Source organism: Ammospiza nelsoni, chromosome 15 (assembly GCF_027579445.1).
Source record: "Ammospiza nelsoni isolate bAmmNel1 chromosome 15, bAmmNel1.pri, whole genome shotgun sequence".
NCBI lineage: Eukaryota > Metazoa > Chordata > Aves > Passeriformes > Passerellidae > Ammospiza > Ammospiza nelsoni.
The window spans coordinates 1,885,687-2,029,865 of record NC_080647.1 but is presented as its reverse complement, the minus strand read 5'-3'; the positions used below and the strand labels follow the sequence as shown (position 1 = coordinate 2,029,865).

Sequence of the window (144,179 nt, the reverse complement as noted above, 5' to 3'; positions counted from 1 at the left end):
TGAAGTTTTTCTGAGGATTCACAGGTTCTGCTTTATAAAGAGCCCTGAATATTAATACAGAAACCTTACTTTACAGCTTAGCACCTGTGATGCTCCAGTTAACCACAGCAACAGCTGATTATTCAAAGGAATAAAGCTTCAGCTCTTGTTCCTCCCTGCTGCCCACCTGACCCACTGCTACCCTCACTACAACAGCTACACCTCGCAAGTGCAGATTGCATTCAAAGTTTGGATTTCTGATGTGTAAACTAGACTTCTATTTGTCCAACATATTGCTTCACACGAGAAAGTTCCAAAGATCATTAGAAATATATTACAGCTGTTCCCCTATGCTCAGAAAGAAGCTGAATGTGCTATCACCTGTGCTGAATTTTATTTATAAGTCTATGGAATACATAAACCCTTTCTTGCTTTAGACTCGCTACATCATTGTGGCTTGAGAATGTTTTCATTCCTTCTGAGGTATCTATATTTGTTATCTTTTTTAAATAACCTGTATTGTGGGCAGGAGTAATGAATCCCAGTCTCTGGCAGGGATGCACTCTGCAGGTGCAGGGGTTCCCTTTGCAGAGAATCCCTTTGCTGTGTAGACAATACAAGGTGTTGCTTTTTGCTCCTGGTTTGAGCAGCCAGGAGAGAAAGGGAAGGGTTTGATTCCTGTCCTGCAGCCTGATTGCTTTTTCTGCCTCCAATCACAAAATACCCTGTGGACCTGCCCTCAGCTGCTGCACAAATTCAAAAATCCAGAAATAGCTATTACGATTTGGCAGCTAAGCACGACATTCTTACAAGGATCTGATTTCTAAGACAGCAACTAAGACTCCATAAAAGAATGGATAGAGAACCACAGAAATGGCTCAGAAATGATGGAGAACCAATGAACTGTGCAGGAAAGTGTTGGAATCCATAAAGTTAAAGGGTTTTTAGGAAATGGTTAAAAAAAGTATGTAGGCCTCAGGCTGAAGTTCTGTTACAGCAGAAAAGTTTCCCAAGCAGTAGACGTGACAAACAACAATAGGCCTCTGTAGAATTGGCTTTAGGATGGCAACAAGGTTATTTAATGTATATCTTTAGAGGTTAGCATGAATAGAACTTTGTTCTTTGTCTCTTATGAACTAGTCTTTGTTTTAGCTACGATTACGTATGTTTTACAAGATTGGATAGAATGCTTGTCAATATGTGTTTTCTATGTCTGATTGGCTGAATTCTAGACTGAGATGATTTTATGTATTTCTGTATCAGCCCTGCTGGAAGAGACATTTTTTGGTGTGGATCAGTGAGCTGTCATGTCTCCATTTTGTATTTTGAGACTAATGTGCTGGAAATAAAAGCAAAAATCTCTTCACTGGTCTGGTTACCATGTTATCCATATTTGGATATTTTGCCGCGGCCTAGTGGGTTCCTGACACAATTGGACTTATATCTTCCCTTCGCCCGCAGAAAGGAAATGGAAAAATCAATAAAAAACCCGTAACAGTGTGAGAACCGTTGGGAAAAAGAGAATCCCCAAGTTTGCTGGGTGAGGTGGTGGCGGGAAAGTGCAGGGTTATAAAGGGGAGGAGGGACCTCAGGGAGGGGTTTACAAAGGACAAACTGGGGAAGGAAGGGCAGTGAGCTTAGGATAACGGGCATGAGAGAAAACCCAATAGAAACAACGTAAAGGAGGGGCCCCAGAGCCACAGCCAATCAAATCTCCCTAAGCACAGAAGGTTCTGGCAAACTAGGAGGAGTGGGGAGTGATTGACTGGGCCCAGGGAGGAGAAAAATTCACATATAAGGAAACACAGGGGAGGGGAAATCATATAACAGGGAGGATTGACATAAACTGAGGCGGGAGTAACCAAGGTAACCAAATGACAGACAACACCATGGCGGGAGTTGCCATGGGAACATAACTGACAAAGCTAAGGCGGGAAAAACTGGGAGGGCAGAACCATTACAGAAAATGGGGGAGCAATTAAACAAACAGAACACACTACAAGAGTTTACCATGCTTGAATATATTAGTCAATTATAAAAGCACAAAAACCAAATGTCTCCTGAACAACACATAAGGCAAGTGTTTACTTTTTTCTTCACTTTTAAAAATATTTAATTAACCAATAAAATAAATGCTACTTTTAGAAACCGCCCTGGCAAAACAATACAAATACCCTAGCAATCCTAACATTTATCTGCCATTTTCAGCTGGACAACCAAGGGGAGGTACAAATTACAAGATTTTCAGCATTTTTCCTGTAAAATCTTAACAAAAAAAACTGGAATTTTGGGTCTGATTGTGCCGGGTACTCCCAAAAATCAAGTCCTAGCCTCAAAATCCTCCCAGCCATTCTTGGAAATCTGAATTAAAATAGAATTTCCTTATGTGAGAGATGACAGCTCTGTGATCTGTCCCAAACAGCTCATCTTGCTGATCTTTGAATTCCCACAGCAGATTGGCTGCGGTTATTCTGCTTCTTTATCTGGTTCCTGAGAATCACAACAAAACTCCATGAATTGGAAACAGAATCAGGGGGGTTTTTTTGGTATTTTTTTGCATAACTACCAGCTCTGGATATCGATCAAGTTCTTTTCAAGCAGACTATGAAAAGCCAAATCCAATGATTAATGTGAATATCAACTACAAGCACTCAGAAGCCAGGAACAAACTGGCTGGATGAAATCACCTGCATTTTGTGATATTGCAAATAGGAAAAAAAGAGAATTGATCTGTCGTGGATGCCTTCCCAAAATTTCACATTGGGTTTCAGCAGTTTGAGTATTTGCAAACCTTGAGCTATTTGTTATCTTGTAATGAAGAGATTTTCTTCTTCTCTTCAGACAATATTGAACTGAACTGCTCACACCTGTCCACTGAATGCCTTCTTTCTTTTCTATGTCTCTAATTAACCAGTTTGGGCTGCATTCATGTGAAAAAAAATAAAAATTAAAAAAAGATTTCACAAGGCAAAAGTATTTGTGAGAGAAAACTACACTGCTTTCTTGACTTTCAAGGGTAATTGGCCATGTGTGATGGAAATACTGACATATTTATCACAGGCTGAATCACACTCAACTCAAAAAGACATTTATCATTAAAAAGAACATGCAGAGTTTTAGCAAGAGGGAATAATATATTCTGCTTTTTCCTTCCATCATTTTTAATATGTTCTATATAATCAGCTTCTTGATTATTTGGGTCATTTAAACAGCAAAGCTTGCTTATAAATTCCACAACATAAACAAGGTGAACAGCAGAAGTTGATAATGAACATGAAAAATGTGTAAGAAATGTAGTACTGGAAAATACAACATGCTTCAATGACACCATCAGCAGCTGAAATGGAATATTTGTCAAGGAACACCATTATCATCTTTCCATCAACAGCCTCTCCAAGTGACTTAAAAAACTTAGCTAAATTTTGTTTTAGGCACATTTACACATGCACAGGAGTTTGGTTACACATAAAAAGAAAGCATTAATTTTATATTTTTATATGTATCTTAATTGCTCAATTATTTTGTTATCTTTTATTTATAATTGATTCTGCTAGAGACAGGAGCAGCACTGCCCATCCTGTTGCCATTGCCCATCCTATGCCGGGCTGGCAGAGCCCTGTCAGGTACCTCAGCTCCGTTCATGCTGCCCCTAAAGCTGCTCTGCCCGGCCCTGTCTGCTCAGTGGCTCAGATTTACAAGGTAGGGGAGAAATAAATCAGCCCTGTCCCCTCAGAGCCACATTTGCCATCTGCCCAGTCAGACAGACAATCAGATTTCCCTGTATTTGGACAGCAGTCAGCACTACACTGGGATTACAGCCTGAACCCTGCTTTTCTTTTGTTCCCTACCTGGGCAGTGGGCTGGACACAACCTAAAAACACTTTTAATCTGCACTGAAAACCCACCTGCTGTAATGTCCGTGTTTAATAGAAGTACAGCAATTTTGGTCAAGAGAAGGAAAATAAAATGGAGATTTTCCAGTTCTTGGAATTTTTCACTGTGGAAACAACCCTCAGACACAAATCCCACCTTTAGCCTGAGCTCCTGCAGACACAAACTCCTCTTCCAGCCTGAACTGTCCTGCCAAGGGCAGCAGAGACCCCAAAGCTCAAGCCTTGACCTGCTGGGATTTTGGCCATAAAACTTTACAGACCACATTAAAAGAGCTGGAATTATCACACAGCCAAAGACACACTCAGCTGTGAGACCATGAAGGGCTTGGAAAAATCCTAATTTAGATCCAGCCCAAAGACAGACCCCAAAGGGACTCAGAAATGCAGCAAACATCAATTATTTTTTATGTCCTCAAAGCTATTAAAGTGACTATTATCCTTTTATGAATTTATAAACATCCTCTAATTTACAATTGCAGTTTACAATTTGCACTCACCTTAACCAAGTTTGTTTAAGTCCACACCAGAACGGTGCTGAAGAGCACAGCTTAAAAAAATGAAGAGAGTTTAAACTTTTTCTCTTTAACTTTTCTCACCAGTTCATTTACCTTGAAACAAGAACTGAAATACAGAATTATATCATGTCCTCCACACCAAATGAGCTTTATTTTATTCCTAAACCTAAATACTGAACTATAATATTATTATATTACTATGATAGTACACACATATGGAAAAATACTCCCACAGCATCTCAGCTGATTCTTGTCATTGCCTTACCCTTAACATAGTGAAAGCTCAATTTCAGAAATAAAACCATTCCGCTGAGTTAAATCTTCAATAAAATACTATTTTTATGCTGTTCTATAAATTATTTTATACTCTTGCCTAAAATAATAACTATGTCCAGCTAGTTTATGGACACAAAGTAAATTTTTTTAAAAACCCAACACATTTTATCTACTCTTAGAGTCTCTGCTTGAAATTAATATATCATTTCTGGAAGCTCTGCTCACTAGAACTGGCATATGCTCCATGGAAAATTGCCATTAACAATTAACACATAATGAAGAATCAACCTGCTGGGGCACCTGGGATAAATTTCATTTTTTCAATGCATTATTATTCCACTTGAGTGAGATAATAGATTATAATTTTAGAGAAAGTGACATATGGAACATTTATGAGACTTTGCAAAAATCATTTGAGGCCCTTAACTTATAACATTTATCACTCTCTTGGAGGGGAGGGGAAGGACTTTGACAGGGAGATTTTGGTGGGCCAATTTTCTTCACAGAAGACTGAAAGACTTTTATCTCAAAGCCACTTCAGCTATGAAGTCAAAACTCAGTTTCCAGCTCATGACTGGAAAAAGCTATTAGATGTAAGGAGATGCTCTTGTTCTTCAACTTTCTCCTTCCAGTGCAAAGACTTCCTCTTGTAGTAATCACATAATCAGTAATCTCTGCCTTATTGCTGAGAGGGTGTAAATACCTGATTTTGCTATATTACTATATATATATATATATATATATATATATATATATATATATATATTTAGTAATCATATATATATATGTGTGTGTGTGTGTGTGTGATGTCCCAAATCTTTTGGAGAGAGAAATTACAGCTCCAAACACCAATCACAATTATTTTGGACAACATCAGGAAAAAAACAAGCTATTCATTTCCAAGGGCACAGAACCATCTACAGCAAATATTAAATATTTTCCTCATTCCTCCCAGAAAAGCTGTGCCCCAGTCTGGTCGCTCTGGGATGCGGAAGATGTGGAAATTTCACATTTGTGAGCAATAATTCCAGGCACAGCCAATCTCATCTACTGCAATCTATTCAGAGTTTTTCCATTTTCAGATTTGTGACTTATAATGGGCAACTGAGCTGTTCCCAACCTGGCTGTGGTACAAAAAAGCTTTCAGACATCCCAGGAGAAAGACTCAGAATCTGCAAACCACACTTTGAATTCTTTAATTGCCAACCTATACTTTTAGCCCTCGGTATTTATTTGTAAGAGGTACAGCAGTCTATACAATAATTTATAAAAATCCCACAGAGCAGGGTGAAGCCTTGAAGGAAAACTCCTTTTGCTGCTGAAATAACAGCAGTGGGACTCAAAAGCAAAGCAGGCAATGAAAGCTGCAGGAATTCTCTGTACGAGCAGGGGGAATCCAAGCCCAGGGTTCCATTCCTGGCTCTGCATCCTCCTTCACCTGAAGGTGCAAGTGAACACCTGCTGGCTATTTAGTCATGGCACCAGGACTCTAAAAGACAGGGAAAAATGTTAGATATTCCAAATACCTCATAGACTTACAGAGTTTAAAGCGGCAGGAGTGGTGGTAAAATAATATTCTCTTGAAAGTGCTCTTACCGAAATAAGGTATGGCATATTGTCTGGGTTGAAGAGCTGCTTTTGCCAAGGTTGTACTTCATGGGCATCTTGTCATGTAGCCCTTGAGAAAAATGTGCAAGTTCACATTTCTGAGTTAAAGGAAAAAAAGGACAACAAAAATACCCAGCTCTGTCAATAGCACAGTGCTTAAAGCAGCCTGAGGAACCAAGTGCCTCAAAAGAGTCTCCAGCCACGCTAAAAAGGAATACAAAACCAAAATAAAATAAGTTACTGCACAAATCCATGCTAAGAGTAAAGGTGGACAAGGAGAACCAGTGACATCTCTCATTGGTTAAAAAGATGCAAAATTGGCCCAGCAGAATTTCAGTCATCTGTCAGTTTGACAAAATTCAGTTAATAGAAAAGTCACAAACAAAACCAAAATAAATAAATAGAGTGCTATACTTTTTCAGAGCACCAAAATAAAGATAGAACACACTTCAGATACAGAGAACAATATCTACATTTTACTGCTTTGATACAATATCTACTTATGAATTTCACCTGCACCTTTTAATTTTTACATTAAGTAATTAACCACTAAAGATCTGGAAATGTTTTTGTCATACGTGAAAAACACATCAGTGATTTGGGGTTTGTGGGTAATTGGAAGCTCCCTAGTTCATCTCCTCAGTACAACTGGAGTGGTTTCACACACCAGGTACCCAGGGGAGGACAGCCTCAAATGGTGACAGGAAGGCAGGGAAAACCTCACTTTGCACCCCAAAAAGTGGTGCCACCGGTGATACACAGCTCCTGGTGAAAAATGGGACAGTTTAACGTATCTGGGCAATCCGCCTTCCCTTCAAAGACACACAGCTCTGCGCTAAAACACTTCATAATCCTGCAGCTCCTGGCTCAGAGCTTCCTGCAGGTTCCAAGAGCCCTGAGATGGAGCAATCCTGACCCAGTGAGGATGCCCCATTCCTAAACCCAGCTTGCTCTGTGTCTTCCTGCCTGCCCTGTACCCCAGGACACACCAAAATCAGCTCTGCTGCCTTCCCCAGAGGCTCTCCTCACACGGGCTGTTTGGAAATAAACAGATTTTACAGACATTTTCACATGCAAACGCCCTGTGGATTTTGGATGGGTGTTGATTTGTCCTTCATCATGTCCGCAGCAAAGTTCAGCACTGTGGAAATCCAAGCACATTTTTAATTTTAGGACATGTCTGCCTTGGGTGCTCTCTCTTTTCCTAATGATTTTCCCTTCCACAGTAACTACAAGCCAGAAACCTCTTGCAATGATGCTGAAGCTTTGTTTCTGTTTTCTCATTTTGAATAGGCTGATTCTCTTTCTCAGAATGATTTTGTGAATTCTGCAACATCTAGGAAGGCTAAGGACAAACTGTGAAGATTAGACAGTTTGTGGATTTTTCTGTCTGCTTATTAGGCACAGTGAGTTTGATCTAAATGAGTTTTCTGCATTCTCCCTTTATTTTTCTCCCTATAATCTCTCTTACTCGCACGTAATTCACATATGAAAAGAAAAAGCTAACAAAAGAAAGAAATGTTAAATCATTGTTCTGCTTTACATTTTCAATCCCTTGAGTGGTTCCCAACCCACAAGTGCTTCTTTATTCCTTTCAATTACCATTTAACCATCAAACAAAATAACCAGCAAAGGAAATAAGTTATGCAATATATGGCATTCCCCTGGAAATATTAAGTAGTTTTTACAATAGGTTATTTGACAATGCTGAGAAACAGATAGAAGCAATTAACATCAAATTGTTACTTTCCTCCAAAGGAAAATATTTGTTTAATTCCACCATTGAAATGAAAAGAGAAATTTAATTACAACAGTGTTTTAAAGGTGCCTGCCCAGACTAACAAAAGCACAGTCACCTCTCTCTGGAGCCCTGTTCAATATTAATGAGGAATGTAGGTGAGTCAGAGGGGGAACATCACAGGATGCTGTCACCCTGCTCACATTCCAGAACATCAGGAATTGCAGCTCTGCAAACCATGGCTGCTGATTTTTAAATAGTCACATAACTATCAGAGGATAAGCAAATTGAAATATTAGTTTTCCCATCTTTTATATTTGAGCTGCAAGTTTGGTGCATGCTTGCTCTGCAGTTTTCCATACTGTCACTGTCATATTTTCTGGAAAAATCCCTTTGCCAGGATTTCTCCTGGGAAGCTGAGAAGCCTCAGAGAGAAATGAAAACAATAATTATCTGATTGCTTCTCCTGTGTTTCCTGCTTTGGAATGTGGTTGGAGGTGGTTTACCAACTGGTCATTGTTGGGTTGGTTTCATGTGAATTGTTTTTCCTTAATGACCAATCACCATCAGCTGTGTCAGACTGAAGAGTCAGTCACGAGTTTTTAATGTTCATTCTTGTTAGCCTTGTGTCTGTATCCTTCCCTTTCTTTAGTATAGTTTTAGTATAGCAAAGTATTAGAAAATATATAATACCATACAATACTATACTACACTATACTATATTCATATATTCTATATTCTATAAATTAGCCTTCTGAGAGCATGGAGTCAGATTCTCATCTCTCACCTTGTCCTGGGGACCCCCACAAACTCAACACCACACTCTATTTCCAGCTATGGATTAAGATTGCACCAAATGAGATTTGCACGGAGACAAGGCTGGAAAATCAGGACTATTACCAATAATCCTTGAAAAACATGACAGCAAGAACAGGAAACTCTTGGTTTGGTTTGCAGAAATAATAAACAAGAATAAAAAATAGCTGTTCAAAGCTTCCAGACATGATCTGATGCTCAAAGGAAGGCACAGAGCAGCCCTGAGTTCAGTGTGACCCTCAGGGACAGCTCTGTGGGACTGCAGCAGCAGTGACAGTGACAATGGACATAATTTGGCACCCCTGCACCTTTTAAAGCCTATTTTTAAATTAGGAGCAGCAAAACCACAGGTGTGACAGTAGCTAGTCCTCCCCTTCCCGCTTTTCTTTTTGATCTTGCTGTCATTTATTTGTATTTACAGAAAGCAGCTAATTAATTCAGAGTGCATGTTCCTTGTGGGGCTGCATTTCCTTACACGCTGAATAACAACACAGAGATGGGTGGGAGAACTACAAAGGGAGGAAAACCAAACAGAAACGGGTTATGAATCTTAAAAATCATGTGTACTGAGAGAACAAAGAATGAAAGTTGATTTAATATAAGGAATGGGATTTCTAGAGACAATTCAGAAGCACAGTATTCACAAAGGTGTCTTTCAGTGAGAGTAGTGGAGAATTCATCCAGGGTTTGATAAATCCAACTCTTACTGTACTTCAAAACTTGACTGGAACCAGCAGCTTATCACTATTAGATATCATACCACAGGAAAAACCCCAGAACACATTAAAGAGCAGGTTCAGTCACAACTGCAGCTGCTTCCCGTAAGCTCCCTCTTTTGAATAATAAAATTATTGGGCAATTAAAAGCAATTGCCACTTCTGTTTTCCCAGCGATAAACATTATAAAAACCTCAGAACCACTGCTTTTCCTTGTCAATAGGAGAGCTCATCATCACCACCCAGCAAACTGCTCTGCCTGGGTCTGGATTGGCAATGGGAGCTAAGAAGGGAGCTGCAATAACATCAGGTGGTTAAAAAGCAAATAATCCACACTGGTAAAGCACAGTGCCTCAACCACCCTGCCCCACCGAGCAGGCTCACAGCACACCTGAGCTCTGTGTCCGCAGTGAGCCTCTTGTCAAACGCCAGGGCCAAATTCAGAGAATTCAGGGTGTGCTCAAAGTAAAACTGCTCCGTGCAACAGCACACGGCTGGGCAAAACCTCTCACTCCCAAAAAAACCACTTTGGTGTTTGGGCTTTATTATAAACCTGAGATATATTGTACGTGAGGGTGTAGAGCTGCACCTACTACAAACACACGTCCAGTCCCACCCACAGCATCTCCATCAGTGAGTAATTAAGTTCTTCCTTTTTTTAAATATTTACCTGTTCAATAACACTTTCTGCCCTTTAAAGCAAATATAATTTGCAAAAAAGTTCAGAACTTCTATGCATAAATTATTTGTTGCTACACTGGTTGAAAATGCTTGTTGTGAAGTGGAGCAGGGCAGGGTTTTCACAGGCCAGCTGGAACCTGTGTGATTTACCTGAGAGAACACATGCAAGGCACAGTGATCAGCTGTCATCAGCTCGGTGACAAATCCCCTTCCTCAGCCAGAGGCTCCAATAGGGTGTGTGTGACAAATGCTGTCACCTGCAGTGGGATGAAAGGCAATGCAGGATTTATTAGTACTAGACAAAAATAGCAAATATTTGGATAAAAGTTTCAGTGTATACAGCATAGAAAAGACTTGCTTTCCCCATTTCAGTCTGTAATGAATATTTTAAATTTTTGTCAATATTTTCAACCAATAGTCTAGAAACTATGCAATTTTCAAACTTAAAAAGTGATGCAAAATATAGAGGTAGTGCAGGATGATAGGACCGTCCTCTGATCAGGGTAAATTCAATGACTGATTGATTGGGATAAATGAAGAGCAAAAGCAAACAAAACAGTTTGAGATGATAGTTAACTGATCACAAAAAACCAAATAAATCACACTTTTGGGGAAGTTTCTAGTGGAGTGACATTCGCAGCTCTTTATGGCAAGTGATGCACTGAAAATTTCAAAGCTCTTTATTTACCTTCTGCTCTAACACACAATCCCAAACTCTGATGCTCAGCGCACATAAAATAAATGAAGTGAATATTCAGAACTTATAACAAAAGAAGGAGGATTTTCTTCCAGAGCCTTGACAGGTAAAAAATCAAGGAAAACCTTGAAAACGCAAAGAAATAGGAAACAAAAGAGAAGATGCCTCTTGGCAATGTTACTCCTGCACTCCACCACGGCCCAGCAGGGATATCTGAGAGGGATGGGCTGGCACCCAGCGCAGCCAGGCTGCAGCTGCTACTACCCAGCTCCTCACAGGGACAGGACCTGGCAGTCTCACCTGGAGGGCTCCCAGGGCAGCTCTGCTGCTGCAGGAATTGCACTTTTCTGCGGGATTCAACTGCACACACACACACACACCTGGAAAACCGCAGATCTCCAGTTGCACACTTCGCATCTCAGAGCAGACAGGCACAGAGGACGAGCAGAGGTGTCTGACCAACATCAGAAAGTACAAAAACCAATAATGCTGGAGTGTGAAGTGCAAATGGCAAGGTGACCAGAGGCCACAAAAGTGCCTGATTTCCATACACACAGACTGATTTCTACACACCAAGAACCATTCCCGCTGCATTGCCCATTCCAAAGCAGCAGCTCTTATCCTCATTTACAGCCAATCAACAAACACAGACCAAGGAAGTGCTGCGGGAGTAAAAATCACTGAATGCTCAGTCATTTTACAAGCAACATTTAATTTTACTGTGTTACCGTGTTAAGCTGAGCAATGGAAGGAAACACAATCAAATGCTCATTGTATTTAAAGAGCTTCAAAAAGATCAATTATCTTATATGGATAAGGAGCAGCTATCGATTTCAACAGTGTTATTCAAATTCCATTTAAGCAATGAATTGCTCTGGTTTTTTTATCAGCAAGAGGAATGGATTAGAGTGGTGCAACCCAATCCTTAACACTGCTCAAAGCAAGCACAGCCCGGTGGCTTCTCAAACCAGGGAAACCTCTCTGACATTGATCTTTCTAATGGAATGGAGCAAGAAACAGAATTCTTGCATTATTCCTGCAAAAAATACTGGGCAGAAATGGTGCAACTCTGTAAAAGAAAAGGTAAAAGTTACTTAGAGATGCCAGCATTCAGTCCAGGGGCTGGACCTGCCTGTACAGGTGTGGGTTTGGAGAAAAAGGAAAATCCCTTTCATTGACTCACAGGCAAGGCTGATGCCCTTCCAGGGAAATTCAGTGGCATCCAAAGTGTCTCAAACACAAAAAAAATCCTTGCTGGATACATAATCAAGCCAAGCAAAGTCTTTACATATTACCCATTTTTTTTTCCTTCCATATTTTAGTCAATTTAACCTGGTGATTTTATGGACACCCTGGATTTTAAACAATTCTCAACCTCTCTGCAATTTGGTAAGAACTTAAAGGAAGAGAAAAGAAGTTATTTGTGGTTTGAAAGGACAGAGCCAGGCCTAGAAAGAAATCCTGATGAAAACACAAGAGTGTTTGCAGCATTTTTTGGCATCTCCAGTCAGCCTGCCTGATTACAGCCCTTTTCCTCACTCAAAACACAGCTCCACTCCCAAACAGTTGTGTGACTCCAATCAATCCACTTTGTGTTCACCAACAGAAAAAAATAGGTGCAAAATTGGGCTGTAGATTTTTATTAGCCTCTATGGAAAAAGAAAAATATCAGCACTGATAATACTTAACTCCCTGTGTAGATCACAGCATCAGAAAAAAAACTGCAGAGAGAATCTAAGTTTCTGAGATTGCCTTGGAAACCTTGATGAAAGAGCTATTACAACAGGAAAAAAATACCCATTTTGCATAGAATACTGCTGTCTAGGGGAAGGGCAGCTAGGAGGCACAATTTAAAACAGATTTTATTAAATTTAAGGGGAGTTTTCAAGTCTGCCCACTTCCAAACTGGAGGCAAAGCCTCATGTCCCCAAAAGGCTCCTCTGTTCAGCTGGAGAACTGCTCCTGGATTGTCACAGACATCTTTTATGGAAAATCCTTTCCTTAGGGTTTTGCCTCCTGAGAAGCTGGGAGGCCTCAGGAACAAAATGCAAACAATGGTTATCTGCTGCTGTGGGATGCAACAGGTGCAGCTGGGATTGGTCTCATGTGGTTGTTGCTAATTAATGGCCAATCACAGTCAGCTGGCTCAGAGTCTGAGACCCAAGCCTTTGTTATCATTCCTTCCTTTCTATTCTATTCTTAGCCAGCCTTCTGATGGCTGGCTTTTCTTCTATTCTTTTAGTATAGTTTAAATGCAATATACAACATAAAATAATAAATCAGCCTTCTGAAACATGGAGTCAGATCTCTCTCTTCCCTCATCCTCAGACCCCTGTGAGCACTGTCACACAGGATCAGCAAGGCCTGAGGTGGAAATGCAGATTCAGAGGCACAGAGGACACCGTGCAGTGAATGGGGACAGGGTTTCAGTTCTGTTAGGGCTGTGAACACATTCCTGCTGCCTTTCCTCACTATTAAGATGATTTGCTACCCCAGCCACAACCAGCACACTCAACTATCGCCCGAGTTCCCCCCCTGTGAGATTTAAGTGGTTTTGCAGGTTTTAATAAAATTTCCAGCACGAAGGATAAAATGCTGACCAGCAGTTTGGAGAGATGCAATATTTGCAGTAAGAACAGCCATGCTGGAGAGAAGGCAGAATTCTGCTGCACTTCTCCCTGGAGGACATTCACTCCATCTGGAGAGCTCTCCCTCTCGGGAGCAACGATTCCCCCAAGCTCCTCTCTCCTGATCCCTCCTCTTGGACAGCCACAAGTTCCTATTTTCTTATTTGCTGTCTAATAAATCCATACTGAGGGGTTTGTAGCTGTCCTGATCCCTGTTACATTTTGCCCGGGTGCCCTAAATAACCCTGCTGTCAATAGCAGGCACAGCAAGCGCCGGATGAGCGCCGCGTGTTTGATGTGAGAAATGAAAAATCAATGTAATATGCCCTTACTGGAGGCACCTGCAAATAGCATCCAATAGAATTGATTAAGCCCTACACAACAGATAATAAAGCTAATTAAAACCCAACTGGAACACCACAGTGCGGCTCCACGTTTAAATGCAGTGGTAAAGACAACGCAAGAAGAAATGAGAGGAAAAACTTAGATATGACTAATGGAGGAAGGTATCAATCTACACCTCGATAAAGGTTTATTATTGCCCATAAAGTCAAATAAAATCCACAGTGTTCATATTTTGCTTATGCTGAACACAAAAAGTATAACCTCATATGTCGCAGTGCAACTTTGACACATTTTTTTAATTAAATAGCAATCCACGTATTCATGTTATTCTGCTGAGATGGAACAATTTCCTTTTATTCTGCTCTAGATAATCACAATCTTAAAGATTTAATGATTTTATAATCTTCAAGCAAAGTATCCAAAATAATGTCTGAAACGAAATGAAAATAGAACAAAATTAGCACCAAACAAACTTTAATGTGACATTTCCTGCATTCCCCATGAATACAGAACTCCATTTAGGTGAAAGCTTCTATATTGACTACATGTACACCCCTGTAGTTCTAACTGCCACTTGCAAAGGAAGAATGGGCTACAGGAACAACAGGAAGGAAGCAAGGGAGGGGAAAAATTTCTTATTTTAATTGGGTATTACAGAAGAAACCTGATCCTGAATGCAACTCTAAAAACCAACTCGTTCTGTTTCATTTCTCTTGTCCATTCCTAAAGCTCATTCCTTAAAAGCATAAAGCAAACAGAATCCCATCAGAACAATCTGGTTTGCATAGGAGATGAGACTGGGAATGATAAATGCCTCTCATTATCTAGGAAAACTTTCAAAAGAATAAAAGGTCAGAGTTGATTATAAGCAGGACAACATTAGAGACGCCATCAGAATTGTGTTAGAAAGTTCCGAAATAATATTTATCATTTTGGTATTATAGAAAAACAACTTCAGCCAGGGGTAAAGTTTGATGCCCTCCAAAATAATCTTCAGAACAGCAGCAGGGAGAAAAGGAGGAGCTGTGTGCTGTGTGATCCTCCAGCAGCTGTGCCAGCCCCTGAGCAGACACAGCTGCCCTGACCCCTCTGGGCAGCATTCACCAAACAAAAAGCTCCTGGATTAGACCACATCTTGGTTATTCTGTGGGTTTTATGCATGGGAAACCTGGGTTGTTCCCACCAAGAAACACAGAGGAGATGCAAGGACACAGCAGCAAACAGCTGCAAACAGCCCAGTTCTGTGATCAGCACCTGGGTGGATCCTGCTCCCAAAGCCAGGGCAAACATTGAAGGCTCCAGGTCACAACCACTCAGTTTGTTTCTATCTGCCTGGTGTCCTCTGCCACATGCCTGTCATGCTTTAATTAATTGGGAAAGTATTTAGGCACAGTTTAAAGAGGCCTCAGAAGGCAATGAATTTCTCACATCCTCACCTGGAAGCGTTCACATCTGATTTCTGTGCTTGAAGCTTTTCCTGCTTCCTGTTCCACAGCAGCCTTTGAGACAAAACAGAGAAACAAAAGGCAGAGGAGCTGCAGTCCTGCACAGACTGGACACTGGTAACTGGGCCATGAATATCCTGTCTGTCCTGAGCAGTTCCATCATTAATTGCCCAGCTGAGTGACGGTCACCTCCAGTCCTCCTGGACATGGCTTGTGTAGCCAGGAGCCACTTCTGGTTTTAATCAAGTGTTTTACAGTGAAAGACCAACACTCACACAGGTCAGAAGGATGCTGGTGCAGAGCACAACTCCAGGAAAATCAGAGTGCAAGTGTAGCAGGAGAGTGAGCCTGGCCTTGAAAAGTTGAAATCACATTTTTGTTGAGGTCTGGTGCAACTTTTACGCACATGGTGTGTAAACTTGAGCATAACAGCAAAAGGTCTTTTAAATCAGTTTAAAACTTAGGATAAAATAAACTAAAAAAAAAAAAACAAAAAAAGGAAAAAACCCAAAAGTGCCTGCATTTTGCTTTTGTGCAGCAACTCCATAAGGAAGCAGGTAAAACACAGTTCTGTATGATGCATCCTTTTCATGTGAAAAGATTCTGTGAGTGACAACTCTCCCGTGGTCTCGAGAGCAAGCTGCCTAATGAATAGCAAGAGCTCTTTAATGTTAATGAAAACATCCTGTCTAACTCCTCTTCAGACAGCCTCTTGCACTCGGTGACAGCCACCTTTGGAGTTGCCACAATTCCCTGCTCGGAGGAGCAGCTGAGGCTGTCACAGCCCGGCTGCAGTGTCAGATCAGCTGAGCTGCCCCTCTCCCGTTAATGGAGTTACCCGTTAAACCCCCACCTGCTGCCTTGGCAGCTTTTTATTAAGCAATAACATCTTTGGAAGATTCCAACTACCAAAGGTTTAAAATGAATGGTCTGTGGTTTTTTTTTGGTTTGGTTTTTTTTTTTTTTCATCCTTGTGTTAGACAAAATGAAGTCTTCCTTCTGACGTTTTAAAAATCTAGCTCGCGTCTATTTCGAATAAACAGAGTTTTCAAGGATTTTGTGGGGTATTGTAGTGACATCAAAACAGCAGAAGAGCAGATTATAACTTTCAGTGCCTAGATGGAGAATTTTACAAATACAAAAACATGCAAAACTGGGAGAAAAGCTCAAGATTTCTCCCTGCCACATGCACATATGCATCAACTCTTAGTGACATTTTAGGTATTATGTGCAAAAGAAGAAAGATGAATTAACATCCTGTCTTCTTGGTAATGGAGAAAAAGGAATCTCAGGCTTGTATCTACAGAATTCACGCATTTCTTGCTAACTTTAAATCTCTATTAGCCATATGGAGCAAGTCCATCTGTTTTTACTAAATTTGACTACGAAATCTCTCTGTGCATATGATAATTACATATTGATCTTGAATATATTCCTGTATGCTCAAACATTCCACTGGAGCTCGTTGGCCAATTTCCTTATGGTAATTAGTGGTTAAAGGAGCTCTGAACGTAATCTCATTACAACAGAAAGGAATGCAGCCTTTTCAGAACATCCACAGTTTTGGGTTTTTTGGTGTTTTTTTCCCCTGGATTTCAATAAAGGAGTTATCAATGCAGTAAACAGGGAAGGGAATATGAAATTGTGTCTATGGCAACCATATTATAGCTCTCCACTTTGTACTTCTCTGGCTTTTCAATAGATCCACACTCATTTTTCCTGTAAACAGGTCAGTTAAAACATAGCTCAGAATTATTTCACAATTGCAACTAGAATACTGGACCTGTAAATTCTCATTTAAAAATGAAAGCGTCTTTTCAGGAAGAAAAATGAAAAAAAATATCACTACTGAGCTAATTGCTTCCTAGAAAGCTTCTGCTATTGTTGCTATCTGGCACCTACTTGCAGACAATTATTGCAAGAATATTTACAGGAAGAAAGTTCAGTTCTATAGAATAACATTTTGAGAAGAAAAAATATCCCAAGTTTCTTTGCAATGATATAAATTTAATTTCTAAACTTAATGTGAATAAAACTTCCATGTCTCATCTGTTGGAGGTGGTTTTGGGTTTGGATTTGTTTTTTATTATGCAGAAAAGAACTATCATATAAATAACATGATAATATATGTATTAATTAATATATTATATATATTAAATGCATAATATAACATATAGTATATCATTTATTATATATATAATTATCATATATAATTTATTATATAATTATATAAATAAAATTTATCTGGTCTGAAATCCAAGATTGAAAAGCTGCCTTTAATATCCAGATTTGCCACTGCTGACACAGGAGCTGCTGCATTAAGGCAACATACAACAGGTGTAAGGTCATTTCAAGTATTAGAAATGTCACTGCTTTTACAGATCATACTTCCTTCATAGGAGACTTCTCCAGGGGCACTGAGGATTAGGCAAAAAAAAGCCCTGACATAACAAATAAAGCACACTTAAGAGGAATGCTTGCAGGTTACTACAGAAATAAAAGAACACATTATTTTCATGCAATAATTCAGGGGCAGAAGGCTGCCAACCTGCGACAAACTCTTGTAACTTGTCATAAATGTTTACTATCTATTCTCATGGAGTTGCTGATTTATCAAACTCATTTTTTGCAAGGAACTTCCTAGAGAGCTCGCCAGCATTTTCTCCATGAGGCGAGCTCTGCACACCCTGCTGCTTGAGGAGAGCTCAGCCCTAATCTAGATTTACCCTCATAAAAACACCAGAGCCTTCCAGTCAATGGTTGTTGGAAGGAAGGGATAGGACATGAGTTAATGACTTGATGTTAACTTTCAGAGCCCCCTTTTGCATACGTTTTATCCCTTTAAAAACATGATGCAACTCACTTTCACATCAGTGTTTCAAAACAAATCCTCTCTCTTGGCCCCTAAACCACACAAATAATTCAATCTTTACTGTTAGAAAGTCTCCTCAGACTTCTCGACGCTTAATAAAAAATAATGACAGTTAAAACTCTTTCAATACTCACATCCAATCCCCTGCCTACCCCTTTCCTCTCCTGGGCACTGTTTTAGGACATGCTCCTCATCCTGGGCTTCCTCTCACATCCCTTAATGAGCAGCAGCCCGGTCTCTTAACTGTCCTGCCCGTAAATGGATTAAGTTTCACATGAGCAGAGGTCCCCAGGTGTGTGTTAGCAGAGCTGTGAGCAGTTGTGTGAGGTGGGATGAGAGTGGAGAATAATTCACCTGCTCCTGACAGCAGAGGCTCCAGCTCTCTGCAGCATTTATTTGGACTCCCAATGAAAAGACCCTTTTAAGTTGTCGCATCTTTTATTCAGCAACTCATTTTCTGCTAAGCATTAAAAGTCAGTGGGGTGTGAGGATTTGTTCCAAGGCTTGCTGAGATATTACTCACACAAAGGAGCTGCAGATCATTTCTGCTGAGTAAAGCCACTGGGGATGTTTGAAATTCAAATGCATCTTACCCCCACCCAGCACACTGAGTTGTTTCTTCTCCCTTCCCTTTGTTACTACTCCCAACACTCTATTTTGCTCTATATTTTTCTGCAACTTTTACTCTTTCCACTCAAACTTCTGAAAATAATAACTGCTTAAAGCACTTGAGAGCATTACCTGCATTACTGCTCCTATCTCCAAGAAAACAAGGTTCCATTAGGACTGGTTTAAGTTTACACAGCTACTCAACATAACATTTTCAGGCAAAAATGATCCAAAGTGAAGTTTGCTTTCAAGATGAGCCAGTACTATTTTGGATGGCAGATCAGGCCTTTTATGTACATTTGTAATTCCTCATTTTCCTTGCTCTTGGAGCCCTGCATCAAAGCCAGCCCTGCTGGCAGCTGGACAGGTATGGAGCTCATGGAACACCAAATTTGTCAGTTCAACACAATCATAATTTTTTCCCTGTTAGATTTATGGCATCTCCTCCTCACAAGTTTGCACACTTATGTAGAAATTCCATTATATGAGAAAAGAATGAAGCTTCTCTCTTATGAACACTTGTGGCATAACCAAACTCTCTGTAAGAGGGCAAAAATCCTGAACAGCATGAATAATTCACTCCAGTCCATAGCAAAGAAGCAAATTAAACATGACTTATATCAATTTATTCAATTTATCAATGTTTTAGTCATTAGCCCTCATTCCCTGTCAAGCACAATAAAAATGTCAATGTTAACATTCAGATTAGAACCAATTACCCAGGGCCTGTAATGACTCCTGGAAAACACATACTAAGGAAAATTATTAAAATATGATCCTTTCAGCTCCATACTGAGCTGAGCAGAGAAAAACCTGCACATGGAACACATGTAATTTGACATTCCATTATCAGCAAAACAAAACTTTGATAGGTTTTTGATAAAACAGACATGAACTGAGTTACCCCACACCTGCATCTCTGTGTTCTGTTATCCAACACCCGGCTCTGTTACATGCCTCAGTCTTACACTTGGTACTTCCATCTTGGGTTAGTCAAGAAATACCAGATAAAACACAGAAAATGATCCAGGAATGGAGTAGAACTGAATTCTGTCATTCAAACGTGTACTCTGAATATATAAACGCATTCTCATTGCTTTTCCACCCTGATTTTCACTTTAACAATCAATAGATGATATTCCTTTTCAGCTCCATACTGAGCTGAGAACAACCTGCACACGGAAAACATGTAATTTGACATTCCATTATCTGTAAAACAAAACTTTGATAGGTTTTTGATAAAACAGACATGAACTGAGTTACCCCACACCTGTATCTCTGTGTTGTGTTATCCAACACTCAGCTCTGCTAATGCCTCATTCTTATACTTTGGTATTTCCATCACAGCTAACTACCAGATAAAATACAGAAAATATAGACCCAGGAATGGAGCAGAAGTGAATTCTGCCATAGAAACATATATTCTGAATGCTTTTCCACCCTGATTTTCACCTCAACAACCAATATATGATATTGCTTTTATCAGTGCCAGAGTACCTTTAAATTTTTGCTTGGGCGTTCCCCCAGGGAGGTGGAATATGTGAATGTGTGCCCCTAGGTGATGTAAAAATGAGCCCAAATCTCACCTCCAGGGAGCACACTCCAGCTGCACCTCAGCAGATCCAGCCCTGGTGTGCCTGGACAAGGCAGCAAATTCCTCAAAGTGCACTGGTTCCTTGAGAGATCTGCTGCCCTGGGGAGCTGGCAGCTGGAAGGATGTGAGAGAAAGCCAAAGATGTAATTGCACCATTATTCTGGTACTGCCAGGGCTCCTCACAGCCCTGCAGCTCTGACACAGACACAGCAGAGCAGCAAAGAGGCATCAGGAAAAGGCCAGGGTGAGTGAAAAGGCACTGAGGCACCAGGTACAGATTGATTAAAGTGAGGAAAAAAGGAACCATGTGTCCAGAGAAAGAGAAAAAAACACCTTTAATTAGTTTTTCCACCAGCCCACGACAAATTGGCAACGCTAAACCTGGCAATCACTGAAAACCCATCTGGAACCAGCACCAGAACCCACCCAGTGTTCCAAAGGCAAAGTACAGCAAAACCTTCCAGGGGCTGTGGGACAGGGGTGGCACTGGGTGCGTTTTGAGGTCCCTTCCAACCCAAACCATCCTGGGCTTCTCTGGTTTCACCAAACGCAGCCTCTGCTGGTTTCCTGACAATTCCTGTGGGATTTCCTGGAGGAAGCCAAGCTCCTGAAGCGTTTCTCCATCTGGGCCTTTGTGTTGGGAAATTCCATGAGAACTGTCGTGTGTCAGCAGCTTTTCCAAAATACAGATTTTAGTGAAGGAAAAAAAGGAGTGCGAGTCTGTGATGATTCTTTGTGCAGACTGCTGACAGAATGTCAGTGTTCCTTAATGCATTATATTAGGAGGAATTTCAGTCTGAAGCAGAAGCATTATCAGATAGATGAGCTCAAAAACAACCTTGGAAAATAATCACAAGTTTTATTTTTCTTGTGTTGTCTGATCACTAAAAAGCATCTTTAAAAATTTATCTTATAGTGCTGAGATGAAGAAAACATGCCTTCAGTGATATTTGATTGCTCCTTGGTAGATAATTATTTGCTCAAACAAAATAACCCAAATTTCCTTTGCAATCCTTTGCTGCCATCTCTTGGCAAGGAGATGTTGATAAGGAGCAATTTGTTGCCACAAATAAGAACTAAAAGGAAATGCTTCTCTACATCCCATGAAGTGCATAAATGGATGTGATTACAGTTCCATCATTTGGTTTGCTGTGTTTTTCTTTCCTTTTGCTACAACCTTAGATTTCAAAAAATAAGGTGAGATAGGTGCTGAAAGTTAACATGGCCAAAATTGCCAAGTCTTGTAAAGCTTAAAGACATTTTCTAAAAAAAGGAGAGAAAAAGAAAAAGACAGAAAAAAAAAAGCCAACTCAACAAAACAAGCGAACAAACAAAAACCATAAAAACCCCAAACAAACAAAGACAACCAGAAAAAAACCCAAAACATCAAACCAAACCCAAAAAGCAGGAATCTGACCCCATTTCAGACTAGAACTCAAACATCTGGGTTTGACTTGGATGGATGAACTCTACCCTGAGCCAGAGAAGCCAAATTAACAGTTGATGTTGAATCCCTGAGAATGGCCCTACACTTTGGTGCTGTTTCTTTAATTCCTGGCTCAGGAGAAAAAAAGACCACTCTGATTTAATTTAATTACCCCAATCACAAATATTAAAGGATTTAGGAGTCAAGATGTCTCCCAGGTTCCAGGACTGGCATTTTCTGAGGCACAGCCTGATGGATATTTTAAGGATAAATTGAAAGATACAAAGGATTGGGTCAATCGGTTCAATTGGAATAATCTGCTTAGTAAGTTTTTGCAGTAACCTCAAGTGAGAGTTATACTGAGATCAAGTTTTTGCACTGGCAGCAAGTCCTTTTGTCCTCTAAAATACCATCTGTTAGATTCAGAACATAGCAAAAGCAAGAACTCCTTCGTCAGCAAAAAACTCTATATATTTTGGGTTAGTTTTTATTAACCTCGAAAGAACAAATTTCTCTGAGACCACAAAAAATTAGGGAGAAGCTCTCCAGGCAGAAATTTAAAATTATTTTAGTGCTGCAGTCCAGAAATATAAGGCATATCCAACTTGGAATGAATTTTAGCTCACCCCTCAAAAAACCAAAATAAATCCCGTTTATCAATGTTGTTGTGTTGCCAAAAAGTAGAAGTTTCCAGAAAATGTGTCCAGTTGAACTTCACCTGGAGAACTGCCATGAAGGGATTTATTCTGCTTTAGCCAATGTCAGCTAATAATTTATCTGCCCAGATACTGCATCACAAGATCTTTATATTTAATCTAAGTCCAAGAAAAATATTCAGGAACAATGAGGTTTCTGTCATAGGTATGAAGTTCTTTATGAGAAATTTACTGCCAAAGGAAAGCACAAAATAATCCATAATGGTTACAAGGTAGTTTTTAAATTCAACTAGATCCTCATGTCATATACTCAAGAATTCAATTTATTTATATATATACATATATATATGTATATACATATATCTATACATATTATATATATATACATACATATAAATATATATATACATACATATAAAAATATATATATACATATAAATATATAAAACCTTAGTTTTTGATTGATATATTAAAGACATAAAATTTATCTGCCTTCCAGGTGGAAAATTTTATTTTGTGGAAGGTAGAAGCTGAGGGCAGTGTCATAAATTAATATGCAGACCAAGTTACCAAAGAAATCCAAAATATCTTCTGCCTTCCACAAGCCAAATATTTCCAAATTATTTCCTAATGTGGAACAAAGACAGGACTAGCCACAAATATGCAAAAGGTTGATGAGAAGATATAAATTACCTTGATTTTATTTTAAAATGTGAGTCTTCCTTTTTAAAAGGCAGATGAAAGTTTTCACTGCTCTTATACTGAGCATCAGTTTCATTTCTTCATTCTTGAGGGTTTAGTTTTCAGCTGCAATGTGTAGAAAACCAGGTTAACTTTCTTTAATTGACACCAGATGGCACTGCAAAAGATGAACCATGATAAACACTGGACCTGAATATCACAGACTCAGCCTAAAGTCCTACAAAGGTTTGAGCTGGAAGGGCCTTAAAAATTATCCCTTCTCACCCCTCTGCCACGGCTGTGGCTTCTGCTTTGAAACCAAGCTTAAAGCTGAGCTCACAGCTGCATTTTCAAGTATTGAAAGCCCATATTTAGATTTAAGAGCACAGCAGCTGCAAACAAACTTGACATGCAAGATAGTGAATTAAAATCAAAGCTACATTTGTGGAAAACCCCGAGTGAGAAAAAGACATGCTCACGTTCCGGATGTCTGCATCTAATATGAAAATTTTATTCCAGAGAAGTTCAGTCCTATTTATTTTACCCTGAACACACTTACAACTAGCTGTTGTCTCCTGGCAGCGTTGCCCAAAAATACCTGCTGCTTTTTAAAATAAAAGCGTGCAAGTGAAGCCTTGCTTAGGGTGCAGATCTGAGCTCTGAGTACCTGTGAGAAGTGACACCTCCTGTTTGAGGAGATCCCCCTCCCTGCCTGCTTTCCCTGAATTAATTCCCAGGAATCCATCTGGAGGCCAGGACACAGCTCCGGGGAGGGGAGCTGGCTTGGCACATTCGCTGACACTTTTTGCCAAGGCTGTTCAGACTGCTGACACGCAAACAGGAGGAAGGGAACGGATCTGTGAACTTGGAACTGCTCTGAGGGCTGCAGAGGTGTTCCTGTGCTCCGCCTTACCTGCAGTGATGCACCTGAGCAAACACCCAGAATCATTATTGCCTTGGCACCAGGGCTGCCAGCAAAGGAACCTGACCAAGGGATGGAAAACACAAATGTAGAGCATGAATTAACAGTGCTTGAGTTGGATAGAAGCTGAGAGAGCTGCTCTGCTTTAAAGGAATACTTTTGTACCCTGAGAGAAATGTGCTTTTAGCATACACAAGGGTAAGGCCATGTGGTCGCTCAGAATTTGGCTGAAGAATTTTTGTCATCATTTCTTGTCTTAAAATCCTAAAGGAAATATACAGAAATTTTTGGTGGCCTTTAATCACAGTTCCCCTTTCTGCCCATTTTCATTCCTTAGCTCTTTTTAGCCCTGCAAAGCCTGGCTGCTGCAGCAGCTCCAAGGCAGAGCTGAGTGAGGGCAGCCCCTGCAAGGTGCTGCAGATGCTAATTCTTTTTATTTATTTATGCAGGACTACTAAGGGGTGTAATCATTACGGCTCATATCAGCACAGGTAAGCCTTCTATAATTCTGTTCATCAAGTGTTGGTGTGTAATCTGCCCACAGACTTTGTATTTTCTACAGGGCCAAGGACAAGTTTAACTTTTAATCCCTTTAGGAATCTGCCTTAAAGAACAGAACTGCACTGCTGTCCACGAGGAATGCCCAGTCTGGAACTGAAGCCTAATGAATCCACTCAGTCATAATTTAAATATACATCCTAACAAGCCCTTCACTTCTCATGAATTCAGGAGCTGCTCTCTCAAGGCACCTTTTTAATATTGCAGTATTCACCAGAAAACCAATTCTGTTGCTGTGAACCAGCCACCACACATTTTGTATTCAGCCATTCTGCTGCACAGACAACATAATTGCAAGAAAAACAGGACTGACTGCACAAGATTCATTCAGCTGCTGGTTCAAAAGTAAATGTACCCTTTAGGAGATATTATCCTCTCGAAACCTGCAGAGTGCTACTATCACACAGATAATCACAACGAGGGACTTGGGGATAAATCAGGTTTTTTTTATTTAATTCTCTTTCTTAAGGACCACTACAGACATGATTGACCATTTCAGAAATGAAAGAAGTTTTCCTTCCTTGCAATAAAGGGGTTTTAGAGGCTAGAATTGTCCATGAGATATATTTCATTCCTTGATTGCCTAAATAACTCTTAAATATTGGTCAAATATGATTAGATTTGATGAGCTATATACAAAATGTTTAGCCGTGAACTGAACAAGAAAAACCAGTTAATAAATAGAAATATTTTGTTCCAGATGATAGTCAGCAGGATGGATTTCAACCTTTTATAATGGTGAGGAAAAAGAGAAGGAGAGGAAAAAGCCCAACCAAAAATATAACACAAACAACAACAAAAAAGGAGTCATGCATAAAAGAGGTGTTATTCTATCTAGCCTTGAAACATTTAATTATAATTAGGACCAGCTAACACAACAAGCACAGAGAAAAGATGACAATAAAATGTGCCACTGGCCTAATGATGAAGCATGTGAGAAAAACCATTAAACTTTATCTCAATTAGGGCCATTATTATCACACCAGTCTACTATGCCCTACAGCCTACTGGAAAAAAAAATTGCAATCACAGAGACAGCTCCAAAGCTCTGTGATCATACAAAAATGCTAGGGAAGAAATGAGAATGGACAGATGAGTTCAAGTAGCTTTAAAAGAAAATAGAGATATGGAAGGAAATAAAACAGTTATCCTACACATTGACCAGTTGCTAATTGTAAAAAATCCTAGGCCAGATGATTGTCCCCTATAAAGGACACTTTCTTTACAGGACACCTCCTATAAAGGCGCTTTTTCTGCTCTTAATGAAAGGTTAAACCAGATTTTGATAGTCGGATATGTGTCCTTGAAGCAACTGAAGTAGAAAAGAAATGTAGTCAGCATGATTAGCATCCCTCATTTAAATGGACAGAATGAGAACCAAGTGGTAGCTGCTGCCATCCTGCACAGCGCCAGCACATCACAGAAACCCAAAGCCAAGGCCACTGCCATCCTGGAACCTCCTCACATTGCCACCTGGCACAGAACTTTGCTCCCCTTCGTCGTTTTGGATGAAGGCTTCATTGCAACAACCTGTCTTCCCCAGGAGAAATACTGTGACACATTCCAAGCCACATTTTAGGGGGTATAAACCACCTGCCCTAGGGGGGCACAAACCACCTGCCCTAGGGGGTACAAACCACCTGCCCTAGGGGGGCACAAACCACCTGCCCTAGGGGGTACAAACCACCTGCCCTAGGGGGGCACAAACAACCTGCCCTTGTGGCCCAGGGTCATTTCAGTCCTTTGTACAAGCCCCTGGCTTTGTGGCACACATCAGCAGTGAGAACAAGCAAACGGACACCCATAAACCACTGAAATGTGCACTGAGACTCACATCCTGCTGGTGCTAACATCTGCACCGAGCAGAGTAAAACACAAACATTAATCCCCAGAGCAGCTGGGGCTGCCCCTGGATCCCTGGCAGTGTCCCAGGCCAGGCTGGACAGGCTCTGAGCAAGCTGGGGTGGCAGAACGTGTCCCTGCCCATGGCACTGGTGACCATGACAGCTCTGCCCAGCCCAAACCAGCCTGTGATTCTGTGGCTGCATTCCTGTGCCCCAAGCAGGCAGGGTAAGAGCTGCATTTGAGCTTGCAAACTCCAACCTTGCCTTTCTCTGAGAGGTCAGGGAGCCACGAGCAGCAAACTCCAGTCCCTGTCCCTTCGGTGTGCCACAGGAATTTGGGAGCTGGCATCCGGGCCTTCACTTGGAGATAGAAATGCTGCTATCCTTCCCTCCCTGTCAGCTGAGAGATTAGAATTTATTTCACTTGGTTAATTCTTTCTCCAGGGCAGCCTTTCTGCCTGACAGCAAACAGGGGGATCTTTGGAGTTAGCAGAAAGCATCTGGAGCCATCACAAAGGTCCTGAGGAAGGATCAAGGGCAGGGACGGCATCCACAAGATCAGCACTAAGGACAGATCCCAGTTCTATAAGGGGTTTTTATAACTCACAGTTTGCACTTTGCTGGAGAGAACATTGTGAGTCTGGTTCTTTTAGTTTAAAACATGCAAGGAGTGGAAAAGTAAACAGAGGGGCAGGGAGACATTGATTGCCAGATAGCACTTCCCTGGAATTAGAGATTGCCAGGATGTGCCTGCAGTGTCTAACGGGAGGCTGCAAGCAGGGAGAAGGCAGAGAATGACAAACTCCAAACAAGAGGATTAAAGTGCTCTGTGCAGTTAGGACTCCAAAGCAGTTCAATAATCCTTCCAAAGTTGAAATGGAGAAAGAAGGAATTAGATTTCTCAGAGAATCAGAGTTTCTGGCAGTACTATCACGTTAGAAAATGCTGTTAAACTTCATGAACACCCATGTTTGTGGGGAAGGAGGGAGAGGGTCAGGAATTTCTGTTTAATTATCTTAAAATGCAACTCTCCTAAAAAAAAACCCAAACCATAGAACATTGGTTTTATTTTTCTGTCCTCTGCAAGTACAAGCCTAAACTTTCCACCCTGACTGCTGAAATCAGTGATTTATAGAGGATGAATCCTTCCAGGTTTAACAGGCCCTGTTCCAAGGAGAGGGGTCTAAAGTGGGGTCAGATAAGAGGGAAAAACAGAACCAGCCCCAACCTCACCTGGCTTCTCAGAGCCTAGCACAGGCAAACAAATATCGAGCAAAATGACTGCTCAAAACAAATATTTTGGCAACTACAAAATGACATTTAAACATTGTGGTTAATTATTAGACTTCTGATGAACTCTAATTTGAATGAATCATTTCTATATTTCAGATTGTTTGTGAGTCAGAGGAAGAGCTGTTTACCAGGAGTGTTCAAAATACTTTGTCAATTTGCACAAATGACAACAAGCCAAAGCAAACACCAAAAAAAAAAAAAGGAAAATGAGAGTTTCTATGACTACAACCTTACAAATTCCACAAATTCCCCAAACCAAATGCAGATAATGAAAACCCCATTCACTTCAATACTTATCTAATATTAAATCATGTAGCTCTAAAGATTTGTATCTGGAACAAATCAGAACAATAGAATTTTGACCGTACTAGTTTACAAAGCAAAATAAATTACCACTGTTGGGCTGCATGGAAAGTCTAGATGTAATAAAAAGTAGCTAATTAACCCATTTATCACAAATACCAAACAGGCCAATGGTTTTTGTAATTATCAAGACAATTCAATTTTTGCTTTAGTGTGCAGGCTTGTTTGCCCAACTCAATTGGAGATCATCAAAATTACTTACAATACACTGTCTAGCAAAGCATGACAAAATTAGTCTGCTACAACCAATTAATTGAACTTAATAAAGCTTTTAAATTATTTTTGTTTATTACCATTGCTTTGGGGTTAATAATGTAGTCCTTTTTTGCTAGGAGGAATAATTAATATTTTTTAAAAGAAAATTAGATTTTGAGTGTGTTAAGATAGACCAACAACTCTCCCTAATGGGTAAATAGTAAATTATTTTTCAAAACCAATATTTAAACCAGTAATTTATTCCCCTAATAAAAGCTTCTGCATCGATGCAGTTGTGTGTACACATGCAGACAGATTATAGGCAGGACCTCATAATTCCAGGGATGATTGCTGAATTACTTCTCAACAAATATGTACTAATTAAAATTAATACTGATAAATAAACCCCTGTTGTCTTTTCTAATGGAGAGCAATCTGGCCATCACCACGTGGTGGACACTGCTCTATAAAGTTCCTTCAGGCAGGGCTGCAGTTCATCAGCCCCAGTGAGAAAGAAGCTGCTTTGATAAACAATGGTAGTGCCATTAACATGCAGATATTCAGATGTAGCCATGTTCATCCAAAGTATTAATGATGAGAAATTCTAAGGAAATTTATCATCTCCTTTAATATACATATTAAAAAACAACGCATTTACGGCTTTGAAAACTTTTTAGTTGCTCATCCATGACAGAAAAACGTCACTCTCCTCCCTACCTTGACAAACTTTTCCACCTGAAGAACTCCCGGCTTATTTTAGAATGAGCGAAGCCTGATCCCATTTGGGAATTATCAGAAATTTATGAGCACTTTCATACCTCTTCTGCAGAACTTCTGGAACAAGAGGCGAACGTTCCATTACTCACAGAAATATTCTCTGTATTTCACAGCAGCAGATTCTCCTCAGGACCTGGCCTGCAGAACCAGAGTCACCCTCACGTTTACTCCCCATTCCAGGGGGATTCTGAGACAAACCCAGAGTTGGTGAATTTTTCAGCCTTTCTGTCTCTAATCCACACAGTTCTGGCACCTGCTGAAAAACAGAGTGAAAGAACTTCCATGAAATGAGAAAAAACAGAATAGAATTTGTCCTGCTGGAGAAAATTGGAACATTTAAGTCTTCCATCTCCAGCTCAGTTTGAGACTTGAAATATAACATCATTATAACTTTATAGCTGGAATAGCCTGTTAAGATCACCTAACTATTGCTTTATTTGTGTACTATTTAATGTTAGAGTTTATCGCTCGAAATGTCAATTCTTATTTACAAGATTTTTCTCCTTCAGTAAATCTCATCTACAATAACTGTGTCATTATCTGCTGTCTGTTGCCTTCAGTAAAACAATTCTTTTTCCTACCAACTACTCAAAATGTTATATTATGAGAATAACCCAAAATGATGCAATTCATCAGTACAGAGTTATAAACAAATCAACTTTAAGGAAACCACTTTTTAGAAAACAGATTCAAAGAACAGAAAATAAGTAAAGTCTGCCAAGAAATGCTGATTTTAAAACTAAATACTTCTTCATGCAAATGAGGAATGAAAAACTGATAGGAAAGAAATGTTTCTCAATTACCTTATCCATGCAATTTAACTTCAAAGAGACTTCGTATTGTTATTTGTCAGACATTTGACAAATGATTCCTGGCTCGCCATGGCAGAAAATATCACAGCAATTATGGGAAATAGTTTTCCAGCAAAGAACCATTTCACAAGTAAAACACCGAACTCTGTTTCTATTGGGTTTTTATTATAGCTTCTCCAATTCTTCCTCAATCATTCATAACAGCTCAGCTTGATTAAACTTTGTGTTATCTCCAGAAAGTTGCTTTAATGTCTGGATTTTGCCAGGTAGAATGACCTGAAAGAATCCCCAGTGATAATCAGTCCTGCTTCGTACCGTCATCTCAAAATTTAAATTTGAGGAAAAAACCACAAAATCTACTTTTGGCTTTTTTTGTTGTTGGTGGTTTTTTGTTTTTTGGGGTTTTTTGATTTTTTTTTTTTAATTCCTATGATTAGTAGTGAAGGGAAGGAGAAATCCATTTGCTGTGCTTCCAGACCATTGAAAATTAGGCTTGAAGAACCCACAGGTTCCTAAACTTTATGGAGACACATAACACTCAAAGTACATTGAAATCTTCTCCAGGAGGTGCTTTCTCAGAGAAGAACTCCTGGTGATTTGCAGTGGTCAAGACATGAAATAGCCTCAGCTCACAGATTGGTATTTACACTGTGAAAGTCCAAAAGAAAATTTAACATCTCCTAAAAGGTGGAAAACGTTGTCTATACAAACTGATGGTTGTTAATTCCTTTTTTCCCAAGTTTTTCACACACATTCTGCCTCACAGAATGAGCTAGGTTGGGAAAGGCAGCCCTCCACAGTTTTGGGGGAGGTGATGCTACCTTCAAGTTGGGTGATCAGAGCTTCCACTGTTCCTTCACATTCCCAAAACATCTCAAGGCATAAAATTGGTTCTTGACGTTGCAAATCAAGCTGCTCACGCACATCACATTCACAGCTTTTCTTTAAATACCATCTGTCAGTTCTTAAAGTGGGGTGGAAACTGCTGCCTGCCTTCCTTGGAATGCTGAAGGGCCTGAATCTACAGAGAAATGCCTGAGAGCCAAACCATAAAGGTTGTGATATTCAGAACAACAAAATCACCTTATTTTTAAAATTATAACAGAAACCTAACCGTGGAGCTCAGAGTATTTTTAATTAATAAGCCTGACAACGACAGCGATCACGCTTTAACAAAAAACCGGGGAGTACAAATTATTTGTGAGATTAGTTTGCAACACGCTCATCAAAATTTTTGCAAAGTTTTAGAAAAGTCTCTGAGCAAGTGAGTTACTTCTTGTGCTAAGCATAATGAGCTATAATTGAAATGATTTGTTTCTTCCATTACAATGATGAGTATCACAGAGACACACTGCAGATACAAGCAAACATTTGAATTCTCTATCAATAACGTGCTCTTACTTTGCTGCATTTCATTAGATAGACAGTCACCTGAGTTATTATAAAGCAAGAAATTACCCAGGCTTAAACCCAAAGCAACTTCAATTATCCCTTTATTCCAGGCATTTGAGGTACTTAGTTATTCTTTCAGATTCTATTAAGACATTATTGCTGCTTTATTGCCAGTAAAACAGTATGTTTTCAAGGCTTTCTAATAAGGTGCCAAAGGAACATCTGTATGTGCAACAAGCTGTTTGGTGTTTCCCTGGGAGATTTGTCACTTGTGCTGAGTTCAACAAAACCCATACATCTGTGGCTAGAAATGTGTGTGCTAGGACATGCACTACACTGTGCTGTGTTCATATTTCATATTTATAAATATTCATTGGGGAAATTTCCATGCAAATATCATTAGCGGTGGTCTGTCTTCTGTAAATAAGCTTTTAGAGTACAAATCACATTTGGAGGGTTATTAGAGCTTCCAAAAGCAAAGGCATCTCAAGGATTCTTACTTCTCAAAGGCAAAAGCACTTTTGAAGCCCACGTTTATTGGTTATTGCTGCTGGGGTCATCAGCTTCCAGTTCTGATGGAGTTCCACCAAAGGATCATTTCCCAATGCAATTTTCTCTGTCTCTAGCCCAATACCTGCTTCTCCAAAACTCTGCAGGAAAGCAGCAAGAAATGGTGGATCTGGCCCTCAAAGGATTGCTGGGAGTCTTTGCAGAACCTGCTCTCCAAGTTAGACTCCAAGGACTAAGAAATGAAATAAAGACAGAGGACAGGAGTGTGATGCTGGTTATTGCAGAGATTCTGCTGCATAACCAGGGACATGCAGCATGACAAACACCACAGCTCCAGAACGATATAAAGAACCATTCAGGACTGAAATCTTTCCCTCTTTACAGAAAAAAAGGGTGTTAAAAAAGCAATATTTCACCATGGACGAATGCTGAAGGGTCAAAGCAGAGCAGCGCAATGCTCCCTTCCCAATGGACCCAAGGAAGTTTGATGTAAAAATGCTCCCAGTGTACTTGACTAAAAATCCTATTTATTCCATCTCAGAGGTTTGTAAAAGTTTACTCATGGTCATTAAACAGAAGCATTTAAGAGATAACAGGCAGAAAAAAGCATCTTGGTGGTTATAATGGAATGAGCCTTCCCTGCTCTCTGTGAAAAACACAATTTCTCTTAGGTTACCTCTAATAGAAATTAACAAAACACAAACACTTTGAAGGTTTCCTATTTAAAAAAAAATAAATCTGAGAATTTCCTAAAAATACATGAGTATCAAGATCAAAAACAAACAACAGAAACCCCACCAAAACCCCAAACCAAAAATGCACATTTAAATCAGAGAGCCAGACTGGAAATGGAAGCAGAAATAAATCAATGTATCACTTTGGTACTTCTTCCCATTTAGAGTTTGTCTTGGTTGGATGCATTTAATGCTGGTATTAACCACAACCCAGAGCAGTGGCCGGATTACACTGGGGATCCAAGAGCAATGACATTTTCACAGCTCCTTCAGCTGAGAACAAGCAAGCTCTCCTCCAACAAGATGGCAATCACATCCAGGAATTTCTGTCCCACTAATATTTTGGTTTTCCCTCAACCTTTCCACCCAGGCAGAAGCATCAGAATCCAAAAATATCTAACAATAAATCAGCATAAACGTTCTGCATGTTCTGCTCACTTCTGGTCTGGCTGTTGTTGATGTTTTTATTTACATAATTAATTACCACAGAAGCTCTAACAAAATAATAAACACTCAATAATTCAAAATATTTACCAAAAAAATCAATTATTTCAATCACACACAGGCTCTGAGTTGCTTTATAGTCACCGTTCCTATAAAAGTGAAATGTCTGAGTCACTCTCACTTTGATTATAATTGGGAAATGAAAGTACTGTGACTCTTAGTCTAATTACTTATTTAAGTAATTGCCTTTAAGAACCATAATGATTCAGTGTCTGCTTATCTAAAAATATGTTTCCACGACCAAATCATTTGTGCTAACAGCCAGCAAACTTTGTGAATTATGAACATCTGTCCACAAACGCACACGAGATAAGGATGCACAATGGCCAATGCCAGTGGGGAAAAGGGAAATGCAGCAGGTTAAGGAAGCAGCACGAGGGGCTGTGGGGTTCCAAGAGTGAGATTTGGGCTGGCACTGCAGCAGAGCTACACCCCAGTAATTCTGTTTACCTGCACAGCTCTGCAGATGTTCCCTCTGCTTCTCTCACCTCCAACAGCAGCGATGGGCTGGTGCAACTGCCAGCAAGAAAAACATCTTGGAAGTACCCTGAGAGTGAGAGGTTCTGCTCTTCTCATGTTTGCCATCTTTGTTTCTGCCTAAATTGCTTTAAAAAAAAAAAGGCATTTTTATTAATTTCTTCACTAGAACATACTGTGCTGACAACTTGGAATAAACACTGAATAAAGCAGATGAAGGCTGAATAAAGTAGATGTCAATGAAACCACCAGGAAGAAGAAATTAAGAAAAGTTAAGAAATTATAAAAATTATACAAATTCTAAAAAAGTTAAGAAATAAAGTTAAGAAATTATATCAATATAAAGTTTGATTCCATTAACAATTCCAAGGCTATAGTCCTATCAAGTGTCCTAAATTACAACATTATTGCAATTCATCTGGCATTACCAGTCAGATCCTGCCAGCATGTGGCCTGTACACAGTTCAGGCTTAATTAATTCCTCCCAACTTCTATTGCCCTGAAGAACAGTTCCAAAGAATAATCCCAGAGGACCAAAGCATTGCAATTCAAGAATTCACATGAGATTGGTGTAACTCTTACAGAGACCAATTACACGAAAGCAAAAAAAAGTTATCTTGAATATCATATGGCAGCATGAAAAATTAGCTCTCTAAAATTTGAATGTAAGAAATGAAGATTTTTCTAAAGTGAAATAATAACCTGTGATATCCAAGTGTTTTCAGTGTATAAGCAAAACTACTTCCTGCACATTGCATTTATTTAATTAATAATACATTTAATATTTATTTGTAGCACTGATTATGGAAATGGTGTGGTTTATACTCCCTACTGATTGTGCTGAAATGCCATCCATTCTTCCCCAATCCTAGAGAGGTTTTCAAAACAGTGACAAACACAGCTTTGACTCCCAGGATGGGCAATATTCCAATAACACAGACCACAGGATTATGAGTTACATATCCAAATTGGAGTCATAAATCCAGTGGTGGAAAAACAAAATCAAGTTCTCCCATTTTAGTAAACTCACAGTGAGATCTACAGCACAGGTACACTGATTTCTGTAGCATGGACCTAAATAAACATCCTGTGTGCTTTCTTCTGAGGGAAAGGAGAACCTAAACAAAAAGAAAAGGTGAATATCAGTCATCTTCTCACTGATCTCATGAAAACTCAAATATGTATGCTGATAGATGGATGTGTTTGGGAACACAGAACATTCTAAAAGACACCTAAAGTTAGCAGAAGGTGTAAATATTTGCAGAAAACCTCCCCTATTACAGCATTATTAAGCTATTGTATTATTTGATACAATTTTCCTGTCTTTCCTAATTTGCTAGGAACTGTACTCACTTCAGCTGGAAAAAAAATACTGTAAATTTAGAGGTGCAATTTTCCCATCTTGTATTCCCAGGAAAAAGAAATACCCATTGAATAACTACACACATTCTACAGCTGTAAACCCCTTACAATACAGTCTATTTTTACAGAAGATTTATTCCTCCTATTCACAATTCCTGGTTTATTTATTTTTTTTTTTATTAGTTATGCCAGATAACCAATTGCCAAGGAATTCATAGCTTGTAAGGCCTGGAAGTAATGCATCTTAATTTCACTGTGGACTTTTCTTTCTTTCTCACCTGAACAGAGAAATACCAAATCACTGAAATTTATTATCCAGAAATCCTTGCCTATTGGAGACACTTTAGCAAAAAAGCCAATTTATTTAAATTAAATAAACCCCAGCATTTATCAAGCAGTTTTTCAAAGCCAGGTCAGCACCAGTGAAGATGCATAGTCCACTTTACATTTTCATATTTAGAAAGCTTGAAATCCATTTACATCAATGAGCAGAGCCACTTTGCATGAACTAAGAAGCAACAGCCCATGACAGCAGTCAATCTCAGAGTTTCTCATGTGGGAAGCATTCACAAGTCAATAGGACTCATTCCATAGAAACCCTGTGATTAAAATGAGCTCAAATTTTGCAATATGTCTGTATATCAGGAGGAGAAAGGTCTCTAGTGCCTTTTTCTTTTCTGTTTGTAGTTAATTTTCATGTCAAACCTTTAGTTTACACTACTTAAACAAGCAAACTACAGCAGAACAATGAGGAGGAAGCACAAGGTGTGATGGGGAGACGATTGCCACATAGGAGCTGCTTTTTGGGGAGCTGTGGAACAGAGCCAGGTAGGACTGAGCTGTTTGAAACAGCACAGAGGACAAATCCTGCTCCATAAAGAGAGGAACTGCCCAAAATTGGGACTTTACCATCCCTGGAAGTGTCCAAGGCCAGGTTGGAGCACCCTGGGCTGCTGGAAGGGTTCCCCGCCCATGGCTGGAACCTCAAGATCCCCTCCAACCCCAACCATTCCACGATCCTGAATGATTTCAAACTCCTTTACTGCCCTAATCAGGGTGGCAGTTCACCAAGGCACGGCCAGAGCTGTTTCTGGTGATGAAAATGGTGAGATTTGTGTCTGTGAGCAGCCCAGCAGGGCCCAGAGCCTGGCTGCTGGTGTTTGTGAGGCACCAGGGAGGGCACATCCACCCTCACAGCAGCAGGGAGAATTAATCAGACGTGGATGGATGTTCCTCTTTTAATTCCCATTTGCGTTTTCAAATAATTTTTCACATGATGAGTCCACAGCCCCTGCAGATTAGCATTTTATACTTAATAGACTAAGAATTTAGGGCACCCCAAGGGCTGATAATTAAGGTTAATAAGGTCTGTGGTCTGCTCCAGCCCATCTCCTTCGAGGTAAATAACTGGGTTCATACTGCTTTATATTACATTTTCCATCTCACTGATAAAATTAGCATTTCATAATCTGTGTAAACATCCCTCTAAAACTGTGGGGTTTGCTAGCCATGCTGGTATCACTTCAAAATCCAGATTCCCACCAAAGACAATTGGTTAAGGCTTGCAGACACGAATTTTAAATCATCTGTGCTATAACAAAATCTGGTTCTTGACACATCCTTTTGAGCACAGATCCCTCCTCTGGCATCTCCAAGTCTGCTCTAGATTTTCTATTAACCCTCCTGCTTTTCTGACTGCTGTAACTCCTAACTGACCAAACCACCTCACACTCATTATCCTCAAAACCTGTTCACTGAAGTTCAGAATAGTTTTATTCACTTTATTTTACATCAACTTTTCCCATGAAGCTCCAGCCTGCTCTGCAAGGGCTTTGGAAGAGATTATCCATGTGTGCATTTCCCTGCAGAACACACTGTAACTCCTGAGGATTTGAAAAGCTGCACAAGAAAAACTAAAAAAAAATGTCAGCTATAAAGCCTTATCTTCAGAATTTTGGTCATTCCAAGCAGAAATCCATTGGGCTCTTCACTGTCCTGACATGGAGGTCTTGGCTCTGGTTATTTTAGCTGTGCCCCCGTGTCTGGCAGCCCATCACTTTCAAAGCATTTGGATTAATGAGAAAAAACCATTCCATATCTATATATATATATTAATATTTAATCTATATCATCTATATCTATGTCTATATCATCTATATCTATTTACAGATATAGATGATATAGATGTAAAAACATTTATCTATGTAATGTATTTTTGTGGGTATTTATGGGGTGTTCTCTCCTTCCTCTTAGATTTTGAGTTGATCAAGCGAAGATACAGACAAATTATAATCTCTCTTTAGAAATAATCCAGCTTTAATCAAAACTCATCTAATTTCAGGAGATTACCCTAGTATTGAAGTAAACTACAAATCTGTAAACTTGCAATCGACCATCAAGGCTGTATTTGAGATGTATTTAAGCATTTGTGAAGGTTAAAGGGTAACTGTGTTGTACTTACCCAACCTGCCAGCATAATGAGCTGGCACCCCTTGAATATGCTTTGCATTATGTTCCTCCCACTTTGCAGCTTTTAAAACACAATGTTATTAGTGGATCTGTTAATCCAAGAAGAACACCAGAGCTAATTATGTGAAAAATGTTAAATTGCTGGGAAAATAAGTTACTGAAGTCAGCAGTTGTTCTTTTTCACACTCCCAGCACATCCCAGGATGGCATCTCGAGCAGCAATTAGTTTTGTCAGGGCAGCTGAAATCAAACACACCAAGATGTCATTTTTGCCATATTAAGAAACATTATTAATAAAGAAATTATAGCAAGTTGTCATAGACTACCCAATTACTGGAATAACAATCCTGTTCTCCCAAAACTCAGGGGAAGGTCTTCACAACACCGAGGTGGCAGAAGAAAACACTGAAATTCTTTTCACTTTCTTCAAGTGAAAAGGGAGCCAAGAGCATTGCTGTTGCTGCCTGGCTGCTTGGGAGTGTTGAGAACAGACAGAACAAGAACACAAAATTCATTTGTATCCTGCAAAAACTGGCATCAGATCAAAACCAGTTAGAGCCAAAGCTTTATATTTTATCCTGCATGCAGAGGCACATTAATAGTAACGACGAGGATGATGACAAAACATCTCCCACAACGTGACACAACCAAGCCTGGTATTGTAATTATAAAATACCAATGGTGTTCCTTGGCAAGGAATAATGTCTTGCCTCAGCAAACTTCCTGTAAGATTTCTCATGTTTGCTATCTGTTTATGCAACGTGAGGCTGCACAGAAGCTTAAATGTGACAAGATCCTCTTTATCTGCCCAGGTATTTCGTGCATCCTGATCACTGTGACACCCATCTGTCAAATATTAATTGTCGCTAATCCTGCTGCCAAGTCCTTATTAGAATCACAATAATTAAAGCAATTAACAATACAAATAAAATAAATTTCTTATCAATTAAGAGTTGAAATATTAGAAGCAATCGTCAACAGACATTAACTAGAAAAAAATGCACTAATTGATAGCAGAGCCCAAAATTGTTTAAATTATTAAGCTGGGAGTTTCTTCATATCAAGGACTCCAAAAACTAGCTGTGACACTTAATCATACAGAAATCCCTTTTGGATTTTTGTATAAACTGGTAACTTTAGGGGGAAAATATCTGAGATACTGAGAGGTTGCACTGAATTTCTCAAACATTTTTAGACAATAAATTATTTCAAATATTTAAATATTTGAATAACTTTAAAATAAGAAGCATTCTGAGAGAAACACATTGGCTTTGAATAAAAAACAAAACTTCAGTCAGTTCAAATGAATATTCTTCGGAGTGGGAAGGCAAGGCATGGAGTTGCAGCTGCAGAACACGTCCTGTTGCTTTCCCACACTTTCAGGTTCGAGGTTAATGCAGCAGGAACGGGGGTCACCCTCATCCAGTAACACAGATAACCCCTCCAAGCTTCTCACTGGCTCCAGTGGCTGCTACCTACGAGACTCAAATTAAAGCCACTTCCCCTTCCCTGGGGTTAATTGTGTGCTTTGCCTCCATAACTTTCCCCCGCTCAGAGCTCCTCTCCAAAGCGTGGAAAATGAAAATCACTGGTGAGGTTCTCAGCCACGGACACCAGGGGCAATGACCGGCTCATTAACAACTCATTTACTGCCTTCAAAGCCCAGCCATAGTTCAACCAATATTGATCAAACACATGCAAAGAAGAAAAGGACCTACAAGATAACAATCCCACTGGATTCACAAAGAGTTTTATAATAAATACTTTTCAACTTCACTGGTGACTCCTCCCGCGAATGAAATTTGTTATAAAAGTTTTTTCTTCTCATAATGTCACTGTGACTATCATCAGGGATTCAAAGGAACTGCATGCTTAGAAGAATTAAAATATTTATGCCATATTTCTCCCTCTCATCTCTGATAACTTCTCAAAGTGTAAACTAATCTGATAGCACCATGAATATTTATATATTGCTCGGCGGGGAAAATTAATGTAAATTAAACAACTGATAAGGCTGGTAATATTTGTGGTATCCATATTCTCACAAATCATTCCCATGTTAGCCTGGGCTCTAGGAAATGTTCCTGTTGGGCTGTCACACATCAGGGCTTGTTTGGCATCTGCAGAAAAGATCATTTCCTTGCAGGGAGCCGCAAATACAGACATCCAGTTCCAGCCTTTCAGAAATAGAAGTGGCAACCATGAAGAAATTATTCCATCTTTTGTATGCAGTAAAGCAGACAGTTCCTGTTAGGTTATATATCCTCTAAGATTACAGTTAGCACAGACAAAATTATTATCTGAAGCAATGGAAGTAAGAAAACAGATCTTCGGGAATGGATATTAAAAATAGAGGTGTTAAGCCAGATTCAAAACACCATGAAAAGCAGCTTTTAAGAAACCCAAAGAAAAGTTACACCTTCAAAAATTTTTATCAAATTTTTAACAAGATCTGCATTTTAATCACTTTTGGGAACACTTGACTTTGCTGGGCACTAAAGAACTGCTGATAATTTCAGTCAAAGAACGTGTCACTGAAGATGAAAGCCAAGAATGCAGCCTGAATTTGTGTCAGACAACAGCAAGGTGATATTTTGGATAGGATTAGCTTCATCTGTTTGGGCTCACAGCAGCCAACATCCCCAAAATTCACTCACATCACTGGAGTCCCACTCTGGAGGACTCTGAAATACTCAGATGTCATCCCCATTTCTATCAGACACTGTCAGGAGGAACCAAGATAAATCTTCAATTGTTTGAAAGTTTTATTTAATTTGTAGCGTTATTTGAGGAGGAGAATTCGTTTCTAAGCGTTCACAAATTTTTTTCTTATTTTCCTCATTAAGGGTGCTTAACCAGGGCAATGGGCAATTCTATATTTTCCATGAAACCCATAATTCTTGAAACTCATGGTTTTTTGCACAAACCCAAGTGTCACCCATACGAGTTGACTCCAAAAGCCAAAAATTGGTCCAGATAAAATTGTTCTCTGTGCCCTTCACTCCAAGGAATGGAATATGAGCACTCATCTAGCATTCACTTGGAGTTCTGCAGAAGAATGGACAGCTGGAAATTCGTGAATTTAATTCCTTTGGTTTTTGAGGGAATCAAGCACCAAGTTGCAGGGATCCTGGATGTGGTATTTGAAAATATCCTTCACAGCAAGCTTTTACCTGCACAATAATCTCCCAGCCTGTCCCAAGCTCCTTATGCAGTGTAGAACTGATTGGCTGCTACTGAACTCACTGCCCGGGCAGGATGGAAAGATCTAGAAGGAGAGTAAAATTCTGTCAAATTGATGTGTCCACATTTTGCAACACAGTGTAAAATGCACAGAGAAATGCTGTATCAAGCCTTTTCCCAAAACACACCCTACAAGGTTTCTTAAAGGTAATTCTCACCCTGAATACTGAAAACCGGAAACGTGAAATCCAAAACACAGGAAAGCAAAAGCACAATGAAATCTAAACAGTACAACAATCAGTGGAGGTTGGGAGAACTAATCTTGGCTTGGAGATATGACTAAAAGCATTTATTTCCATGCTTAGCAGTGCTAAAACCAGGGAGGAAAGGCATAAAATGCAATTAATAACTGTTCCTGTCTATGGTCTGTCTACCTTAATTTGCACTAGACAGTAAAAGTGTGGGACACTTCAACTCTCCAGCATAAACTGCATTTCATCTGGAACAGGAAAACAAAAGTGCCCAGCCTGCTCCAGGCTGAGCCCTGCCCTTGCCTTCCCCTGCTCACCTGCCTCCTGAGTGAGTTTCCCTATGAAATTTGTCTAAAAAAAGTCTAAATCTGTGAAATTTTGTCTAAACCAAAGCTGGGAGAGCCCAACCACAGCACTCCCTTTCCATGGTGTTTGAATGACTTTACACAAAGGAGGCCAAACAAATTTACTGCTGAACTTTGCTGATTTCCTTATAAAAAATAAAACGAGTCCTTAATCACTGGAGAAATTATCCAGGAATGTTTTAATGGTGAAGCACCTGAATTTGCCTGTAGTCCCATGGTGATTTCTCCTAAAATGTGTGGAACACACAAGGCTCAGAGCGTGAAATGGATAAATATGAAATGTGTGGCCCTAACAGACATCTCTGAAATGGTTTTGAAACACTAAACAAAGAAAAGTCACAGATTAATTTCTTCATAATGCTGTAAAATCACCCCAGAGGAATTAGAAATGTAAGAAAAAAGAGATTGTATTATGCTGTACTTAAAATTCCTCAGTATGAGATATTTAAACAAAGTACTTATCAAGACAGAGTAGTAGCTAAACAGATCATTCACCACAGGATTGAATAAACTTTTAATAACTTCTTAAATGCATGCTTTGAGACATAATAAAATTACTTCCTGGCATTAGAGACTTACCTGACGTATAGATAATCAATAACTGCCTGTTCCACGAAGACAGACCCAAAGTTACACTTCATTTAGACTTGGGCTTCTTGCTCCGCCTTATGAATCACCAGATTTACTCCACTGAATAAAAAAGTATTTATCTGAGATGCTGGAGGAGTGCAATTCTGAATAACTACACGGAAATAGAGGGAGGCTGGATGGCAAATGCCTTGCTAAGCCTCTTCCATCTCCAATTCCCAGCTCTCTCTGAGCAGGCACTTATCCTTGCTGAATTCTAGGGAGATCAGCACTGATCTACATGAAATCCATAAATTTAATATTAAAGAGTGGCTGTGTAGTACAATATCTGTTACAGCATTAAAAACTCCTACAACTCTCAGAAACTTTCTGCTGTTTAACAAATCTGGTCTGAGGGACTGGCTGAACTGAAAACGAGGGTTTGGATTTGAGAGCCAATTGTCAGTGATGGCAAAAAGAACAAAGGCCACAACTAATATTGGAAGGTCAAAGAAAACATAATAGAAACCAATTCCTTGAAAGGCTCACCCAGAGTGTAACAATTAGGAAAAGAAAAACACACAAAGAGGTTCCAGTCTGTTCCAGCAGCTCACCCTGCTCCAGGCCCAGCTGAGGGATTCCACTCTCCCATAGCAGCAAACAAACTCAGCCCAACACTGTCACAGACATCTTTTTATGAAAAATCCTTTCCTTAGGGTTTTTTTTTTCCTCCTGAGAAGCAGAGAGGCCTCAGGAACAAAATGCAGACAATGGTTATCTGCTGCTGTGGGATGCAACAGGTGCATCTGGCATTGGTCTCATGTGCTTGTTTCTAATTAATTAATGGCCAATCACAGTCAGCTGGCTCAGACTTCGACACATAAACCTTTGTTGTTCATTCCTTTCTATTATTAGCCAGCCTTCTGAGACAAAACCTTTTCTTCTATTCTTTTAGTATAGTTTTAATGTAATAAATATCTTAAAATAATACATCAAACCTTCTGAAACATGGAGTCAGATCCTCGTCTCTTCCCTCATCCTAAGACCCCTGTGAACACCATCACACAACATTGCAGGGTTTGTGCCATCACAGAAAGCACCAGAACTGGAAAAACAGCAGCTGTGGAACTGCCCAAACCCAACTGGCAGCACAGAGCAAAGTTACAAAATAGGGTTTCTAAAGGAGTAACTTAAATTTTACATGTATAAAACATTAGATGTTTAATTTTATTTCTTCACTGTAAACAAACATGAATCTATTTTTCTCCCATTTTTAATGCAAACAGAATGAGCCATGCCACGGCAGCATAGAGAGGCTTCAGCTGAGGCTGAAATTCCCCAAACAAAGGGCTGAATAAATATACTGTGAGCTTCTTTAGTCTTTTAGCAAGGACTTCATCCTTTTTTTTTTTTTTAAACTTTTTCCCTATTGGAACAGACTTAGCAGAGTTTAAAAGAAGAAACTGGAGCTGAACAGACTTAATCAGAAATAACATCCCGATTTAGCAGGCCAGGGCTCCTCTCAGACTGATGTCAAAATGTCAGATGATGTAAGTAGCCCACACTAAATGTATCAGTGGTTTAATAACAAGAAAATTGACTTCACTGCAGAGCTCGAGTCCAAGAGCCTTCAGTCTCAGTGCTTGGAGAGCAGCTTTTTGCTTTTTAAAGGTCATCTGATTTATCCTGCAGGATAAAACCAGGAGGTGAGAAACTGTAGAAAGGGAACACCAGAGCCTGTTCTGAGATTAAGGAAGCAAAACAATGACAAAACCAGGCCAGCCCTGAGCTGCATTCCTTGCTGTCCCGTGTTGGACACCATTCTGCACTCCCAGCAGCCGCAGAGGATGAGACACTCAGGTTGCTCTGAGTTATTTCCCAGAGCTGGTAATGCTCTGTAGGGTTCTCCTCTCACTGTGACACATCCAGAACACAGCAATGCAAAAGCTGTTGCTGAAGGGAAACTCAAGATCAAATCTCTGTGCACTGGCAAAGCAAAATGTGGCAGAGCAGGATTTGTTCAGTTCTTTTCCTGTGTAACGCTCCCAGGTTCTGGGGCAGGTCCTGCACACAGTGCCCAGGTCCAGGGGGAGATGCTGCTGCTGCTGCAGACACAGATGCACAACAAATGAAATGCTCAAAACAAAACACAGGGCTGGACCCTGATTGTTGTTAATTTCAGCACCACTCTGTAAACAAAAGCCATTTTTTGAAGTATAAAAGTAGGAACGCCTCTCAGCAGAAATTTTGTGACCACTGAAAGAATCAGGCAAGAAAAGAAAGCAGAGCCCGTATCTTGAAAAGAAAGAAGATATTATTCTGGGATAGATGCCTTTCTTTAATTTGTTTACACAATGTTTATTTCTTGACTGCCTGTCACTGAATCTCCTTGAATTATTTCTTTAAAAAGGCATTTTTCTGTATACACAAAGTTCAGTGTTACCTATCTATGGGCTAAGCAATGCTTTCAATCAGCTTTCACAAGCTGGAAAAGAACATTCCAGCATTCTCACTTTCCAGCAAAACACACTGATTTAGTTTCATTTTTATCTGGAGCCTTCCTGCTGTGAATTGCCCGAGTGCGTACACCATGTTTTCTGTTACAGTCCTGATATGAAAACCCTGATAACTTACACAATGGTTGCTGCTGATATTTTATATTGAGGAACAAAAATAGAACCAGACCCCAACAATGCATAAGACCATCAAGCCTTGCATTAAAATCAGTTTCTCCTGATGTGAGAAAACAATGAATCCTTTAAAAAAAGTAATATATACTGTTGCTTTTAAAAGCTACAGCCTTTTGCAGAGGTCAGGATGAGAAGTTTGATAAAGCACCAGAAGCTGTGGGTGGAGGCTGAGGAGCAGCTCCTTGCTGGGTGTGAAGCACATGCTGCTGCAATAACCTCAGAGTTCATTGGACCAAGGTGTTTTGTGCTCCCCTCTTTGGAAAACAGACAGAATATATTCACCAATTCCAAATATCACTGCTATAATGTCCTCTAAAGTTTGCTCGTTGCAGCAATCACCTTTCCAGTATAATTTATTAAATAGTGCCATCCAGTGGGAAGTGACTCTCAGCACAAGGAAATTCTAAAAACCCAAGTTAATTCTAAATTCTTACCATTGATGCAGCTGCAGAGAGTATTTCCACATTTTATCTTCTAAATAAGCTGAATTTTACAATAATCCTAACTTCCTGATGGTATTTTGGCATGCTTTCTGTAAAATACAGAGGCAATAAAAGCAGGAATTCTCTGTGAAAGGACACATTTAAAGGGCATGATGAGGTAGCAGTGCCAAACCTAAATCCTCTTAAATCCTTGACAGCATCCAAATACACGACAAGAGAGGTTACATTTTTCTCCAGAAGTTCTGAGTGTTCAGAGGGATGGGAAAATATTGACAAGGAGTGACCTGACTATTGATTTTAATTCATGTGTAACTGAACTCCCAGGAAAAAAGTGTCAGAATCATGAAAGAATTAACTCCCAAAGCACCTTTGTATTATTTGCTGTTGATGGAACACAAATACTGAGCACAAACATAAATTAAACCAAGAATCATTTGGAGGGAGACAAAAATCTGCTTTCCACTCACCTGTTGCTATTTTGTGTTTACAGACCCGCAGGATTTGGTGCCAAGAGAAAATACAGAAGTAAATTTCTGTGCAATTGGAAGAGCCATCAGCAACGTGAGAGCTCATTCCTCTCCCCTGCTTTATATTTCTCCATGAATTGCCAGCATGAATCACAGCTCTCTTCAGATAATGAAGTCTTAGAAATTTCACGATCTGCTGTAGCAATATAAATCTATATGGCCACCCCATTAGAAACACCTACCAGGGAACAAAATGTGCTTTCTGGAACTCATTCAATGCAAATAGTTCAGCTTTTTTTTTTTCCTTTTCTTTGCGTTTCACTACAGAAACTGTAAGATGATAAATGTCATGTGATAGCAAAAACCACCAGAGTTAGTTCTATATGTGTAAAGTATTCTGAGTAAAAGATAGTGCATGTGCAGAAAGGTTTTTGTATGAAAACAGGACACATCAGTACCAGAAAGAGAATTTAGAAATGGGTCCATAGTTTAGTATTCATATATCCATTTGAATTGTGCCAGAAAAGGGGAAATGAATGCATTTGCTGTCGAGAATAGAGTAAAAAAATAAAAGTACAAAGTAAAGCACCCAAGTCTTTTTAAATGGTAACAGTACCAGGTATTTCTTATATTACAATGTAAAAAAAAATCAAGTAAGTAGCAGTGGCCTGGATATTCACAGTTTCTCAAAGTAAGAGCAAAGTATTATATTCTCCTAAGATTACACATGAACAGAAAATGACTCCATCACCTTTGCTATCGCCTTCTTTTTTACTCCTCTATTATAGAGATTACAGTGGAGTTCAGCTCAGCCTGTTCAAAAAGTTCTTCATCGAGGCTTTGAGAACATTGCAGTTTTAATACATTTTAAAATTATCCAGGGACACTTGGAGACAGTCAAAAATGACAATTAGGTGTATTTGTAGATGTAGCAAGTTGTGTTCCCTCTCAAGCCTAACAAGCATTGCCCCATCTCCACTCCCTGGGTGGAATTCCCACCTTGCCCAACAGGAGATGCTGCTGAAGTCCTGGAGAATAAATTCCTTTCAGAAATGTTTCCAGCACAAATCCAACCCCCAACCCAGCTGCTGTGAAGAATAACTCTACCCCAGCCAAAACCATCACAAAAATGTGCCTGCATTGAGCTATGAATATTTTCTGTATGCAGTTTCTTAGGAATTGATTATCTCTTCATAAATTCTTCTCTATTTTTTTTTTTTTGCACCAAGGAAAATAAGCCAGAATATTAGTTACTCAAAATCTTGTACAAATTATTCTAATGGTAATCTTAATTAATTTAACCTTTTTATAGGCACAAAAATTTCAAGCAATTAGTTTCTTCTAATTGTGCCAACAGAATTAGTAATGTATTAATTATTATAGCATAAAAGTTGGAATAATGTAGCTGTTAATTAAACTCAAAATATTGCTAAATAATTATCCTCGAGAACATAATTTTTACTAATTAAAGCATTATTGCTAAATATAATTTCACAAGATATTTCATACAAGTATTCAGCTCTTGATTAAATTATCAGTTGAACAGAAACAGTCAGATGCTAGAAGTTCTGCAGTTTGGAAACAGTTATGGTTAGTTGACTATATATTTTACAAAGAAATGCTTCTGCCCTAAAAATGATTTGGCACTTGATAAAGGTTCAGCAGCAGCAGCACCCCCAGTGAATTCAATCCATCTACTCATCACTCAGAATAAAGAGGCAGGAAATAAATGCACTGGTATAGATGTCTATAAATATCTATCTATATAAATACATATAAATAAATAAAATATATAAATATCCATATAAAGAGTTTATAGAATAAACTATTTCAAGGTATTTTGTCAGATGAATTGTGCAGGATGGGGCAGAGGGCCTGGGCAGGGCTCTTGGTGGAGGAATTCCTCCTGCAGCATCTCCTCCCTGCCTGCAGCTGCTGCCAGCTGGGTGGAAACCAAATGGGATATAAAATCCACTCCACCAAGTCACCACACCGCAACAAAAAGAAGGAAAGGAAAAGTTTTCCCCAAAAATTGAAGTTTTCAGCACAGCCTGGTTCCTGTATTTCCATTTTTCCTCTATCCAGCCCCTTCTGGAATAAAAACCCACGGGCTCCAACCAGATCCATCAGCGCTGTGAAGTTTGTCCCCAGTTCTGGATTTTACAGAGGCAGAACCAAATCTCCCCACTCACCTCAGTCCCCACCAGAGCCAAATTTACCCAAGGGTTTGATGGCACAGTGCACTATCTCAGTTTTCCAGAATTCCTTGATTCAGCCAGACCCCCAAAGCTGCAGTGGTGACCTTGGCTTGGAAAGGATGGTGACAATCTTTGGTTTGGCCTCTGGGAATGCTGTGGGAGCTTCCCCAGGGGATAAGGGTTGTTCTGCTGCTTCAAATGAATAAACCCATCCCAAAAGTCATCCCATTATTGCCCCTTAGCATGCAGTAAAATGATCATAATTTTACCCTGTAGTTTTAGTTTGTAATTTGAATATCATGTCTGACATGAAGGAAGGAAAAACCAAAAATCTCTGCTTTGGATACCTTTTCACAACAAATTCCTGCAATAAAGACAGACCCTCCAAACCCATGAAAGCTGTTTTCGTGTTCAAACACAAGCTTCAGTGCTCCTGCCAGAATGAAGAGGTTCCCAAAGCAATCAGTATCATATTCCAGAATTACATAGGAGGCTTACTGCAAAGCCTGCTGAAGGACAACAAATTCCCTACAGCTTCTGAATTATAAATACACAGACAACATTTCCCAGGATCATGAGTATTTCCAGACTTGGCAACTCTAAAAGTAATAGCTCCTGGGTGATTTGCTAGGCCTAAACCTCTGAACTTGGTGGATAGGAGAATATGTGAGGGAAAAGAAAAAAAAAGAAGTGTAAAATTAATTATTGCAGTGTAAACTTGGAAGAATGGGGACTCCTAATAGATATTTATAACCCATTTTTCTGGGAAGAGCAGAAAATAAAACATCTGAAACCCTGGGCATTCACATTATGTCATTACTGTGTCCTTTCTAGAAGGCTACAAAAAACCCCAGCAATTCTGTGTTGGTCAGCAGAAGCTGTGAGAGCCTCCCCCTGCTCACACAGCAGTGCCAGGTGTTTATTTGGTACCTGTGCCCACAGAGGTGTGGGGCATCCTGAGGATGCGGCTGCTGCCTGTGCAGGGCTCCTCCCATGAGCAGCAGGCACCTCTGCAGCTGGGACACAATATTTGCACAATTCTGAGTCTACTTTTGTTCAAAGCAGCCCAAAACCAGATTTTTGTAGTAAAAGCAAAAGTACCCCGAGAGAAACTAAGGGCACAGTGCCAGCATTCAGTGACAGCTGAGATCTCACAGCTTCATGTGCTCATGTGCAAGGGACGGCTCTCTTGGACATCAGTGATGGATTTTCCTCCCATGCACACCCAAATCTTTGTTCAATATTCAGTTTCAGCCTTTATTTAGGACATTCTTTTAAAATCCACATCTCAGATATGATCAGAGAGCCTTTCCAGCCTTTGCTTGACAGAGCCAATCTGTGCTTCCATAACTTAAAACACTTTTGAGAAAACGTGTTCCAAACAAAACAGACTTTGTAACACCAGCAAAGTTATTTTTCATTTTTCACAAGTAACTTATTTTCATCACCTGTGAGCACTGCAAAATGACTGCAAAGAAAGGAAAGGAAACCAAGCACAGCAACTCCTTAGCAAAACACCTGAATGCAAAAGCTGAGCACAGGAGTAGAAGAAAACACAATTCCCTTAAGCATCACATGGTTACCACATCAGAAATTTCAGCTGCATTAGGAGAGCTTAGGATTGGTCTCTGGCACTACCAGTTACTGCTCCTTTATCACAAAAGTGCAACATCAAAATTACCACACTGAAAGTCAGTCAAAGGAAAGTCAGTCCTGGTGCCAGGGGGTCAGAGCTCCTCCTTTTAGAGGAAATTCAGGTCTCTTTTATTGCCATAATGCAGCAGGAAATTCAGGCTGAGCATTGACTGCAAACACAGGGACAAAGGGGCAGCGATTTTTAAATGCTGTTTACCACTTAACAACTGCTTTTCATTTTGATTTGGAAATACCAGCTAAACCTCTGGAGTCTAAGTAATAGAAAATCTTCCTGTTTCATTTCAAGACAATCATTTCAGTAAAGATAAAAAAAAAAATCAGCACTCCATGCAAGCTACTCAAAAAAACTTGAATGATTAATATCCTCTAAGTCTTGTACTCTAGCTGTATTTTAAATTTTAGTAAATGCAACACACTTCTTAAACTATTATATAACATATGATGAAATTATTATATAACATTTCTTGACCAAAATTATTATATAACAGATTTCTTGAATGAAAGTATTAACATTTTGGAGTGAAATAATTAGTTGTTAGTAAATAAATTGTCATGTCAGAACATCACTGGTCTGATCAAATAATTTCATCAGAGTTTGGCCATCAAAATAGAAATTTTCATATAGCAAAAGTCTTCAGTGACTGCAACTTCACTGTGAAAGGGCAGCTTTGAGCCAATGTTTGTTTATAAAATACACCATTTCAAGGTATTTTCTCAAATTGTGTCCACTGATAAAGAATGTGGTGAATTAGTGAAAATATTGTTTAACCTTTTGAGTATTCCAGCGTGTAAATGCCAATAATTTAAAAAATATGGAACCACTAAGTACCTTGGATGCTGGACATTAGTTCAGCAACTATTAGCTACAATATTTAGCTAAAAAATCACATTAACAATTACAAGCATATTTAGCTAACGAGTAAAACCAAATGCAGAAACCACATGATGTGTATTCTGGGAATTCCTTAAGATCCCTTTCAAAGTCACACCAAGGGCATTAAATGCAATACATATATATATATATATATATATATATATATATATATATATATTTGTTGAAAGAACTGGAAAGTCACTAAGCTTCAGCTGTGGGTTTAAAAAGGGAAACTCCTCTGTCTCTCTCAGAGCAGATTTCCACTATGAACACAGAATATTTTCAGTGTCCCCCTTCAGGCCATGAGAACAGGGAACTGTACGAGCCCAGGTTTGTGTCGCACTCCAGGTCCTGCCCAAAAACCTCTCCCAGATGTTCTGGTTCCCCATTCCCAGCTGCTGAGGGGTTACCACAGGGACAGAAACATCTGCAATTCTCACCAATCTGGGGCACTCAGGCAAAATGCAAGCTCCCAAAATCTGCTCTGTCACGGCACTGCCTCTCCCTCACCTTTTCTGAGCAATGTTAACCCCAGAAACACCAGAAAATATTGTAATAAATGCCTCTTCTCTTTTATCCCCTACTGAAAATCTTTCAATATTTGCGGAAAAGGAAAAAGCCAAACATTGTTACCTCCTGCTTGCAGACACTTTTGAAACTTTAACTGTTTTTCAGGTGCTTTGTTTGGAATAAATAGCATTTAAACTAGAAAGAATCTGATTTAGGGACAGCTCTCCTCTCCACTCATTGTATACTTACAATTTCAAGTGTGCCAGAATTGAATCTCAGTAAAAAAACAAAAGGAGCCCAATATTCTCCTTACATCAGCCAGAAGGTTTAATGGGGATAATGTGGAATGATTGATGGCATTCTTCTTGCCTGTCATTGCCTCAGAGAAGCACTGCAGGTAACCTGGGGGGGATAATCACCTCTGGAAATTTGGGGTTGTGGTCACACAGAGCAACTCTAGTCCTGGAGAGCCCAACAGTGGATTAAACAACTTTCTGTTATTTGATTTGGGCTTCTTATGTTGCTGCACTGATTTCTGCAGCTAATTTCTCTGTGGACATCACAGGATGAGAAATTGCTCAGTCCCCAGTGGTGGAGAGCAAAACTAATCACAAAACCTGGGGTTTTATCTCCTGCACACTGAAAGAAAACTCCAAAATTGCTCCATTTCACCAGCACTCCCTTCTGTGCCTGTGTTTTAAAGCTGGCCTTGATTGTCTGGCATCATTTCCATTCAACAGCCACAAGGATTTTAAATATAAATGTTAAATAACATAAAGGGTTATGAGGAACTGGCACGCCATTCCGTTGGTAAGCTCAGCCAATGACGCAGCAGAGAAAGCACCAAAAACATCAATACCAAGGCTGCCCTGCCCTCGTCCTGTGCCAGGAGGCTCTGCCAGGGTCCAGAGGAGCCAACAGAACCTGGAACCCCACCAAGGACCCAGCTGGGCCCACAAACACCCCAGCTCCTCCTCTCTGATTATCAAATGCCACAAGACAAACTCCTGACAACCTGAGCAAACCTGAATTTAACTTTTGACCGGGAAAAATTTGTGACAGTGGGAATAAAACACAGATTCTAGTTCTGGTTAGCTTTTTGTCTCCTACATTTAAAAGGGGTAGTAACCACATTTAGTTTTTTGTTACTTCTTTTTTTTTTTTTTTAATTTTCCGATAAAACCCACAAAATCATTGCTGAAAAATGAGATCAGCTCTTACACTCTCAATTCTTGAAAGGAGAAACAAAGCAGAACCAATAGCTGGCATGCGCTTCAGAGATATAAAATATGTTGATATTTTATGGTAAATAACACTCCCCAGCATTCCATCAATGAAATTGCACTTTTCCAGCAGGCAGAGTCTGCCTTAAGCCCAGAAGCACCACTCTGTTCTACAGTGCCTCACACCATTCCCTTTGCCAGCTAATTACATTTTAATTTCTTTAATTAAGTCTTGTGTCATTTCCGTTGTTAATCACTATTCTGCTATAGCATGACAAGAATGACATATTTTTTGCAATAATGTCCCTTTAAAAATATTTAGCAGCCATCAACAATCAAATGCCTGAATGTTCAAAATGTGCTTAAATTTGCAGCGATTTTTAATTCAATATTCTACAATGTTAAGGTTTCATCCAATATTATTGGTCAAGAGTTGTCTACCACAGTCAGAAAATCAAGATTTCATTAGCCACAGCCTTAAAATAACTCAGATATACATTCTGGGAAAAAAAAAAAAAAGTTTTTTTCTTAATTCATTCTATGTCTACCTTCAAAATTTGGAATCGTTCAACAGACCCCTGCTGCTCACCAAAACTGTTATTCAAATGGAAGAGCCGCTAAAAGAAATGTATAAGCAGTTTGCATTAAAAATAATAGGTTCTGACTTTCCAGCAGTTCTACAAACTGTTATGAAAATATTCATACTTAAGAATAATAATAAAATGTTAAATCTCTCTGAAGGTTTCAAAATTTATTTTAATTGTGTGTGCATGACTGGTAATTGCTTCTCTCCCAACAACACTGTGTAATTTGATTATCTTAAACCATGAAGGACAACTTTTACTTCAACACATTTTTTAAAACGTGGCCAAAGAAATCCATAAATAATTAGATCTCATCAACACAACTCCTGACACACTACACTACTGTTAATTGAATTTATGACTAATGCTAGAATAGAAATATTACGTGAATGATTTATGAAAGAACCATCCTTGTGCAACTCTTTCATTTCCTAGTGGAAATAAAACTATTTCATATTTTTAATAATACATCATTTCATTTCCTGCAAGATATTCCCAAATGATGCTAAATGCTGGTCATGTTTATAATATTTTTCCAGCACACTCTTTTTCAAGCGGTGATTACAACTTGATAATTTCCTCCTCTCTTCCACCACGATTTTTATTCCCCTGTGACTACCACCATAACTCAATGATTTGTTTGGTGTGAGGGATTTGGTTGTTGGATTTTAGGTTGTTTGTTGCCATGGCTGATGCTGAAGGTGCATCGTTGGTGGGGTTGGCACCTCCCAGCTTGGCAGGGACCCTTTCAGACAGTGCCACATCTGTCCTCCCACCCACATCTGGATGTGCACATGGTGTGGCACTCACATCCTCTGAAAAATCCCTTTTTCCAGGATTTTGCTCCTGGGAAGTTGAGAAGCCTCAGAAAACAGGAAAACAATTCTTATCTCATTTGCTTCTCCTGTGTTTTGCGTATGTGGAATGTGTTTGGAGATTGGCCAAAGACTCAAAACAACCCACAGCAGAATCCAGTGAAACAATCAGGGCCAGGCTGTGTCAGGGCTCTGGAAAGAGTCACAAGTTTTCATTATTATCTTTTTAGCATTCAGCAGGTATCCTTTCGGTATTCTTTAGCTAGTTGGTTTAGTGTTCTTTAATATAATATAGTATTATAAAGTAATAAATGAGCCTGCTGAGAACATGGAGTCAGATTGATCATTCCTGCCTGTCACAGGGGTCCCTGCAAATACAACACACAAGGTTTAACTCCTGAGGGCCCCAAACTCTGGTCCTTGGTCCATATTTCCATCTCCCAGCATCCCCAAATCCCTGATCCCAGTGAGATATCCTGGATCCCAGACATGGTACCACGCTCGCACTGAGAGCTGAACCACACTGATCTTGTGCAGTTTATAGAATTTAATCTAAATATAAATTTATATAATTCTTACATAAATATAAATATATATAAATAAATATATACAAGTCTCCCAACCATTGCACTCAGCCTGGCTCTGTGCCCGGGTCCCTGTGGGTGGCATCCCCTGTCCAGTGACCCTGCAGGGTTGCTCAGTGCCACTGCCCTTGTCACCAGAGGGGATTTCAGCAGTGCCAGCCCCAGCACAGCCCCTGGCACCAGCAGTGCTCTGTTCCTGGTCAGGGGACACTGGCCCAGCTCTGAGTGACCACCCAGCCCTTCCTCGCCCGCCTGTGCCAAGGTGTCACCCCACTGTCCTGTTTAGGGTCGCACCGTGTGGGACAGTCACAAACCCTCACAGCAGGGCAGGTGGACGATGCCTGGCACTCAGCCCTCACCCAGCAGTACTGGGAATCTGGCACAGACAAGGTTTTTCCTCAGTGAAGTCACTGTGCCTGTCACCAATCCCCTCCTCATTTCCCACTGCACGGTTTCCAGCATGATGCAATCATCCAGCCCTTAAAGATCATGTACAATCTGCACTGTGGCAAGGCTGCTGGGAACAGACCTGCACACTCCCAAAAAGGACAGAAAAAAAAGCCCTAACTTGTACTTTCAATGTCTGGAGACAATGGAAATAAGGGTAAATTTAATTCATGGGGTTTTTTTCAGTGTATACCAAGAAGCATGAAAAGATCCTTAATTTATTTCTTCTTACAGCTTAGTGTAAAGGTAAATAGACTATCCATTAGGTTTAAAATTATATTTCATCAATTCCATTGGATAGCCAAGACCTTATCATCACAATATTGGTTAAAGTATGGCAGCAGCAAATGTCATGTCTGTCAGGCTCTAGTGTTCTGAGCCAATCCGTGTTAGATTTACTCTGAGTAAATGTCAGCGCTATCGAGAGCTCCCAGTAAAAGCAGATTTTTCTTTACAGACAAGCATTTAACAATAAATTGTCTGGCCAGTACAACAGCAGCAAGCTAATGACTCAGTGTCGCTCCCTGGGATGATTGGAGAGCTGTTACACGACTGATTCCTCATCTCCAGGCAGCTCCCACACCGTTCCACAGCCGCCCCTGCACCGCTCCAGGGTGACAGCTGCCAAATGGCTGCACGTCCTGGGGATTTTCAGCACCCCGAGATGCTTCAGAGAGGTCCAGCTCATCAGGTACCCCAGGCAGGGAAATTCCAAACCCTCAGGTCAAGGTTTGCACAGCCTGACGCCTCCTCCCTTCCAGAGCTGCCCTGAGCACACACAGGGTCAGGCCAGCTGAAGAGCAGCCCTCGGGCTGAGCTGGAGCTGGGAGCATCCTCCCCGTGATGTCAGGCAGGTCCTGCCCCTCCACACACCATTCATAGGAAATTGCATTCGTTACTTGAGCTGAAACATTCTCTAGTATTGCCCGGTTGCAATTCTTGCAGTTTAGATATGCACAAAGCTGAGATAATCAGTTCTGTTACCTGTTCATCTCATCTGTGAGAAAACATCCCGGGGTTTATGAGGTTGAGGTTGGGGTCTTTTTAATCCTTATCCTTACAGAGTCACTCTAAACTCCCAGTGCTCCTCACCAGCTTGGCAGGACTCACTCACTGCTGGCCCAGGGTGTTCTCCTCTGGCCAGAAAACCCTCCTGTTACTGTCCCCCATTGCTGCCCCATCCCTGGCAGTGCCCAAGGCCAGTTTGGAGCAACCTGGGATAGTAGAAGGTGTCCCTGCCATGGCAGAGGACTGGAGTGAGATCTTGAAGATCCCTTCCAACACAAACCATTCTGGGATTCTGGGATTGCTCCTGCTCTGGGAACAGTTTCCCATTTTACCCTCAGTTACACTCTTAGCTCCTTGAAACAAAGAAAATGGCCCAAAAAAGACAGAAAGCAGCACAGGGAAAAAAAAAAAAAAAAAAAAAACCAAACAAAAAAAACAAGAAAAAAAACAAAACAAAAAAAAAACAGTGGCACCTAAATCCAGACTAGCACCCCCAAATATTTCCAGATATCACATTAAGCAAATGCCCAGCAATCATTGTCATCTTCTCCAGCTGCTTCTAACTTGCACCGATGCCAAATGTCTGTCACATTTGAGAGATCCAAATCTGGATGTGCTGGGTTGGAAGCACAGACCTGGTACAAGAACAATGCTGTCCCTCCCCCCTGGTTGTCCAAAGGAGCTCTGGAGCTCTCAGTGCCCCACAGTAGGAAGGGAACTGCAGGAGCTGAGAGTTTCAGAGCTGCCAGAGGCTGGGTTACAGTAAAAGTAAAGTAGTGCATTGACTCCAGCCTTTCTTTGGAGAAAGAATTCACCTGCACACTGCACTTGAGCATTAGCACCCGAGTTTCCACTCCTTCCATGTCCCAGACTCTCAAAGGACTAAAAAAGGAATCTGCCTCTGCACAGGTCTTTGTGACTGAGTGCTTTGAGGAAGAGAAGATCCAACATCTCGGGGTTTAGAGGAGCGTGTGCCTTGCAGAAAAGACAACCCACACCTCTGGGGTTTAGGGGAGTCACAACAAAAGCCCTCTTTCAGGTTATCAGAGCTTTTTCCATCTGAGAGTTTGCTGGGAAGGCGGCTTGTTAGCACAGCCTGGCAGAGAACAGTGGAGCAGAGAGAAGGAATTTCACTCACAGCTCCAGCAGCAGCTCTGTGGCTTGTCTGGAAATTTGAACAGGAGGAAAAAAGCAAAAACAAAGGCAAGTCGAGCAGGTTAGTAAAAGACAAGATTCCCTGCCACTGTGGGGAGAGGCACTCGGCAAAGCAGCCTGTCATCCTGCAAAATGCGACAGCAGAAACTGCTCCGGGCTCCAGAGCTGCTTCTCCACCCTCACTTCTGTGAGAAAAGAAACCAACAAACGCAAGCATTTTGTCATCAGAATGGTGCTGGATCCTGGCATGCAGTGCAGGATTTAAACACCTTCTGTGCCAGGGATTGAGCCCTGCCTGATGCAACTCCCAGCTCCTTCCCTGCTGCACACTCTGTGCCTCAGTGGGGTTTGCCGCACAAACTGCTCTGGCTACAGCAGCAGCAGATGAAATGGATTTCTGCTCTCAGCTGTTAAAGATCCCCTAAATCTAAGCCACATAACACTACAAAGTAGTTTTGCACCGAGACCTGTTCTTTCTGTGCCCCTCCTGAGCACCTGGCTATAGATTAGAAATCATTTTTAACCCAGCCACCGTTTCCAAGTGTTCATGATGTCCTGCCTCAGCTCTCAAGAGAATAGATTTTACTTTCCTTGCTACAACTGGTGCACAGATGACAACACTATTGAGAAAAGAGAGATGATGTTTAACCAGCAGGTCATGCACAAATCAGAGGTCTCTCAGCTGCACAGAGGAGCAGATTATGGATGTGTGTAGTTTAATGAACACCAGATTTGACACATTTCTTAACCCTGGGATATTTCTCCTTGCTATACTCCAGGAAAATGGATCAAGTTGGAGTCAATATTTCTGTAAGGCCAGCTGTTATATACATCCACCTCTTTTAGCAATGATCTTCAGCAGTTAAACTTATTCTTTAAAAAAAGATAGAAATAAGAAATGTACATCTCACAGAATTTCCTCTTTCACTGTATGCATATTATACATTACTCACAATCACCTACAGAGTCTTATTCTTTTTTAGCCTCTAGAGCAAATCCTTCTGATCTTGCAAATTTTACATCTGCTTTAATTAAGTTCACTACCCAGGTTCCCTAGAAATTCCCACGAAGATTTCTTTTCTTGTTCATTCAAAGACAAGACAGAAATTGAAAGAGTTTCCTGTTTCTATTGCACCTCAAAAAGACATTTGAGATAAAGTTCCTGCTGGTTGTCAGGAACAGCTGAAGGGGTGAATCTGAAGTCAGTAAATAGAATGCAATCTGGTTTTTTGCTCTCATGAGCTATAAGGAAATATCTAGGGAGGAAAATATCTATAAATATTTGCATGCACAGACAGGAATGTAAAAGCAACAATAATGTCACAAATCTGTCAAAAGTCTAAATGCAGGAGCTCAGAAATCACAGGTGAAGGGCAGCAAGTGTTTGTTCTGTTCTCATTTTTATAGAGGGAAATTTATCTTACAGAAGGCAAAGTTTTAGCTGGAGAATATCACCCAAAAATCAAAAGGCAACTGTCTAAACTTAATGGGTCTGAAGAGAATAAAGAGTTTATAGTAGTTTAACCAAAACATGGTTTTTAGATATCTAAAGGTAATTATATCTCAACTCCTGTATACTTGGAATTTATACATTTCCTTCGTGGAACACAAGTCACAAGTTATAAATCTACATGGGAATCTTAAAAACCTTGTTAGACAATATTAAGAACTAAAGGAATCAAAACCAGGGTGTTCTTTGTGTATTTAATTCCAATACTTTCCTGCTGCCATTCAATTACTAGACTAAATTATACTACTCCAAATTCAAGGTAAATGCTCTTGATTATGAAAAAATTGCTACTGGGTTACATATGGGGATATGAATCCAATCACTTGGTGTTTACCTTGCTGTTGAAATCTATTTTTAATAAATTGCTTTCTAACAAACATCTCATAGAAGTGAGGAGAGCCAAAATTAGTTCCAGATAACAGAAAGTTTGAGAAGAGAGGGGGATTTATAGACAATTTTTGATTCAGAATATCTGTCAGCACCTAGCAGTTAAGGAGTCCTCAAGTGTTCCAGTTTCCCAGTAGATTATCTCTGGTAGTGATAAACCACAATCAGTGGAAGATGAGGTTTTCTCTTGAGCAAGAAGAGGGGGGAAAAAAAAAGAACTCCTTGATCTCTCATGTGTAAAAAGGACAAGTGCAGCGGCCTGGCTCAGCCAGCTCAGGCCTCACTAATTCCCACTTATCACCGCTCCCAGCTTGTTCAAGATCCCAATCTGTGACTGCACTGGCTCAGAGTTTCCCTTGAACAGTATTTGGACTCACTGATGCTCCCAGAGGTTCCATAGCAATAATTCCAGCACTCTGAGGAGTCCATTTGGCTCCTGGGCCCTTCTGCTGCAGATTTGGGGCAATCAAGCCTCAATCTGCATAAGAGCTGAGAAAAATCTGCTCCAAATACAACGCCCAGCACTCAGCAAGAGTGTGAGCACCTATTTTACTTTTCAAGAGAGCAGCAAATGGACAAAATGATGAGATGTTCCATCATTCCAAAAGCCCACGTAGCAGCCTCAGAAGTGGTTGTTATTTTCACACATTCTCATGGATTTATGCTGTTGAACAGGAGATAAAGGCTCTTGGGAGGGGATTATTTCAGCACAGTGGGAATGAAGAGCAATTTCTGACATTCTCCCAATTCTTCCAAGACAAAAAGTTGGATTGTAGGATTTAGTCTCTGTTCATATTTAATTGAACATCTTCCTAAGAGCATTTAAGTCTCCTGACCCACTTGCAGAAATCAAGAGAGTTAGGTCACTTCTCATTCCCAGCATATTGATATTAACCATTCCACTCCATTTTGTTCAGCTGAAAAAGGCTTTTCACTGAGATATTTATTCCCCTTTCTCTTCTTTTCATGTATTTTACAGCTCAGAAATATCCTTATAATAATTTTGTCGATAACCACATGACATCAAGCTCCTTCATTCTCCTTGTGACTGCAGCTCCATAAAAGATGCCTTCTGATAATTTAGTCATAAATACCTGCCAGGCCAAAGCAACCCTTTCTTTACCATATGATCAGAATTATAAACAGTATTCCAGATGGGGTGGCATAAGTATTTCCCCCTCAGAACATGTTTTGTGACTCTTTTCATTGTCATCAGCAGCCCCCAGTGATCAGGTGGAGTCAGATCCTTCTCATCCATTATTTCTGACAGGCTTCACTCCTCACAGGCACCGCCCTCATTGCCTATGTGCATGTTCCAGCACTGAATTTCCTTTCATTTCTCCTGCCTGCAAGGTCACAAAGGCTTCTCTACATGATCCTCAGCCCTCACCTGTGGTGACAGCACCTCCCAAACCTGAAACTTTGGTTTGGATCACAGAGAGCACAGCCTGGCCTGGGAAGGAGGGAAGCTTTCTCATGTAAAGCTGCCCACAACAGAGATTTTATTTCACAACCTGTTCATACAGTCTAAATTCATATTTTGATACTTTCCAAGTCCTGAAGAATTTCTTTCTTCACATTATTTCCTGCTACAAAAGAAACTTTACCAACAAGCACTGGAACTTGTAAAATGCCTGCATAAACTGTAGAGGTGAATTTAACAACAGGAGTTGACCTTGCTTTGTCTGCCCAGTACATAAAATAACACAAAAAACTATTAAAAGGCTCAAGAATCATTTGTGTACATTCACTTCCATGCACAGTGAGGTGGTTAAGAACAAATAAATCCACTTGAAACTAGGACTGGACGTGATAGAAAATACTGCACAACCCCATCCCTAGAAAATATTTGTCCAGTTTTTTGGGATGATTCATCCTATTCTTCTTTTCAAGCTAATTCACAAGTACTAAGGAGTCAAGACTTACAGCCAATAAACTCCTTTTTTCTTTTCCTGGTAATCTTAGCTGTTTTTTACATCACACAGCCACAAGGTGCTACTCCCTCCTCTAAAACTGCCAGTTGTACAATTAAATAGAAAGAACTAATTATCAATTTTAGTTCAAAGTGCCCTTCCTCAGCACTGGTTTTATTTCAGACCTCAATGACTCTTGGCCTGAAGACTCAAAACTCCAGCCAGCCTTGGTTTCCTTCCCCTCAAGTTTCTTCTTTGCTCAAGCTAGTCAGGAAATTCACTGCAATTCCTGAACTCCCAGGAATTCCTTTCTTCCTGTGCCCATTTCTGGCACAAAACCAACCCCTGTACAGAAGTTCTATTTAAATCATCACTGTCATCTATTACTGCAATGAAATTACCTGTTAGTTTACCCAAAATAATTCTTTCTTTGGCTCTGCAACTTAATATGTGACTGCAGCTCAAGTCTCATAGAGAGAGGGATGAGTGTTTAATTCCAGTATGTATTTTTACCCAAATATCCAAGTGTAACTCTCACATCAAACACAAACTTCAATCTGTTCAGACTGGAAATTAAAGAAAACATGCCAAACCATTATTTTTATAGTTGTTTGTGGATATCTTGTGACTTCAGGCACTGCAGGCATCTTTCCCTGAAAAGGTCATATCACTCTTCAGAAAACTAAAAAGAACAAAAACGCTGAGATTCCTTTTATTTCTTTGTATCTCACTATTCTAAAGCAGGTCTGAAGTGAGAAACCGGCTGAGGCTTCAGAGCTCCACTGGAGACATCTTCCAGCTAATCTGACCTCTTCTTTAACAGTAATAACTCAAAAAAAATGTAAGAGTTCAGACATGCCCTTGATTTGTTTTAAAGGGCACATTCTGCTTTTGAAAACAACATCAGTTCAGATAACTCCTAAAGCTTTCTGCAATAACAGATTCAAGGAAAAAAATCAGGAACTTTACATCTACAGTATTAACTCTTGAGCTTCCCTCCTGGTTTAAGATTCTTGTTTTAATGACAGAGGACACATAAAACCAAGGTTGGCTGACTGATGGCATCTGAGCTCTGCCACACTTTAGTAATAGCTGTGACACCAAACAGACTCACAGAGACTTTTAGTCCCTAAATCTGTCTCAGTAGGGGGTTGAAACATCAAAAAACAACCTCAGGTCTCCTTCAAATCCAGTCCAATCTTACCATAACTTTTTTTAAGGGAATTTGTAATCTTTATAAGACAGAGAGGCAAAACTTTGCTGTACTTGAACTTACTTTCAACAACTTTCTAACCACACCCATACAGGACAAGGAATTTTTATTGTATGCTTGTTGGAACTGCAGATGGCAAAATTATTTCCTGTATTCCTTCAGAGATTTCAACTCAATATATCCACAGACTGCTCTATCAGTGGCTTTCACAGTAAATAGGAGAGCTTTAATTAAAAAAGTCATCTTGGTTTTCCTCTATGTCAGAGGGGAAAATTCCCTTGTGTAGACACCAGCACAAAGCCCACGAAATGCCAAGTGTGGATTCCACATAAGTGGCTGATTGCTGTCTTAATAATACACCATGAAAGAAAAAAAACCCCACACCCCAGCATTTCAGGGCTACATGGTCTCAAATAAAAGTGCCTTAAGCAACTCTCATTGCCATGAGCAGCTCAGGCACAGAGCTCTGCAGAGCCAGATGATAATTAAGAGATTTCCACGCTGAGTGCAGGATGACAACACAAGTGCTGAGGTGAGGGCACTGCAACGCAAAATGAAAACACTTCTCTTAAACTGAACACCCTAAAAAGTCATTGAAAATTTAAAGGTAAGAAAACCAAACCCATTCAAACTTTGCTTTGTCTTTTGGAGGATTTTAACCAACACTTTGCACCCACGATCACTGGCACTTGTGAATTTTTTTCTCAACTGTGTCCTTTGATTTTCTGCATAAAGTAAAAGCTCCTCTCTGCTACCCCTCTGAGCCATTTTACACTTTTGCTACTGGCACTCTTGCAGTTTGCTCTAATCCTTGGTGTCAATCTTTCATCCAAACTAATCCTTTATTTCAGTGACATCTGGGGAGTGAAGAAAAATAGTTCTTTGAAATTTTGCCATAAAAAATATCTATAAAAACAACAGTCTGGTAGAAACACCACAGTTTCTTGTTTTCCAGATTTCTAAATATGGTGCAAGCCCCATGTAACATATTTTAATGTAAATATTTTAAAGGAGAGGGCGAGAAACAACCTTATCTTTTCTCCCTTGGCAATGAGATATAGGTAGACCTTTAATCAAAAAGATCAATCTACATTTATATATAAGCTGTAAACTTAAGCTTAGGAATCTTTTTGTGTTTTCCCAATTCAACATCAGAATTTCCAAACACTAAAAACAATGCTCACCCTTTCATTTGTGACATAATTGTTGTCATTTAACTGGGGCCTCAGTGCCTGCCCATCTCAGGGTATCTGCTCTGATGTGATAAGGCCGAGAGCTCTGCAGGATAATAACACTCCAATTTATTCACCTGCAAAAGTAATCTGCTCCAAAGTGCCTCATTCTGGTAACAAGCCTCAAAATGACACCTCTAAAACGGCCTAATCTCAGTAAAATGTGTTTCCCAGTGTAAGAGGCTTCTCTATTCTAGTGCACAAGTTCTGGTCAAATGAGAAAGAAACCCCATTTATCTGCCCCTTCATTCATCTGAGACACCTTTGTCCCTTTGCTTTTGTCTGGCAAAGCAGGAAATTCTGCTTCCATGTTCCCATTAGGTCACAACCACCAGTTTGTGTTCAGCTCCTTAATCCCTCTTGACCTACATCTCCCGTACCATAAAAATAACTCACTGGAGTAAAACCCAATTCAGGCCCACAGAGCTGTTCCAGGAGAAATGAACCTTACAGGCTGTGCATACAGCTGGGCAGAAATCCCATTTAACTCCTTTTGACCTGAAAAGAGCGAGCCATAGCAAACAGGCTGTGCAATTCCTGCAGGACAAGGCAGGGAAATGTCCTTCCTGCTTCCCCTGGACTGCTCTATATATAGATGTTATTAATATCTGACCATAAAATTGTCTACTCCCTCTCAGATTTAGCCACAGAAATTTTTAATAAGTAATGTGTCTAATGTATTAGATATTGAACTAGACATTAGCTGCCAGATCTCACTAAGCTGTGCAAAATTATTGTAGCTACTTATCAAGGTGATATCTGCTGCAATCTCATTTTTAACAAAGCACTGTAAAAAGCAAAATTCCTCATGCAAAATTCATGGGAGGACCTTGTCATTGCCCCTAATCAAAAGGAGCAAATGAGCTCTGCCATAGAAATCCATCTCTTTCCTCCTGTGTGTATAAATAAGGAACTTCTGCTTCCAGATGAATCTTCAGAAATCAAGCTCATCATTCTCTTACTGACACAAAGCCACTTAAATGACAAATAAACATAATAAACCTTTGCCTGCCCTCTTTATTTAACGTGGCTTTTGCACCACTTCCACACTGCTAAATCCCATTTCTTTGGAAACACAAACTAGAGGTGCTGCCATACAGGTTCTGAGCTTTTATATCTTCAGTATTTTTAGTTTCATGCCCCTCATTTGCTGTGCTACTCTTTTGAAATTGTGGTATGAATTTTTGCTCTAAGCCAGCCATGAAATGTCTTCATTTAAATAAGTCTGATATGTGCACAAAATAAACCTGCTATGGACATTGATAGTTACCCACATAGCTGAAAAATAAACCCAAAACAGCAAAACTGGGTAAAGATAAAATTCCTCATTAATGAATCAAACACAAAATTTGGCCAAAAGATTGGTACCACATCAGAAAGCAAGAAGGGGGCTTAATTAATTACATGAGCCTAAATATATATTCAGATTTTTTTTTTTAGCTTTGAAGAGCAGACAAGTCTAAAATACTTGAAGACAGATGCATTGAAAGGACAAAAGAAGTCCTCAAGTATGCAAGCTCGTGCCCACCACAGGACATGGCACTGCACATGGAATATTAACTGTTCAGCAGAAAGCTTTGTCTGGCTGAAACTGAGATCTGTGCTGTCCTTACCCAGCAATACATTAGTGAGTGCTAATAATTAGGGACTGATTAATGATTCACTTCCAAACTTGTATGCTTGGGCTGAATTCTTCCCCACTGCTTTTATTCCAAATTCCCTCAACATTGTCAAGCAGTGGGAACTGCAGTAACACAAACCAATGGAAAACATGCCAGCCCAAAGCAAGAACTCAGGCTTGGGCTGACCCCAATCTGCTTCAGGCAGCTGCTTAGGGGGTCCTGACTTGGTTTTCTCTTAGTCTGGAGCATTTCCTGCTCCCTGAGGAAAATCACTGATGAGTTTAAAGAGCATTGGAGGAAAGCTGACCCGAGGGTGAGGAGGGAGGATCTGAGCCCTTGGTTACTCACACACCCCAAGTACCCATCCCTCAGTCGACCTGACAGACTCCAAACATTAAATTCACTGAAAAGAAAACCTGATTTTGAACCATGCTGTCCCACACATACCAAACAGCCTGGGAAATGTGGTAAAATTTTGTCTGAATCCACTTAGATTTTATGTCTGAATACCCCCCTGGAGGGAGGGGGGAAGAAAAAAAATAGAAATACATGGTTGAATTATTGAAATAGTAATAATAATAATGTCACAGACATCTTTTAACAAAAATCCTTTCTTTAGGATTTTTCCTCCTGAGAAGCTGGGAGGCCTTAGGAACAAAATGCAAACAATGGTTATCTGCTGCTGTGGGATGCAACAGGTGCATCTGGGATTGGTCTCATGTGCTTGTTTCTGATTAATGGCCAATCACAGTCAGCTGGCTCGGACTCTCTGTTGTGATTCTTTTCTATTTCTATTCTTAGCCAGCCTTCTGATGAAATCCTTTCTTCTTTTAGTATAGTTTTAATGTAATATATATCATAAAATAATAAATCAGCCTTCTGAAACACGGAGTCAGACCCTCGTCTCTTCCCTCATCCTAAGACCCCTGTGAACACGGTCACATAAAAAAATTCAAATAAAATAAAAAAAAATTCTTGAATATTGAATTGAAAACAGAAATTCATGGTTGAGTATGTGTTTGGCAAAACCTCCCCTGCTCCAGCTCCTGAACTGATCTGAGGGAGGCAAATCAGAGCACACTGAGCAGCACAGAAATGGAGCAGTGAAATGAGAACACCCCAGAGAACACAGCCAGGTAAATTGGTTTGCTCCAAGGGACCTGAGCACCTCCACTGCTCTGCCTGCCCCGATTTAGGGCGCTCAGCAAAGGCTGCTCATGGCAGAGCACAGGTACCGCAAGGAATGATGCTCCAGAGCCGTGCAGAAATGTGATTATTGTGCTGATGAGGCTGTGTTCCTGCAGGAGCTCGTGTGCCACAGGCAGGAGCATGGCGTGGCACGCAGGACAGGAATTCTGCAGCTCTGAGAAGCAGCAGGGAACACCAACACTGAGTTTGTGCTCTCCCGATCAAGCGCCACACACAACCGTGTGAGAGGCAGCACGAGGAGGTTAATGGCAGTGAACTAGAATAAAACTAAATGTCACTACATGTTACTTTTCTGTAGAACCTCCTAAGTAGATAAGACGTGTTCAGGAAGCTGTAAAATGTGCCCTTTCCTTACAAGAAAAAGGTCAGCTCTGTGCTAACAAATTGTAATTGGTTAGTCATAAGTGATCATATCAGCAGCTGGAATATGGTGCCTTACACATAATTTCAATATTGGTACAACTGCTGCAGTCACAGAGAAACCCACTTTGCACTCTGCAAACTCCTGCATGCATTAAAGTGATGCAATTCATGAAAATATGAACACAATATCATGTAGAAGGAAGAAATTACCAATTTCACAGCAATGAAACATGCTTAAATAACCAATTATACAGTTGCCTTTGGCATTAAAGAGCAATAGCAGAAATCCCTCACCACAGCCTGGGATTCAGTGGCTCTCTGCTGCTCTAAGGGACCAGCAGCACAGAGCAGCCAGCTCTGCTGGTTTTCAGAGCAGTGAAGGAGCAGTTCTGCTGTTCCTTGCGTGCCTCACTCAGAGATGAAGTTCCCTTTGCACAGTTTTATAAAGAACCACCCAGCACAGAGCACCAGGCCCTTGCCCTCCCCTTCGCTCTCAATAAAGGAAAATCAGCACCAAAGCCAACGTTAATCTGCAAAAATCCGGCACCACACATGCAATATTGGGATAGTTTTGTTGAGGTACAACAAACCAATTCTTGTCTCAAGGCCAGATGAGACTTTTGCTATGCACCTATAATTTTTGTGGCACAGTGTTGTTATTATTAAAGAATTTATTTTTTTTAATAGCTGTGTGGTTATTTCAGCATTTCTCCCTGTTCTGGCGTCCAGAGTGCTTTAGGTCCTTAACAAGCGTCCCATTCAAAGGGGGTTCAAGTTATGCAGAAAGTGTTCAAGTGCAGAAAGACTTTCCTAAGAAAAACAGGTGAGAAAACCCTGCTGAGAAAGGCCAAGCTTAAACTCAGTTCACAATACCCTCAGGGGTATTTCAGTGCTTCCTTACACAGGTGCAGCGCATGCCATGCTCAGCAGTAAAAGCTAATTATCAATATTAACTCCCAAGCACTAACAAGCCTGTACAATGAGGTTGTGGGTGTTTGTTTTTTCCTTTGAACGCTGCATTGAGTGGTGTATTTCAAAGCTGACAGGGCCCTTCAAAGCTGACATTCATATCAGTGAATTCTGATGCTTGTGAGGCAGGAACAGTGCATTCAGCTCTAACACATTCAGAGCCACCCCAGTAAAAGTTACTCAAGGTAATATTCTGTGAAATGCAGGGAAAAGATGCAATCAGTGAGCAGAAATGCTGCAGCTCACCTTGCTCTGAAGTCACCTTTTGGCACTGTGCTCACACCCATCACTCCCAGCTACAGCAACATTTACCTACTCATAACCTAAAAAATGGGATTAAAAATGACTAAAGTTGTTATGGCTCCTGTGTTCTTTTAAAAAACTTAACTTTCATATCCTTCAAGACAACACCCACTTGTATTTTGCAGAAAAAGTTGGGTTTATCCTAATTAATTAAACTTAAAGGATTGTAAATAAAGTTCATTTGATTCACACTGTGCTGTACTCACAGAAAATGTTCTTTACAGAAAGGTGTCAACTCTGCTCAGCTCAGAAAACAGATCAACACAATTGCCATTTTCTGCTTCATTTCTAATGTTACTAAAAGAGAGACTGAAAGAACCAAAACTCAGGAAACTTCTGCTGATATTGGAGTTCACTTTTAAATTTTTATATCTAGGTTTACAGATGGCAAATGTTTGAATTGCAGTGAGGCCAATGAAATGTTTCATTTCTCTAGCTAAACCAGGTTCTGCGTGATTCAGAGTTTAAAGTCTTTCTTGAAATGGCTTAGCACTGAATCTCCTTTTATTTCTTTAGCCTCTCTTTGTCCAAATTAGATTTATGTGATGTGAGTGTGAAAACCAGAACTAATGGCAGTAGATGACACTGTCTCACTTAAAATTGTAATTTTAGGGTAAGGTTACTCTTCAACCTATTTCAATATTTCATTTTGAAATGCAAGGACCTCCCTGATCCCCTCCTTTTAAAGCAATTTTGACTTTAAATTCCCTTTTGGGTGCATAAAGCTGCAGGAGATGCAAAGCTGCCATCAGCCCATGGGTAATTCACACCTGAGTTTGTGCCACACCTGTTTCGTGTTTGTTTATGCAGTGAGCAATCCAAACTACCCTCATCATCAGTATTGTCCTCTGATAATTAAAGCAATATTCTAGGCTAAATTATGCACCTTGCCTGCAATTTGGAGGCTGCAGAGAATCTCTCATCGTTTTCTGAACCATTTCCAGAGCAGCTGGGACTGGAAATGAAACTCAAGGTGGCAGCTTTGCATGGAACATCGCCCATTTCTTTCTTACTTTAATCTTTTAATCCTACTAATCCATATTATTTACTCTTTTTTTTCCTTCCCTCCTGTGTCTAAACTGATGCTTCTGTCCTTGCCAAGGCACTTTCTGCTCGTCCTTGTTTATTGTTTCCTCTGTACTTTGAAAGGAGCATTAGAACAATGTTTGCAATAAGTTTCAGTGGTTTTGACAGAGCCTGAGCTGATCTGAGGTGAAAATTTAAAAGGTAGTTTCAACCAAGTAATGAAGTTTTAGAAGAGCTTCCTTATGACAGTGATGACTTAGTGACAGAACTTGAAATTTTACTGAAAGGACTGCATGACAGATTTTATCTAAAATTATCATTGTCTATGATAATAGCAATGAGCTGAAAGAGGAGAGATTTCCATTAGCACCAATATTCCTACACAATGATGGAAAATCAGAGGATCATAAAATGGTTTAGGTTGGAAGAGACCTTAAAAATCATCTCATCCCATCCCCTGCTCAAAGTCCCACCCAAAAAAACACTTCCGAGGCTGGGGGGCTCCCATATTGAGATGAGAGACTTATTTTAAATAAAAAAAAATATCTGATTTCATAACTTTCTTTGCAAAACATTGCTTTTCAACTACTCAAGATTGTGGCATGGATTGAAGATGCCTTTTGGGTTTTCCAGCAAAGTTTGCTACGCAAGTTGTACCTGAGTTGACTAAAATCACAGAATTCAGTATTTATTCATAAGGAGTTGTGCCTGGTGCTCATCCTCTTCCCCTCCCTACACACAAGCACAAATAACTCCACCAGAAATAATTCCACATGCTCATCAAGTCCCAAAGAGGAGTTTATCAAACCCCACTCAAGCCTTCCTAATGGATTTCCTTGCCATAGGACACTTCATCATCTTCACAAATTCATTTTCAGTAGGCACAATTTAATTTGCTGCAGACAAGATTAAAAGGTCATAAACAAACCACTGTCACTCAGTTTGCCCTTTCAAGTCAGTTCCAAACATGATCCATGATCTGTTCCATTGTGTTAGAATTGGGTGTGACCACCCAGCCTCTCCAGGATCCACCTCTTTATCATTATTTATTTAAAACCTACAGCACTCTCACAGGGAGAAATCTGAGCACAAAACTCACAGCCACAACCTAGGGATGCCAAAATTCCCATTAGCTCCTCTGAGCTGTAAAATAAATACAAAGAATTAGCAACAACAAATGTAGAATCTTATTGTTACAACAGGCAACAGCATGCAGGAGGTTAAGGGAGATTAAAAAAACTTTTTGTTGTTGCTGTCGGTTATGTTGTGAATATTTTAAGCCTGCAAAGGTTCAAAAAAGCAAATTCCCAGAAGAGAAGTCTAAAGGAAAGAAAAAAAAACAAAAACTAAAACCAAACTGTTCCCTGGTCCGGGAGCTGAAAGAACAGAGAATGGGAACCAGGTAAGTGCTCAGGACACAAAACTGATTTTTCCCTCCACTTTTTCATCATCTAACACGTATTTGTGTGCAGTGCATCGCACACAGCACTGCTGGCATGGGGGAAGAGGAACTTACCAGAGCTTGCAATGACAGGACCAGGGGAGGGCTTCAGAGTCAAAGAGAGCAGGTTTGGATTTGAGACTAAGATGGAATTCTTTGCTGTGAGGGTGGTGAAGCACCCGGAGAAGCTGAGGCTGCTCCATCCTGGAAGGGTCCACAGCCAGCTTGGAACAACCTGGCCCAGTGCAAGGGGTTGAGCAGGATGAACTTTAACGTCCCAGCCTACCCAAACCATTCTGGGATTCTCAATCCCATACTCAGGACAAAGGAGAGAGACATATTGCAAGGGGGAAAAAAACCCTCACACAACAAAAAAAACCAAAACAAAACAAAAAAAAAACCACACACACACAAAAAAAAAAAAAAAAACACAAACAAAACCCTCCAAAAGAACCAAATTCTTATTGTAAGTTATTTGCAAATCACATGGCGGTTTCACAGTTGTGTTTAACTTCAAAGTCATAAAATAACTTGAGTTATAGAATGAGTCAGGTGTCTCAGCCAGCGCCCTGTTCAGACACACAGGAGCACCTCTGGGTCACAGGCTGCAGGCTTGGAGGTCACATTGCTTTTTTAGATTAAAAAACACCAACTAACAAAACACAAAGTAATCGAGTGCCAAAGTAGTACCACAAATTAAACCAGAGTAGTGCCAAAGTAGTAATACAAATTAAACCAGAGATGATCCATAGTTCTGAAACTGAGTTTGAAGTACAAATTTCAGTTGGATTTCTGTTTGGCTCCATGGTCTTTTTTGCAAAAAAAACAGTCTCAAAACCATGAGATTGATCCTAATAATCATTTACTATTGAAGTGAAGAACCCAAGAACACTTTTTGAAAGAGATGTCTGATATTCTATCTCACATTTAACCTTTAATTACAAAATGAGAGGGATGAAGTAGTTTAGTTTGCTATTTTATTATGATTAGGATTGAAATGAGCTCAGGTGTTTGCAGCACAGTGGTTAGGCAAATGGGGAGGGTAATTTGCAGAAATGGCCACTATTTCTCACTCAATGGATTTGAAATATCCTCAACTTTTATACATAAAATCTTCATCTTTGCCCTGATATTTAAGAAGCAGGGGCTCTTATTAACCTGAGATGATTTTCTGTTCCACTGACATTACATCCTAAATTTATATTGTTACAGCAGACTGAATATTCCCATAATGAACTTGCTCATAATGCAACCATTAATATCTCTGTTCAAATCCAGAATTATTAAAGATTTAATTTTGTTGTTGTTGGGGAGAGATAAAACTTGGGGTGGCATTTCCAGTTGGGATTCCCTGTTCCTGTCTTTGTTGTTTTTTAAAGGGACATCAGTAGAATATTTTAAGCCTTTCAGAATGCATAAATACCATAGAAAAGCTAAAAAAATGCTTTTAATGGGCTAAACTGTAGGAAAATAACCCAAATAACAGGGTCCAGTTCAAAAAAATAATAACACCTTATGTTCAGGTAGAGGAAACAACAAAACACCTACTGACTGGATGTAAGGGAATTCTAGAAGGTAAAAGGTAATCACCTCAATTTTTCCTAAAAGGAACAGTTTTCCTGAGTCAGAAAAACCATTACTTTAGAATATCCAAATTAATTTTAAAAACAATCATGCCAGGCAGCATGTCAGTAGTTAGAGGTGAAAACTACATATTTTCCAAGAGCACTTACATGCACTACCAATGAGAACTGAATTTCTTCCATCCCCAAGAGTTCCTCCAGGACAGAACTGAAACCAGTTCACTTCTTTTGCAGGAAACATTTTCCCTAAATCACTTCACAAGCACAAAACCCTCCTGTAGCATCAATCAGACATAACTCACTGCCATCAGTAAGCAAGTTTACTCCCTGTCATATTCGAACTGCTGAGAGAATCATTAAATTTTTGGGTTTTTTTTCATTCTCCAGCCGAGCTGTGTTTTCATTTCTGTGTGGCAGATGCTGCTGCAGCCTGGGGTGTGCGTCCCACGGCCTGCTGAGAGCCCAGGCAGGGCCAGCAGAGGGATGGCAGCTTCATGAACAAACACCTGCTTAAAAACCACATTATTCATCACATCCCCCTTGCTCCTCGTCTGTAAATTGAGGCAGCACCGAGGAAAAGCTGCTGCAGTGCTTCAGCTTCTGCTGGCACAGAGATTGGTGTGGGCCCACAGAGGCGTTTGTGGAGCAGCAGCAGCCCCAGATCCACAGGTTTCCCACGGAGATCATCATTCCATCCCTTTGGGGGCTCCCTTTCCCTCCATTTGTTACCATGATAAAGCAGGGAAAACGCGGGAGAAAGAAAGGGAAAAAGACTTTAATTTTCAGCATTTGGATTTATCTCTTTGCAGTGTGGGCTCCCTGGCAGCAGCAGGCTCACGTTAAAGGGGGACAGCAGGAATTCCCACAGCACAGGAAATTCATCCGCTCTCAGAAATTAATCCTGGTTGCAGATACCCAAACTGAAACACATTTCAAGAGTCACCTTTTGCTATGTGCAGCACTTGCCTTCAGAATTAGGTATTTTAATATTTGAATGGACATTCCAAAGTAGCAGGCACTTCAAAAGCATCACCTTAGGCTTTACTACTCAAATAAAGGAGTCACACAAAATATATAAAAGTGTGTCCTTCCCCAATTCAACTATCCCTGCTTTTTTCTTTTCTCTTGCTATTTCTAAATATTATGCACGTGTCATGTAGAAAACAAACTGTGTCAGGAGAAAGAACCCAACAAACACAAAAATTAGCAAAAGAATTACCCTAAAACCTTCTGGAAAATGCCGAGGGCTATTCCAGCTGGTGCTATATAGAAATAAATGTGCAGTTTTCTTTGGTTTTCTCCTCAAGCAACCAACCTCCCACAGCAACTGCCACCACATGAGGAGAAAGAAATCCCTGAAATCAGCAGTTCCTTTTTCACCTCATAAAGAGGAAACCTGCTGGGAAAGACCATGCTTAGCACGCTTGTTAGGGCTTGATGGAAGAGTAGTGGATTGAAATGTTCATTCTAAATTAATTTCTGTGGTCAGTATTGAGTATGGATGTCCTGCACTATCCCAGCAGCTACAAATTAATAAATATTCTATGTTTGCATAACAGTTTCACTATGATTTGGGGTTTTTTCCCCTTGTTTTTTTTTGGGTTTTTTTCTGTGCAAATCCTTCTTTCTCACCTTCTGTAAACTCTCATTGCTCTGCTTAGAAGACCAGGAATTACTTAGCTGTGCAACACTGCTTAACTAAAACTTGTCAAAAATGAAAATATCATCTGTACTGGTATAAACTACTCTTTTTGCATACAAAAATATTCTATAAACACAACCCCATTTACACATTTCTCAAATAGGTACCAGTTATCTCTTCTGTATCTAGAAGGGAAGGCACTCAGCAATATTAGCCATCTATATGCACTGCAGGGGACAAACAAAAATCCAAATTCACATTGAGAATGGGCATAAACTTTTTTTCCCTTCTTACCATTCCTTCCACACAGTCAGGAGTAAATGATAAGTACAGTTTTCTATCCAATGGTTGTCTTTATCCACATTACGAAAGGATGTGAGAGCTATTAATGAACTCTATGACCTTCCTGGGCTGACAGAAATGTGCTTTTTTTCCCCGTAAAATAAATTTTCAAAAAAACCTGATGCCACATGTCCAACCCAATCTGTTCAGTTCCTAAAACAAGTCCTGAGGGAGAAGGAAATAGTTGGAGATGGTCTGGATTTTAAACCTCAGGATAATGACCCATCTGAGCTTTGTCAGTTTTTTATTGGTTGGATTTTTTGTTTTATAAAATATATTTATATATTAAATTTTTATATATAATAAATACATCTCTATAATAAAATATGTATATAATTTAAATATGTAATTATTTGTATATTATATATATAATAAATATAAAAATAGACAATATACATTATATTGTGTACTGTAATATATCATATGTATCATACATAATATACTATATATCATAATATAAAATATATAATTAATTTTTAATATATGTATAACATTTTATGTATATAGGTAAAACCTTATATACAGCAGCATCATGGATCCACCAGGAACTGGCAGTAGAGCAGAGTTTCCTCACTCTGCCAAGCCCTCACCCCAGATGCCATGCTGCTCCCTAACAAAACACCTTCTTCCATCACTGCTTGCTCTGTGCATTATTTTAAGCCCTATAAATGCCAATTAATACCAATTTACTGCCATTGCAAAACCCACCTTTCCACAAAATAAAACCCTGTTTCAGTAACCCTAAGCTCCTCCATCAGGTGCATGAATTTGCATTTCATTCAGGCGCCCCTCAGTGAGGCCAGCCCAGCAGACAGGAACAGGGATTCAGGAGCTGTGACAGCTCTCCCTGCGTTCAGCAGCGTGGTACCCACACAGCTCTTGGGAGAATAAAGGAAATTATTTTCCCAAGGGAAGGTTTAGAAGCGCACCTTCCAAGGCCTAATGTTCTGTTGGAATGCAGTGGTGGAAGCTCCCTGTGGTGGTGACTTTCTTCGCTCTCTTTGCTACATCCTTTTCTAAATCTTCCTATGGATTTTGGTTTTTGGCTGACACACGGGAGTAAAAATCAAGGTTTGGGAGCTCCAGCTTGGGAGGGAGGTTATCAAATTGTCATTGATCAGTTTACCTGCCCATCTGCCTTTCCACTCCAAGGTTTTTTGTGCTCAGCAGCAGGGAGGGAATGGAGTGAGAGGCCGGGCAGGGAGATGGGGCAGCGACCCTGATGGGAGCGGCAAAGGGAACGCGAACTCCGGCAGCAGGAAAGGCAGAGGTCGGGAGGGAGAGCAAAAACAACCCCTCAGAACTCCAACAGGGCAAAAACTGCACCGAGGGACAAGAGGAACTCAGGGCAATGAGGTGAGGCTCAGAGGAAGTGGAACAAACAGAAGTGGAGAGCACAGAAATAAAGAATAAAGAGAGCTGGAAAGAGCCGCACGTTTTACAGCGCATCAGCCTCTGCTGCAGACCTGAACTCACAGCAAACTGCAGCTTCAGCTCAGCACAGGCCACTCTGAACATGCCTGAAAATAACCCATGGCACAGTGACACGGTGAATAAAGATTTAGGGGCAGAAATAACTAAAATATCTACTGCAAGTTCATTTATAAATGTAATAGAATGCACTTTTCAAACCAGAGCGTGTGTTCTGTATGCAGTATTTAAAACTCAAATGATACCACATCTACAGATCTATATAAAAATTATGTACATCTGAACTAACAAAGAGCCAAACTGATTATTAGCAGGGTGGTTTATAAATGCAATATATCTACAATTTTGTTACTGACAAGAGCCTAATATTTCCTGATGGCATTCAGTAATATCTATGTATAAACTTATGTATGGCCACGCAGCAATATTTGTTTTGAGCGCCAATTCTCCATGTGTAATTATGAAATAAATTCATGTCTGAGAGACATTTCCCTACATTTTTCAAAGCAAAGAGAAAAGGCTGAGGAAGATTTTTAAATTCACACAGCACACACAGGACTGTGGAGAAACAGAGCCACAAGGTTACTGTGCAGAAATTAAAATCTCACCACTACCTACAAATGTTGTAACAAGCCATTTTCTTAAAGAAGAAATTAGTGATGAAAGGTGTGAAAAAAGCCATTGTGTCACTGCCACCCTTTACAGAATCATGCAGGAAATGCAATGGGTCCCAGTAGGAAAATCGGTGTGGAACATCAAATAAATGTTCCTAAACTACTTGTAAAGTCAAACTTGGCTCACTAAACTTGTTCAGACTCACAGCTGCTGCTCCTGATGCATAAATAGACGAAGGGATATTATTTACCAGCTTCAAAAATGTGAGTTCAGCCACATTTGTGTACCCTGTGCATCCACTCCCTCATGTCTGAGCACAGGACTGAGACACAGTGCAAGCCCAAAGCTAATTTTAGTAATGAAACATTAGCCTTTGCTGTCTGATAATTAATAACACACTGTTTGGTTCAACAAGGACATAATTAAAGTTTCAAATGCAAGCATTATAAATTACAGATACTTTGGGATTATAAATCTCTGTAGTGTTTTTTTTAATGAAAATAAATTGAACTGACATTGTTCCAGAGGAGTTGACTCATTTCACCTTCACTCCCAGTGTCTGATTAAGCTCTCTGTCCTTAGGAAATATTTGAAATATCTTCCTGGGAACCACGAGCTGAGCACCACCCAGTGCCATAAAGCAAGCCACCACAAAATCCATCACCGTTGGCTCTGTGCATAACCTGACTACTCCTGGAGATTTAGGAACTTTACATAAAAGGCTGAAATAATTACTTCAGGCTTCATGGATACATGAATATTTCTATTACGCTACTTGATCATCCCTAAAATTGCAAGTTTATTAAGAGGTCCCCAGCACAATAACCTGGTCCACTTTGATTAAAAGAGCTGCATTCCATTTCTGTCATAAAGTACAGATGACAGCAGCAGCGTAAAAACGGCTCAAGACTCAATTGATATTAGGCAGAAGACAAAGTAAATGGAAATTATAACAACGATGAAGTGTAATGGTATCTACTTTCTCAAAAAAAAAAATATAGTACAAATGCTTTGATCTGAAATGTCCGAATAAATGGGAATATGGCACATCCTTCTCCATATCATAAAGCCAGGAGTGATTCCAAGCAGACATTTCATTTTTTCCTTAATGGGAATCATCCCAAGTCTCAAGCAACCCTAAATCTTCACGTCAATTTACATAATAAACGTGCAGAAAGTATGACAAGTATTCCTCCATTTTAAAAGCTTATTATATTATGGGCAAAACTTAGAGCCAAAAACAAAGAGCAGAACTAGCAAACTTGCACTCAAAAGAATAATCTATTTTCTGTCTTGAACCGGGCAAATAGAAGATATTTCAGTTTTGATCAAAAGGGCTAGACAGGTTATGCACAAGTTTTCCTCTCCTAACAGTCTCTGATTGTATTAAAAAGAAAAATCACTAAAATGTAATGAGCAAACTTCCCAAGAACTCAGCAGAACACTCCAAGCCCTGGATGTCCTGTGAGTTTCCTGTGCAGAAAACTCAGCAGAAACTGAGGTGATGTATCTAAAGATGAAAAATAGTGCTTTTATTGTGGAAAAAGGTTTCCTCACATGAATCTCAATTTAAAGGACAATTTCAAAACCATTCAAACTTTGTTAAAGCATTCACTTCTAAAAGACTGAGTCTGTGCCCAATTAACACTAAAGAGAATTGATCCCTTTTTCTCTCAAAACATTTCCATGGAATTCAGAAAAAATACTGCAGGGCAAAGAAACACAGATCCTAAAACAAACAAAAGTGCAAGTAGGAACTCTCTGCACTTCCATTATGATCTTATTTTCTCTGGAAAATTAGATTTCTCACACTATGCATGTATCCCTTCATAAAAGCAAGGGAATTTCAGGAACTTTAGGGATGTCAAATAGCTAGGAAAAAAAAGATTACACAGACTCACTGAAATAGGTACATCAACCTGCACAAAACCAATCTTTTCCAGAGAAAAGCAATGTGTCATCACCTGCCCCAAAAATCTCCATTGACTACGCTACACTCAGGTTTTGACAAAACCGATGGAGGATTTATCCTGATGACAAAGAGGGTGAAAGGATTGTCCCTGGAGGCTGCACAGGCTGTTTTTGCTGGTGCCAGGGTGCAGTTGGCAGCCAGAGGGATCAGGGCAGCCACAGGGGCTGCAATGCAGAGCAGGAGCTGCTCTGACTCACCAGAACATCATTTTCCAGGAAAGAATGAACCCTCCCAAAGGTTAGCTGCTGTTAGCACTCGGTACAAAAGGTGCAGCCATGTCATGAGTGATCTTTAGCACTGCTTTAAAGGTACTTAAAACACAGCAAATGTAATAATTCAACTCAAACTTCAAACTTGTTTTGGGTCTAGAGCTTTCCTTTCTGTTTCTGGTGCTGCTAAGGGACACTAACACACAGTGACAAAAAAACCTCACCAAATTGGAAGCATAAACACACACAGTGACAAAAATCCCACCAAATGAGGAGCAGGGCAGAGATGCCTCCCCACTTCTAAACCCAGATTTTCCTCTCCCACGGCCTCACTGATTGTGTTAAAATTATTACTGAAACGTAATAGCAAACTGCCCAAGCAACACCCTAAGCCCTTTACATGGATCTCCTATGAAGGAGCCATGGAAGATTGCACAGAAAACTCTGCAGAAATTGGGGTAACACCAATAACATAACAAATGTTGCTTTTATTGTGGGGCACAGGAAGCTGGCTGGGACAGGTTCTGCACCCACCCAAAAGAGAAAGCAGCATTCCTGCTGGGCTGGGCCCAGCCAAGGGTGTGCAGCCAAGAACAAACTCCAAACTGAGAATATCTGCATGGAGGGAGGGGATTATGGGCATTATCTGTCAATATGTGGATGTAAATCCAGATCCGTGCATGGCAGGGGGAGCTGAGGTACCTGCTGTAAATCAGTGTTCCAGCAGGCTTTGAGAGAAATTAGCACATGGTCGGGTTTTTTAAAAAAGTTGCCACAATTCCTTATTTTTATGGATGATCAATGCCCATCAGAAAGCTGTTTTCTCTTCATAGACCAACTTTTTGCTGCTTGGAAATTAAAATAATTCCCGTTTCCCAGCCACCATATCTATTCACTAGATCAAGTGGCTGGTTGGTATAACTGGGCAGTGACCAGTTTTAACACTCAGTCATTTAATTTATTTTAATTTTTTTTTATACAGGTTTTCAGAAGGAGCAATAAAGAGTGATGGAATCACTGACAAACTACACATTTTAGGAAGTGCAAGTGAAAAGAAAACTCTCTTGAGGCTGAAATCTCCCTATTTTATCTTCATTTCTTTTCTCAAAAGTATTTTACCTTCTCTTCCTGCACCCTGCAGAAAATTAAGCCATAAATCCTGAATTTACTGGGTATAAGCAGAAGGGAATATGGAATTGTAAATGAGTTTCTGTGAGCAACACTGGTTTTATCTGAGCACAAAGGCAGGAGCAGCCTGGGGAGAGAGAGGGGCTGACTTTGGGGTGGGAGCAAAGCCAGGAGGGTGAAACTTTGCTGGGTTCCAGATTCAGCACCGCAGATTTACCTGAATAAAACTCTCCAACACCCAGCACAAATCCTGAGCCTTGCACATTAAAGAGTTCCCCTTTATCCCCTCACCTCCTCTGGTCAAGAAAGCAACAGAATCAAATCCCAGAGCAACAGAAATCACAGGATTTGGTTACCTAGCCCCCAAATTCCTAAATACTTATGTTACTAAATTAAAAAAATTTAGTAAAAATTAAATATTAAAATACTAATAATTATTAATACATTAACTATTAATTATAACTAATTATATTTAATTATTAATTTGTTACCTATATTATTAGTTATAATTACTAATTATTCATCATTAAATATTAGAATAAAAATACTTATGTTACTGGAAAAAATTAGAGTGGGGAAAGGACAAGCAATACATTACTATAAATAGAAACAAATAGTAAAACTAGAAATAAAGACAACTATTAATTTACATCATTGAAGTGACAACCTTACAGCTTTCTGTATTTTTTCCTGTTTATGTAGCAGAACACCAAGGAAGGATCAGGCACACAGGGCAACAAGTGCACATGAAATGATTTCTGTACCACAATGAGGAAGATTAAATGCAGAAAACAGCTACAAGCAGCTGTGGTGACAGTGCAGAAATTTAAATTAATAAGCATTAAGAAGGACCCACCAACTCCCACACCCCTTGTCTTTGCCAAGAGAGGTTGGGCTGCATGAGCCTGAGGTTTCCTTTCCACCTGATATTCTAAATTCTGTGTCTATTCTAAATTCTGTGTCCATTCTAAATTCTGTGTCCATTCTAAATTCTGCGATATCTTGGTGCTTTCAGGTCAATCAGGGTTTGAGCACAAGCGTAGGGTTAAACCCATGTTCACATCTAGCAATCAATTCAAAGCAATAAATTAGCAGAGAGGCATCCCTAGAATCATAAATATTTTTAAAAGCCTGCTATGAATGATTCAACATCAGAAGAAATCTGCAGGAATGGTGATTAGAGGACAAGGTTGTACAAGCACAGTACAAAATGTGATTAATTTCACAGTAATTAACACCATATGCAGCTTATGCATCACACAGATCAGTATATAGAAAAAGTTGTTGAAAACACATTAGTGTTTAAAAATAAAAATTGAGAAATCACAAAAGGAGTTGAGTGCTTTTAACTGAAGCCCAGCCTGCCTTTGTGCCACAAGTCCCATCCCAATTCCCTCCTTTTCCCTCCAAGTGATCACAGCCCTAAAGTGGTTTTAAATTGCTATTGTATGAAAAGGCAAATTATTTTAGGAGGTTAGAAGTCATCCTGTCACCCTGCAATTTCTTTAATTACAACACTGTGTCGGTGGAGAGCATGAAAAATCCGTGTGAGGTGTCTCTGGTAGAGAAGCTGGATACTCCTCAAAGAGCACACAAAGGCAAATTTAGGAGAGAACTGAAGCTCTGCTCAATTGTTGGGGTTTCTGGGCCACCACTGCTCCCAGTACAGTTATTTCATACTCAGTTATTTCATTCCATACTCAGCTATTTCATTCCTGGAAGAAAAGCACAAGTAAAGAGCACAAGAAACTTGAGAAGGGTTCCAGGACTGCCTGGGAATAACCAGGAGCCCTTGCCCAGTAGAGATTTATTTATTTCCCTCCTGCACTGGCAGAACATTCAGCTGCTCACTAATAAAAAACAAGGAGCTGTGACGCAAGATTTATGCGGCCATAATGAGGGGATTTGTTAGCATGGCTCTGATTATTGGTAATGAAACTAATAAAGCTCCATCACAGCCTGCAGGGATGGTGCCAGAAGCCAGGCATGGTGTGGGAACCAGGTTGGGAAGGGTCTTCAGGAAATCAAGAGAGGAGCAGGTCCCACCTGCCCCTGAGGTGTAGCAGAACTGCTCATCCCAAAGTCACAGCAGGTTTTTGGTTTGCAGTCCACTGTCCAACATCAAACAAACAACAGTCATGAATTTTGAACCAACTTTATCAAGCAAAAAAAAAAAACCCCAAAATCTCTTTTAGGAGCCCAGTGTTTTAAAGCCATCCAGAAGCCTCTAATCCCTCTAAAATTCCACTGACTTGAAGAGAAGCACACCTCCAAAAGTGACTTTTTCCTTGTAAATATCTGATAGCTGGTACTGGAAACCACGATCAAGAATTTCCCCTCCAGAAGCTGCTGAGAGCAGAGCAGGAGGAGCTGGGGCAAAAAGCAAGCCCAGCAAAGCCCCAAGAGCCTGCCCTGGAAGGTCACTGTGTATTCATGCCTGGAAATTGTGGAAAAATTAATTAACTGGGCTACACCTGTGAGAACAGGGCTTGGATGTGGCTTCTGCATCAATGAACAAGAAAAGGGATCTGAGAAGGTCACAGCCACTTCCACAAGGGATGGTAGCAAGACAAGATCTTCTCCATGCAGAGAAAAGGCTGAAGGGGACACCCAATTAACATCAAAATCATGGAAGGGGACACACAATGAACACCTCACAATGAACATCTCCAAAAGTCATGGAAGGGGACATACAATTAACATCTCCAAAATCAACACCTGAATAGAAAACTTTCAATGGCACAGTCCTGCCCTACCAAACACAACAAAGTGGAGAGGTGTATTTAACATCCCTAATCCACCAGGGATGGAGGAGAAAGGCTGAGCACCAGTGCCTTGGCTCACAGCATCACCCCAAACAGAGTTAACCCCAAACTCCACTGCTGGACACCAAATCTCAGCCTCCAGCATCCCCGGCATGTCAGCTCTGCTCTGAGCAGCTCAGCTGGGTGAGAAAAAAGGGAAATGTGTCCTTGGGCTAGGCTTGCAGCAGGTTGGCCCCAGACACCTCTCCCTGCAGGAGGATTTTGCTCTCTCATCGCACCACGAGTGCCCCCCTAACTCCGAGGGCACAGAGAGGCAGCAGCAGCTGCTGGCGCTGCCACAGCAATTACAGAGCCCACAGCCAAACCCACAGCTCTTGGCAGCAAGAACAACCCTGCAGGCTGAATGAACTGCATGCTCTGGAATGGCTGCTGAGCTGCACTGAACACACACAACACTCCAACACGTTCATCCTGCAGCAGGGCGCAGACCTGGAGCCACACAGGCCAGGGAACATCCTTCTGAAGTGGCGCTTCACTCCAAAAGGGAATTAAATTAGAAGTTAATTAGACAACTTCCCAAGGACCAGCCAGCAGAATTGCTCTGGGTGTGCTGGAGTTAATGCTGATAAAGCAGAACTGCCTGGTAATGAAAGATGTCTGTGTTCATTGTGATGGGAAGCAAACAAATAGCTGTTCCCCTTCTGAGGATCACTGCCACCACCACACTGCTGCCCACAGGGAACAGACATTTCCTCAGCTCCAGGGGAAATATCTGAATGCTCAGAAGCTCAGCTCACCGACTGTGTAACATTATCTTACACACAGCACTCACATTCTTTCCCTATCACAAAACTATCCCCAGTTTGAGCTGTACACATTTACTTGTGTATTTTCCAAAACATCACTATACATCTCTTCCTTATCAATACGTATTTCTCAGAAGAGATTTTTGAATAGGTATGAACAGGATGCACACTGCTTCCTTTTGGCAGTGATAAACATACATTAATAAAAGAATAAAACCTTTTACTGAACATATCAGCTCGTTCTTACTTAACTTCTTAGAGACACTCTTGCAACCCTCACATCATCCGAGGAGAAACAGCTCCATCTAAAGGGTAATGGGCTGCACAGGCCCTGCCTGGTGTTTGCCACATCAGCTGAGTAAACTGATGTTTGGGATGTTTGGGCAGGGAAGGATGAGGATTGCAAAGCCGCTCCTAAAGCTGGGGAGAAGCTGATTCCTGAATGGAAAACTGATTCATTAACACTTTGCTCTCCCTTTAAATCACCTATTTAAGTTCTCATTTGCATGGCCCCTGCTGGGTTTTGGTTTGCAGCCTACTGTCCAACAGTCATGTATTTTGAACCAACTTTAATGAAAATAAAAAGCACCTAAAATCTCTTTTAGGCTCCCCGTGTTTTAAAGCCATCCAGAAGCCTCTGATCCCTCTAAAATTCTATTGACTTGAAGAGAAGCACGCCCCCAAAAGTGACTTTTACTTGTAAATATCTGATAGCTGGCACTGGAAAACATGATTAAGAACTGTGAACAAACAGCTGTCAAAAACATATTCCTAGCTGTAGTAATACTGATTTTTGAAAAAAAACCCACAGTTTAGGAGTTTGCTTCCTTCACCAACCAACAATTCTGGACCCATCCTGACAATGGCACCATGAAGGTTATTCTCAATATGCTTTTTTCCACTATTAAACCTGGAAATTTCCTTTTTAGTCCTCATTTCACAGTGCAGTGAGTATGGCAACAGCTAAGAACAAAAATAGGACATTATCTCATACAACTTTAGGAATACTCTGATTACAGGTTTCTAAATTATTTTTAGGCTCTCCCGCCTCTGCAATCCCAAGCATAATTTGTGCACACTGTCAAAGCAAAAGCAATAAAGGCCAAAAGCAAAAAATAAAGGCCTTCAGTGAGGATGAAGTACTTGGGGACTTGGCCATAATTACAATCTTAATGGGCATTAAGTTAATAATGATGGCAAAACTCAAGTTTTCAGAAATCAAGTAGTGTTCATTATAACGGTGCAGTCTTTATTGAGGTGAAATATTTAATGTAGACACAATATTAGAGGAAAAAACCTGATTGTATTCCAGGCAGCAGAATATTCTCAGTGGGGACAGTTACACTCAAAGCCAACTCAGCAGTGCAAGTTTGGATTCCTGGCTTTTATTTAACCCCAGTTCAGCTTATTCCAGACAGGGCTGGTTTGGATCTACCTCTGCCTTACTCCAGAAACATTTCATTTCATAATGTCTCTAATTGATAAAATAGATCAAGTGTCTCACGTATTCAGCACAATTTAGAAAACAGTGAATTGAGAAATGGCCCAGCCAATAGTGGAATAGGTACTGGACTTATCTTGATTCCATGGGATGAAAAAAGCTACCATCCACATCATTTAGAGAATATCTAAGCTGTCAAGTAGCAGGCTGGATGTGGAGGGGTTTTTTTGGGTGAATTTGACTTTTTTGGGGGAGGGGGGATTTTCTAGTCCCCACTTTGCCCCTTTCCCTGGTTTGATTCTGCAGCATTCCTACAATTTGCCCTCTTTCCCAGCACCAAATTCTCCCCATCTGCACCAAACTTCCAATTCCTCTTTGTCTCCCATCCTGGAAAGAGAACTGGCTTTCTTTGTCACACAAAGACTGAAATTTGAAATCGAATGAAGTCTGCTCGGTGCTCATTTCTCTCTGATTAACGATAATTAGGATAATAGCAGCACCTAGAGGCATCTCCCAGACCCAAAAATCTCTTTAAGATCACCCTCCCCATGAGTGTCTCACTTTTCCCTTCTGCAAGTTTACTCCTGTAACATCCAGCAAACACTGCCTGTAGATCATTTGGGGCTATTTCAGAGAGGGAAAGGGGTCCATAATTGAGTACAGCCACTCCCTGCTTTTTGCAGCACTGTGAGGGTTTCAAATAAAGTTTTACTAATTATTCACATGGGCACTAAGCCCCACTGAGGACCCAGAGCAGGCACGGGAAGAGAGGGGGCAGAATTGACCCAGATGTTTCATGAAGGTTCTCCAGCATCCACAATTCTAACTTAAACTGCTTAGGGGCATCTCCTGTGGCTGTTGGATTTCTGTGTCCAAAACAACCCTTTATAAAACAAATATTTCTGAGACAAGGTGGCCTAGATAGTTATTGCAGAGACTGCTGTGTTTAAATCCTATTGCTCATCAAGTCTGTAAAAGTATTAGCAGCTACAGTCCCAGTGTAAAATAAAAATGTTTTGTGTTGTTTCCAAAACTCAAATTTTAAGGAAGCTTTTTCACTTCTAACAGCCACCTAAAAGTCTTTCATAAAATACAATATTGACTACATTGCCTGTTCTCAATAAAACCACCAGAAAATTATTAAAATAGATCAGTAACAAACTGCAGAGTCCAAATATGCCAAGAAAAACGCAATTCAACTACTTCAGGGAAGCAATTTTCCACTTGTGTAAGCCTGAGGTTGATGGAGTTTAAGTTAGATGCTAAACAAAGATTGATGGTCTGGAATTCCCTCCCTCCTGCAAACAAACCTGGAGCAGCAATGTGTGATTAGGACAATGTAGATCAGCGAGAAAAATAAGAAATTGGTAAATTAAGGTGCTGAGCATCAAACAGGAAAGATTTATGGTCTGGACATAACGAGTGCTGCAAGTGCTCAGTGCAATGGGAATCAGCCATGGGAGCTGCCAGAGAAGGGAATCAATCCTGGTGGAATCTCCTTTAGTCCAAAGGTGGGCAGTGAGCTGATCACATCATTTGTGTAAGACTTTTGTCAAATAGAGTCTTCTCCTGTGAATTCCCTATTCATTCCAGAGATCACATTTTAGCAGCTTTCTTCTCTTTTAGAGACAGGAACAGATTTGCTTCTAAGAAAAATTGATTAATTCAGGCTTTGCCAGTGGTTTCATGCTTCACTTTCTTATTCCTTCTTTGGGTCTCCTGCTGGTCCCACACTGAGTTAAGGAGCCTTGATTTTTACAGACTGCTCCAGCCCAGCCTGCTGTGCACACAGCCTGCATAAAACATTCATCCAGCAGAATTAAAGTCCTCTGCTAAATCCTTTATTTGAGCTCAGGATGTTGCTCCCCCTCAGAGATTGTACAAACAATGAAATTTTACTTTAAATATTTCCTTTGAGTTTCTTCTTAAAAAAGTCTGCATGAAATGGGTTAAATCCGCACCTGGATTCATCAGCCAGGATAATTCATGGGCCAATATTCCCTTGGACTCCTGAAGGGCACTGAGAGCATCAGAATTTACTCTGTGCAGTGTAAATCTGGAGATTTTGGGGCTTTGCCTCTCCTCTCTTTGCAGATTCACGTAAAAGTCAGTAACTTCTGCAGTCACAAAAAAATTAGAGCAACTTTTCACTGATTTGAATGCCTCCATTAGAGCAGCAGAACAAAAGTGGTAATTCAGGAAAGTGGAATCTTAACAAAAGGTAACATCACTCAGGGAGAAACATCAGCCAGAGGAATTAAACACCTCAAGGTGTTACATCTCACTCCTCAGTCCCTGGCTGATGTCAGAGACAAATCTCACCTCCACTCCCACCTGAATCCATCAGCAGAGCTGGTAATCACTAATTACTGCTGTTACCTGCACCACAGGAGGAGCCAGCCATCACTGCAGCACCAAAACATTCCAGAGGTGCCCAGGATGGGCTCAGCAGATTCCATCTCCTCCTCCTTCTGCACTCTCTACTGTCACAGACATACTTTATGAAAAATTCTTTCGTTAGGATCTTTTCTCCTGAAAAGCTTCAGCTTCCCCATGTTTTGCTGCTTTGGAGAATTGTTTTACCCAGCATGTGAAATTGTTCTTACTTGATGACCAATGACAGCCACCTGTGTCGAGGCTGTGAACAGTCACAAGGTTTTATTATCATCATTCTATTCCTTTCTTCTGTTCTTTTAGAATAGTTTTGATATATCATTTTCTTTTAATATAATATATACCATAAAAAAAATAAATCAGCCTTCTGAAACACGGGGTCAAGATTCTCATCTCTTCCCTCACCCTGGGACCCCAGTGAACACCATCTCTACCCCTCTGTGTCCCCAAAGCATTCCTAGCTCTCTGCAGCCCACACAAATATTTTCAATGTGCACCCAGCTATGCCCAGTTATCCCCAGTACCACTCAAACAATCCTGTGGGGTGACTGAATATTAATGGAATCAGTATATTCAATTTACAGCTTGATCTCTGGTTGCTTCACAAAAGCATCCCCACATTATTTACATTATAACGTCCCCTGACAGGTCTGCAAAAGTGGAATCTGTCTCTTAAAATACACAGGAAAAGTCATTTTTTGTGCTGTGTCCTGCCACTCTACTGGCTCCAGAACAAAAAAGGAGCAACTGAATGAGTTTAGTGCAAAACTATTCAGCAAGGGAAGCTCCAGGTTCCTTCACACCAAAATCCAATCTATTTAAAGCTGGTGTAACACCTTCTCATCTCCTCTCCAATATTGTGACTTGGGAATGATGGCATCTCGCTCCCTTCATCATTAAACAGAATCTGAAATTGGCAGCTAAGGAAAGAACCTGTATAACCCAGAGTCAGTGAATGCCTCTTAGAAAATAAACCTTCCACAAAAAACACGGACTTACTGACAGACTGTAAAAGATGAGTCCTATTTCAATTTAATCAGTTCTAAGGGCTGGAATTTGCTAACATGAGTGCTTTTCACAATATTGTTAATTTAAAATCATTCTGAAGGCAGCAGCTACTCCCAGCTGTGCTATGCAAGGACTCTGGGTGCCTCTCACTGCTGGTGAGTTACAAATTCTCCTCCCCTTCTCCTAAAGGATAAAATCCTACAAGAATGCCTTTTCCAACTCAAACAGCCCAGAATCTGACAAAGAGTTTCATAGTAGCAAATATTCTGGTACTCTGAAAACTGAATATTTCCTTTGGCATTGCTTTGCTCAATGTTTTCATTCCTAATTATTTGATATTTAATTATTTTGTGACCAGCTGCATTTACTCAGGAATGGTTGAAAGGAATGAAAATACCCATTTTTGTGTGTTTGATTTGTCTTCTGTCCCACAGCAAAGCACAAAACCCTGTTTCACTGGGCTGCTGATGCAGAGACAGCGAGCTCTGAGGAGCATGTGCTTCCCTCCTGTGCACACACCTCAGCATTACACAGCAGCTAAGTTCCAAAATTACAAAAAGCCCAAAAAATCTGTAGTTTTCCAGCTCTTCTTCCACTAGCATATACTCCATACCTAGAAAATTCTATAAGCAGCTGTATTTTGCTGTATCCAGCCCTAACCAGGGCATCAGTCATGGACAAAAACATCAGCTGCAACTCCAACTCTGATCACTGATTTTATGGGTTTTTTAGAATGCAAACAGCAAGAACAGCTTGCAACATGGAAGTTAACTCCATTTCCTCCCAAAACTTACAGAATCAGACAAAAATTGACAATTGGGGACCTTCTGAAACTACTTTAACCTTTCTTGTTCTTCAAGGGGAAGGAGACCAATAACCAACATCTGGACAGCTTTACTCAGATCTGTGCTGGGAAAGGGGGAGAGGAGCAGATTCTCAGCACCGAGGCAAATCAAATCAGTCTCTGAAGAATTAATTGGAAATAAGAAATTAAAGGCACCATCAAGTTCAGCAGCATTGAACCAGCTGAGGCCTGTGTAGGTTCCCTGTAAATTGGTGCTTAAGGTGCCAAGGAAGGGCTCAGAAGGGCAGTTTGAGTGTCCTTGGCCTCTCAGACACACTGCATTAGCTCCATGTTCTCAGTCTTTGGGGGAAAATACCTGTACACTAGTTAAAATTTCCATTTGATACTCAGGGTAGGAAAAAAAGAACATTTTAGAACTGAGTTCAAAACAGGAACTGAGTTTTATGCCATTTTTATGCTGTCAGTGCTGAAAGGAATTAAGTCCATTACGAATTTATTTATTTAGGGAAATTATATATAATGGTATCATTCTGCAGTTCTTGGAATGATAAAGCCTACTAAAGCCTTATGAATAAGGCTGAAAGAATAAAATCCAGATGTGAAAATCAGATCCCATCACACCTGCCCAGGACTTCTGGCAGTCCATTTAGAAACAATATCAGACATTAGGATGGGATTTAATCCTCAAACTTAATTTCTGTGTCAGAAATGTTATTGTAGGAATGAGGGGCATCACCTTTCCTTTTGTGAGACTTGTAAATGTTTGGTAACTTCATTTTTCTTAACAATCCATATTAATGCTATAACAGGAACCCCAGGAGACTTTTCACAAGTGCTGCAGAGAGGTTGGACTTTTCTTGGGAAAACTGGCAGAGATCCCAGCTCATAAAAAATGGGATGAAACCAGCATGTCCTGAATTGTTCAGGGCTGTAAGTGTTTGAAATCCCCATTTCCCTCTGAAACCATGAGGTAGTGGACTTTTCCTAGCCTGGCTCAAATTTCTGAAGGAAATAAAAACGTTACCCAAGAGATCCCTGTACTTTTAGTCAATGCTGAAAACTTCTTTCCATGAAACCACCAGATGATGAATGGATTTATTCTGGGGAGGAGTTTTTGTTAGCTGCTTTAATTTTATTTATCCTGCTGTAAAACTGATCTGACTGCAGCTAAAAAGCTTTGAGGGACACATGTAAAATGTATTTTGTGTAAGAACTGTCATCCTACAGAGCCCTTTGTGTCCCTGATGTCCTCCACGCTGCACATTATTTTTAAGCAAATAGCATATTTGTAACTAAATCAAACTACATATAAATCAAACTTGGCTTTTCACACAATAAATGCAAAGCACAAATCATTAATTAGACTACTTCAATGAGTTATTTTGCTTTTTGTTTGCTTTGTTAGTCATCCCTAACAGCATCATCCAGCATGCATCCCACTATGGGAATTTGCAGTCTCAAAAAACACCAATCCTCCCTGGTTTTTTGTTTGTTTTAAGGAATCATTAATTTGAGGGAGTTCTTTCTCACTGAGCTAGTTAAATTAACTCCCAAACCCTGCCCTACTGCCCAAGAGCTACTGTTGGAAATTTACTGCATTACTCAGACATTACTAATTATTTACTGCTGTGAGTAACTGAGCTTGGAAGGGCTGTGGTGTTTGTGAGGGCACCTGAGGGCTCTTAAACTCTCCTTTGCACAATCTGAGCTTCCAAAAAAGCCAGGAGGGACAGGACTTCATCTGAATTTCCCCAAAATTCAACACATTTCCAGTTTGGGAAAGTTGGAGTTACTTCAGAGTTTTTGGGCTCGAAATTGTACTGTAAACTTGAAAATCTACATCATCTATTCACTCTTAATAACACAAACAGGGTCTGATGATTGCTATCTTAAGCAAACAGAAAGCATTTCTAAACTAAATCAATATTCTCAAAACTTTTTTCTCCCACCAAAATCTGAAGCTTTTCAGAGGGAAGAGGAAGAAGCCCTGAGAATGGAAGACTTGACATCAAAGGTGTGAAATACTTTATAACAGTTTCTTTCCTCATTGCAAAATAGGATTTCTCACAACTCCAAGTAAAATACACCTTCCCTAAATGCTATTTTTATCTGCCAAATAGATCTCAAGCATCTGCTTTCTGACATTCTCTACTTACACTCCTCAAAAAGACACAGTTCAAAGAATAACAGGATCAAAAAAATCCCAGTTACACACATAGAACTATAACATACAACTGTTTGTAGGAGTGCTGCTGCTCTTTTCTCTCTTCTTGTTTGATTTTTGTTTGTTTGCTCGCAGAATTTATTACTAAATCCCAGAAGGGAACACCAGGAATCATTTTTAAAGCACATAACCTTTGAACCTAACAAGTGGACAGACAACAGAAGTCCTAGAATAACCATAAAAACGCCAATTTCCAGCAGCACCGATGCCAGACACATCCTCGAAGAAGGATTACACACAAATAATTCAGCAGCACATTAGTTTTGGTGCAGAGGAAGCCCACCAAGAGCAGGAGGAGCTTGGCCCGAGCCACACTTGTCACGCACAGTCCCTGCAGCTCCGCGGTGTTTGTCCACATGTGCCCTGAGCAGCCAGGAGTGAATCCTGCCCTCGGTCTCTGAACACACCACACACCATTCACGGTGACCACGCCGGACAAAAACGGCCACAACTCATTTAATTCAGCCAGGTGTCACCAGGACATAATTCCTCAGAATTACCTTGTGGCTCTCAGGCCACACCACAGTCACACACACAGCCACAGACAATTTTCCAGCCGCTGCTTTGACATCACAGTGGTTTAATTTTAATGTTCTATAAACATTGACCGAAAAGCTTTGCTTCCCTGTGGCATCCAGACAGAAAACGCTCTGTACGGGCTCAGAGCACAGTCCTGGCTTGGAAAGCCATCAGGGAAACTCACTCCACTTCTGATACAAGTTATGGATGGAAAACATCTTTTCATGGTTTTATCCTGTGATAAACCATTCCTTCAGTGATTACTGACATCCCCTAAAAAATTTCTCTGCATGACAGTGACAACAACCTGGCAGTCTCCTTATAAATCTATAAGGAAATAATATAAATTTAATATAAATAATATATATATTATATACTATATAAAATAGATATTATAATATTACATATAATAATATAATATATAATATAATAGATAATATATATTATATAAAATATATAACAATATATTTTATATAATATTATATATAAAGATAACATATATAATGCTATATATTATATATGTTTATATATAAATATATGTTTTATATATGAATAACATATAGAAATAACAAAATCATAGAAATATGAATTTATATTACAGATATAAATTTTTATCTATACTGAAAAGAAACTACTCCCTGAAAAAAAAAACAACTTCTGAAACACAAAACACTGAAAAATAATTGCTATAATCGATTATTTAGACCCTCAAAGGAAAATATTCTACTTGAAACACAGCACTATCAGACTTCTAAGCAACATCTCCTGCACTTGAAGCACTAATTTGAGTGGAGTAACAAAGAAAAAAACATTGAAATACTGACTCTATGATTTGTTTTTTTTCAGTGAGAAGTCCATAACACTGGAGGGAATTTTCCTTAACCTTTTTAAGCCTGGTTTCACAGAAGCTGTTCTGAACTGCTCCCAGTGCATGTGGAACAAAAGCCATTCAAAAATAACCTCAAACTCAACAGCAAGTCCTGTTGGGATTTGATTACTTTCATTTCTAGAGACAGCTTCTCTGAAACTCTGGATGCATTTTATATTATTAGGAAAAATAAGAGCAGGGAGATTTAATTTATTTATTTCCCACCCCTTTCTGCAGTTAAACTGCGCTGCAGGGCCGGGCCCCACACAAAGTGGAACCCCGCTCTAAGGATAATTCAGAATTTCAATAACAACGTATGGAATGGGCTGGAGGATGGAACGGGGATTCAGAATTTCAATAACAACGTATGGAATGGGCTGGAGGATGGAACGGGGATTTCTGTCCAGGAGATGGAGCTGCAGCTCCAGAGCTGCGGGAACGCGCTCAGAGACGGGAGATGAGAGAGAGGCACCGGGAGATAAACCAGGAGATAAATACACAGGGGTACAGCCCGGGAAATGGATATACAGGGATACAGCCCGGGAAATAGAGATACAGGGATAGAGCCCGGGAAATAGAGATACACTGGGAGATAAACAGGGAGATGAATACACCGGGATAGAGACTTCCAAGAGGATAGAGCCCAGGACACACCAGGATGGAGCCTGAGACAGAGCCTTAGACCAGGATTTAGCCTGGGATAGAGCCCCAGGGTAGAGCCCCACAGCAGGATATACACAGGGACACAGCTCGGGTCGCAGCCTCACAAGGGGATATCACCTGAGATGCACACCGGGATGTAGAGCCCAAGACAGAGCCTCACACTGGGGTATTGGCCAGGACACACAGCCCAGAATGCACAGCTCACACTGGGGTATACATTGGGATACAGCCCAGGATACACAGCCTGGAATACAGAGATACACACCAGGAAACAGCCCAGGATAAACATCAGGACAGAGCCTCACACTGGGATATAACCTGAGATGCACACTGGGATGTAGAACCCAGGATGCAGCCCAGAATTGACAGCTCACACTGGGATGTACACCAGGATACAGCCCAGAATTGACAGCTCACACTGGGATGTACACCAGGATACAGCCCAGAATTGACAGCTCACACTGGGATGTACACCAGGATACAGCCTGGAATTCACAGCTCACACTGGGATGTACACCAGGATACAGCCTGGAATTCACAGCTCACAGCAGGATGTACATCAGGACACAGAGCTCACACTGGGATATACATTGGGATACAGCTCAGGATAGATACCAGGACAGAGCCTCACACTGGGATATAACCTGAGATACACACTGGGACATAGAGCCCAGGATACAGCCCAGAATTGACAGCTCACACTGGGATCTACACCAGGATACAGCCTGGAATACACAGCTCACACTGGGATCTACACCAGGAAACAGCTCGGAATTCACAGCTTATACCGGGATGTACACCAGGATACAGCCCAGAATTGACAGCTCATACTGGGTTGTACACCAGGATACAGCCTAGAATTCACAGCTCACACCAGGATGTACACCAGGGTACAGCCCGGAATTCACAGCTCATACTGGGTTGTACACCAGGATACAGCCTAGAATTCACAGCTCACACCAGGATGTACACCAGGATACAGCCCAGAATTCACAGCTCATACTGGGTTGTACACCAGGATACAGCCTAGAATTCACAGCTCACACCAGGATGTACACCAGGATACAGCCCAGAATTGACAGCTCACACCGGGATGTACACCAGGATACAGCCCGGAATTCACAGCTCATACTGGGATCTACACCAGGATACAGCCTGGAATTGACAGCTCACACTGGGATGTACACCAGGATACAGCCCAGAATTGCCAGCTCACACTGGGATCTACACCAGGATACAGCCTGGAATTCACAATTCACAGCTCACACTGGGATCTACACCAGGATACAGCCCAGAATTGACAGCTCACACCGGGATGTACACCAGGATATAGCCCAGGACATCACCTCACACCAGGTCAATCCCTCCTGGAACCCCAAGACAACAGCTCAGGGAAGGAAAGAAAGATTCCCCAGTATAAACCTTTCCTTCGTGTCTTTTCTAACAAGGGCTGCTCCGGGCACAGCAGGAATTGCCAAAGTGTTCAAGAACTCCTGCAGGTTCTCCCACACCCCAGGTGATGCTTCACAGGCTGTGGTGGATGCTCCCTGCAGCCACCTCCTTTCCTACACACCTGCATTCACCTACAGAAACACCTCAGCATGCACAGATTGCTGTAACAGTCCAGAAATAGAAAAAAAATTTAAGAAACTTCAAAAAAACCAAAAGTTTAATCCAGATACCTAGCATCTCTTGCTTAAAACCCATTACACTCAAAAAAACCCCCAAAAAATCCTCAAACTCCAACCAAACCCCAGCAAAAAAAAAAAAAATACAGATTCTGCCATACAAATTTCACAGTTGTTTTTCTTTTGCCCCCAGACAGCCATGGTGATAACCCCACTGTCACAACACTGTCATATCCTTGCCCTTGGTTCAGCCAGCCACAAGCAGCAGCACCAAACAAGGCTCCACCTACAAAATTCTACTGCAAACACACAAAAGGAGAGCCAGGCAGAGCTTTCCAAACCTCCTTTGCAGGTTAAACCAGACCCACACCCTCACCTGTAAGGAATATTTCAATAAAGGCACTGACATCAACCTGGCAGATGCATTTTTTCCATCTTGCTCTTCAACAACATAATTCACAGGTGAATGACAAACCTAACCATCAATTTCCTCCCTCCAAACTACATTTTCAGTTGTTACTAGACTTTGCCCACCAGAAGCAATTTCATTTGAAAATAGCTGACTCAATTAACTATTTCTTCCCAGACATAAATATCAAGAAGCCCCCATGCAAATCTATTGTGAACAGTCATTTTCCTTCCTCAAAGCTCACCTTTTGGGTAAATACACATTTTCCTCTGAAAAGATAAAGTATTTATCTACCAACCTAACTCCATGTGAGTATCAGCCTGAAGAAATGTCCATATTGTACAGTCTATTGAGAAATTAAATTACTGCTAACTTTGATTGCAGGAACTACAAAAATCACTGTAGCAGCAAATGCATTATATATCCAACTGTATCAAAAATATATTTTTAAGTGATATTTTTCAATGGGGTAATTTTGAGCTTTTTTTTTCTCATCTCAAACATCAGAGTCACGTTTTCACAGTCAAATCTTAATTGTTGTGTTTTGCAGACCTGTTGATAAAGCCTACAGGAATCCTAATTAGCTGAGCTGCTGCATTACAGCTTCTGCTGATCTGCTGCTGTTCTCAGCATGGGCTCTCCTCGTGCAGCCTGCTCAGCCAAGGATGAACAGAACCACTGGAATCTTGGCTTTGATCCAGCTTACAAAACCTGCGGAATTTATTTATTGTTTTAATTGTCTATTTATTCATTCTCTCTAACTTTCCATCTCCAGCTCGCTCTGTTCACAGAGAGGAAAAGAAAAATCTCGGCTCCTAAAAATCAGAGAACTCCTTAGTAAGTGTAATTTTGAATAATAAAGTATAGTAAAAATGAATAATAGTAATAAAGTGACAGCAATAAAGTAACAATAAAATAAAAGGGAATAAAAAGAAAGAGGCATTTAAAGTAATTACTCTGGATATTCAGACTTAGCGTGAATAGGGAGAATTCTAATGAGATGTTAAGGAACTACTTTCATCTGCTTTTTGTAATGAACTATCTCCCAAGGAAAGAGGTTTTATTACACTGAAATTTGTAATTTTAATATCTCTATTTTTACACTAAAGTACTCAATAGTTTAAGTTTTCTGGGAGTAATTCATGAAATGAACTTTCCTATCCATTTTGTGATCTACAGAAGGAGTCAGCCGTGGATGCTGTTTGAGCAGAGTCCAAAGTTCCCCTCCCATTTTTCTCCCAGAAGTTTCATAATTCACTCCCCCAAGGCCTTCACAGCGAAGGCAAGACACCAGCTCTTTCCTCACGCAATAACAACACCACAGCACCATCAGGATGAAAGGAAAACGCTGTTCAACCACCCAGCTCTCCTCAGCATCACACCCACCACAGAGGCGCTGCTTCTGCCTCGTGCTGGCACAAAGAACAACAGCACGACTGCTCCAAGTAATTAACGTGCTCAAATCACTAATTACCAAAAAACAGCAGAAAAATTACCGCCTTCAAGTGGATTAAAAAGTATCTTTATACTCAAAAAAAAAAAATAAAATAAAATAGAGAATTGTGAGTGTAGCGCAGGGTTCCTCAGTCCTGCTGTGCCAGGAGCAGCATCTCCATCCAGCTGTGGCAGACACCTCCGGCTCTGTGCAAGCTCTCCAGGACCCTCTGCCAGAACAGCGAGGGCTGATTCAGCTGCAGGAGTGCATTAACATCAGTGGGTGTCACGCGGCCGAATCCCCATGCCCCGCTCTGAAATGCTGCATCTGTGTGTAATTAGGAATAATCTGCTCTGAAGTGACTTCCTCTCGCTGCCTGCACCGGGAGAAAACAGCACAGAAGCATTGCGGCGCCAGAGCACGGCTGCCAGCTCTGACAGGACACCCAACAGGCGACTCCCCACAGCCCCAAACTTTTCTCTCTTGCTTCCTCCGCCAAGGTGTTTTGATTGGTGAAAATAGATCACACGTTCCTTTTCTTCCACAAAGGACACAAAATCATTACAATAATGGAAATATTAATAAAAATAATACTGATTAAATGAGTATTATTCACACACCCAAACTGAGCCATTTATTTCAGGTAACACCTCTACAAACCAAGCCAAACCCCACAATTGTGTGTTAAGCTGCAATAACACCCATGCATTTTCTTCCCTTTCTCCTGGCAAAACCTCATTGCTGTTCTAGTTCTATGCATTGAAGAAAGAAACCCCTTGTTTTTGTTTTTCTAGTTCTTCCCTCAACATTTATGTCTAAAGACACCATGTCATTTTGACATGCATATGGAAAATACCAAGTTATTAACACTTTTCTTTTTAAAAGTGACATCATTGAAACCTCAGTCTCCTGTGACAGCTGCCTGAGCAGCTACAACCAGGAATTGCTAAGAAGTTATCATGCAAACAGACTCTAGAAACATTTAAAGGACAGAATTCCAGTAAAAGGGTTCCCACCATCTTTATAAACTCAAAGTCACCATACTTTGACAATGAAACAATTTTAATGGCTACAGTCAGCTCTAGAGATACAGATTTTTAAGAAACTATCAATTTAATTGCATATTAAAAATATTTTACCACTCTGTGCCACAGCTGTGACATCAATCTGTGCTAAGGAGCTCAGCAGTCTCCACCAGAAGGAACAGAAAATTCAGAGAAATGAAGTTTGGTCCATCCCATCGGCAGCACAACTGAAGAAAGCCCAGCAAGGATCAATTCCCAGCAAGGTTCAATAATTCTCTTTGTTGCCTTCTAGACTGTTAGCATTCTGATTTCCACAACAAGGGAGGTGTATGTATTTTATTTAAGGCTATTTCTATTTAATGGACAGAAAAAACACTGAAATCTTATTCAAGGCACAAAATAACCTGACTGTAAACAACAGCAGCTCTGTGAGTATTGGTGCTTTTATTTCTTTTATTTGTGAATGTATCTTGGACTTCCTTCTCCTCCTCATCTTAGCACAACTTATTTCCTGCTTTGATCCTTCCTCCCCTCTTTTTCCTGTCAACTTCTGTTTTTATTGTTATATTGAGCTTACTGCCAAAACCCTCATTCTCTTATCATGTAATTTAGCAGCATTTTGATTCCTAAATCCACATTATTACTGTAATCCTTTGCAGTTTTTATTTTTCTTATGTGCAATCCCTTTTATCTCTGTGTCTGTCAATCTTGCAAAAAGCTCCCTAAGACAGGATTTTGTTATTCCTTATCCTTCGGGTTTCTCAGGTATTCTTTAAATAGGAAACTTGCAAACAGACAAGTTTTATTGCTTTCTAAGCACTATCATTGTATTCTCCACTCAAAAAATAGCCTGAGATGGTCATAATTGCAGGTGAACAAGTTAGTAGTTTGCACTTGTAGACAGTTTATCTCTGGCTGATAGTAAAAAAAATATAATTTAACCAGAAACAGAGCTATATTTTGCATCCAGGACTATTAATACACTTCTTGCCCAAATAGCAAAACTTTTGTCCCCCTCCATCCTTAGCAGAAATGCCAGTTGTGACACTTCCACCACATTTATTTTTAAACTGTGAAAATGTATCTCAGAATATGTTCAATAAGCACATTTTTCTTGCTAATCAGGAAAAAAAAATAAAGTGAAGAAGTGTTGCAGTCCAATTTAATGAATAAAAAGCAGTGGATTACATCTGCTCCGGCTCCTTTCGCCCTTCCTGCACACCCCACAGGGGAACCATTTGGGAAACCACCACATAAAGACATTTTTAGCCCTAACTGAGTCCACGCAAGGAGCTGTGAAGGTGTTATGAAGGCACCCACGCCTCAAGCTCCACCAGACAATTCCCAGCCCTGCTCATTTCCAAGATCCCTCCTCAAGGAAGGGCTCAACCCAATAAAGAGGCGAGGACTCCTTGTCCTGCTTGCAATCAGGGCCAATGCACACCTCAAACTGCCCCAGAACTCCTCCAGCTCTACCAGCCCCAGGATTTCCTTGGAGATGCACTGTGCAAGGTCTATCTCCAGAAAAAAGACAATTTTTCTTGCAGAAAAAAGACAGTTTTTACATTGAATACAAGTTGCCCCTCGCCACATTTGTCCTGGAGCTGCACAGTAAATTAGAAGTTCTACGAGTCTGTGTCACCAGCTGTAAAAATATCACTGATGGTCTCATCCTCTGCATTCATCAGGGTTAAACAACTGGGGTTTGACAAGCAAGGAAAATAACACTCATTCTTCATTACCATTAGGTGAAACACAAGCAAATAGACTGTCTAGGCAGGTAAATTTCATGATTATTCCTCAACACTGTTTGCAGTGAAGTCAAGTTAAAAAATGCTCCAATTCTGGCGCTGCAGGAGTGCACAGAATGAACAAATCTCAAGGAAATTTCCTTTACTGTGCCCTGCTGCTGCCTGTAAAACTCATCAGAATTTTGCTTTAAATCTGCTGCTTCCAGACCATGTGGTTTGATGATATTAAGTAAACACCTGGAGGTTGTGTGCTCTGTGCAGTCCCTCCAGGGGAGTAACATCACTTGTTATTCTCTGTAGGTTTATTGTTTGATGCCTCCCTTCAATTATTTGTATAAAAGCAGAATCCGGTTCTACCTGCAGCAGGTTTTGCCATTATATATTATAATTTGATGGGTGAAATTAAGCATTTCACCTTTTCCTCTGTGTTCTGTGCCCTCCCTTACTCCAGCACCACAAACCTCTGGAGCTCCTCAGCACTGAACTCTGAGAATTAAAAACCTGCTGGTCTTAAAGTTTCCATTACTTCGGCTGTTAAAATCAAACTGAACACAGCATATGAAAATCTTCCCTTGATTTCCTTTGACTCCCAGCAGAACCTGAGGTGTTTGCAGGATGTGAGTTTGCCCAATAATGCAGGAATTTGACCCAAACACGAGGCTGATCTGCAGTGACAACCCAAACACCACAACAATACCTGTGCCCCTGAATCCTGAATAAACCAGCCAGGGAACCTCCCCATTCTCTTCTTTTCCACTCTGCCAAGTTCATGGCACAACTTCTCTGCTGGGACTCCAAATTCTGGAGAGGTTTTTACCATTGCAAATTTAAGATATCCAAGTTAAAACCATTGCATTCTGTCCCTGCTCCCTCTCCCACTCCAGAGGTCTCTGAGCTCCCAGCACAAACTGCTCCTGTCCAGGGAATGAGGGGTCTGTGGAACTCAGATATTGATGAATTCAGCAGCAGCAAAGGCTGGCAGAGCCTGCAGACACAATTATTCTCAGATCAGGATTTTTCATAACAATATCCCGAGTGCTCCATTTTTCAGCAAAGGAAAAAGGACATTTCCTCAGAAAATTTGATGGTCAATATCAGCAAATACATCAGCCTGGATAAAGGCAGAAAAATCACAATATTTGGGCATCAAAATATGCAGAGACAATATTTGAGGAAAATAATTGACTCATCTGTTTTCATCTAAATGGAAACACTTCTGCTCATCACTGTGGCGATCTCAATATAAATGGCTGAACTCCCTCCTCATTACAAAGCTGGCCCTTCCTGTAGGCCTGACTTGCTCTGAGCCAGCCTACAGCCCTCAGGAACTCAATTCCATCGGAAGAACTGCACAGGGCAGGAAGGGAGAGTTCCAGGAGGGAAAAGTCACTTGGCAGGAACTCCCATCAAGATAAACCCTCTCACGCAGGAAAAGAGGAAAGCAGATCAGTGAGTGACCTGCAGCAGGGAGGAAAAAGGCACGAAAGGATCTGAAATTTGATTTTTGTGCTGTTTTTAACAACTCGAGGAATTATCCAGCTTTTTCTCCTTGACCTGCACAAAGCAGTGGCTGCCCAATCAGTTTGCAACCATAAGTATTTCTGAGATAGGAAATTAAAGGATGCTCCTTTCTGTCCATCTCAGTTCCATGAAAACACAAAATATTACAGAAGAACTCAAAAGCTTGAGCTGAGCCTAATTGAAACTACTGAACTGGCATTATCTCACATTCTGAATTGAAAATTACTAATGAATGCCTTAAATAGTGTAAATTTAAGAAATGTTACTTACTTAGAGGTGATCCCAGAAAATTTAACTGCTGTCACACCTTTCTAGTACGAGGTGCTGGACTTACAGCCAGCTGTTATTCTTAGCAACAAATTAAAAATGTGTAAGAAAGAGTCATAAGCAGAGTTCAAATCTTAAAAGATCCTTCCTTGCTAGAGAAGAGGAGAATACCTGGGTGAGAGAAAGTGCTGACGGAAATGTCACAGAAAGTGCTCTAATGACAGCAGCACTCGTGGCTCACCAGGCAGGAGAGAATGACAGCAATGAGCGCCAGGCTCTAACACTCCACAAAAATAAATTTAAAAAATTAAAAACCCCAAACCAGATGTAAATCAAGTATATTTTTAACAGAGATGCTCACAAAAACTGCACTTCAATCCAGCACTTAAAAACGTCTCCTTTTCCAGTCATGGAAAGGCATTTATCTTAAAATCTCCCCATGCAGGAAGTGAAAGTCAACAGGTAAACCACATTTAGGAGCAAAATATTCTGCCACCCTTTAATCTGTATTTTATCCATGTTGAAATAAATGGAACTAGAAGGGAGCAATCATCAGGAAGAGTGATCTCAAAAAAATCTCCTGTTTTACACTTCTGTGTAAAGCATCCTACGAGGTGTAAATGAACCAATGGAGATGTAAATGAACCAAACTGCAATGGAGAGTTCTCACTTTCACTCAAGTCTGAGCCCAAACTATTTCTGAATTGTTTGTTTTTCTTTTCCCCTTTGGTTGGGGTGTTTGGGATTTTTTGTGGGGAGAGGGGGTTGTTAATAATTTGGTTTGGGTTTTCCCTCAATAAACAGATGTCTGTTTATATTCACATTTATTGTATTGGTTCCATTTAATGCTCTTTATTGTCTCAGAATAAAAGATAAAAGCACTGGACATGAAACGATCCTGCAGGAGGGGTCCTGTCCCTCTGGGACAGCCTCTGTCATCACTTTGCTCTTTGTCCCTCCTGGCACACAGAACCTGTGCTGCCATCACAGCAGCCTCCAGGAACCCAGCTCCGTTATTAATTACATCGGTGGGTGATCAACTCACAATTAGTGAATTAAAGTTTCATTCATTATGTCCTGGATTACCAGCTTTTAGTCATGAAAATTAAGGGTGTAATTATTCAGCAGAAAGAAATGATCAAGCCAAATCCAGTAAGAGACCAATTTCATTGCCACCTCACTTCAAAGAGCACTTCTGTAAACGGGAACGTGATAAACCAGGAGCACAATTAACAATATCCCATTTCTACTCCAGCTGCTCCAATTATTTCTTGTCTTTGGCATCTGGTGATACTGCCAATTTCAGCATTTCAAAATCAACATCATACCCTGACTAGGAACCTCTATTAATTTCTAATTGAACAAATCGATTCCAGTGTATTCAGAGATTTGCTAATTAAAATGACTGATGGTCAATACCAAAGTCATTTATAGTCCTTGTCAACATGTTTGTCTTGCTCATGAATGCATTGGGCACATTATGAGATTAAAATGCATCAATGACAAACTTTGAGGAGATAATTGATGAAGTCTGTGTATTATTCACTGGTTTTGGAAAGAAAGCAAAGATCCTGCACATCATTCAAGGGAACAGGGTCATCCCAGCATCTCACATGGGATAAACATCATGAACTACCATGGAACCAGAAAATCCATAGGACAAAAGTCAGCAGCTAAGCCAAGTGTCCAGAACAGCAAGGCTGGTGTTCCTGAAATTTAAAATTAGAAAATAGAAAATTCAGGGATTTATAAGACAGAAAAATGTTCTGTGTGAAGGAAATAAAGGGAAAGGGAGCTGCTCTGGATCTCAGAATATTTCTGAGCAAAGCAGACTTTAATAATTCACAGTTTGAGAAATTGCAATTTCTTTTTCATAAACAAAATTACTCGATAGAGCCTACACTGAATTAATTTTATACTTCTGGGAAAAATCAGCAAACAATCTTTTCTGCAGCAGCCTGAAATAGGAACAACGCTGTGCAGGCATTGCCACAACGTGCCAATTACCATGGTGGGGTCTCTGCTGACATGTATTCCCAGTTTTCAAAGCTGAAAGACCTCCAATAAAGGTAATTAAAGATGCTCTAATGCTTGAAACCCCAAAAGCACCAGGGATGGGAAGAGAGATGAAACCCTTTCCAGTGGTTTAGCATGGAGCTGATGCTGCAGAGCCCAAGTGGGGTTTGGCACACTAGCAGAGCCCACATGGCCTCATCTCCTAAAATTCTCTGGAACCTCTGCCTGCCAAGCCATGGCTGGGACCTCTCTGCTCAGCTCATCAGTCTGGAGATGCCAAAAATCACAGCAGGGCCTGCCCTGAGAGCCTGCCAGGACAGAGCTGGGCTCCAGCACCCAGCATGGCTCCTAGCAAGGTCTGAATTGAGGGTGTTTCCAGCCCTTATTTGCATCTCTACCCATTACACCCTCAGCTTGCTCTGTGTTATTGAAAACGTGCATTCCAGGACCTTTTCTGTTTCTAAATTGGATAAATGGGCTGATAGATATTAAATGATACCATCAATGGCACAAGGAAACTTGATTTAAATCAGGGAAAAAAAAGCCAGTAGGGCAGATCACCAATCACCATTAGTTCAAGTCCTCTATTTTAATAGAATAAGCAGCCTCTAAATTGAGAAAAATTGCAGTGGAAGTACAATGTGGTAATTGAGTTCATGTCGTAATCTCCTTCAATGCACTAATATTTCAATGCATTCAAAGGCAGAACACACCAAGGCATGTTTAACTTCTCTTCATATTCATTTTCTTTCACAGCAGCCAATTGAGAAGCCACACAAAAGAGCAAACTCCCCGTGTTTGATTTGCTGGATGGTCACTTAGAAGAAAGAAGAAAATAATTAAATCTATTCACTTGCAATTTGTATTTATAATGTATCAATGCCCAAAGCTCAGCCCTGGTTTTGCAGTTATCTTTCCACAGAGTACAACCTGATTTTTATCACACTTTCTACGTCAAACTACGAAAGTATCCCATACTCAGAATGGGCATGGACCAAATATAAAATATCTTTAGGGAAACAACACTGCATGATGCCACAAAATACTCATAATTATTGGGCAGATAAAGACTCCATTTTCCAGTGTTTTCCTTGAGACAGGGAAATTCACTTCTTGTAAATTCCCTCGTGTAAGACCTGGGTGTCCCTGCTCCTGCCACCTTTCAGAACAAAGGTTTCATTCAGAGAAATTCTGATGAGAACATGAAAATCGCTTATCAATTTAAAAAAAAAATCACTATTTATAAAACACAGGGTGTGCAAGAGCAGCACACCTCAGGACGGGGCTGTGACATTTAATGGAATGGACCCTGCAGGTCCAGCCTTGCTCTGGGGGGCACAGGGTGAGCTCCTGAAAGCAGCAATTCATCCCCACGGCCTCAGCTTTGGGCCCTGCTGAGGGAGTCTCTGCATTCAGGCGGCTTTTTTGGGGTTTGAAGTGTATTCTTTCCACTCCATCAGCATTGGACAACGGGCATTCCATCTCCCTGATCAGAAAGGATTATACCTTAAAACCTGAGCTCTGCTTGTGCTTCACACTTCTGAAGCAATGTGACCACATTGATAGGCACATAAAATATTTCATGTTGAAAGATCCTTCATTAGAACAGTTTGTATTTGCCAGTCTTCAGAGCAGTGAGATTTATTTTCACTAGGATACGTTTGGGGGAAAAAAAAAACCAACCAACAACTCAAAAGAAATATGGTTTCTGATCTACTGAGTTTTCACATTATGTCGCAGTAATAGAATTGGGGAGAAAGTTTTAGAGTATAAACTCAAAATCTCCACTTAGTGATTTATCTTTAAAACTGCACTTATTTCATTCACAACATGACAATGTTAAATCACAGTTTCTGAAACAGTAAATTATTAAAATCCCCTGATAAACATTTCAGACATTGTTTCTAGCATATTTAATACAGTAAGTGGGAAAGAAAACTATGGAATAGCCACACTTGTACAGTTAATTTTGTCTTGTGAATGGTCTTGCACAAGAAAAACACACTTTACTCCCAGCCCCCAAGTCAGTGGGCTGGAAAATAATTAAATACACAGGAAATCTTATTTCCTAGACAGATTTTCACCGTGTTCTCTGATTAAACATCTTCCTGCATCCCTGTTGATTCCCAATCACTTCCTGAACAAGGAACTGATGTTTTGCCAGGAGAAATTTCACACAGTTTGCCATCAGATGCTTCTCTCACACATTAGACCAACTCCATTGCACTTGCACATTTCAGGAAATAAATTCCTCGTGGGTTTTCTGGGCTAAAAATCCCTCCCCAGCTGCAACAACCCGAGTTCAAAAGGGAAAGATGAAATCCACTGGTCATGAAGGCTCCTGCTGTTCCAATTCTCACTCCAAATCTGGAAAACACCTTGGCATAAAACCAGAGCCACAGCTCTCCCTGTTTAGTAGTGCAGAAAGTGCCCCACTGCTTATTTTCCCTGTTCAATTAAAGGGCTCACAAAGACCTGACAAACCACAGGTGGATCCCAAGAAATATTTAACATTTAATGTTTCCTTTTCTTCTCCAACTTGATAAATGGCTCTGAGAAGTTCAATATTACAGGAAGAGATGCATCAGAACTTGTTGAGGTACCAGGCTTTCTGCCTCTTTGCATTTTGATCCCACACAATTAAAACATCAAGGTGACATTAAATTTTTATGGAGATTGATTCCCACAGATACTTCAAAGACTTTTTCCCCTTTACAAAGACATAATTACACTATAAAACCTCTCTTTTCTATGAAAAGAGCTTTCTACAGAGAAACTGTTGCTGCTTGCCTGGATTAAAATAACTATGTTCTAAAACTTTAAGAGTTTATCTCAAAACCTCATTTTTATTAAACAATGAAGGGAATTGTTATATCATTTTAATGATAACGATAGAAAGACTTCTGACAGAATTACCTATAGCATCCCTGTAGCCAAATTTGTAGATTGGGATAAAGGGACTACGAGGTCCTATAAATGGGCTGAAAATTGTCCAGGCTGGACAAATGAAAGGGTTTTTAATTAATATCTTAAATCCAGCTGCCAATCAGCAGCATGGGTGGGGGTGTTTTCATATGGACAAAGCATTTACATCGTTTACTTCATATTTACCATCAACAAGTGCCAGGCAGCAGGAGAAATTGTACTCAGCTAAAAGCATGGCTTAAATATTAGCTATTAAAATAAAAATAATTAGAATAAATACTTTAACTGCCTGTGTAAAGTCCAATTACAGCTGTAGAACCACAAAAATGGAGTGGTAAAGCTATTAAGCACTAATACACCATTGTACTTACTACAAACAACAGAACAGCTCAATTAATTCAGTTTAATTACTGCAAACCAGTAGAAAATTTATCAATTTACTGCATACTAAGTCAACAGCTTAAAGCCCAGCCAAACACTGATGCACAAAAACCCACAAGAGATGAACAAGTGATAAAATTCTACTTTGAACAAATGAGCAAACAGTAAATGCAGTAACATTTCCAAATTCACAAAGCTCAGTTGGGCAAAGCCAATGAGAGAAAACTGAATTTTCTGTAAAAGAAAGATTTTTAAAAAACCAAAACCAAAGCCACCCTTTTCTATAGTGTACAAATACAGAAAACTAATATTTGGTATTCCAAGCCAAAACCACCAATTCTTAAAACTTTTAGTTGTCACTTTGATTCATTAAGACTGATGGAAGTTGTTATTGATTTTGGGTAGTAAAATCCTTTAAAGCAGCTGCACAAAACAATCAATACATCTGGGACTGCTTTTCCCACAGCGCCTCTGTCCACCACAACCTCCTGTTCCTCCTCCCTCCTCCAAAGTCTTTAGCTCTATTTTCAGTCTGGCACATGACAAATTTGAGTTTTATTTCCCCCACCTTTGTAATGGACAGCAAAGTGTTGAATTTAAGTTGGTTCAAGATTTTCTTGAGGCAAATATAATTTTTCTTTTTAACAGAAAGATTTTTAAAAAAAAAAGTACCGATGTGCAAATTTGCGTCCCAGCTGCAATTTACATGCGTTCCATAAAATAAAAAAAGAACTAAAACGCAACAGGGAAAAAAACTGCAACACAAACCAAACAAAAAAAAACCAAAACAAAAAAAAAACACCAAAACAAAAAAACAAATCCACCAAAACAAAAAAAAACACACAAAAGCAAAAAAAACCCACAAAAACCAAAACAGAACAAAACCAAAACAAAGCCCAAAAAAAAAAAAAAACAAAACCTAATTGAGCAAACTCAGTTTTTCCATGAAATTCAGGTCCTAGGACTAAAAATTGGAAAAATGCGTTGTGCCTCAGAAACTGGTATTGAAATAAGTAGGTATTGTTTTAACCAAAGCTACGTGTGCTTATGGTAATTGGATAGAACTACTGTAAATATGCTTTTGCCTCATGTGATTGGTTGAGAAGGTTATAAAGTATGCTGTAACATTAAGTTTTCCAGCCTGCTTCCTGGATTTGTGAGCTGTTAGCATCTTTCCATTATCACAATCACGTAATGAGACTGATGCTGAAAAATAAACAGCTTGAGACGCTGTCCCAGCAGTCCCGTCCTGTTGGAGTCTGTAAATGAACTGCCAGCACCACAGCCAACCCACACCAAGCCCCAAAGCCAATCCCACACCCCAAACCATCACAGCCAACCCACACCAAGCCCCAAAGCCAACCTCACACCCCAAACCATCACAGCCAACCCACACCAGGCCCCAAAGCCAATCCCACACCCCAAACCATCACAGCCAACCCACACCAAGCCCCAAAGCCAACCTCACACCCCAAACCATCACAGCCAACCCACACCAAGCCCCAAAGGCAATCCCACACCCAAACCATCACAGCCAACCCACACCAAGCCCCAAAGGCAATCCCACACCCAAACCATCACAGCCAACCCACACCAAGCCCCAAAGGCAATCCCACACCCCAAACCATCACAGCCAACCCACACCAAGCCCCAAAGGCAATCCCACACCCCAAACCATCACAGCCAACCCACACCAAGCCCCAAAGGCAATCCCACACCCAAACCATCAGCTGCTCCCGCTGCCACGCTCTGGGCACAGCTCCAAACTTGGCAATTCTAAACTTGGTGCCGCAGCAGCTCAGTGCCTGGGGTGGGTGCTGACCCCAAAGTGGCACTGACAGCACTCCTGTCGTCTGAGACACCACAGAAAACGCTGACAGAGGGGAAAAAGCGACAAAGACAAGCAGAAAGGCCTGAAATCCTGAAACGCTCATCGTGTCCCACTCAGGTTACTCATCCCCGCAAGCCCGGCCCACTGCAGAGCCAGCCATGCAAGGAGTGACAATTGCCTGACATTTACCCAGAGTTATTTATTCTGAGCGGTGTCACTGGGAACATTTGTGCCTGGTTTGAAGCAGCATTTTGTCTCCTGAAGCGCTGCAGCAACCACAGGCAGGGCTGCAGAGTTAAACATCAGCTCTGGGAGGGCAAAGCTGAGGATTAGAACTGTTGGGCTCAGATCAGGGTGTTTAAAGAGAAACAGAGCTGTCTCTCGCTGAAAAGTCATCTTAATAATTCAAAATATGGTGTATCTCTGAAGGTGGAATGAAAATAAAGAGTTTGCGCTCAATATAAAAGAGAGGGGAAAGGATTCACTCTCCTTTGCAGATACAGACTTGTCCAGGCTACAAGAAAGAGAGAAAATCTTTCACCATTGCTTCACCAAGGGGATGAATTTTATGTGCTCATTAATAAGATTTTATTCTGGCTGATCTATTCTTCTCATCTGCTCTCTTCCTTTGGAACACTTAAAATTCTGTATAAAACTCTGCTGGCTCGGCTGGAATATTGATGGAAATGTGTATTTTCTATTTTTTTTTTTTGTACTATCACTAACCCATTTTCCACTGCTCTCTAAAGCAGGCAACCCAGAAGTTTTGTCATGCAAATTCCAAAAACAATGTCACACCACTGGTATGTCAAAATGGAATTCTCCATAATAAACACGTTCAAGTCAGCAATGCTCTCAAAGTCATTCTTCAAGATTATTCCACTAATCATTCACAATACATTAGAGGCAAGTCTAATGTGCCATTAAACATTTGCAAGAAAAACCCTACTTCCACTGAATGCATTACCCTCTGAGAAGTATTTATTCACAGATCCAGTAAATTTCACCACTTGCTTTCCACCACATTCCAAAAGCAGATTATGACCAGGGGGACCCAAGGTACAACAATAATTCCAGAATGCCTACAGCACATCCACTCCTTTTTTGTTTCTCTTCCCAGTAATCACTGCTGCTGTCAGGATTTGGTTTATTGGCTCACATGAGCCTGTTTCCATCTCCTAACTGCCATGCTGAGATTTATTTTGATTCTTTCAAACCTTATATAGAGGTCAGAAGAAGACCCAAAAGCCTGACACGCAGCATTTTGTGAGCAAATTACCTTGCTGAAGGCAAGCTATGCAGTCCTGTCAACCTTGCTGCTCCCTTGAAACACATCCACTAATTCTTTTATTTTTTTTTTTAATTATTCCTCCAGTCCATGGAGTTCTCTAGTTATTGTACACCTTCACAGCTTCCTTCTGTGCAGTGTTAATGCCTGAATTCATACCAGCCTCCACATTTGTTATTAAAAGTCACATAAATATACTGCCTTGGAATTATTACAACCTCAGGGATTTAGAAAATGTCACCAAAACATTCAGGTGCTGCTGCATGAGTTGATTTTTCCCATTAACCACAATAAGAATATATTAAAAGAAAATTAGCAAGGAGACTTAATCAAGAATCTACAGATCATAAACCATCACCATCCTGCCTTTGTGAGGCTTGGAAACCAACAATATTCCACTAATTTTTTAAATATAATTCATTTTCTCAGCACAAAGATTTGTTCCATGCTGTAGTAACAATGATTTTTCACTCTGTGGTTCTCATTTTTAACTTCTCCTTGCTACCAACACAGACAGAACTTCCAAAAAATTCTGGTAAAACGTTGTTTTGGGTCTGTCTGATGGCGTTGAGCACTAACAGCTTCAGAAAACCCTTGGGGATATCAGCAAGTGTTTCACAAGTTCAGCAGCTGAGTTTTCACACCAGGCTGCATTTTCTGGCTTGTAATCTAAAAAGTCTCCACCTGCACAGGATCATCAGTTCCTGCTTTCCACTGAGCTGCCAGATGAAAATCCTTGTTCCACAGCAAGCAGTAATGACACCCTGTCCTTCCTGCAGCAGCACAGTGGCAACTGGCATGCCTCAAACTCCTGCAAATCCTGGGCAGAAATCCCTGCCAGGGCAGGAAGGATAAAAGAACAAAAAATCTCCGCCACAATCTTTAAGTTTGAAGGTTAAACACAAAATAAAATTTACTTTTTCATATATTTTTAAAGGGATGAATGTCAGCTTGAAAACCTGGTATCAGCTGGTTTTCATACAGAAGTAAGTAAAAAACTAATTGGCAAAGGCAAATCCAGAATCGCTTCAGGACACATTCAGGAATGGAATTTCCATCTCTGTGAACGGAATTTACTCTCCATGTTCCTACTCTTATACTGCACAGACAAATTCCAACCTTGTACCAGAATGTATTTACAAAATCAGCTCTGGCCCAGATGGAGGAATCTGGACCAAATCTTATTTTTTGGTCAAAGAAGTTGGACATTATAATACTTCATTAATATTTTACTTGCCAATATCCGAGTTCAAGGCCAGCTACAGAAATTGTGTATTTTTAAATATCCGGTGATTGGAAATTACTGTGAAACATCCAAAAGATTTTGCTTCCAGAACAGAGCCCTTCTCTTCCAACTCCAGACACTACCCCAGGTCCTGTTGTAGAGGATTTTTCACTGGGATCTTTAAAATTCCAAAGAGCAAATGTTTTGTTTAGTCTGAACTTCAGCTTTGGGTATTAAAGGACATTCAAGATCTTAAATCAGCCCAAGTGTGGCCCTACAATAAATTTAGGTGAGAAATCACAAAGAGGTTTTTATCCATTGGAAAGACATAGCTTTGTAATATCCTTGCAAGTGGAAGACAACAATTAAGCTACTTTTAATCAGCACAACTGATTTATTTTCATCCAGACAGAGCTCTTATATACACAGCTGACTAATAGCTAGGGAGAGGCAAGCTAGAAATGGAAAGAAATCCTGCAGCCAATGTTTCCAAATTTCTCTACCCATTCATTTTGGAACAAAAGGATTTGTGTGTATGTGCTCCATAAACAATTCATCAATTCAAAACAAATAAATGCAGTGTGTATATTTCAAGCCTGTGGTAATTTTGAAGTAATTTCTACCATTTTAATTTAAAAATATCTTCTTAGAGATATTTATGATTAAGTATCAGCTGCAGTTACTTTGTGCAGAAGTGGAAAAAACATCTGTTACTGCAAAACAGACCTTGAGCATGCTGACACAGTTGGAATACAGTGAATGGGATGCAGGAGAGAAATCATAAATCCTGCCCAGGACAATACTCTGAAGTTTCTTGAGCAGTCTCCAAATCAGAAATTGTTGCTCAAAACACCAATTTTAGAGTTCTGTCTTTTATTGCATTAAAAATGCCCTCGTGTAGACTGCAAAAGCTTGACTGGAGATTCACACCCGTGTTCTTCTTGTTCTCAAATCAGGTGTTAATTTGACAAAACATGGAGACAACCCACATGACTCTGTCAGTCATCACATATTTAGTTTTCCTGGGTGGCCTTGCAGGATCTGTCTCCCAATGGCTGCAAAATTTACTGAGAGGATGCAAAAATTCATCCAGGCTATATAAGAGACTTTGTCACAGACAAGGAACTTCCCCACCTTCTATCCCTGACTGGAATCAGATGTCATTACAGCATCCTTCAATTCAACTACTAGATTGCATATTCTATATTTTTAATTATTTTTCTTCAATAGTCATAGGAAAGTAGTAAAAAAACCATGGCATCTTGAGATAAGTATTTGTGACTGATTAAAAATCACTCCGACAGATGAGAAAGTAATCGTTCCTAAATTCTGAATGTTTGACAAGTTGTGATTCCTCACCATCACCCCAAAAAAGTTCATTGGGAAGGAGTAAACATGTTCAACTTCCAAAACGCAAAAACACTTTCAATTTCCAAAATGAAAATAAACACAAAAACCCCCAGAAAACAGAACAACAGACCCAATGTTTTGAAACAACATTCAAACACATGGCAAACAACCATGTGAAACTGAATTTATCAGATATTCCATTCTTAAAAATTTCAGATTTGTAGTTTTTTTAAAACAGATTACAGAAACCCCTCAATGTAAAATCAAGTACAACATCAAAGGTCACTTGAGAATGAAGTTATTTTATTAAATAGCCTTTTAAGGTAAGAGTTGAGGTATGCCTTGAAAGCACAAAAAACTTGAGCCTGTGAATAAATTCCATATCTTAGAAGTTGTAAAATAATTCAGTAGGAGTAGAGCCTCATTTTTTTCATGAAATATGCTTATTTAATGCAATGCACCCTGAACACAAAACCCTTCTCTCCCTTCACTCACAGTTGCGACCCAAATGTGTCCCACAGGATTCACTGCTGAAATCCTCGGGGATCCCTCTGAGGGCAGCACAGGACTGATGGCACAGGGGCAGGTCCTGCAATAAATCTGAATGAATTGAACAACGGCAAACTCATTTTGCAGCCATTGTTTCCATTGCTGTGAGGTGTGGGGTGTACGTGAATATGTGAAGTGTGGGAGCATCGTAAAGCAGGGGTGATCTGTGCTTGGGAACAGCAGGATAGGATATTGCAGCCCTCAGGCTGAATCCAAACCATGGCTGGAAGCAGCGGTCAGCAAAAGCTCTCCATCATCCCTGACTCTAAGAGGTATTCCTGGACTTTAAGTCCAGGAACACAGTTATTTTATTCAGGTTATATATTTACTCCAGGCAACTTTTTATTTTTAATTTCCTAATGCTCACCGGCCCTTCTCAGTGTAATCAACTGGACGCACTACAGATTTAATTTAAAAAAATAAACTAAAATTTATTTCTAATTCAGCTCCTCTTTCCTGGCTTGGGACTGCTCTCGAGGCCACCCATGGCATGGAGAGTTCTGAAATTGCTGCTAAATGAGAATTGCAGGGCTCAGCCAGCTCTGCCGCCCTCCAGTCTGGCACCTTTAGAACACAGCACAGTCACAGACCCACTGCCCTTCCCTCACCTGGCAAAAAGCAGAAATTAGCTATTCATGTGAACTGTATTTGATTAGAAAAGAGCAGCACTTCCGCCACGACAAAGGTTTGCAGTGTGAATCCCACCGTGCTGCGGCACTAGAGGGCACGATTTAGCCAAAAATGTGCTTTAGGAGGCAGAGACAGGGTGGGGGGATGGAGGAGCACACAAAGCTTTCTTATAACGCAACGAAAATGGTTATAAAACGTTGAAACTCGTTTTATCAGAATTATCCTTTTCATCGTGCCTAAAACAAGATTACAGCCAGGCTTTTGGAGAGGGGTCCCTCCGTCACAGCACCCTGAGCCCAAGGGCTGGATGAGGGAGGATAATTGCTAAAGAGAGGTTTAATGAAGGTGTGGCTCAGGAAAACCTCCCCAAGAGCCCTGTGCACACGAGTGTGCAGGGAAAGAGCAGAAAGGATGTCTTGGGAAAGCCAGGATGAATTATTTGGGGCTTGCATTGCATTTGCCAGCTGCAGCGTGTAGTTCCCATCGTGACATTTCACAGCCAGCAGCCTAAAAGGCACCGCTCACTTTTCAATCAAAAGGAGCCCCAAAGGTGACTAAAATCAGAAGGATATTTAAATGCAGTCTTTCCTGCCTTCCTCCTGGAACTGAAACCACCACAACCTGGAGGAACACAGCACCTTCCCTGGAGCCTGCTCAAGAACAAACCTGCAGCATTCCCTGCAACTCCCTCACCCCATTCAGCCCCACTCCAATGGATTTGCAATCCAGAATCAAGCCCAAACCCAGTGATTGGATGGCTCATCCCTCCAATTAGCCCCACTCCAATGGATTTGCAATCCAGAATCAAGCCCAAACCCCGTGATTGGATGGCTCATCCCTCCAAAGTGCTACAGCAGCATCACCAAGATCACCACCACCATCTCCTCTGCTGCAAGCCCTGTGAGGGGCACATCAGCAGCAGAGACTGAACTGCTCCACAGCACTGAGCTCACCTCAAAGGGATATTTGCTGCTTTTAAAGCATTTCTGGTTTTCAGCAGGCAGACATGAACAGCAGCCAGGGCAATGCTGCAGTTGGTGCAAATGGAATTCAGCAATGCTCAGTGTCAGGGAAGGCACCAGGAGAGGAGAGCATATTTTCTCTATAAAGCAATTTAACCTCTGACTCCCCAGCTTTAAGGCAATTGTGTTGCCTAATCAGGCACTGCATCTCTGGGTCATCTTCCTGCAGCTGCTGAAATCATTAGTCAGGGAATTGGTGAGGAAGCTGTGGAAACTCACAGTAACAGCAGGGAATAAAAGTCTTCAGTGGTGATAACTCGCATTGGAAATGACAATTTATGGCTTTTTACAGCATGCACCATAATTTATGGCATGTTGCATGCTGATGTAGATGTCTAATGAGTGTTGTAGGAAGCCATAAATCATCAGTGTTTCCAACTTTCCATTAAAACCTCATTTATTACTCTGCTCCAGAAGTAAATCTGACAATAACCACACCCTTGACTTGCCTTATTAAAAGGCAGATAAAAGATAGAAAAGGCAAGTCTAACTGTGCCTCATGCAGGATTAATACCAAAACCACTCTCCAATAAATACAACAGAATAAAAAACTAGATGAGACTCTTCTAAGAAATGCATTGACTTGCCTGAGCTTATTTATTTTATTAACAACTGGGGGAATGCACAAAGAAACATTTTACCACATTTATCCTCTGAAATGGAACATCTCATTTAAAGAGGCAATATAAAAGGGAGAAACAAGACAGGAATCCTGTCTCCAGAGCAGCACAATTCTCCCCACTGGTGACTATCTCCAAACTAAATCTATTAGAGGGTAGTGGAGTTGTAGGACTGATAAAGGTACAACTCAGAGCAGAAATCCCTAATCTTAAATAAGTAGATGTTACCCTAAAAAAAGTCTTATAATTGAGAAGAGAAATAAAATTACAAAAAAAAAAGAATAGCCTTCTGAGGAAATAGAAAATAATGCTCAATAACTGCCCAATGTTTTAAGTCTCTGATAAGTATTTGTCTATTTCAGACCAAAATCAAGTGAAATTTCCTGTTTCAGATGAGCTATTTTAAGGTTTCACCTGGTACTTTATTAATGAATGTTCTTTCAATAGGCAAATTAAACATGTCTGTGTTGAAATATGAAAAAAAAAGGAAAAGCAAATAAATGAAAGAGCAACGCCCTGGGTGGTGTCCTGTGACCACAAGTTCTACAAGGAGGCATCACAAGCAGGTTCCTTCACATCCTCACAGCAAAATCCCTCCTGTGAGCACCACACGAGCCCATTCTGCTGCCCAAAGAACTCTGTGATATCCAAAATCCGTCCTGTGAGCGCCACATGAGCCCATTCCGCTGCCCAAAGAACTCTGTGATATCCAAAATCCCTTCTGTGAGCACCACATGAACCTATTCTGCTGCCCAAAGAACTCTGTGATATCCAAAATCCGTCCTGTGAGCGCCACATGAGCCCACTCTGCTGCCCAAGGAACTCTGTGATATCCACAGGGCAGTGCTGGGGCTGTTCCAGCTCTGCCATTCCTGCTCCCCCAGGTGACTCCAGTCCCTCTCACCCCCCCAGGCCAGCTCCTCCCTGATCACAAATCCGAGCAGCTGCAAATCAGATTTCCCCTCCAGTTTTCCCCAGCGCCAATGAAACCCCAACATGCTGAAAACCAACAGCAGCCACAGCCCAGGTTTTACCCAGGTGATAGGACTTGAAATTCAGCTCACAGAGTTTTTTTTCAAAAACACAACAATTATCTCACATTTTCTTCTATTAGCAAGATGTGGACACACAACTTGGAGGGGATAAGGTCAGCAATGGTTCTGAGCTACAAGCAAAAAGCAGTATTCTGTTGCCATCTTATCACAGGGATTCCGTACTATTGGCTCCTTATCACAAAAGTTCGGTTCCATACCTGTTTGGTGTTTCTCGTGGTCCGCTCCTCACAGCACTGACTCTTTCTCCTTCACACAGCACCCAACTGACTCCAGTTCTCTGCTCAATATAACTCCACTCTTTTATAGCATCTTCTTCTCATTGCTTACACCTGTGGCCTGTTAAAGTCAGGCTGTTCCCAATCTTTGATAATTGGCCCAGCTGCAGCTCCTTAGGGGTGAGATTACTTTCTGCACTATCTTTATTTTCTTATATTCTATCCCCCTACAGTGTTCCACCCAGAGCACACTCTCAGCAGAGAAATCCTCAGGAATCCTGCACATCTCCTAAGCAAAGCACACCTCTGAGGAATCCTGCACATCTCCTAAGCAAAGCACATCACTGAGGAATCCTGCACATCTCCAAAGCACACCACTGAGGAATCTTGCACATCTCCTAAGCAAAGCACACCTCTGAGGAATCCTGCACATCTCCTAAGCAAAGCACACCACTGAGGAATCTTGCACATCTCCTAAGCAAAGCACACCTCTGAGGAATCCTGCACATCTCCTAAGCAAAGCACACCACTGAGGAATCCTGCACATCTCCAAAGCAAAGCACACCTCTGAGGAATCCTGCACATCTCCTAAGCAAAGCACACCACTGAGGAATCTTGCACATCTCCTAAGCAAAGCACACCACTGAGGAATCCTGCACATCTCCAAAGCAAAGCACACCTCTGAGGAGTCTTGCACATCTCCAAAGCACACCACTGAGGAGTCTTGCACATCTCCAAAGCACACCACTCAAGCCCTGGAGCGCTTCAGACTGCTCAGCATCAAAAAAGCTTTGAGTTTCCGCTGACACCTATCAAACAATTATCTCACAAAAATCCCATCCCATGCAAAGCCACAGCCAGGACTGATCCCACATTCTGAAAAGCCTCTGAAGTTCTCCTTGCACAGCTGCCACTACAGTGCTGCACCCAGAAGCAACCACAGTATCTTAAGTTGCAATCCTTACCATAATTTTCAATGCTTTAACGATTTTTTGGGGGGTTTATCTACCAAAGGTTCAGTCTCTGCCACTTCAAATACAAAAGTGCAGTAGCTGCTCTCAATGAAAGCAGTTTAACCAACACCAAGACTCTTGGATGGGAGGAGAAAGCAAAAGCAAGAACAGCCAGAAAAGAAATTGAAAATTAACATATTTTTATTGTATAAGACAATCCCTGCCTGAAGCAACACTTGAACGTTATAGAGAAACTTGAAGAAATTACCAATAAACCACCCAAGATCAGCTCTCTAGGTCTGAAACAGAACTCCCAATAAGAAGTTCAGAGTCCAATTAATTAGACCAAAGTAATCTAATAATAAAATCTTGGGAGAGCAAATAAATTTGGAAGTGTCCCTTGCTCTTTATTCTTCCTCTGCTAATAGAGGTGAGTTTTCCACAGGCACAGAGTTTCTTCCATTTCCTAAGTTTTGGCCATTAAAATTAGAGACTGCATTGATAAATGTGCACTTTTAAAAGTATTAACCTCTTTAGGGATAGGTGCAATTTACTGCAAAGCCCCTTTTTTCAAATAAGGTTGGGAGATTTACACCAAGTCAGAGTAAACTAATGAATAATTCAGATAACATTTAACTCATCCAGCTTTAACTCCTTCAGTAACTCCATGTGCAAGTGCTAAAATGATCAAATGCAAAAGACAAAGAGGAAAATTTGCATTTGGACTTCTCAGCTCCCCCAAGTATTTATAGTGTTGTTATGAAAGGAAAAGGCTGGAGGAATATTTATGACTTGTACTTAAAACCAGCATTTCACACACTGGGAATGAGTCAGCACTCAGCAGGAAGATTTTAGGGTGCCAGACCAATCTCAAGATCTCTGTGTGTTTATTTTCACATTTATAATTAAGGGCTGAGACAATGGATCCTCTTGGTGGTGTATGAGCTGTGTGAGATTGCAGGAATGGAAATCCAAGAAGCAACAGGCATGCAACACCCAAATCCATCTGCAGGAAAAAAATGGTGATGAAAACAAGCAGAATTTTTAAAATTACATGTTCCCAAAGGGAATTAAAAATATATAAACAGCAAAAAGTTAACTCACTCTCGATTAATTTAAAATCTCTCTCCCTTGGAAATTACTAGTTCTGAAGGAAAAGAAAAAAAGTCATTGCTGAAAATTTGGCTTAAGCAAAAGTCATTAAAATTAATGAGAATATTTGATATTTATTTCCAAGGAAAAGAAAATTAAGTATTTTTTTCTGCATGAGAAAAATCTCCAGTCTCCCAGGAACAGGGTTAAGAAATAAACTATCAGGTATTGGAAGCCTCTGAATCAAATTCCAGCTTCAAATCCTCACTGAATTTTCCCCAGCTCTTTTTATGAGTTACCTATTTACATTGTATAATAAAAGTTGTTTTTCAGCACAGTAAACTTTATTTACGCCGTTCTTTCTGTCTAAGAAAATATACTCCAGCCCCACACTGCAGCACATCGTTTCCATCATAAAGGATGTAGGTCTGGAAAAGCCAGAAATTGATTTTTACTTTTCTGTGACCAGAGGACATTTCAAATGGCAGGTGCCCTGCAATATTCAGAATTGTGGCTGAGGTTGTGCTGTGCTCACATGCACGTGCAGCTTTTGAACTGAAACTTTTGCCTTTTTTATTGGATCAAAAGTTAAACAGGCCAGAATCCAAACACACTGATTGCATGTCTTTGGTGTTATTTTTGTCACCAAAGATCCCCAGCTTCTCACAGGAAAGAAATTATATTTATGACCCTAATCAGAAAAGAAGCTGCCAGCCAAACTCAGCAATTAATTTTTTGTTATTTTTCCCTTTGTAATATTTACATCCCAGCACTTTACCTCATCCTCTTTGTTCCTCTGCTGCTCACCTCAAAGTCAATGGTTTATCTCTTGCTGCTTGTGTTAGTGTTCAGGAACACACAATCACAGAATGATTATGCAGGGGCTTCTATTGAGGAGCTCTGGGTGTCAGGGGTGCAGAGACCCAAATCTGACCCACCATGGTTTTGAACTAAACGTGTTTTATATTCTATCATTATATAACTTACATATTAATTATTAAACTCCCATTATTCTGTTGTATACATTGATTTCATCCAAGCATGGATTTTTCCTGATCCCCCTCTAACCCCTAACATAGTTTCCCATGATTCTTTAAGCAATAATTATATCTAATCACATCTAACAATTATATAATTTATCATATACTGGTTACACAGGTGCAGTTTCACATGATACAGCAAATAGGAGACCTAACATTTCCCAGGGCCTACCTTTAACATTTCCCAGGCCCTACTAAGCCTAACTTTCTCTCTAACTCCTCGAATTTTATACGCTTTTAAAATCTTTAACTATTTAACCATTCACTCGCAATGTTACATCTCAAAGCAGGGTGTGAGTTAGCAGCCAGCCCCTCTCCAGAGAGGCAATTTTTCTCAGATCTGTACTTGACAGCACCTGCCAAGAGGTGGAGAGGAGTGGGGCTGGGGCAGGGCTGCACCTCCAGGAGCAGCCTCAGGAACCATCCTGAGCATCCTCAGAGAGAGGGAGAGGATCCTGCACCTGCAGGAGCAGCCTCAGGAACCATCCTGAGCATCCTCAGAGAGAGGGAGAGTATCCTGCACCTCCAGGAGCAGCCCCAGGAACCATCCTGAGCATCCTCAGAGAGAGGGAGAGGATCCTGCTCAGACAGGAGCAGCCCCAGGAACCATCCTGAGCATCCTCAGAGAGAGGGAGAGGATCCTGCACCTGCAGGAGCAGCCTCAGGAACCATCCTGAGCATCCTCAGAGAGAGGGAGAGGATCCTGCTCAGACAGGAGCAGCCTCAGGAACCATCCTGAGCATCCTCAGAGAGAGGGAGAGGATCCTGCACCTGCAGGAGCAGCCTCAGGAACCATCCTGAGCATCCTCAGAGAGAGGGAGAGTATCCTGCACCTCCAGGAGCAGCCCCAGGAACCATCCTGAGCATCCTCAGAGAGAGGGAGAGGATCCTGCTCAGACAGGAGCAGCCCCAGGAACCATCCTGAGCATCCTCAGAGAGAGGGAGAGGATCCTGCACCTGCAGGAGCAGCCCCAGGAACCATCACTGCTGAGCATCCTCAGAGAGAGGGAGAGGATCCTGCACCTCCAGGAGCAGCCCCAGGAGCCATCACTGCTCAGCATCCTCCCAGAGCAAAAATCATCATCCACGCTCTGCAGCACCAGGGGCTTGGCTTACTGGGGCTTGGAGAGTGCTGTGCACGCCCTGGGCACCAGCAAAACGACAATCAGCATCTAACTGAGCTCATGGAATTCAGTCTGAGCCAGGACTTTGGTGTTCCAGGGAAAAGAGGATGGAACACAGACGGATTTAATAATATTAGTTAATGTTTGTCTTCCTGTTCTTTGTACACTATGTAATATATATATATTTATCTTAATACACTGTGACACGGATTTTAATAACTGGGAAATCTGCCTTCAGATCTTGCACTAAGAAGGATATAACAGAACTGAGTCTAAAAAGGTTTTCCAGAGTTAATGAGTATATTTGAGAGGGTCACAGATATAATTCACCTTGATATAACCTAGACTTCTCTGCTGTTAAAAATATAACTCTAAAACCAAAGAATATGCATTGATAATGACAAAAACTTTATATTTCCAGAATTCTTTCTGCAAAGTCACTTTGAAGAAAGAAGAAACATTCCTTAAAACCAAAGGCAAGAGTATTACCATCATAATTAATGGGTCCTACAAAAGGAATCTTCATTCCACAGTCACATTTACTTGGCAGTAAAGCCTCACAACCTCATTGAACCTCAAGGATTATGGATTTAAATTAAAGCAATTAAGGCCCCATACCTTTAACTGTGTTAATTAAATGTAGTCCTGAATAACTGATGTTTGAAAAAAGGTGCAAGGGAGGTGAGGGGAGTTTGCTGTTTTCCTATTAAAAGCCAGAGTAAACAAAGCAGTGTTTTGGTGTGCCATGCACCACATCTGTGCTCCCAGGCACTATTTCGTGTATTTACAAGAAAATAAAGTTAGGAGGACAGGGCAGGTTTCACTGCACATGTGGTGGCAAGGACTGCATCACCCTTGGACAGGACACTCCTGTGTCACTCCATCCTTCAGAAATGAAACACACTTGGAAAGGTGGGATTTTCTCTAAAACCCAGCAAATCATTTACAAGGAAACCTTTCATTTCAAAATCCCAGTATGAAGAAAAAGCTACACATAAAATGAGACTTTATCACAGCATTTACCTGCTGAATGCCTTCAACACACAGAGCTTGAGAATGGGTGACTAGAAAAGCTCCTTGGGAAACTCAGTTTTGATTCTCTTTAAGCTGAACCAGCTCGGTTTCATAAATAACTGTTATTTTAAAAGATATTTTATTAAAATACCTTTAATTTATTTTTTAATGAAAGCACTCAGAACATGGCATTAAGCACAGAGTGAAGTATAAAGTTCATGTTGGGGTAGAGTATGTGTGATCTTGGCTCTTGGAAGAGATGAGATCTAATCCAGATTTCCATTTCAGCAAAGATGTAACACACTAATAACTTTTACAAATTGCAGGGAGATTCTTCCACCAGAAGTATTTACTGAAGATTTTCTTGCAAATTTGCCTGTCAATAAAATGTTGGTTAGAAGATTCTCATTGAACACTACATCAACAGAAGATAAATACTGAGTCAGAGGAGAGCTTGTTTATGGTTTTATGATGAGTTTTGAGGAGGCAAGTTGTAGATAGAAGACTTAGGCATTTAAAACAATTTAACATAGGAAATGTGTCAGCTCAATTAGTCTGGAAAAAGAGAATTTTAATTTAAAAGCATTGCTCGGTGGAGAGTCTAACTCTTCTCCCATTTATTATAAGATGTACAGAAGTGGTTTTTATAGCATTGACTGGTGTATTGATTAATTTCTAAAATTCATGTTCTAACCTAACAAATTGCCTTAGTCTGTGGCATCCCAAAAACACAGCAAGTTTTCTCAAGCAGTTTATCACACAACTGTTCTATCAAGAGGATTCCAGGTTCCTTTTATTTGTGCTCAGGTTTTTCAGGAGGTGCCCAGAATAACAATGGGGACAAACCCCACAGAGTAAAGCTGGGGAGCTGCAATTTAACTCAGTGCTAATTGAGTACATGGAATGTAAAACAAAGGTACTTAAAAAACAAAGGGAAATATTGTTATTTTACAAAGGAAGAGCTGGAGGCAGAGAGCTCCCATCCATTGTGGATCTGGGGGTGAAGGTGACACCAAATCCATTTTCACACTATTCCCATCCCGGGCTGTGACAATGCACAGAGGAATCTCTGTGGCACAATGCTAACATCCATTTTCTCTGCTGGGAGAAGGGAATGAAATGCAGAGGTGTCAGGTCGTGTAAAAACAACCTTTCAGTGCTGTTCAACAAGGTTCAGATGGAGCACATTGCATTAAAATGAGTCAGCTGCCAGCTGCAGAGCTGTGTTTCCACAACTCTGCATTTCCAAACACCAACCCAGAGCACAACAAACAGCTCCTCACACAAAGTTACTCCAAAAGTCCCACTGATACCAGTTACAGGTGGGAAAGCAGCAGCCAGGCTCTGCAATGTCAGTCACTGCAGAGGAGACGAAGGCACACCCAGAACAGCTTCGGAGCAGATTTTGGGATTCTGGATTTGGGTAACACAACAGGAATACCAATAGGCCACCAGAAATTTTATCTCAGCTACTAAAAACAATTTAAAATCCCATGACAAACCCAGTGCTTACAGCACAAGCTTAATGAATTTTTTTTTCAAAGTCAAAAAATGGAAATTTTCAGCCAAATCTGGCCTGATTTTCCCCTCAGGAAATGACCCAGACAATCAGTGGCAGGGGGGAGAGCAGGAGCAAAGGGAATTGAAGATGCTCAGGAGATTGGAATGTGACACTCGAGGGATTTTCTTGTCCCACAAACCCTCCCCAGAGCCAGGACAGAGCTGACTGAGGTGAATTTCTTGTCAGAAGGCAGGCAGGGATGCAAGTGTCAGAAATCAGGTGACAAGCACAGGTGATTGAATCCTGGGAAGGAGACGGAACAAAATCACAGGGACAAAAGTGTGTGAGAGTGATCCTGCATTTTGGTGAGAGCCTATTGAGAATATGCACCTTCTCCCTGCACTCTTTCTGCATCAGAGCAGCTGAAAAACCCAAGAGTCATTAAAATCTCCATTCCATTCTATAGGAAAAAGGAAATTCATGTCAAATGCTGTGCAGGATGAGGCTACAGCCCAAGATCTGCCTTGTACAATTTAAAGCTTATAAAAACCAGGAGTGAATGGAGCAGACTGCCTTTAGAAAGTTATAAGAAAGCAATTTCTTACAGTTCAAACTCTTTTTTAGGCATTTAATGAGGTAGGGAGGCTGAGCACTCACTCTGAGGATGCTTTAGGAAGGACACTCTAAAATGTTTATGCTACACATGTATAAAATTGTTACATAACTCCCCAGATCATAACTAATAATATCCACTCACACCATTAAGGCAGGGGGACTCACTGCTGCCATGCTTTTCCAATAAATCCTGGTTTAGTTTCCTTGAATAAAGACAGACAAACCCAACTGCAGTTTCACAAAATTGGGGTGATTCTTTATTTTTCTGTCCAGTTCATTCTCACTCAGGACTTGCAGGGTCCTTTCTCAGTCCTTGGCAGAAATGATGCTTTACTCTTAATTTAAAATGCCACAGGAATTGTGGGAACTCAGGTAGCTCTTTAATACCAGCAATGAAAGTTAATATAAATATACATAAACAGAACTCATTTTACTTGGACTGAAATAAACTGTGGGGGAAGGAAAGTGATTTCTCAGTTGCTCTTCAGTCTGCTGCTGAATTCCTCTTCTCTGAGCTGGTGCAAATTCACAGCTCAAGGCTGGTTTTCCTGAATGTTCAATAATTATTGTGAGCGTGGATTTGGAAGTTTTGGGTGTTAAAAGAACCAGGGTTTGCATTTGTCTCACCCATGATTGATGGGAGACTTACAGAAATTGGAATTTAATCTAGATTTGTCATCTCATTGCACATGAGTGAATGTAATTTTACTGCTGTCACCTGAAAAGTTGTGGAATGTTTCTACCTCAGTAGAACATGACAGTATTTGTAAAATACAATGGTATTTAATACTAGCCACAGCTTTCTGAGCATATAATGCTAAAAATAAAGTTTCATCAAACATTTTCTTACAAAAATGGGTTTTTAGCAGATTTAGAATAAAATTATTTTTATTGGAGATAAGAATCAAAACAATGCTGTACACATTTACTTCTTTTAAAGACTTTAAAAAGTCTCTTTAATGAAATTTTCCCTAAAGAAGGGGAGGTAACTGATAAGGAAATGGATAGCATTTGTTTTCTTTGTGGCCTTCTGCTGAACTTGTTCTCTCTTTTCATGAGGGGATCCAAACCTGGCCTGCCCACTCAGAATGATGTCCTAAAAGTGCTGATCAGAGAGGAAAGAAATTCAGCTTTTGTACATTGCATTAACCTGTTTGAAATCTTTAACAAAATTTTGACATTATTTTCTTTCATTTCTGTATCAGCAGTGCTTTTTGTTCTCATGTAGAACTTTCATTTATCATTTCAAGGAGGTAAGGGATAGAAATTCTGCTATTTAGCAATGCTGTTTTCTGAGCTGCAGTCCAAGTTTTGGTGAGCACTGAATAAAAGCAAGTTGTAAGTGATAGGATTAGGTTTTCTGGCAGGGAACTTTCTGAAAGAGGGAAAAGAAGATCCCAGCTGAAGTGCGACTATAAAAAATGAATGTACTTTGTTCTAGACATTAAGAATTTAAAGAGAAAGTTCAGAAATGCAGATTTAAGGTTTTTGCCATTGAACTTTTGCCAAGTGTCCCTGCGAGCAGGGATTGGCTGTTTGCAGATCCAATTGATTTCTGTACCGCTGATACAACTGCGATTGGCTTTTCTGATCCCGTTATTAATTGCATGAAATAAGTGCTGCTTTGGCCATCTCTGCAGAGCTTGGCGAGGCTGAGAGCCATAAATCTTTCAGTTTCTGTGTCAAGCCCTGCCCTGATCACAGGGCTGGAGCCTCAGAGGGAAGATGAAGAGCAGCATTTCTGCCTTTGGAATGAGGCTGCTCCCTGTGCCACGGGACTCAGCCCTGGCAGGAGATGCTCTGGGATCCATAAATCAGGAGCTCACCTGGATGTGTCCTGCTTTGGGATGCTGGGATCCAGCTGTCTCTCTGGAAATATCTTCTTTAATGCCTCATTGAGCCTGCTCTCTCAGAAATGAAAATGCATGTGTTTGACACGCTCCTGTGCTCGGCTGGTTGATCAAAATAGATTTTTCTCAGCCTTTTTTCCTCACTCATCTTTTCATGGGCATCATTATCCATTACTTAAAATTATTCTGAAGCTTCCTTCCCAAACTTATTTGAATATGCCTGTATAATCTGCACAAAGCAGTGTCCTTTTGGACATGTGATAAAAAATTAATAGGGCTTCACATTTTTTAACAGTTGGCTCCAGCTGCTGGGTTTCTTCTTGTATTAAAATCACTTAAAATCTCTTTTCAGTTCTGTTCAGAAGGAAAATTATCTAGGAAGGGTAGATAAAGCAAAACTGTCAGACTGAGTATTTCCTGGTGAGATGTGTGTATTTTAAAATATGCAGTTCTGGGAGGAAACACATAAAACATGCATAAACTATTCTAATGAGATTCCAGAAAGTTCCATTCCCAGGTCTGAAATGTTTGGGAGTGATAGGAAGGAATGTGCAGCCTCAGATGGGAGCCTGTGAAATTAGGGGGGAGTTATCTGTGCAGTCCAGAACAAAATGCACCTGTTGCTGTCCCCACTACTCGTGCTGCAGCAGAGGGAAAATGTCCTTTTTAAATTAAAATAACAGAAGAACAAGAAGTGGAGCCATGTTTTACTAAACATCCCATATTGCACTGTAAAATAACTGTGTCAAACAGAGTTCCTCTTCCTCTGCTCTCCTTTCCAGCCCTAAGTGATGGAAAGGAGAGGGAAGAGCAATTCTGTTCCCAGTATTTGGGAGGCTGAAAGATGTTAATGGATTTTTTCTGGCATTAGGCAAATAGTCTGACAGGACAATGAATCATTTCTAAAATCTCTGCTCCCACGGTGTAAGAGCAGAACACTTCTGTGTTCTGCACACTTGAAAATTTTCAATAAGATAAATGATGTTCTAAGAGAAATGGTTATTTGGCTCAGAATTGCACCATCCTTTTCAGTAATAATTTATTTCCAAAATATTGAAATGTTTACATGATGATATGTAGTGTCCTGGTTTTGCCTCATATTTACTAATAAATTACTGATATTCTGTTAATTAATCCATCTTTTCTAGTTGTCTGAATCTAAGAAAAACTTTTGAATATTACTTAGGACATTACATGTTGTGAACACAGAATTCCACAGGCAAATTAAACCTGATATCTTATTAAATAGATACCAGATCTATTTATGTAGCAGAAAGAGCCAAGCCCTGAATAAAACCAAAATTTGAGAATGCAAATGAGAGATTTCCTAAATGGGACACCTGATGATGGGTATTTCAATACCCATCATCACCTGGAGTCTTTGGGTTATTTTCTGGGGTTTTGTTTAGGTTTGGGTAGTTTTTGTTGGGTTTTTTTAGGGTTGCATGAGGACATTTCTAGCACTGTTAAAGGACATGTGAGAAAATGACAAATATTCTGCCAAAAAAGAGCAAACACATCTTGCCAACCTTTTATCTGTCCTTTGGCACAGACTGGAGTTCAGTGGGATGTCAGACACGTTACTGAATTTGATTTTCTGAGTCTCTCTGCCAGTGAAGTGGCACCAGCCATCCCTGTCCCTGGTGTTGGCAGTGCTGAGGTTCATTGGACACCCTGAGAGAGCACCCAAACCTCCCACACCCATTCCTGTCCCAGCCGAGGCACAACGCTGCTGCAAATTCCAGCAACACTCTTGAAGTCACCTTGTGATTTGAAATGCTACATCACTTGTAAATCACAGCACATCATTAATATTAAAACAAAAAAATCTGCTGTATTTATATCACAGTTAGATCAGCATTACAGCCAGCAGGAAAACCCTTCCTTTCCTGGCTTGCCCATCTTCCTCTCTTTGCCCTTATTTTGCCCATGTACCTGCTTGGGAGGTGCTGCTGTGGCAAAAATTAGCCCTCATTTGTTTGCTATTTTAAAAGATAACTGCAAACTGTAAAGAAATAAAGACAGAAATGTGGAAGCTGAGTAAGAGGCAGCACTTAAAAAGGAGGAGAAGCAAATATTTAAAAACAAAACCCACCCTTTTTAGTTGCCTCTGTGGCCATGGTTGCAGGGACTGAGGTGCCTTTTGTAACCCTCCAACATGGTCCCACTGTAAGCAATCAGTTCTGGGCTGGGGCAAGCTTATCCCTCCGACCAAACCTGTAAGACTGATCACCTGCAGCAGGGCTATTCTTAGGAATAATTCATCAAGGCTGTGCAGACACCTTGGTGCCTACAGCAACATTAACACCCCTCTTCTCCCCATCACAGCCAATCTTGCTTCAGCCTTTTACAGCTTGGAAAGAATTAATCTGTGAGGGCAAACAAGGCAAGGACAGGGTGTGCTGACAATCCCAAACTCACAGAAGCCGTTTCACATCTCCTCATAAAATCAGAAAGTCCCTGGGTGACCCAGGCCAGGTCTCTGCAGGGGAAGCTGAAGGAGTTCCCCAGTTTGCTGGAGTTGCAGAGGCAGCAGAGCAGCTGCTGTCCCCAGGGGAAAAACACAGCAGCAGAGTGATTATTGTCTGTAATCCCTCCCGATCCTTGGGGTAGAACTTGGCCCACCCTATTCCTTGCCCCACCCTATTCTGTTTTGTCCCAGTGTATTCCTTCTTGTCCCACCCTATTCCTTCTCGTCCCACCCTCTTCCTTCTTGTCCCACCCTATTCCTTCTTTGCCCACCCTATTCCTTCTTTCCCAATTGTTCCCAGGATCAGGAGAAGGGCAAACTGGGGTTTCTGGAGGGCAGAGGGGATGGCTCTTTGCTGGCTGGCAGCAGGAAAGGGGGATCTGGATCCTGGAGAGGGATGGGGATAACGAGGCTGCTCAGAGAACTCAGGAGAGATCCTGCAAACTCCAGGAGGCGCAGGAAAGCATTTCTTTCTCTGAAATGTGGGAGGGGAAAGGGATCTTAGAAAACAGATGAATAGGATAGGCTGGGGAAGAGAGAAATCCAGAACTCTACGCCACTCACAGTCTTGTGAAGTTTCTGGCAGTCCCTGGAGCCTGACTGACCCTTATTTAACAGAAGCTCACTGTAATTCCTTTGTGCTTGTGTCCTGCCTTTCATCCAGGATTCTGCCTGAAATTCCAAACTGTCTGATGCTCCTCATGCACGGAGGAGTGTCCTCACTGTTCACTCACTCCTAACTGCTCCTGTTCTCCAGCTCCTTTGAATTTTGCACAATTGCAGAGCTCCCCCAGCCTTGCCACTCACCTGGGAGCTCGCATTGTGAAAGGAACATTCTGTCATCCATTCCCCACCTCTGCTTCCCCTGCATTCTACAAGAAATAAATAAAGCTACAATTAAAACTAAACAAGTCGTGTGGCCTTGCCTGTGCTCCTGAAAGCGTTTTCCATGGGCTCAAGACTCACAAAACTTATTGAGAATAGGAGTAAAATTATTTGTAAGCTGCAAACCAGGGCAGGAACCCCCTGTCTACCACAGTGCAGATGACTCTGCTGCTGCACCTTTTTCAGAAGAAAAATATAATCCATATTCTTGTTTACCAGATTTCTTCCTGAGCCACGGAAATTACAGTGAATGAGTATGAAAATGACAACAGAGAAATTGGATGTTCTGAGATGGAAGTTCAGAGGCAATTCCAGCTGCTCTTTTAACAAGAAAAGAATGTCAGATTTCTCACTGTGTGATTATACAGGCATTCTAGACAATTTTTATTTGTTCTTGGTTTAGAATTGTGTTTCTAAAGCTGATTTATGTCTGAAACTGGTTGCTGATGTTAGGCAGACCAATTCAAAAGAATAAATTCTTGTGGCTTGGGAAGCTCCAGTGCAGAATGTTTAATGGTTGATTATTGTGGGTCATTAAACTCCTTTCTGGAATAATGTTAAACTGGTGTATGGGAGGTGTTACAGGTCTGAATTAATTTCATGTGTGCTGGAACCAGATGGGATAATTTCCTGAGGGATGGATTGATTACTTTATCTTTCTGTGATACTTTAAAAATTTTGGTTTAAAAGTGTTCACAAACAAAGCTTTTTGCACTTATCCTGCTCTACAGAGAGAAAAGGAATTAAAATTGCTCCTTTAACCACAGCAGAGAATTTCTTTGTCTTCTTGGCTGTTCTGTGTTGTTGGCAGTTCCCTGCTGACCTCCCTTTCAATTCTGAAACTTTGGTTTTCCTGTGGAAATTAAAGAGATTATGGTTCAATTATAACCTGTGGGACAACATGGATTATTTTAAACCTGAATGACAATAAAACAATGATAATTACACAATAATTTTTGTTACAAACCTGCAATGTCCACACGGTAACAGATCTTGCCATGTGCATCTTGAGATGAACATCAGTGCTGCTCAATATAAACCAGGCTGGTGGGAATACATTGAAATAACACAGGGGAACACACTGAAAATAACCCATTAAATTATATACGTGGGAATACATTGAAAATTATAACTTAAATAATACATGGGAATAAATTAAAATAACACAGGAGGATACATTGAAAATAACACATGAAATAACATACATGGGAATACATTGAAAATAATACATTAAATAACACATGGGGATACATTGAAATAACACAGGGGAATACCCTGAAAATAATAAATGAATTAACACAGGGGAATACATTGAAAAATAACACATGAAATAACATACATTGGAGTACATTGAAATAACACAAGGGAATACACTGAAAATAATAAATGAAATAACACAGGGGAACACATTGAAAATAATACATGTAATAACATATAGGGGAATAAATTGCACTAACACAGGGGAATACAGGGAAAATAATAAATGAAATAACACATGGGAATACATGAAATAACCCAGGGGAGAGCTGTGTTCATCTACCAGACAATTCAGGCCTTGAGGTTTTGTAGCTCCTCTGAGGAATAAATGCTCAGGGTAAGAGGCTGTAATTTAGTGAGGGATGTGAAGGAAGAGGGAATCCAGTGGTTCTCCTCAGGCAGGGCTGCAGACCCTAAATTCTGCTGGGATGAGGGGATTAGTAATTGAGGAGAATATTCTAATATTCTAATCTGCTTCAGGTTAGCCATTTTACTCTTTCTTACACTCCAACACAAACATCTTAGGAGGGCAAACCATTGCTAACACTGTGTTTTTATTTCTGATTTCTGCAGCAAGCAGCAAAGAAAATTCTGTCAGCTTAATCAGCCAGTATTATGCAAATGAGGGGGAAATTACAGTAGTTGATGTTTGAAGAGGGCTGTCAGCAGTGAAAGTGTTCATAATGTTTGATAAAGTTATGGCTTTTTTTTTTTTGCAAACAAGTAAAAATAAGGCATGCATCACCACAATTTTCCATCCATTTAAGGTTTAGATTCCCAGTGAAACTCAAATTCAACTGCATCAAGTTTTGGTTAATCAGTGCAAGGTGCTGACCAGTGTTTTGTGTTAGTGTAATGCATTTTTGTATTGATTTTGTTCACTCTTTTCAACTGTTGAAAAATAATGAGCAAAACAAAGGAGGGGAAAAAATGTTGGAGCTGCATTAGCAGTGGTGGGGACATGTTGTGCCCAAGGAATGGTGTGTTCACATAGAAGAGAGAGAAAATATGGAAATCCTTATTTCTATAAGAAAATATCTGCCTCTGGAGAGGGATGTTGGTGGTGATGGCTTCACTGTGTTGTTTTTGTGACCCTGAAATAGCAGAACATGTGAGATTTATCAGAGATTCAGAAATAAATAACCACAATGGCTTCAACTGTTACAAATGAAATGCATCAGAATAAACTGGAGTTACCCAAGGCTTGTAGAATTCAACCTGGAAAACCTGGAAATTAACAACAAGGGAGTGGGAAAATTGAAGTATTTCCATCACTGGATGTTAAAAATGAAGAATCACAGAATGGGTTGAAGGGACTTTAAAGCCCACCCAGTGGCACCCCTGCCATGGCAGGGACACCTCCACTGTCCAGGTGCTCCCAGCCCCAGTGTCCAACCTGACCTGGAACATTCCAGGCATCCAGGGGCAGCCCCAGCTGCTCCGGGCACCTGTGCCAGGGCCTCAGACAGACAGACAGACAGACAGACAGACAGAATCCCTCTGTGCTGATGAGTACAGCAGAATTCTTGCTGATTTCACAGTGAAAAGTAGAATAATATGAATTTTTCCTACTGAAAGACACTTGCACTGCATTTTGGAATACCTGGCTGCTCACACAGAAATCCCAGTTTGACCAGGATGCTGTCCTGGATTCGGGACTGGTGACTTTCCCTGTTTCTATTGCCCTACCCCCTTCTGATAACACTTTTGTTTAAGCAGCTCTGAAAAAGAATTACCTCGTGGATCATTCCATTGGATTTCAACCTAGAAGTCTTTTTAGTGTAATTCAGTGAACTTTGATTTTTCATTAGTCTAAAATTGGAAGCTGAAAAGTAGTAGCTTGTATAATTGCATGTCACAGTGCCTGCAATATACTTGCTGCTGTATTTCCTTGGTTTTCTTTTTGTGTTGTCGGATACCTGCATTGTTTTGAAATAGAAAACAATACTTCTGAGGCAGCATGCAGAAAGAGAATTATTTCATTTTCTGAGCTGCTCTGGATAGAATTATTTTCTTTTTTACAATTGCTTTATCTAACTTACAGCTCTGTTAGTTGACATATATCAACAAAAATAGGTGCAGACAGTCAATTATTTGAATTATGTTCAAAGGTATTCTCATCTCTGTTTTATAAGAAAAGAAACTTGAATGGAGCAGAGCTTTTCCTGTGCAATCTCTGCTGTGCAGCCTCCTGGGAGGAAGGAGCCATTCAAGCCAGGGTTTTGGGGTTTGGGTGGTTTTGGCTGGTTGTAGTTTGTAGCCAGGGTTTTGGGGTTTGGGTGGTTTTGGTTGGTTGTAGTTTGTAGCCAGGGTTTTGGGGTTTGGGTGGTTTTGGTTGGTTGTAGTTTGTAGCCAGGGTTTTGGGGTTTGGGTGGTTTTGGCTGGTTGTAGTTTGTAGCCAGGGTTTAGGGGTTTGGGTGGTTTTGGTTGGTTGTAGTTTGTTTGGTTTCTCACATTGTTGTCAAAAATCAGACCTGTGAGAATATCAGATTAATTTAGGGGTAAAACGTGCACTGACTTAGAATTAAGAAGGAAATATTTCACAGTAAGAGTGGTCAGATACTGGAATCATTTACCCAGTGAGGTGGTGGAGTCATCATCCCTTGATGAATTCAAAAAAAGACTGGATGTGGCACTTGCTGCCATGATCTAGTGAACAGTTAGAACATCGACTGGACTTGATGATCTTATAGGTCTCTTCCAGTCTTGAACTTCTGTGATTCTGTGTGATTCTATGACTTCAGCCTTTTCATCTGAGCAGAGTCCTGCAAAAACCAGTGAATAAAATACACTAAATGGTGCTGCTGATTTCAGAGAGAGAAGAAAAATTTTGGGTAGAGATCTTAAAGAGCTTTTTGCGATCGCTATTTAAATGTCAGTGCTGCTCTCCACAAATCAGCACCTCGGACAGCAGACACTGCAGGGTGGGTGGGGATTTTGCCTCCTGGAGTTCCCGCTGTGTGCTCACTCCCATGGCTGAGCATTTTCTGCTGCCCCCAGACAAACAGAGATTGACCGGGGAGATTGCCTGTCCCTGTTTAGAAATGGGGGAATTGTGTGTCCTGTGTCCTTTGCCTTGACAGAGAACTCACAGGCATTCATGATATGATTTTCATGTTGAGAACACACTCCCCACTCTTACACAGTTGATAATTTTAAAAAATTTTGCAGTTGAAAGTTTTCTTCACTTCCAAGTTTATTTTAATGTGCCCACAAGCTTGATTTATTGTAAGGTAAAGGGATTTCCTCTTCTAAATCACCAAGTTATTTCTGTATGTTCATAATGAAATAGTTGGATTTTTTCAATCTCTTGTGTTTGGTGGCTGAAGTTAACCTGGCTACCTGTGTTAGGGAGAATAAAGGAAAATCTCTGAACACAGTGATAGCAAATACAACTGACAGCAGTAAGGAATTTTTAAGATAAAGATGTTAGGGAAAAAGAAAGAATCTAATAAAATTAAGGGTTTATCAAGCCTAGTTCTTGGGCTGAAAATTATGTTTCTTGTATGCAATTTGCATGTTATAAAGTGCTATCAATTATTGAAAATAATTCTTGGCTCCACAGTTACCTACTTGTGCTCAAATTGACTTGTCAAATATTTGACATTCAGATTATTCTCTCTGTTTGAGTGCAACTGCAGAGACTGTTATGGAAAAATACAAGCATTCAGAAATCCAGGCTTTTCACTGGAATTTCATATTAACAGTTTAATATAGAGTTCCTAATGTTTTCAGAGCACAGAGTAAAGAAAAACAAAAGTAAACTAACACAGCTTCTGCTGCTGACCAGCATAGTGGTTTAAATGCTGAAAATTGGTTTTCCAGATTATCAAAGGACAAAGTTGCAAAGCACCAGGTGCTCTTTAGTTTATTGCAAAATGGAGCTGATTGCTGCTCTGGCTGCTTTCCTGATTTTCATAGTCTTCATTAGAATCAGCTAATAAATAACAAGCTGAATCAGCATTTTGATTAAGGAGATTATTCTAATAATAAATTAATAGGCTTCTTACTTTTGAGCAAAATAGCAGCCAGAGAACTCTTCAAGCTTTTGCTTCTATGAGCCTTCCCAGGAGCTCCCAAATTTCCTTCACTTGGCTGCAGCAGGAGGATAAACTGCATTCCATGGCAGCTCTGCTATTTAATATTGCCCTTAAGAACAGGAAGATCAAGCTGGAAGCTTCTAGAAAAACTTCTGTAATGCGCAGAATAGTGTAGATGTATAAAATGAAGCCCATTTATTTAAACAACAAAATCAAACCCAGCAACTGAGTCCCAATTAAATCCCCGATTGAAATGAATAGAGGTGCTCACTAGGACAGGGTGAGAGCATTGAGATGTTCCCCCTTTGTTATCCTCACTTCAGCACCTCTGTATTTAAATAACATCCTGATAAAACAGACTTGAAGAACACTGGCAAGACCATGAAGGGTTTGGGGAGTGCTGTTAATGATCATTTCCACCCGTTCTGTCATCATCAGGAATCTGTAACACATTTCCCACAGTCCTGAGCTAAGGTATTTTTCTGTCTCTTTCTGGTTTACATTTCTTGTGCAATAGTGCTCCCAAATCTTTCCTTCTAATTCTCTTTCCCTTGGGAAATAATAAAGGCTATTTTGTTATCCTAAATGAAAAACAATCAATGAAATTAAAATGAACTGTCATCTAACAGAAATGCAAATGTAATCTGCCTTAGTCATTTCCCTGCCCTTGCTCATCAACAGATACCCTCAAAGAGCTCTCTGCATACAAGATTGCCTCCTATTTATCTCTGTTTATCTCTCTATTTCATCTCCTGAGAGCAGTGATGCCTCCTGATTCTTTACACACCCTACCAGAGTTACCTCAGTATTTTAAGATGATGTTCGATGACTTTCACCCAAAAAACCCACGTTAAATATTTCTGACAGTCAGAGCAACGAGATGTTGGGCAAAAAAATAAAAACCCAACAAATTACTCCTCAGAAAAAAGAGACTCTAAAGATAGAATATAGAGATAATCTCATTTCAGCTTATTAATTATGCCTTGTAAGCAATGAATCAAATCACTTTGCTGTATAATACAATTACTGCTGTAATTTGTAGTCATTACAGTTTGCACTGAGGTATAATTGTGTAATTCATTTTCTGCAGGTTATTGACAGAGAAGGTCTTAACAACTTCAGCACGGAGGCTCTGGGTTTGCTACAGTTTAATTTGCAGATCATTAGCACAATAGACCTAATAGCTTGCTGTGTCTACCCACCAAGGAGTTATTTATGTTTGGAGCAGGCTCAGAAGAGGAAGATGAAGGAGAGATTGGAGGCAGAGACGTTGTCACCTGGTGCCTTGCTCCCCTTGCAGGTTCTGGTGCATCAGCCCTGGGCAGAGTTAATTCTCTGGGCAGCTGCATTTTCTAGCAGGTCATTTGAAGATGAGGTGGCTTTCCTGCCTGCAGTGAATTATTCCAATTAACAAGTTAATATTTTGGCATAGTCGTCTGCATCTGATTAATGTTCATTAAATCAATCATGATTTGATTGAAATTCATTTTTAAGTGTCAACCTTCCCATTGAAATGGAGCACCAGAAGTGCTGTTCCTGCTGGCATCTGCCATGGAATAAAATATAACAAATAAGTCATGTTCCAATTGTGGTTTTTCTTCTGGTTCTGCTAAATGTCTATCCTGACTCTTATTCATGGTGGCTTTGGGTTTTTTGGTTTCTTTTCTCTTTTTTTGCCTTTGATGTGTCTCTATAGCAATTTTAGAATTATTATTTTTACACTTATTCCAGCTCCTTCTCAAATCACTGGCTGTGCTTCTAAGTTATTGTGAGTACAATTATTCATAATAAATGTGAGATGAGATAAAATGTGCCCACTGAGGTGACAGGGACAGAAAGAAGGAATCTTGTATATGACTCAAGCAACAGCACCCAGGAAATTTGTATTCAGGACTATGAAAAATATCTTATCCTGTAGGGAAACCATAATTATTTTTCCACACTTCCTGCCATTATTGGAAATTCCTTTTAATTGACCATTCTCAATTAGCATGTTTTCATGCAGTCATAATTTCTACCCCCTATCTCCTGAGAGTTACATACATCTTAAATTATATTTAAGAAAATTATTGGGAACTTCTTTTTTTAAACCACTCTTTAGGGGGAAAAAAAAATCTTTTTAAAAGTTGCCATTGGGGCCTGCTACCAAATAAAGTTCTTCCATTCTTTTCCTTGATACAAACTTTATCCTCAGAATGCAGAATTCAAATTGTAAAGCCTCAGAAATTCTTTGAAAAAATAATAATGGCAAATGTTGCTATGGTTACAGAGCCATTCCCATTTGCTTTGCTTTTCTGCCTCAGTAATGAAAGTGGAATGAGGGATTTTTATTCCAACTGTCTGTGCCATGCTTTGTGGGGGAAATGCATATCCCACTGAATATTCCCCATTAATTTTTGAAACCAGAATGTTTTCAGGGTTGCTGTTTCTGAAGCTGTTTTCCCCTGTTTTCTTATTAAAGTTGATTAAAGACAAATATCATCCTAAAAGCTGCAGTGAAAGTGTGAGTTTTGCTCACAATTCCACTTGGATAAAGGACAGACTCAATTCCTATCCTTCCTCAGCCTAACACCCCTTGGGTATAAAACACTGAGCTTGAGTTGCCTTAATTTACTGAGTTACCTTATTCTCAGGAGTGACTGGCACTGGGGTTTTTATTTTAAGACTGAAGCACAGGATATCCTTAAGATTTCCTGAGCGCACGTGGAACAGATAAAGTAGTGCTTTGGGATGTTCAATCCTATCCCTCTGTGCTGCTGGGTATTTTTTTGTTTTTAGTTGTACTTTGGTGATCAGTTTGCAGTTCCTTGTCCTTCCAATAACTCAAACCTCTGTGACCCCAGAAAAATCCTCCCAATGCTCCACTTCCCAAGGCATTTTCCTCACTGTCATTTCTGCTATGGCAGAACTGAAACGTTTGGGACAAGCCTCCTGATATTCCCATCAACAAAAGCATCATCATCAGCCTTTCCTGAGAATGGGAATGCATTTGGCAGCAGGGATTTGCAGCTGAACTGCTCTCCTGAGGGCCATGAGCAGGTTCTGTAAGCAGCAGAGATGTGGCACCACTGAGGCTGGAATCACCCCTGCCTCCCCTGGGGTGTCCAGCCCTGCTGCAGAGAGATTTTGGGGGAAATACAATGCAAACAAAGGCTGCCAGGCACAGAAACACACCAGAGATTGTGCAGGGCGTTCAGGGTTTGGGATTTTTCCCCAAAAACCCAGTTTGGGATGAGAGCAGCGTCCCATTTTCCAGGAGCTGAAGTCCTGCACTATTCACAGAGCCCCATCAGCATGAGGTTCTTTGCAGGCTGTCTCAACAGCACAAACATTTGGAGTGGGGATGGCAGCAGGGCCCTCATTAAGGTTTTCTGATACTTTTTGCAGTAACAAGCAGTGCTCACTAGCTCCCAAGCAGCTTTGTGAATTTTTCCATCCTGCACGGCTTTTCTGTGTTCTCAGACACACACCCACACAGAGCCAGACTCCCTGTGATGCTGTGTTCCAGTTTATTTTATTATTTCAGCCAAAGCAGCTGAGAGTTAACCTAAGGAAGCAGTATATTACTGTGGGGTTTTATTTTGGGGATATTTTTAGGTTGGATTTCATTTTCCCTTCATTCTCTTGAGCCTTTGATTTTCAGAAAACTTTGCTGCAGAAACTACACTCAACATCAGCACTTATCTGCCTTTGCTGCCCCCATGAAAACCTGTGCACATTTTCCAAACCACAGACTAAGAACTCCAGCTAATTCCTGGACAGGATTGGCAATGAAGCTGAACCCTTCAGAGGTTGTTTTGCCTGGATATTGTGTGTTCTCACACAGCAGCTGCCTGGGCAGACTCTCAATGAGCCCGGGCAGGCAGGGAAGGGAAAAGCTCTGGGAATTTTCCATCCTGGGGTGCAGCAGCTGCCTTGGGCTGGAAGGAGAGGGGCAGAGATAGGGCTGGGAGCTGCTGCTCCTCTGAACCCCTTACTGATGTGGGGGGACAGACTGTCGCAGACATCTTTTAGGAAAATCCTTTCCTTAGGGTTTTTTTCCTCCTGAGAAGCTGGGAGGCCTCAGGAACAAAATGCAAACAATGGTTATCTGCTGCTGTGGGATGCAACAGGTGCATCTGGGATTGGTCTCATGGGGTTGTTTCTAATTAATGGCCAATCACAGTCAGCTGGCTCAGACTCTCTGTCCAGCCACAAACCTTTGCTATCATTCCTTTCTATTCTTAGCTTAGCCAGCCTCCTGAGGAGAACCTTTCCTTATATTCTTTTAGCATAGTTTTAATGTAATATATATCATAAAATAATAAATCCAACCTTCTGAAATATAGAGCCAAATCCTCATCTCTTCCCTCATCCTGAGACCCCTGTGAACACGGTCACAACAGACCAGGCAGGATCTGAGTGTGGACACTGTGCAATGCCATCATTTGAGAATATTTTAAAGATTCCAAGTAACTCAGCTCCTAAAGCTTCTTTGACAGAAAAAGTCACTTACAGACAGAAGGGACAGAAGCCTGAAAGCGCCACAGCTGCCGTGCCCCTGGGCTGGGAACTTTGGTTTGAGAGCCAAGCAGCAGCAAAGGGCAGGAGCAGCTTGTGATGGAGATCTGAGGCTTGCTGGGGCTGCTCAGATTTTCTGCTCTGTGCTGACAGCACAGAACTGGGAGATAAGAGCACCTTTGTGATGTGCAGGCAGAGCTCGACACTTCTCAGCACTGTAAAGAAAAAATAAGTGGTTTTGCTTTTCTTTTCGCACTGGCAGTTGACTGGGCTCTTGAGAAATGGGGAGGAATGGAGGAGAGGAATTGCAGGAATTTTAGAAATGGAAGTTAAAAGTGGAGAATTCAAGAGGACTGCAGATAGGAAGGGGAGTAAAAAGGGCTGAGAGGAGTCTGGTATTTCAGGAGGGAGAGGTGGGGGACCCATGAGATTCTCAGAGTGCAGCTAACAGAATAAACATTGGGGAGAGCAGAATAAAGCTCAGGAAAGAGCACAGTAGAAGGAATTTTTTTAAATTTCAGCAAGAAGAAAGAGCATACCCACAGAATCTTGCAGAGTCTGGATTTAGAGTTGGACAAATCAGCCACTAACAGAGTCACACCCAAAGTCACCCCTGCCAGGGAGGGGGTTAGCATTTGATGCTGCTCCTCTAGAATGAGTTAGATTATTATTATTGTTATTGTTATTATTGTTACTATTATCCAATATTTAGCTGTGCTTCTTCAGTGAGAGTCAAATTAGAAATCCCTTGAATCGTTTCAAATTATGAAGTGACCAGAAGTGGGTTAATCTGGAGTACAGATGATATTCAAGACCTAAAACCTTGACTGAAAAGCCTCTGCAATATGCTTGAAAAGAAAATAAAGCCATTTTTGTCCAAATGTATTCTGGAAGCTGCCTTAAACAACAAATGTTTCTGATCCTTACTTGCTAGCACTGTCAAAGAATTTGGACATTCTGTGCAACATCATAATCTAGGAATATTTTAAAGATTCTAAGTAACTTCATGCCTAAAGCTTCTTTGACAGAAAAAGTTACTTATTCAAGTTTCAGTTTTGTATTTCTGTGAAATTTATCTTCAAATATTTGACTGAAGTTTTGAGACGTCTCTCTTGATTTCGTGAGATGTGAAACGTTTAATTAAAATTGACTTAAAATCTAAAGAAATACATGGAGAACTGGTTCAGATAACTTATACATGGGGTAGGGAAAGACTTTATATATTTGCATATTTTATTGCTGGATATAAAAAGCAATTTTTCAAATAAATGCCAGTTCTTCTGAGCCTTCCACATTTATCTGCAGAAAGATCAAACAGAGTATGAAATTTCAGAATGCTCTGACTTCTTAAGCTGCACTAAAAATATTTTAGTTCTGGCTGTCCAATGTAAGTTACTGGAGGATGCTCTGTGATTTAATTGGTCTCTACTGGTTTTATGCTCAAAGGACAGTTCCTTTCACATAGCTGGCAAAACTCTTGTTAGAAAAATAGCAATCAATATCTAAGATGGTGTTATTAAAGGGAAATCTTATCTTCTTTGTCTAGCTCAGTTTAAATTTTTATACTTTTTTTTTTCAATTTTAGTCACTGAAATAAATTTTAAATTATTAATGCTGCTCTGTCTGTAATTTTATGCCCTTTGTTGTCTCCTAGAACTGATTTCAATATGGGGTGAGAGTTGCTGAAGGTTAGATTGACATCCTTTGCCATTTCCCAGCCAGAATTCCCACCCACCCCAATGCCTGAACCTCTGAGAGCAGCACCAGCCCCCTGAGCTCTGGGTGCACCTGCAGAGAGTAATAAAGAGGATTTTAATGCCTTAAACCATCTCCCATTTAAACCTTCCCAGCTGCTCAGAGATGTGTCCTACTAAAAACACTCCATGCTGTCCAGATATGCAGTGTTATGGGGTATAAATCATTTTACAAGTGATTCCTTACCTAGATTTTACTGTTTACAGATGTCTAAAATCTGCCATGAGTCCGTGCATTTTGGACCTGGAGCTGTATTTATGTCACACCCCACACAATCCCTGACGTGACAGATTCATACGCACAAATTGGTTTCGTTGTCCACACCCTAAAAGCAAAGAGAGATTGATGATATTGAATCTTGCCTGTACAAAGGGTGATGACAGAATTATGAAGGTTGGGAAACATCTCCAAGGTGACCAAACCCAACCCCTGGGAGATGGCTCAGTGGGCGTGGCGGTACTGGGGCAAAGTGGCACCAGCCCCACTCATTTATTGAGCACACCCAGGTTTGTGACTCCTCCACCTCCCTGGGCAGCACATCCCAATGCCACACCACTCCTGCAATTAAGGAATTTTCCCTTTTATCCAACCTGGTTATTGATTTTTACTTATAAAAAAAAAAAAAAGAAGAGAGAAGGTGATTATTGAGTGATTCTTTATCTAGTGAATTCAGCCCACTACTTCCAGTGAATGCTGGAATAATCATTTTTTAACAAGTGGAAATAAAGGTGTAGCAGGAGGGCAAAGGAGCCTGCAGAACTTCAGATGTTTTTGGCAGGTGGAAACTCATTAAAACTGCTCATGCTTGAGGAGGTGGCAGAGAGAGTCTCTGCTGCTCTTGAGACAATGCTCACAGAAATATTCCTGTTTCATCTGCCTGATAAATGGTGATCTTGGAAAAGAAAGTGGTTCTTCTGCAGGCAGCTGTGCAATTCAGAGCCTCACACTTCCTTTCTGTGAGCCCCATAAAGATGAAGTCTATTGCCTGAGACATTTACAAATCAAATCTTTTCATGGCACTAAGTGCTGCTGGAGAGAGGCACGGATGGAAAATCCCTGCCTGGCTCTGAGGGAGGGCAGCGGCAGCAGGGCAGAGCCTGCACCCAGAGCCCTGAGCAGCACCCCAGGATGAGATGAGGTTTGGGGCTGGGAAACAGCCCTGCACTCCAAATAATGAACAGGGACACAACTCCAGCACGGTTAACTTGTCACAACTCCTGCACTTCAAACCAAAAACTGTGACAGTGCTCACAGGGGTTCCTGGACTGGGGAAGAGGATCTGACTCCATGTTTCAGAAGGCTTGATTTATTATTTTATAATATATATTACATTAAAATTATGTTAAAAAAGAGAAGAAAAAGATCTCATTAGAAGGCTGGCTAAGCTAAGAATAGAATAGCAAAGAATGATAACAAAGGTTTGTGTCTCAGACGGAGTCCGAGCCAGCTGACTGTGATTGGCCATTAATTAGAAACAAGCACATGAGACCAATCCCAGCTGCACCTGTTGCATCCCACAGCAGCAGATAACCATTGTTTGCATTTTGTTCCTGACGCCTCTCACCTTCTCAGGAGGAAAAATCCCAAGGAAAGGATTTTTCACAAAAGTTATCTGCGACAAAAAACCATCTGTCCATCCCCCTCTGCTCTGGGTCCAGCTTCCTGATGCTGCACTGCAGAAATGTCTGCATTTGGGGGTGGGATTGCTTTTTAAATTACTATTACTACTACTACTATTATTATTGTTGTTATTATTATTACTATTACTATTATTATATTTTATTTTATTTTATTTATGGAAGCAGAGGCGTTTCTTTTTGCTGTGTGCACACAGCTGCCAACCACACATTTGGGGAAGGGCTGAAGGTTTGAGGAGGCTCTGGGAGGGACAGGGCAAATCCCCTGTCTGGATTGCAGTTGTTTGTTTTTCAGCCAGTGCCACTGGACATGCACCTGCATAAAGCTCCCACACACTTTAATAACTCAGAGGTTTTTAATTAAAATGAAATTATAGCAGTTCCGTCACTCTCCTCTCTCTCTGTGGAAGTAGATAAACTGACTGAACACTGTTTTCTTTTCTGGTCTTAAATTGTAATGCTTCATAATATCAAACCACCAGCAGAGCACTCTCAACTAAAACAACAATGTCAATTTGATTTTAGTTTAATCTAATTCGGGACAGAGCTTAAATCTTATATAACACATATGGCAGTCTTTATTTTTATCTTCTGGGAAACTTATACCAAGAGTTTGAAGCAATTTAAACTTTTAAACTGAGAATTATGTCAACCCAAAGATTGGTCAATAATGGGACAAAAGCTGATTTTTGATCCCTCAGCAGATCTGGAATTGCTTTCATGAACTGACCTCTAGTTTTTTATTTTTGAGATCTAAAGATGTGAGTGGCATCCTGATGCCAGTGCATAAAGATTTTTTCCTCCACAAAAGCACAGCATGTTAAAATTCCAAGTGATAGAGGAGGCTTTTCTGGCATGTAGCAGGAAACATTGTGAGTGACTCCAGCATGGTTTTCCTCTTGTCAACAAGTTAATTTGAAGAAAAATAGCTGTGCTTCCAAAATAATAGTGTCTCCTGTCATAGAATTGCTGAACACTTGGTTCTGCTACAAGGATTTTTATTAGAGAGAAGCAAGACTAATTTACAAACATCAAGAGGCAGAATGTGATAAACCTGGCTGTGCCTGGATGTTTAGAGAATCTGCACTGTCAGTTTAGCTACAAATGTGCTGTGGCAGTCAGGAACACTTGCCAAACTTCACTGCAGCCAAAGCCCACTTGGTATTCTAAAAGGATTTCTTGTTTTTCTGAGACAGACATAGGTCATAAAGTCTGACTTGATGTAGTGTATGTCTCCATCATCTGGGTATTCAGAAGATAGAAGCTGAAGTCCTTTAAGTCCACTGCAGCTATTCAGTTACATGGGTTAGAAATGTACACTTGAATTTCTTTCCTGTGGCATTCTCATCTGAGATGTGCAAGGGAGGTGGAGGGAAAGAATGCAGCAGCAGTAATGGACTAAAAAAGCTTTTAAGCTGATCCTGAAAAGAAATATATTGCATCTGTCCATCAGTCACATTGCCCATGACCATTTTAAAAATTCTAAAAGTCCAACACCTTTTTGACAGTGATTGTCTATAAATGTGTACTGCAATTCACTGCTTCATCCACTATTTGGGATGCAAAATATTATGAATTCATAATTGTCCACAGCACGGCTGGAGACCCACCTGAGCTTTGATAATGAAAAATTCCCAAATTTCTGTAACACTGTCAGCACAGCCTTCAGCAATTTGCCTCCTTTTGTATTCTGGAAACAGCTACAAAAACTCATAGTGTGTGCTCCTGGGTCTGGTTTTCTCCTTTAATTTCTCCTTTCTCCTAAAAAGAAACACATCATTATGGCCTCCCGGCCACCTTTGTGAACACAAGCTGTTACATCTCTCTCTTTCTGTCATGGATATTTTTTCAGAACTTCCACATGGACTTTTTTTATCATTGTTCACCTCACAAGATCCTAAGGCGCCTGCTGAGGTATTCCCTGTGAGCCCCAGTCCTGGTGATGCAAACACTGAATGGCATTTGCGGTGCAAAGCTGCTTTAATTTGTTCCCTCAGCAGCAAATCAGAGGGTGGAATTTTAACTCTAAGGACACATTCCAGAAAGAGATGGAGCTCTGCTACCTGTGCTGAATGTAAATGAGAGCCAGCTCTGCAACTGGGGGCTGAGCACAGGGTAACCCTCACCTCTGAATGGGATCCTGTGTTTATCAGAACACACGCGTGTCCCAGCTACAAATCAGCACTAAACTCTACAAGCCGAGGCCTCTTTGACTTGAAACAGCTGCTCAAGGCAGAAATCAAACACACAGAGACAGAACCCAGTCCTGGCACGCTGCACTGGGAGCTTTCAAACACCACCGAGTGCTTTTACCAATATTTTTGCTTTCACTTTCATCACTGTAAAGGCATTACACGATTCCCTCTGAAAATAAAGCTATCCAAGGAAGATGAAATAAGAGAAAAATCTATATCTGAATGTATTATTTGGCTGTTGCCTCAGAGAACAGCTCATTGCTGCAGTGCTCTAAGGAGCCTCTCTGTGCCTGCATTGCTAATGGCACAGCTCTGCTCTCTGCAGCCTCAATCTGCATTTCTGGGGTGACACAAACAGCCTGAGCATCCCGTTCAGCCACAGGAAAAGGTGGAGAGCGCTCAGAACTCCCAACCTCAGCACGTCCAGAACAAATCTGCTTGGACAGAGAGAACCAGGGAAGGGGAAAAAAGGAAAAGAGAAAAAGGGGAAAAAAGGGAAAAAAGAAGGGGAAAAGGGAAAAAAAGAATGGAAAATAGAAAAAAAAAATGGAAAAGGAGAAAAAAAGGGAAAAGGGGAAACAAAAGGGGAAAAAAAGGGGGGAAAAGGGGGAGAAAAATAAAGGAAAAAAATAAGGGTAAAAAGGGGAAATAAAGGGGAAAAAGGAGAAAAAAGGGGGGGGGAAGGGGAAAAAAGGGAAAAAAGAAAAAAAAGGGGGGAAAAAAGGAATAAAAGGGAGGGAAAAAAGGGGGGAAAAGGGGGAGGAAGGGGGGAAAGGGGGAAAAGGGAGGGGAAGGGGGAAAAAGGGGGAAAAAGGGGGGAAAAGGATTTCCAGTTAATGCAGAAGGGAGCTGCCACCTGAGACTGGCACATGGGGCCGTGTCATGGTCAGGGATCTTTGTCCTTGCTGGGCAAGGACAAGAGTGCCCAACCTGTGCCAAGGCATCACCATCCTTACAGGAGAAAATTTTTACTAATATTTACTTCAAACCCATATATTCACCCTTACAGGGGAGGATTTTTCATAATAGCAACTTCAAACTTCGTCCCTGGCAGTTTGAAGCCATTCCCCCTTGTCCTGGTACGATATGCCCTTGTAAA

At 40.5% G+C, this 144,179-nt stretch overlaps 1 long non-coding RNA gene across 1 annotated transcript; it reads right to left on the bottom strand.

Moving 5' to 3' along the window:
• Positions 1-29,281: 29,281 nt before the first annotated feature.
• Positions 29,282-115,185, bottom strand: LOC132080228 (uncharacterized). The gene is made up of 6 exons (XR_009419535.1): positions 115,135-115,185; positions 40,560-40,654; positions 37,379-37,626; positions 34,586-34,673; positions 33,567-33,683; positions 29,282-29,382 (listed from the first exon to the last, which is right to left on the bottom strand). It is a non-coding gene; the product is annotated as an uncharacterized LOC132080228 (long non-coding RNA).
• Between the last annotated feature and the right edge of the window lie 28,994 nt (positions 115,186-144,179).